Source organism: Rhinolophus hipposideros (genome assembly GCF_964194185.1).
Source record: "Rhinolophus hipposideros genome assembly, chromosome: 9".
Taxonomy (NCBI): domain Eukaryota; kingdom Metazoa; phylum Chordata; class Mammalia; order Chiroptera; family Rhinolophidae; genus Rhinolophus; species Rhinolophus hipposideros.
The window spans coordinates 554913-694757 of NC_138055.1; the positions used below are offsets into that span (position 1 = coordinate 554913).

Here is a 139845-nt window from a genome sequence, read left to right on the forward strand (position 1 = left end):
AGGCGACACAGCGGTGTCCCTGAGAACACAGCAGCACCTTCTCCAGGGACATGGACGCAGGATGGGGGGCCTCCCCCCAGTCTGCAGTGGCCTCCCAGGCTGCAGGGGTGAGGAGGCACCACAGACAGGTTACTAGGGCTTGGCCTATTAGGACCCAGTAAGCTTTCATGTGGAAGAAGAGTTCTGTTGCTTCCAAGTATCTGAAAACAATGAAACGAGCAACTTTTCTCTTAGAAAATGAGACTCTACCCTCCCCCAGCATAGACCTGTCTGTCCCCTTACTCCACCGCCACCACTGTGGGCACAGCTTCTTGTACCCACTGCTCTTTCCAGAAGGCAGACCTGGCCCACGCCCCTCCCACACAGCCTGCTGAGTCGGGGCCTTCAGACCCCAGCTCTACATGCAGTGACATTCTCAACCACACCAGTGACAGCTCCTCTGCCGGCTCCTGCCCCTCCAACTCCTCCTGTCCACACATGCCTCCCCTGCCACCACCCATCCCCTTCTTTCTCTTCTCATCCACATGTGCCGCCTGTCCCTCGTGGCCGTGGGAGCAGCAGCCGAGTCCAGGGTCTCGCCCACAGTGGACATGGTCTGCCAATGGATGGAGGGAGAGGTCTGAACCAAGGAGGAGTGAAGAATGACTCGGGGGGCGGGGGCTGGAGCGGGGCACACACTGCCCAGGGCACAGCACTGGCGCTCTGTCGGACATTCAAGTTGACAGCCGGACTGGGGGTCTGAGTGGGCTCCAGCTGCGGAGGAAGCATCACAGACAGGAAGCCGGAGGTGGGGGGCAGGGGAGGTGACAGCACACACACTCTGTCAAGGCAGAAGCGCGGTCCTCTCTGTCCCAGGCTGCTCTCCTGTGCTGGCACAGAGGTGGTCACTGGTCACTGGGACCGGGCTGCCAGGACGAGGCATCCGTTCCATCACAAACTCAGGAAGTGGGAACTGACTGCTCAGTGGCGGCGAGTTCCCCTGGACCCAGCAAACTCCCTCCCCACCCTCAGCCCCAAGCCCCCAGCCTGACTCGGGGTTACGAGGAAATTCTGAGTTTGCAGGATGTGGGGGCCGACTTGCAGCCAGTGTGTGATGATGCCCGTGGGGACGCCCATTGCCCGGTGAAGACGATCCTGGAGGCAGACAAGGGCGGAGCCTCATGGACCAGGCCTGGGACCAGTCACCCCTCCCCAGGGAGAACCAACACCCCCACCGGACGGACGTGCTGCCGAGCAACTGCAGCTCCCCAGGAATGGACCACGCACAGGCAGGGAGCCTCCAGCCAACCCCCCGCCCCCACCACAGACCCTAGTCCACACCCAGCAAGCCAGCCACCAGCCTCTCAAAAACAGTCAGTTAATAAGTCACCGAGCGTGCAGACAACTAAGTGCTGTGAAAAAGAGAACGGATCGGGCAGCAGGGTCCAGGGGACACACTGCCTGTCAGATAGGACAGGGCCAGGCTCCGGTGTGATGGGGCCACCCACAGCTGTGAGCCGGGCAGTCCGTCCTCCAGACTGTGGGACGGGGCACATCCCAAGTGTTCTGCCCAACAGAGCTGACCCCCAGGTTCACACGGACACAGAGCCACACGCGGCACAGAACCTGCATTCTAGTGAGGAGGTGGCCTAAAGCAGAGCAGCTAAGAACAAGGCAGAGGGGGCCTGCGTAGCGGTGCAGGTGGCTCTGTTTGAGACTGAAGCCAGGCCAATCACGCCTAGAGCAGGTGGGGCCAGTGGGGTGCCCAGGGAAGAGCAGACGCGGGAGCCCTCTGCGTTTAAGAACCTACTCTGCCCAGTGTGTTCTAAAAAATGCCCACATGTTAAAGACAACGACATAAAAACCTACCCAAGTATGAAAGTCATAGCACAAGACTAAGGACTGAGAGGGACCGCTTAACTCGCCCTTCCACCCACCATGAGGACGGCTGCCGGGCTCCCAAAGGCTCTCCTTCCAACGCCCAGCTCGGGCCTGGCACTCTGACCACTCACATCGGCTCCCCCCACCCTCCAGGAGCAGGCCGGTCCCCCTTACCGCCTTGTCACCGGCGTCAGACACAGGGCTCTCCAGATGTAGCATGACTGGCTGCTCTCCACAGCCACAGCACTGACCACGTCGTGCCGCTGGGGCACGTACCCCGCAGGCAGTTTCAGAGAGTCCAAGGTGAAGAAGATACTATCGTCTATGACCCCGTTTTTCCCGCAGAGGCTGGAGACGCAGACCTGCGAGCACAGCACGGGGAGCTGGCCGAACCCCTTGTGGCCCCGCCCACAGCCCCGCCCAGGACTGGCAAGGTCTGGGGAGCTGCTGGCCCCGGGAGTCGCGTCTGGGGGCCTGCTCTGGGAGGGGAAGCAAAGCCCTAAAGATGACACGGGCGGGCGTGTGGGGCCCGGGAGCCAAGGCCGACCTGGACTGTGGATTGGGGGGGCTGGAGGTCGCCTCCCTGCTTCTCCGATTCACCCAGCGCACACCCCACCCCCTCAGTCTCCATGCCCCGGGCCACGCCCGCTTTCACAAGCCAGCCCGTCCTGTGTCCCATGGCACTTGGGACAGCTCAGGACTCGTGTGCAAACTCCTCACTTAATTCTGACAGCCTGGCAGCCTGGTCGCATTACCTCCTAAGGGAACATCTCAGTAAGAAAACAGGGTCTTTGGGGCCAGACTGAGCCTTGTCTGACTGCCCAGCGTGCCCTGGAGAACCCAGGGACCGGCGGGCCAGCACCCACCCCGTCCACGCGCTTGAACCTCAGCGGCTTCACAGACACGGCCTCGCTGCTCCACGTGCCTGGCCGGATCCAGTACTCGGCCTCCACCCAGTCTCCCTTGCACGGCTGGAAACCTGCAAGGCAGGGAACAGCGTTACTTGAGCCGGTCCCACATCAGGGCACCCAGCGCTTCCTGACAAACGGCAGCAGGTGAGGACAGGGGCGAGTTTGTGCCCAGAATCCTTCCTGGCCCCTGGCTGGGCGGTGGAACCGACATGGCACAGCCAGCCTTCTGTCCAGAGGACTCGGCCACACACCTGCTTAGTCTTGGGACCCCATCTGGTTTCAGGTATTGCCATAGTTTTCATTAAAACCCCCACAGTGTCATTAACAACTGCGACAACAACTCCGTGGCAGACCTTACACCTCCCACTTCCAGGAGGCGTGGGCACGTGTGCGGTGGGCGGTTTTACAGACACACAGACCCTCTGCCACGTCGTCCCAGACACAGTGAGTACCCCTCCCTGTTGGTGACACATAGGGTGCTCGGTGACAAAGGGAAGTGCTCCCAGACCCGAGGGCTGCGCCTGCAGGGTGCAAGGTGCCACCGGGTCCCCTGGCAGGGTGTGCAGGGAAGTTGGAAGGTCCAGTGACATGAAGTGGCTGAGCTATCCCAACACAGAACAGGGAGGGAAGTCTGAACAGGTTTGCTGTGCTGCGTGGTGTAAAGCCACGACTAGCTTTAACTGTTGTTTTGCCATTTTTACAATCAACACTTCTGGCAGTGACAAGCTCAAAACAAAAACACACACTGGATACTGAGCCTGCTTCTCAAGAAGCGGGTGAACACCCAAGAGCCCCAACATCTGTGAACAGCTGTTCGTCAGCAAGGGGCCACAGGCTGTGTGACACCAGAGACAAACCTGTCCACAGCCAGTTGGGGTTAAGAGGACAATGCGACAAACTGTAGACATACTTTTGTATGTCGTTTGTAAACCGTGCCTTCGTTTATCAAATAATTGTTTAACATAATTTTGCTAAATTATTCCAAACCTTCCTAGACACAGAGGAAAAGTGAAGCAATAGCTACCAATGTTAGTTGTATAAACGAGTTAAAGAGAAAAATAAGGAAGCAAACCAAATAAATTTCATTTTTTCCTGTCAATCGTGAAATCAACGTAAAGATTTGGAAGGTCATCCTACCGGAGGAGAAATATCTGTGTTCTTGTGAAAGCTGCTGTAAATTCTGTTTAAAATCCCAACACTGGACATTAAATTGTCTTTACAATGATAACACAAATAAGAGTCTGGATGGCAGGAAACCGCACACAGGACGGAGCCACGAGTGGGAGTGTGCCTGAACTGGGGCATCCACGTCCCATCCCATCTGTCCCCGTGGGCTGCGATGTCAGCAGCCGGGACGCACTGCAGCCTCAAAACGTGCAGCGTTTATGGGCGCCTGAAAGTAAGTGGCTGCAACACTTGGGTGACAAAACCAGTGCAGCCCCAGGTTCTCTGCTGCCCAACATCCTATTGTACAATGTCTGAACCTCTGAAGAAGCACCTGGGAAATCAAGCTGCGCCTTTTAATTGTTTTAAGTGAGACCTCTGAATTTTGGTTATCTTTTGATCAAAATCAGCGGGAAATCTTTAATCAAAGTATCAGTAGATGTGGGACCAGAAACGTGGAGCCTTTGTGAATAGCAGTGATTGAAAATGTGGCTCGTGGCCAGGAAGAAAGCAGCACTGCTCTCCTGGAAGTGGGGATGGAAACAAAGCAGTGAGGAGCAGGGCTGCACCGCCTGCCGGGTCAGAGCTGCTCCCAGGACTGGGCTCCATGCCATCCGCTATCCCAACTGTGCAGAGTGTTTCAACAACAAGGCCCCTACCTTAACTGGATAAACTGATACTTGTAACAGAATGAATGGAATTGACAAGGCCTGTAATTCATAGCGTCCAAAGGGTTGGATGGGAATCCCACCAAAAAGTGGGAGAGACAACTTATTTGACAGTTTTCATTTATGGAAGTGGAAATATTTGAACACCTTTGTACCCAGAGACAGAAGACAGCACCTCTGAGAACAGGGCTGAAATAGTTACACATTTCAACAGAGGAAAACCCAGACTTGTGAATGTCTGACATTTAGCAGAATTTGCTCCAAGCTTACTAATATTTCCCCAGTTAAAGATACCAAAGCCTATAGGGAGGCCAACGAAAGGTGCCCACAATGTCAAGTTCATCAACCATGAAATGCAGCTCTGAAGGAGACTCTAGGCCACTGCATGAAAAATGAAATTAAGATCTCAGCGTGGGGCCCACAGGATGTGCAGTGCGACCCAGCTCAGAGTCCACCTCCCCAGCAGGCTGCCATTTCCGCTCAGTTCTCAAGCACGGACAGTCCATTTCTCCTCCTGAGGAGGACAGAGGGCAGACTAGTCTTGACCTCCCACTCCTTTGCTCCCCTACCCACCAATGTACACAGCAGACACAATAAGTGGTCGTGGAATTAAACTCAATAAATGGCACTGGCAAGTTATTTCTTTAGGCATGAAAATAAAATCTTAGATCGATGAGAAACAAATGCAATTAAAAATGGATATATTGGGGACAGCCGGTTGGCTCAGTTGGTTAGAGCGCAGTGCTCTTAACAAGGTTGCCAGCTCGATCCCCACATGGGCCCCTGTGAGCTGCGCCCTCCACAACTAGACTGAAACAACTACTTGACTTGGAGCTGATGGGTCCTGGAAAAGCACACTTAAATTAAAAAAAAGTTTAAAAAAACATTTAGAAAAAAGGATATGTACTCTTGGGAAGACAGGTTATCCCCAAGTCCTATTTGGGGGCGTGTGAAGCAGTTTAAAAACAACAGCACCTCTGTACCCCTGCAACACTGTCGACAGGTTTTCAACAATAACTGTGTGAAAGGAACGATTACCCTGAAATTAGTGACTGCGTTCAACAAATGAACACAAAACAAAGGACGGCAAGCCTGCCCTACACCAGAGCCCCTCCTGCAGCCAGCACCTGAAGAAGCTGTTCCAGTTCCCACAACCCCTCACCACACAAAATAGGCCCCAATTTGCCCCTCTCAATGATGCGTGTAACCATCTCAAATCTAATCCATAAATACAAAAAACCTCCGACACAACCCACTTTTAAAGGTGAAGTAGAAACTCATCCAGCCTACCTTCACAAACACTCTCCATGGAGAAGTATGTGGTCTGACTGATGTAGCCAGCACCTTCCATCAATGATGTCACACAGCCAATGAGCACGCGAGGGCTGGAGCCTGACAGCCCCTGGCTGTGGTTTTGGCTGTCGTCTTCCCATTTATTGCAGACAGCTTCCACCTGATAGAAAACAAACGGCTGTTTAGACCATAATGAGAGGACCACAATAAAAGCAAACTGAAGACCACCACTCCTTACCAATGCAGATGCAAAAATCCTCCACAAAATACTAGCAAACTGAATGCAACAAAATATTAAAAGGATTATGCACTACAACCAAGCAGGGCTTATCCCAGAATGCAAGTATAGTTCGACTTAAGAACATCAGTCGATGGGATACCATGTTGGAAGAACAAGGGGAAAAAACACACGATCATCTCAGGTGATGCAGAAAAGGCACTTGACAAAATCCAACACCCTTGCAGGATAAGATGCTCCATAAACTTGGAATAGAAGGGAACCTCCTCAACATGATAAAGGCCACATATGAAACACCAGCAGCTAAGGTCAGTCAATGGTGACAGACTGAAAGCCCCTCCCCAGGATCAGGAACGAGACCAGGAAGTCTCTTTCACCACTTCTGTCCAAACAGTCCTGGAAGTCTCCGCCAGAGCAATGAGGCAAGAAAAAGAACTAAAAGGCACCCAATCTGGAAGGAAGAAGTAAAACTCTCTGTTTGCAGACGGCATGATCTTGTATGTAGAAACCACTGAATAATCCGTAAGAAGCTGTTGTAGCCAATAAATGGATTGAGCAGAATTACAAGACACAGAATCTACATCCAAATATCAGCTGTATTTCTACAACACACTTGTGATGAATGATCCAAAATAGGAAGTTAAAAAAACAATTCCATACATACAATAACATCAAAGAGAGTCAGAGACTTAGGAATAAATTTAACAAAGGAGACTTGTACACTGAAAATTACAAAATGTGGCTGAAAGAAGTTAAAGACGACACAGAAAAATGGAAAGACAATGTTCATGGACTGTAAAACTTACTATTAAGATGACAATACTACCTACCAAAATTAATTCAAAATGGATCAAAGACTTAAGCATAAGATCTGACACAATAAACTGCATTGAAGAAAACATAGGTACTAAACTTATGGATCTTGGGTTCAAAGAGCATTTTATGAATTTGACTCCAAAGGCAATGGAAGTAAAAACTAAAATAAACGAATGGGATTATATGAAACTGAAAAGCTTCTGCACAGCAAAAGAAACTATTGACAAAATAATGAGGCAACCAACTGAATGGGAGAAGATTTTCGCAAACAGTTCCTCTGATAAGGGGCTAATACCCAAAATATACAAGGAACTCATGAAACTCAACAACAAAAAAACAAACAACCCAGTTGAAAAATGGACAGAGGACCTGAAGAGACATTTCTCCAAAGAGGATATACAAATGGCAAATAGACATATGAAAAAATGCTCAACATCGCTAATCATCAGAGAAATGCAAATGAAAACCACAATGAGATATCACCTCACCCCAGTCAGAATGGCTTTCATCAACAAAACAAATAGTAACAAGTGTTGGAGAGGCTGTGGAGAAAAACGAACTCTCATACACTGTTGGTGGGAATGCAGACTGGTGCAGCCGCTATGGAAGGCAGTGTGGAGGTTCCTCAAGAAATTACGAATAGAATTACCATACGACCCAGCAATCGCTCTCCTGGGTATCTACCCCAAAAATATAAAAGCATTTCTCTATAGAGACACGTGTACGCCAATGTTCATTGCAGCTTTGTTTACGGTGGCCAAGACATGGAAACAACCAAAATGTCCTTCGATAGATGACTGGATAAAGAAGTTGTGGTACATATACACAATGGAATACTATTCGGCGTTAAGGAAAGATGATATAGGAGCATTTGTGACAACATGGATGGATCTCGAGAGAATAATGCTAAGTGAAATAAGTCAGACAGAAAAAGCAGAGAACCCTATGATTTCACTGATATGTGGTATATAAACCAAAAAGAACAAGACAAACAAATGAGAAACAAAGACTCATAGACACAGACAATAATTTAGTGGTTACCAGAGGGTAAGGGGGTGGGTGGTGGGTGATGAGGGTAAAGGGGATCAAATATATGGTGATGGAAGGAGAACTGACTCTGGGTGGTGATCACACAATGGGATTTATAGACGATGTAATACAGAATTGTACACCTAAAATCTATGTAAATTTACTAACAATTGTCACCCCAATAAAATTAATTAAAAAAATAAATAAATAAAAAAATTAAAAAAAAAAAAAGAAAGATGACAATACTACCAAAGCAATCTACAGGTTCAATGCATCCTTATCAAAATCTCAATGACATTTTTTTTTAAAGATTTTATTGGGGAAGGGGAACAGGACTTTATTGGGGAACAGTGTGTACTTTCAGGCCTTTCTTCCAAGTTAAGTTGTTGTCCTTTCAGTCTTAGTTGTGGAGGGCGCAGCTCAGCTCCAGGTCCAGTTGCCGTTTTCTAGTTGCAGGGGGCACAGCCCACCATCCCTTGAGGGAGTCGAACCGGCAACCTTGTGGTTGAGAGGACGCACACCAACCACTGAGCCATCCGGGAGCTCAGCGGCAGCTCAGCTCAAGGTGCCGTGTTCAATCTTAGTTGCAGGGGGCGCTGCCCACCATTCCTCGTGGGACTCGAGGAATTGAACTGACAACCTTGTGGTTGAGAGGCCACTGGCCCATGTGGGAATTGAATCGGCAGCCTTTGAAGTTTGGAGCATGGAGCGCTAACTGCCTGAGCCACTGGGCCGGCCCCCTGAATGACATTTTTTGCAGAAATAGAAAAACCCACCCTAAATTTCATGAGGACTCTCAAGGGACCCTGACTAGCCAAAACAATCTTGAAAAGAACAAAGACAGAGGTCTCACACTTGTTGATTTCAAAACTTGCTACAAAAGTACAGTAATCTAACACTACATAAGGACAAATGTAGGACCAATGTACCAGAATAGAGACTAGAAATAAATCCTTACACATATTGTCAACTGATTTTCAATAAGGGTACCAGGACCATTCAACAGGGAAAGGGTTTCCCCTATTGTGCAGTGTTCTCAAAAAATGGTGGTGGGAAAACTAGATACCAACATGCAAAGGAATGAAGTCAAACTGTTAACAAACACCATACTCAAAGATTAGCTCGAAACGGATCAAAGACTTACATTTAAGAGCTAAAACTATAAATCTCTTAGGAGGAAACAAAGGTAAAAATCTTCATGATCTTGGATTAGTAAGTAATTTTTTAAGTATGACATCAAAAGGACAGGAAATTGAAAAAAGATAATAAAGTGAACTTCATCAAAATTTAAAACTTTTGTGCATCAAAGGATACTATCAAGAAAAAGAAAAGACAACCCACAGAATGGGAGGAAATATTTGTAAATCATGTATCTGATATGGATTAATATCCAATATATATAAAGAACTACAACTCAGTAAGAAAATACACCACCATAAAGGGGATCAAATATATGGTGATGGAAGGAGAACTGACTCTGGGTGGTGAACACACAATGGGATTTATAGACGATGTAATACAGAATTGTACACCTGAAATCTATGTAATTTCACTAACAATTGTCACCCCAATAAATTTAATTAAAAAAAAAAAAAGAAAATATACCACCTGAATAAAAAACGGGCAAAGGACCTGAAGAGACGTTTCTCCAGAAGGCCAATAACCGATAAAACATGAGAAGATGCTCAACATCACTCTTAGGGAGGTGTAAGCCAAAACCCAATGAGACAGCACTTCAGACCCACTAGGATGGCTACTGTCAACAGGAAAGTCACTCGTGTTGCTGGAGATGAAGACTAACGGGAGCCGTCAGGCACTGCTGGTGGGCAGGTGAGCCGGGACGGCGCAGGGGAAAGAGCTGGCAGCTCCTCCAAAGTTAGATGTAGAATTACTATGTGACCCTGCAATTCCACTCCAAGGTGTAGACCCCAGAGAACTGAGAACAGGGGCTCAAGAAAGTACTTGTTCACAGAGCATGATTCACAACAGCCAAGTGTCTGTCCTTCGATGGGTGACGATGAACAGATGCAGCCCATCCACATAAGGACTATTATCCAGCCTTAAAAAGGAGGCAAGTTCTGATGTATAGTTACGTGGATGAACCTGTCCAATAGGCCAGACGTTGTAAAGGGACAAACATTTTATCATTTACGTATATGAGCACCTAGAATACCACGTTCATGGAGACAGGAAGCAGCGCAGTGAATAGTTTAGTGGGGATAGGGTTTCAGTTTGGGAAGATGGTGATGATGGCTGCACAACAGTGTGAATGTGTTTAGTGCTGCTGAAGTGTACACTTAAACACGGTAAATGTTATATTACACATATTTTACCACGATAAAAATCCTAAATAAAACGCAAGCAAAGAAATCCAGAGGGTGGTGTAAATGAGCCAATTCCACATCTTTCTTGGTGGCAGCACAGCACGCACTTACTGTTAACATTGGTACATCAAGCAAGGTCGTAGCATATGGTTCAAGAGACTGAGCTGCCTACCAGGAAGCAGCAGGCCCGAGGAACCAAGTGCAGGAAGAAAGCATGCAGACAGCCCGCTTTTCACTATGTAGCTTTCCGCGCCAGAGCGAGCTCAATCTTTCTGCAATGACAGAAATGTCCAGTGTTTGTGCTGGCCAATTTGGTAGCCACCAGCTACCTGTAGCTCTTGAAATGTGCTTAGAGAAACTGAGGAATTAATTTTCAATTTTATTTACTTTTAATAAATTGAAAAAGCCACACACAGCTAGTAACTACTATACTGAACACAACTCTAAAATTTGATTTTTACCTGTGTTATTTTTAAAGCTTGGGAAAGACGATATTAAGCATTAAGATGGCATTTACTACCTGAAATAGTAATAAAGTGCATCTTGACCATTTAAAAAAAATAGTGGAAGTAAACTTGCCAGCTACCAAATTACATAATAAAAATATCTTTCCTACATAGAAAGAAAAAGATTAACTTGAAAGGACAAAATCAAATTACACTAATAATGAAACATAAACATTATCTTGGAAATAAATTCAACAAGGGATTTGAGGAACCTAAATGAAGAAAACTACTGCACAGTAGTTTTTTGAACAGATGACAACAAAGAAGACTGAAATGGACAGGCAGAATTTGTGGATGGAGAAGCCGTGGTGGGATCCACACGTCACTTAGCCTAAAGGACACACAAACGCAGTGCTGTCCACACCAAATCTGAGCCAAGGGGGATGAACAACAGAAAGGCTAGAACGCCCATCCTCACAAGGAGAGCTGGGAGAACTCCGAACACCAGGATGAAGAGGGAAAGCTGCCTACCACCCATGGGCGGGACCGAGCCCTGGGTGTCACGCAGGCGCCAGAACCAGCAGGATCCACACAGGGTCCCTCACACACAGGGTTCCAGTGTAGGAGAAAGGGACCTTCCCAAACGCAGGAGAAAAGCAGACTACTCTGGGGGATGGCTGGTAGCTACTGGGGAGGAATGTTTGGTTCCTCTGTTCAGTCTGTAGACCAAGTAAATTACAGGCACATTTAAATGTTAATATACAATTTTCAGAGGAAAATCTGAGTGTATATTTATAATAAGAAGTGGAATAAGCCTCTAAGGATTCTCACAGAGCCCAAACGCTACGTGAAACAGACACATTTAACTACATAAAACTTTATTTAAAAAAAAGTTGACTTTGGAGAAATACTTGCAACACTTTCATATAATAATGTTCCTTAAAACATTCTAATTTCCCTAATGTAGAATTTTAATGTAAAAAATTGAACCCCTCAAAAAATATGGACTAAGGACACGAAAATTCATAGGAAAAACAGTGAAAAATTAATCTACTTTAAAACTTAAGTGTAAATTAAAGTGATCACTGTTCACTAATTAGACTGCAAAGGTTCCAGAGAGGGATGACACCCACATCCTTGCCAACACTGGGAAAAGGCAGCCTCTCCCCGTCCTGTGAGTGTGAATTAGCACAGTGTGACTGGGGGACAACTCGATAACCATTCAAATGGTAAATGGGCATAACCTCTGACTAACAATTCTGCTTCTAAGGATTTATAGTACAAAAATACGATTTTTAAGTGAAAAAAAGTGGCTTAATAGAGCCCACTAATTATCTTTGCTAATTGGGCAACAAAAGGTCCAATAATTATTTTTTAACACTATTTTTCAAAGACTAGAAGAACTAGATATAAAAATGTTAATAGTCTTTTTCTCCATGGCATAAAACTATAGGCAAACTTATGAATTATAAATTTCTATGTAGTTTGAAAGATTTACAATGAGCACCACTGATTTTTTTTATTAGTTTCAGGTGCACAAAACAAAGTAATACTTAGACGTTTATCATTTATATCCCTCACACTGTGTGAAACCCCCTCCCCCATCCACCACCCCTCTGACATCGCACAGAGCCATTACATTTCCACTGCCTCTATTCCTAATGTTGTACTCCGCTTCTTGTAAGGATATGCGTACATATATATACATATATATGTAGAATTATAGTTGGCATTCATTATTGTTCAGCTTCAGGTGTACACTGCAGTGATCAGGCATCTACATCTTCCCTGAGGTGGTCTCCCTAATGAGACAAGTGTCCATCGGATACCCTACAAAATCTTTACAACATTATTGATTACATTCCTCAAATTAATTTTCAAAACCCCGTGGCCATCTTGTGGTTACTGTTTTCTAATCCCCTCACCTTCCCCCTTATCCCCCCCCACCTGCCCATCTAGCAACTCTCAGTTTTTCCTCTGTCTCCACAACACCATTCATTTTTTTAAAGAACAGAAACCACTGCAAGAATAAGTGCACCCCATGTAGGTACACCCACTCTCTCCCTTGGCCAGGTTGTCCCTTGAGAGGTTAATTCAACAGGAGGACAGCAATGTGAAATCCCACAGTGAAGGGAGACTTCCCAAACCCACTCAGGCCTTACCCTGATTGCTTTCAGTCCGTTGGACACTTTATTTTCTTCCACCACTGCAATAACTTCCTGTCCAACGTTGAGAAGCACCTTGCTACTCACAGCCTCACTGGAGAAGTAGATCAAGTCGTCAATCATGCCATAATCGCTGCAGTACCTTGTCACGACACCCTGCACAGTTTTCAACTTGGTGTCACCTGAGATGGGAAAACAGAGTGACACAGACCAGAAAAGTCAGCCCACGCTACGCTGAAGTGCTCCCGGAGAGAGCGGGAGTAGGGGAGCAGCCAGGGGCCTAAGGACCCTCTCAGGGAGAGGGGCGCTCAGGAATTAGGGCGTGTGGGGCAGGCAGGCTGGGGGCAGTGGGCTGGCTCCATGGGGGAGCTCGGACTCCAGGGCCAGACCAACGGCCCGAACCCCAGCTCTTCTCCTGCCACCGCGGAACCCGGGGCCACTGCGTGCCTGTTCCATCCGTAAAACGCAGACAGTTATAATCTCTCCCCAAGTGAGCTGTTCGAGGGGCAGAAACAGCAATGCGTGGACCTGAGCGGTTAGGGTATCGTGTAAACTGTCGTTAGGGTCATATCAGCTTGGGGGGGTTGTTCCCACGCGTTATCACTCCTGTGACCTCCTTTCACCACCACCCTGAGCAGCGTGGGGAGATTCTTTGTCACCTCACCAACCCAGGCAACAGAAGAGGCTCCGGGCTCGGGGATAAGCCTGGCCTGGGAGCAGGACAAGGCCTCGGCCGAGCGGCGACCGTCCCCACCCCTGGCCGAGAAGCCCTGCAGCTGCCGCCGTCCCCCAAGGCCCCACTGCGCCTGGTCTGCTCGTACTTCCCCGACACAGCGGCCCCGAGGAGCGCAGACCGGGCACACACAGCCGCGGCGGCTTCCCGGAGCCGCAGCCACCGCTCGAAGCCCGCATTTGGCGTCCAGCCCCGGGGCAGGAAGCACCGCATCCACAGGCCTTAGCCAGTCCTCGTGCAGACGGCTTTCCGCTGCCTCTGCTCTGGAGGCCCGGGAACCGCTGCCCTCAATGCAACTCGCACACGGGAGGGACCTCGGGAGCGCTCCGAGCAGTTCCCAGTGCCGGGAGGGGCCACGAGCATCCCTGGACCGCCCGCCCGCCGCGGCCCCACCAACCCCGGCCCCACCCCACGAGGCACCTTCCAGAAGCTCGAGCTCCTGCAGCCCAGTCATCTCCTTGGGGCCGTCCGCCCTCCTCCAGAAGAACGCCATTAGCTTGGCCGCAAGACGCAACATGGCTCCGCTGCCACTTCGCCCGCGCAGCCCCGGGCTCCTGCACGTGGCCACGCTGCTCCCGCTGCCCTCGGCCAATCGGGTGACCAAGCTCGCGCCTGCGCCGGAGCCCCTTTGTGCTTGGCCAATGAGATCGCGGTGCCTGCGCCTGCGCCCAGTGGGGTTTGGTCAATATATGTATATGTGTGTTGGGGGGCGGAAGAACAGCACGGCGCCTGCGCTCATGTCCCTTCGCTATTAGCCAATGGGGGAAGGTCTCCATGCGCGCCGCCCCCCTTAGCAGTCTGCGGTTGGCGGTTGGCACCAGTTAGTTGGCACACCAGCAGGAGAGAGTTGCTCTGTGGGAAGCTTCGTGCCTGGAGCACGAGGCTATAGCCGGTGGGCGGGGCACGGCGCCGGTGGGCGGGGCACGGCGCCGGTGGGCGGGGCCTCGCGCGGCTGAGCCTCCTTGGTGTTGCTGGGAGAGGACTCGCCTGTGGCCGCCGGGCTGTGAGGCGTGGCTCTGGCGGAAGTTCTTTAACTCGCCATATGTTTCCGAGTGCCCTGCAGCGCTGCGGGGTTTCCCCAAATGTTTTTTCTGCATCTGCTGACGTCCTGTCATTTTTCTCTTTCAGCCTGTTACTAAGAGTGAATTGTATCAACAAGTTTTTGAGTGTTAAACCACCGGCTTTCCCGGGAAAACTCGCTGGGCTGTGGTCTAGCATCCTCCTTGCGTAGCGCCAGATTCAGCTTGGTCACATCTGGTCCTGGCGGGATCGGCGTTCTGGGGGGACGCCGGTCCGGCATTTTCTCTCCTTTTGGGTCCTGTTTTGGTATCTGTCTAAAGCTGGCCTCGTGGAAAGAGCGTGTGCTCGCCTTTTCTGTCTGAAAGACTGTAGGATCTTTAATTTATTCCCTGAAGGGTTGGTAGAATTCACCAGTGAACTTAGTTGGGCCACAAGGTTTCTTTGTAGGAGATTTCAAATTACACCTTCAACTTCTGCATTAGCAGAAGGGCTATACAAGTTACCAATGGAATACTGGGGAAACTGTGGTACTGGTTTGTTGTTTTTTTAAAAGATTTTATTGGGGAAGGGGACCAGGACTTTATTGGGGAACAGTGTGTACTTCCAGGACTTTTTCCAAGTCAAGTTGTTGTCCTTTCAGTCTTAGTTGTGGAGGGCGCAGCTCAGCTCCAGGTCCAGTTGCCGTTGTTAGTTGCAGGGGGCGCAGCCCACCATCCCTTGTGGGAGTCAAGGAATCGAACCAGCAACCTTGTGGCTGAGAGCCCACTGGCCCATGTGGGAATTGAACCCAGCAGCCTTTGGAGTTAGGAGCACGGAGCTCTAACCGCCTGAGCCACCGGGCAGCCCGGTACTTTCTTTTTTAAAGGATTTGTTCATTTCGTCCAAGGTGTCAAATTGTTGGCATAAAATTGTTCATAATATTTCCTTACTATCCTTTTACTATCTGTGTGAGCTGTAGTGATGAGCGATCTTTCAATCCTGATTTTGGTGATTTATGTCTTCCCTCTTGTTTTTCTTCATCACTCCAGCTAAAATAAAGGTTTATCAATTTTATTGATCTTTTCAAAAACCATCTCTTGGTTTAATTGATTTTTCTCTATTCTTCATTAATTTCTGCTCTCTACCTTTTTTTTGTATAATTTATGCTTTTCTAACTTCTTAAGGAGGAAATTAGATAACGTGTTTTGGAACTTTGTTTTTAATACAAGCATTTAGATCTATAAATTTCTCTAAGCTCCGACTGAGCCGCATCCTACAAAATTTGACTTGTATTTTCATTTTCAGTCAGTTTCTGACTTCCTTTGTGATTTCTTTTTTGAGCCATGGGATTTTTAAAAGAGGTATACTGTCTTAATTTCTAAATATTTCAGGGTTTTACAGGTATTTTTCTGTTAATGATTTCTAATTTAATGTTATGGTCAGAGAATAAATTTTTGATGAGTTCAGTCTTTCAAACTGTATTGAGGCTTTCCTCCCTGCATGGGGTCTCTGCACGAGTGTTCCAGGTTCTGTGGGAAACAGTATCTTGAGTTGTCGGCTGGAGGTCCCATTTCGTGCTGACTGACAAGTTTCGATTGTACTGCATCAGATCTGTCAGCTAATTGACTGGCCTCCCCATCCGTAGATGCACGGAAGCCTTGCCATCCTAGAGTCTTTGCACCTACAGCACCTTTGCTCCAGCCTCTGCAAGACTCCCCTCCTCACCTCCTGCCTGACTTTGGTCAGGTGCCTCCTTCTCAGTGAGGCCCTCCTGGACTCTTCCAAGCAGCACCCCCATTTCCCTCCTCTGACTTACTTTCTATCATAGAGAAGATCAAGTACATCGTTAACCTATTTGTCTGGCATGCTGCTGTCCCCCATTAGCATGTGACATGCACAAGGGCAGGACAGAGGCCCGCTCTGTTTGTTCTGTAAATTTGTTCTCAGTGGAGGTACAATATTGAAGCATGAGGAGGGCCTCAGCAGGCAGCAAAGGGAGAACAAGAGCTTGTTTGAAGACATTATGGAAGAACAGGACTTGTTCTGGAAACTAGTCTTACCAACAGAAACAAGGAAGCACTTCTCCAGTGAGTGTCACTCGAGGGCTGAGGAGTTGGGTCTACAGTCTCTAACTCAAGGCAGCTTGTTTGTGTGTCTTAGCAGAGAACAACTGAGAGAGGCACAGAAACCGTGACATCCACTGCATGTTTTCTTCAAACAATGAGAAACGCAGAAGGGTTCAATCCATTTGGACCAATCCCTACTAGTTCTGTTTATCGCTTTAAAAGAGAGTTGAGGAAGACCTTTGGGAGGTTTTTTGATCCATTCACACTCTCTTCTTGACTTCAAAGTTATAGTTTGTGAACATTAACTCTAACCCTTGCTTGGTTGCAAAACTAAAACAACAGAACATCCCATGATTCAAAACCGAGGTCTTAGCTCGAGCATCACGTGGGTTTGTGTTTGAGGAGCTGGTTTTTCAGAACGCAGTTAGCTCCAGCCATTTCGTGGTTTCTGTGTGCACAGACTTGTCGCTGTAGCTGTCGGGCAGTATCTGTGAAGGGCATCCCCGCCCCCTCCTCTGGTTAGTGAGCAGAAGTACAGCGCCCAGCGGGAGCTCGGGGGCTGCGCCAGCGTCCTGCCTGCCAGCCCGGCTGAGCGCACACGTGTGTGGGTGTCCTCGTGAAGGTCTTTCTCGTGTGATCATGGGATGGAAAAAGGCTGCTTGAAAGGAGTCAAAAATTCTGTTTCCAAGACAGCAACTGGCCCTCCGCCTGCCAGGGTTCTGTGCTCGGGGGAGCCACTCTCAGGCACACTTCTTCTGAGATACCCACCCTGGCGCCCATGTCCTGTCTGCATGAGTGGGACTGAGGTGGCCCCTTCGTGTCCTGGCGGAGTTAAGACAGGACCGAGCAACGCTCTGAGCCAGCGGTTACACAACCACCACAGAACTTTCCAGGATCACTGGCTTCATCTCATTGAAATTCAGGACTGGTTCTCCTGCTCCTGGCTTAAGTGCAGATTTTCTGGGCTTTTGTTCCTTTGAATAGCTCTTGCTGGAAGCCCAAGGCAGGATGACTCGGCAGCAGTGAGCCCCTCACCCAGAGACCAGCGCTGCCACCGCCAGAAGCAAGCGGAGGGACGTGCAGAAGGAAGACTTTACGTGGGTGTGTATTTTGCCATCTCGTGTTTGGTTACCACCGTGAGCGGTGTAACGGGCTTTGAGTAGCAGCACGGCCTGGGCCTTGGAGCTGGGTCGGACCCGAGGACCTGCTCCGTGAGACACCTGGCAGTCGCCCGGAATCCAGACCGGCTGGGTTTGTTTTATGGGAAAGTGACTTTATTCACTTATCCAATTAAGTGCTTTGTCTCTTCTTCAAATTCACTGCACTTCGGCAGGAACGCTCTTTCCTTTACTGAAAACAACTTATTTCAATTGGAGTTTTTTTTCAGAGTGGTCAAAAGTAAACTATGATTGTGCTGCAAACAGAGAAGTGGTACCAGAGGAGAACTGCAGGCACAGCTCTCGGGTGTCACTAATGTCACGTCTGTCCTCAGCGCCATGACGCGGGAGGAGCAGTGCAGGGAGGAGCTCAGTTATGACCGGATGCCCACCCTGGAGCGGGGCAGGCCAGATGTGGGGAGCTACGCCCCAGATGCCAAGCCCGGTGACCTGCAGCTGTCGTCCAGGCTGCCCCCTTGCTTCAGTCACAAGACGTGGGTCTTCTCTGTGTTGATGGGGGTGAGTAGCCACAGTAGGACCACTAAGGCATCGTCCCCCGTGCGGTGTTCCTGGCCAGTGGCGCTCCTAGGTGATGGGATGGAGCAGCTTCGGGTACTCCTGCTATGGAGAGCCCCATGGTGTCGACAGCGGACTTTCTGTGCTCTCAGAATCACTTTCTTCCACTCCCAAGCGGCCTCTGAGCTCTGGCTGCTCTGTGTCCCTCCAGGGTTGGCACAGCCCAGGGCCCATGCTGACCGTCTGCAGGGTCATGCATTGTGCCAGGGTGGCCCCTGCGACCCTCGACTCCTAGGAGGTCTGGAGTCACCCTGCAGAGGTGGGGGGAAGGGCTATGCTCTCAGAGCCTCTGGCAGAGTGAACAGTGGGCGGTGTCTTGGAGGCGGAGGCCGGGCCCTGGAGCAGGAGCCGGCTGAGGGGCTGAGGGCCGAGGGCCAGGGCCAGTAGGAGCAAACATTTGCGGGGCTGTGCCTGGGGTCCTGGCACATTCACCTTCTGGTGTGTTTGGCTAGCACTTGACGACTGAGGAGTTATATCGGCCTCCGTGTACGTGGTTACCTGGGAACCCCTGGCTGAGAACCAGGATCCAGGCCAGGACCGCCCACGTGCCCCAGCTGTCCAGGCAACACCCCCAGTAGTTTTGCCCACCCTCTCCCCAACTGTTCCCAGGCCCATGGAGACTGGAACCCCCAGCTGTGTGGGGCACAGAAGAAGCTCCTCCTCCCTCCTCCCCCTGAGACCTGGGCTCTGTGCAGTGCCCCAGCTGCCTGAGGCCACAGAGCTGGTCCTGCTGGCCCCTCCTCACCTATGTGTGGGCCGTGGTGTCCTCTGCCCCCATCACAGGGAGGCATGCAAAGCTCCTGCTCGGACCCTTGGTCTAAGTGACTGTCTCCCCTGATCCCCGCTCCACAGCCGACCCCTCTGCAGTGAGCTTCCGTATCCCTGGCTTTGAGTGTGTGGGGCTGTTCCAGGTGCTGTACCTGTACCTGGGTGGGGGTCCTGAGGCCTTGAGATCGCACATGTTGGGGAGAGGGTGTTTTCTGGGGAGAGGCATAGATTCTTGCTTTAAATTTTGACAGGCTCCATCTTTTTCTCCCCCAAGTAAATGATGAAGCCCATAGTCTGACATGGGGGCCGGGGGGAGAGTGGGGCCATGGCTGTCCTTTGTCCTTTGGGGAGGAGTCAGGTGGGACGCAGGCTCGCTGTTGGCGCTGTGGGGACACTTCGTGGCAGCCAGAGGGCTGGCTGTGTGTGTGGTCTTCCGACGGCCTTGCTGTCGCCTGAGTCGTGCTCTGTGTTGCAGACCTGCCTGCTTGTGACCTCGGGGTTCTCTCTGTACCTGGGAAACGTGTTTCCTTCCGACATGGATTACCTGCGCTGTGCTGCAGGCTCGGTAAGCAGTGTTCCTCCGCGCACCTCCCACTCCCGGAGTTCGTGGTTCTTCATTTGGCTTTTTCGCTCTGAGATTTACCAGTTTCTGTCACTCCCTCCTTATTCTAAACCTCCTCATCTGGCTTTGGCTTCAGAATGTCTTTATTACTTTTGAAAACAGCGGGTGAAACAAGTCTGAGTCACTTCCCAGACTCCTGGACTAGAAATGGCACTTTGCTTTTGACACGCGGCTCGTTCGGGGGCTGCCTCCTACCCCTCCCAGAGCTTGTGTCCTTCTCTGAACTCACAAGGCATATCCCAGGTCTGTGGGGCCTCTGGTCCGCCTGTGTCCTGCTCCAGCCCCACCCATGTCCCCAAATGTCTGCAAACACAGACCCATGCTTCCTTCACTCTGTACCCACACCCCGCCTTGCCCCCTCTGCTGCCTTAGAACAAAACTCCTTGAAACAACTAGCCCCCTTCTCCCCCCACCGCCATTCTCTCTGGAACCTTCTAGGCGGCCCTTTGTCTTCACCACTGGAGCAGTCCTTGTGGGGCCACAGTGACCTGACTTCTGCCCAGATGGCTCCAGGACAGTGCTCTGCTAGGCTGGGTGTCCCAGCAAAACCCTGGGCAGAGTCCCTCACCCTCAGAGGTGCTGGGCCCGAGACATAGGTCTTATGGTCCCGAGAGCTCCCCCTCGGCCCTTGGTGGCCCAGCCCCCTGCCTCCAGCAGACCACAGCCATGCGTCTTGCAGGTTCTGTCCCTATGGCTCGTGCTGACCCACTGCAGGGTCTACAGGGGTCCCATCGCCCACAAGAGCAACACCTGGTGTGGCCCCCAAGGCTGGCCCCCTCCATCCACCACCCGATGACCCGTGCTTGTCCCCTTCCCTTGTCCTTTGCTGCTGTGGGACCCCGATGACAAACCCCTGGGGCTCGGGCCTCCTGGGCATTGCCACTTCCTTCACACCAGGATGTGTTTCCCTTTCCGGGTTGTTCTTAAGCTGGGCTGGAGGCTGGTCTTGTGCGAGTGTGCCCAAGCCACCGCGGTGCTCGTTATCCAAGACCTTTTTCATGTCATCAGAAAAATGACTCTGAAAGACTGAGGACCTGTCAACGTCCCAAGACAGCCCTGCATCCTTTGGACTGGCTACACTTGTTTTGCCGACATGTCCTGGGTTGTCCCAAAACTTAGCTTTATAGGCCACTATTTTCAGGACAGGCTGTCGCCCGCTGGCATGCGAGAGTGACGGACCACCGCTCACCAAGCTCTGGTTTCTTTGCAGTGCATTCCCTCAGCGATTGTGAGCTTCACCGTTTCAAGGAGAAACATCAGTGCGGTGAGTCCAGCCTTCTGTCCAGCCTGTAACTGGGGGCAGCCGCCCGGCTCCCAGCCTGTGGAGGGCCCAGGCTGCCTGCGGGGCTGACGGGCACAGGTGTATGTGTGCGTGCACGTGTACGCACGTGCATGGTGGGACGCGCCTGCCCCGCCCACCGTAGCCCACACTGCACTGCAGGGCTCTGTGCCCTCCACCTTCTGCTCCCAGCTTGCGGGGCACCCATCCCAGCTAATGCCTGTGTGTCTCAGTCTTTAGGGCTTTTAATAATGACCTGGAATTTGGTTTGATATTACCTTTACTCTTCTAGTTATGCAAAGGAGAAAAAAACCCTCCTGTCTTGTTTTTCAGATTCCCAACTTTCAGATGTTATTTGTTTCCACGTTTGCTGTCACCACCACGTGTTTAATCTGGTTTGGTTGCAAACTTGTCCTGAACCCCTCAGCAATAGACGTGAGTCACTGGAGAGCGACACAGGTCCCACACCCTGCGGGTTTTCCCCGGGACGCAACTTCTGCTGTCTGCCTTGGGGGCGCGTGGTTGGTGTCTGTGGGCTGGAAACATGTAGACGTGCATCATAGCTCTTGAGTTTGACAAAGTTTGAGAAATTTATTTATCCTTTTGAAGAATTGTCTTTAACTTTTCCTTAATTGCAGTGGATGAGTTTTTTGATAATACTTTTAATGCTTCGTTCACAATACTTCTTAAAAAGTAACAGAAATAATGCATATTTCATCAAATCTGTGATGCTGTTTGTGGTGAGGTTGCCATCACTTTGTGCACCTCTAAGAGAAACGGAAAAGCCTTGTCATTCACACGGCGGCACCAAAGGAGACAATCTCCTAAAAATGCGGATCTGATCAGAGCTCACACCCTGCTTTGGCTGTGATGCTGAACCACTTTGGTTACAGACCAGGAAAAGGATGAGGAGAGCTCAGCCAGGCCAGGAAGGCAGGAGGAGTGAACACAGACATGGGTCCGAGAGGAACACCCGGCCTGTACATTGTCTGCAGAAGAGATGGGTTTCTACTTACGTGACTTTAGATTACCCAGAGCGAGCCAAGCCTGCTGGGTGTGAAAATCTACGTAAAACAGTTGCTTGTGCCAGCAACAGAAAAGTGTGAAAATGTAATTTAAATACAGATATCGTTTTATGGAAATGAACATTTAAACTTCCTGGGCATAAATGTAATCAAGGTATGCGTAGTGTTCTGGAGAAAACTGCAGAGTCTTGCTGAGCTCACGAGGGCAGTCGTCAACAGGTGAGGGGCGAGTGGGCAAACGCACTGCAGACCAGCAGGTGGAGGTGGTGAGCAGGCCCGGGGAAGGGTAGGTGAGGGGACTGCCCCACAACCAGGAGCTGGTGCACAGCCGTCTGATAAGACCAGGAGCCACCCAGACACGGATGGCCGGAGCAGCCCTGCGTGTGCCGACGTGGCCTGGACTCGGGCACGGCAGCACTATGATAAGGGTAGGAGCCCTGCTTCCCTCCCACCCACCCCGCAAACATGCAGACCTAACAGCCGAGGCACCGCCAGGAGGCACACAAGGCCCACGCAGGCTGAAGAAGGGCACCGAATTCTCCCGGGACGAAGGCAGGGTCCCAGGTATGTGAAGGACTCCTGCTCAGAAGCAAAGGAGAGTCCAGGGCGCCAGGAGGAAGGCCCTCATTGAGCCGGAAGCGCCAGCAGACAGTTGGAGGGCGCTCAGCCCCTTTAGGAACCAGAGGAGGGACATGAAAGCCACAAGGAGAGCCATTGCCAGCATCAGATGGGCAAGGCCCTGGAGTGCTAGCCTCCCGCCCTGGCCCTGGCGACCCTTATGCCTGCTCCAGGCCCTGGAAAAGTCTGGAGCTTACAGGTACATTCTGAAGGAACACACACACACACATGCACACACGGTGAGACAGAACCACGCAGTGGGAGGCGGTGCTCGGGAAGGAGGCTCTCCCACCCCTCCTGCCTGCTCTGCCTCTGAGCTGGGTCCTCTGAGTGCTCCCTGCCCCCACACAGCCGTCAGTGTCATCTGGGTTGGCTCTATTTGTGCTTTCCCCAAACAGTATTTGGTGGTAGAGCTGCCTGCTCCCGGTTTTTCCACCGGCACGTAAGGACGTGCCCATCTCGTTGTCGCCCTGTTAGCACTGCCCTGTGCCCACAGAGGGCACCACATCGCCTGATATTCTTAGGGACGGAGCTGGGTGGCTCGCCTCCCACGATGGTGTCGACGTGGACACACCAAGGAATGCAGTCACGAGTGCCCCTTGGATTCAACGAAACCAAAATCGTGGCTTGGTCCACCCCCTCACTACCTTTCAAGCATTTGGCACCATCATTTCTACCATTCTCCGGTCAGGTGACCGCGGTCACAGCTTCTAGTCACTAATGCGTCTGAGCCCCTCCTCACCTGGCCTCCTTCCCATCCTTGGCTCACCTGTAACCCAGGTGGCAGCACTTGCTTTCACGAATGTGTTCAACTCCCGCACAGACGGCTCTGCTGCCGTGGGTTTCTCTGGTACAGCCACCACCACATTTCTAGCTGGATGGCTTTGTGGTACATCTTCTGTCTCGTGGGAGGATGTCCAGCCACTTTGCTCTTCGTCAAAGCTGACCTCTCTTATCTCAAACATATCTTAGAATAAGCTTAGTGCATTCCTCCAAAAATACAGCTGAAGTTCATCATGATTACTTCAAGTTTATAGAAAAGCGTTGTGTCAATTACCCCTCTAATGTGTTGTCACCCATCTGAGAGCATGGACTGTCTCTCCATTTATTCAGATAATTGTCTGAATAGACGCTTTATGAGGGTTTTAATGTTTGTGTGTTCTCAGTTCAACAATGCCTAGGTAATTTAGATTGTGTTGCTTGTATGAATGGTGTCTTGTTTTTTGAATTATATTTTCAGGTTGATTATGGTTGGTACAGAGAGATGCTATTGATTTAAAAATTTTTTTTGAAATATTTGAAGACCCCCAAAGCAAGGGTCACGCTGCGGGTCAGGAGGCTGCCAGGGAAAGCGGGCGCAGCTGCCTCTGCTGTGGTTTCTGCAGAAAGGAGCGTGAGGCAGGAGGGCAGGCCGAGGATCGAGGATGGGCTGTGTGAATGATGTCACGGGCTCCGGACACAGGCGCTGCCCCTAGTTGTTGGGTACCTGGTGGGGGGCAGGGCGGGGGAGTGGCCCCACGTAGGGGCCTCACCAAGGGGACAGGCTCTGGACTGGCTGGTTTGCACAGTTAAATTGACTATTTTTAGTCTGTAGCACTCTGAATGTTATACCATAGATGTGGATTCGTGTAACTGCCCACAGTCAGGATATGGAATGCTCCCCAAAGCCCCCTGGTGTCTTCAGTTTTAGCCAGTTATGCATAGAACCACTATAAACATGCACAGGTTTCAATGTGAATAGGTTTTCTTCTCTTTTTTTATTTTAGTTTTCCCCCTTTCTTCCGCCCCTCCCCGAGAAACAAGCCGTTGTTTCTCAGTCTAGTTGTGTAGGACACAGCTCCCTGGCCCATGCTCGTGTTTATGAGCCTTGCGCTCCCCTTGGCCGAGTCAGTCAGTCGGCCACTCACGCTGGCCACTGGCTGCCCATGGTGGCACACAGCAGCCTGCTGGCCGCTCATGCTGGCTGCCGGACACGCATACTGGCCACCAGCCGCACATGGCAGCACATGGTAGCCCACCGCAGCACACAGCAGCCCACACCCACCTCCGGTAGGCCCAGCTCCAGGGAGAGCCGTTGTTCACAATCTTAGCTGTAGAGGGCGCAGCTCACTGGCCCGTGTGGGAATCACCCGCGACCTCAGCATTAGGAGCACGGCGCTCCAACCACCTGAGCCACTTGGCCGGCCTGGGTTTTACTTTCTTTAGGAGTAAATACTCAGGAGGGACAAACCACCAAGGAAGATTTAGAGCAGGGGCTGGCAGACCACAGCCTAGGGCCAAGTCCATGCCTCCAGCTAAAAGTGGTTTAACAATAAGACGACCGTGAGACAAATGGTGTGATGTGAGATTCCCTGGGCCTGGATAGAAGACGTCGCCCAGAGCTGGGGGCCAGCGTCTAAGCCCGTGCATGGGTCGGCTACGGTTATGGGATAAAAGTGAAGAAAGCTGGTGTTCAGACATGTGTTCTCCTTCGGCAGATCAATTTCAACCTGATTCTGCTCCTTCTGCTGGAGCTCCTCACGGCTGCCATGGTGATTGTCTCTGCACGGTCCAGTGAGGCGTCCTGCAAGCACAAGGTAGGTCCAGCTCTGTGCAGACGTTGCACGGAGAGCGGGGGTCATCTACCCCCTTGCAGGGCAGCCCCCCGAAAATGAGAACGCTGCCCGCCTGTGGTGGGCTGAGCAGCCCCCACTCTCCGGGTCTCCTGGAAGCTGATGGCCTTGGAAGGTGCAGCAGGACCTCGTCCATCGTGAGGCTCTGACCACGCCTGCCCCCAGCAGTGTCACAGAGACCCAGTCAGTGGAAGTGTCACTGCGTGTAAACGCATCTTCACAAGCAAGGAAGAAGCTCTCGTTAAGCTTCTGCTCTCAAGCCTGGGGTCCCTAGTGGCTTCCAGCCACTCATGTTTCAGAAGGTCCCTAAGTGATGGCCTGTGCCGAGGGCCGGGCCACGGGCCACTGGGGTGCACCCAGGTGAGTCTCTGTCATTTCTTTTTAGGGCTCCATCTCTGACAGCACCAACACTTTGTATGAAGTGACGTTTCCTACTCGGGTCCTGAAGTCCTACTCAGTAAGAAAACTTTCCTTTTCTTTCTCCTGATTTTATTTTATTTGAGGGGGGGCAGTTCACACTGTTTAAACCATCGTACTTATTTTTCACGATGAGTAGGATACGGCTGCATGGACTGTGCACATATTTCATTCTGTTAGTAATACAGCTCCAGTAGTGTTGTTGGTGACAAAATACCTTGTCTGAGGTATTCTTCACCTCTTAGGGGCACAGGTTTGTATAGATAGACCCTGATATTGATGTCAACTGGGTATTGATATAGATCAGATATTAACACACCTGTTTCCCCGAAAATAAGACCGAGCTGGACAGTCCGCTCTAATGTGTCTTTTGGAGCAAACATAAATATAAGACCCAGGTTATAGTATATTATATTAGACCCAGTTTTATATTATAGTAAAATAAGACCAGGTCTTATATTAATTTTTGCTCCAAAAGACGCATTAGAGCTGATTGTACGGCTAGGTCTTATTTTGGGGAAACACGGTAAGTTAGATGTCAAGGTGGGTTAGGTGTAGACCCGGGTTAGGTGTAGACCTGGGTTAGGTGTAGACCTGGGTTAGGTGTAGACCCGGGTTAGATAGACCTGGGTTAGGTGTAGACCTGGGTTAGGTGTAGACCTGGGTTAGGTGTAGACCCGGGTTAGATAGACCTGGGTTAGGTGTAGACCTGGGTTAGGTGTAGACCTGGGTTAGGTGTAGACCCGGGTTAGATAGACCTGGGTTAGGTGTAGACCTGGGTTAGGTGTAGACCCGGGTTAGATAGACCTGGGTTAGGTGTAGACCTGGGTTAGGTGTAGACCCGGGTTAGATAGACCTGGGTTAGGTGTAGACCCGGGTTAGATAGACCTGGGTTAGGTGTAGACCTGGGTTAGGTGTAGACCCGGGTTAGATAGACCTGGGTTAGGTGTAGACCTGGGTTAGGTGTAGACCCGGGTTAGATAGACCTGGGTTAGGTGTAGACCTGGGTTAGGTGTAGACCTGGGTTAGGTGTAGACCTGGGTTAGGTGTAGACCTGGGCTAGATAGACCTGGGTTAGGTGTAGACCTGGGCTAGATAGACCTGGGTTAGGTGTAGACCTGGGTTAGGTGTAGACCTGGGTTAGGTGTAGACCTGGGCTAGATAGACCTGGGTTAGGTGTAGACCCGGGTTAGATAGACCTGGGTTAGGTGTAGACCCGGGTTAGGTGTAGACCTGGGTTAGGTGTAGACCTGGGTTAGGTGTAGACCCGGGTTAGATAGACCTGGGTTAGGTGTAGACCTGGGTTAGGTGTAGACCCGGGTTAGATAGACCTGGGTTAGGTGTAGACCTGGGTTAGGTGTAGACCTGGGTTAGGTGTAGACCTGGGTTAGGTGTAGACCTGGGCTAGATAGACCTGGGTTAGGTGTAGACCTGGGCTAGATAGACCTGGGTTAGGTGTAGACCTGGGTTAGGTGTAGACCTGGGTTAGGTGTAGACCTGGGCTAGATAGACCTGGGTTAGGTGTAGACCCGGGTTAGATAGACCTGGGTTAGGTGTAGACCTGGGTTAGGTGTAGACCTGGGCTAGATAGACCTGCATTAAATAGACCTGGGTTAGGTGTAGACCCAGGGTAGGTGTAGACCCGGGGTTACATACAGGTGATATATAGGTCTGTATACGGTAACACACACTGTCCTGATTGACACCTGCTGTCCCTGAGCCGTTCTGAAGCACGTCCCCTTTCACTCTCAGGAGTGCCCTGGTTTGAAGGATAAATTATATAGCCACCCTTTCTTTTTACTTCAGTTTTTATTTATTTTTGTTTTTTCAGTCTGCTTATTCTATAACTGAAAGCTGTTAACCTCCCCCTCTGAGTTGGAGTCATCATTTTCTCTTTGAAATTCTGTAGCTTTTTGGAGCCTATTTTTATTTACATACAAGTTTAGCATCGCTTGCTGGTGAATTTCTTTCTTTGTCTCATCATCACATAGCAACTCTATCTTCAGTAACGGTTTTTGCCATAAAATCTGTATTGATGCCTTTAATTTAAGTCATCAACTATCTCTGGTTAACATTTGCCCAGTGTTTCTTTTCCCTTCTTACTTTCAGCTTCTCTTGTCCTTATATTTTGGTGTATCTCTGTAAACATATAACTGTGTTTTATTTTCTACCTTATCTCTAGTTCTCTCTGTGGCCTTTTGAATTGAGCCCATTCATCTCGAGAGCAACTCTGGGCACATTCATGTGTATTTTGCCATCCTTGGTTTTCTCTCGACATCTTTTCCCGCCTTGCCTACCCTCCTTTGAATAGGTGGGAGCGTTTCCCTTCCTTTTCCTGTTAATTTTAGCTTGAAAAGCATTCATTTTCAGTATTCTTTGGGAGGTCATCCTCAACCTTTCAACACGGTCGCCAATTTGCCCTCCCCACCCTGCCGACACTCATGTTCTGGGGACTCTGGGGAGCCCGTCCCGTGTCCCCTGGTGACACTGTTTCCACCACCCATGGCCCCTGCAGGTCATCGAGGTGATTGCCGGAGTCTCCGCTGTCCTGGGTGGGGTCATTGCTCTGAACGTGGATGACACCATCTCAGGCCCGCACCTCTCCGTGACGTTCTTCTGGATCTTAGTGGCCGTGAGTACATCCCTGGTGGCCTTTGTCCGTCGTGGTTGGCCAGGCAGCACAGTTGCCAGCTGCAGCCCTGGGCCATTCATCAAGCCTGACGTGGCTGGTCTTTGAGCTCCGTTTTGGTGATACTCAGGCAGCAAAGCAGCTGCGAGAGAAGAGGGTGGAAAAGTGGGCGCTGGTGGCTCTGCTGTCAGAGGAGTTTGGGAGTCGCCAGTTCAAAGAGTCAGCGTGTTAACTGCTTTTATTTTAACTGCTATTGTTATTTGATAGTTTTTGTGTTATTTTTCTCCCGAAAACTGTTTACTTTTATTTTATATGATTTTATAATAGGTGACATTTATATTGTTTTATAACATAATGCATATTTCACCAAATATATTTACAGTATGTTATCATTTTACATTAAATACTCCCACATAAATGCTTAGCACACACGTAGCACATGGTGAGTGCTTAACACCTGGTCAGAGTGCTTAATGCCATCATGGCGGCTGTCCCCCCCCCCGCCCCCCCCCGTCCCCCCACCTGGGGGGTAGCGTCTCCTGGGGCTGCTGGGTCTAATCACAAAGGAACAGCTGATGACCCACGCTGAGGCATGGCACAGCTGGTTGCTGCGCATTTCAGAGCCATTTGTGCCATGAAGGCGACCCGCTGAGGATCAGCCGAGGTCTCCTGGAAATGCAAAGCACGGTCATTGATTGGATCCTGAACCAGCATCAAAAATGGCTGTGAGCGTGACATTGTTGAGACAACTGGGAGAGTCTGAACACGGCGTGTACCTGCGCTGCTCCCATTGGATTGTGTCAAATTCCCCCCGGGTGGTACTGAGTTGTGATACTTTCGGAGAGTGTCCTGTCAACACACACACACACAAGTGTTCGGGCGGCATTCCCTGTCAACAGGTGTGGTGAAATGTCAGCAGCGGGCCATCGCAGGGCTCTCGGGCATTCCCAGCGTGGTTCCTGTAGCCTCTGTGCAGGGTCACAGGCTGAGCTGAGCTGCACTGAAGAAGAGAGAGCACAGGAAGCCTCAGAGAGGCCGCCCTGCTTCCCTGGCCACCTGCCCCAGCCCTCCTAGTGACAAGAGTGGCTCCCGTCAAACAGAAGGGCACCTGCTTGGAATCTGACTTCTTGGACTGTCACCTCTGAAGTCTTTCTTTTTTCTTTTCTCTCTTTAGTGTTTTCCAAGTGCCATTGCTAGTCATGTGACAGCAGAGTGTCCCAGCAAGTGTCTGGTAGGTGAAGCCCCGTCCCCGGGGTATCAGGGCCCCTCTGAGTGGTGCCAGGACCTGGCCCATCCCTTCCACGCTGCCACGTGCTGCGACAGGAAGCAGGCTGCAGGGCTGTGGGCGGGGAGGCCTGAGGAGGACCGTGGGATTGTCCGAAGGCTGGACTGTTTGGGAACAAGCAGACTCTCACATGGGTGCAATTGTTGTGACTCAGCCAAGGGCAGGAGACCAGCATTCCTAAGCGTCATTTCTCCACCAGAGTGGAGAACGGCGCGTAACATGGGGAAAGCCGTGTGGCACATAGTGCGCTGGGATCTGTGGGCGATCCTGGGGCAGACACTTCACAGGAGGTACACGCACTCACAGACACTGGTGGGTGTGGAGCCGCGACCCCAGGCCCACCCCGGCACCCTCGTGTCCCCCCAGGTGGAGGTACTGATCGCCATCTGCAGCCTCACGTCCCCGCTGCTGTTCACGGCCGCCGGCTACCTGACGTTCAGTGTGGTGAGAGTCATGGAGATGTTTGAAGCTTACCCGCCAGCCATCAAGGTTCGCGCTTCTTTCCGTGGGCTGTGCAAGCTCGCCGCTGCTGGCGCTGTGTGTGCCTGAGGGGACGCCCAAGACACATGGCTTTGAAGTGTGACCGTGTGCAGATCAGGTGTCTCCCTGTTCTCTGACGCCCGTTCTGTCCTGCTGACCCGCGGGGCCCGCTCTTCTTTCAGCTGCGCTCCGCTCAGGCGCCTGCTGTCCCTATCACTTTGGGCCGTCCTCTTGGTATCATCGCAGCCCTGCAGCCCATCCAGATAACCTTCTTCATCATTATCTTGGGTTTTATTAGCCGTTCCACATCCATCACAGTGTAGAATCAGCCATTCGTTGACGGTCACAAGGGGTCCTGTAGGACTTTGTATTGGAGTCACGTTCGGTTTACAGACACACCTGAGGACTGAGAGCCTCTCGTGCATGGGCACAGCCGTCCCTAGGACTCTCGAGTCCCCATAACTTCCCATCCTGCTCCCGCGTGGCGGCCACATCATGAGGCTTGTTCCTCAGGAACCCAGTATTGTTTCCAGGGTGGATGGTATTTGCCCCAAATGTTTATCCTGAGAGAGCCTGACATACCGAAGAGTTGGAAGTCCAGTGCAGTGAACACTGAGATTTCGCAGTGGTCTGTGTGTGGCTTACACACAGTGTCAGTGTTGACACTGACGGGTGGGCCGACCGCACACCCACACACGTGTGCATGACAAGTGCAGACGCTTGACAGCCAGCCTGACCTGTCACTCTTAAATGCATTGGCATTTCTGCAAGTAAGGACAGAGTCCTATACACCCACAGCTCCGTGGTCACACCTGAGGTGCTCAAGTTACCCTGTGACATCCCTGCTGTCTAGTTCACATTTGCTTTTCATGAATCGCCCCAAGAATGTGCTGGGGGTGAGCCCCGCCCAGGCTCGCATTGGCATTTGGCCATAAGTCACAGGGTGGTCCCCTGTCTCCCCCATGTACTGACTTTTTGGAATCTGGGCCAGTTGTCTGGGAGACGGTCGCACCTGTGGGCCTGTTTCCTGTGGCATCCGTGGGACTGAATTCAGGAGCAGGTGGTGTCGCGGTTCTGCCTGGTTCTGCAGTGGCTGCCAGACTGATCTCTAAAGAGGCACGCGTTCCCTCTCGCGAGGAGAAAGTGACCCAGATGTCAGCCCTGGAACCATGCGGATGTCTTTTCCCAGCACCTTCACCTGTGGCTTAGCCCTGATGGTGGGTCCTGGCCTGGGTGGTTCTCACATTGGAGAGTGAAACAAAAGTGATACTTGGGCCTCCTCTGTGGCTTCTCATATGAGCGTGAGGGGCGGCATGTTCTGTGTGAGTGAGCACGTTCCATGTGAGCGACACACGCGTGTAAGGGGCAGCACGTCCCTCCTGTGTGAGAGGGCACGTGTGTGTGAGGGGCACGGATGTTAGATTCCTTCTAACCGTAGATCTGGGCAACTTCAGCCTATGGTATTTTTCTTTCCCTACTGAGTTGAGAGCTTTCAGCTTTTCATGTACCGGAAGCCCTTTCCAGCTTCTCTCGCATATCGAGTGGCCAGCATCACTGCTCTGGTGCTTTGGGGCCATTATGAAGTAAAACCAGGGTGGCTTGAAGAAGCACTGTGACACCGTGACTGTGATCTGATAACCGAGATGGCCAGCAAGGGACTAACGGGCAGGGAGTGCTGGGCAGGGGGACGAGTCACATCCCAAGAGGACTGTGTAAGATGTCATCGCGCTACTCAGAAGGGCACGCCACTTAAAACTTAGGAATTGTTTATTTCTGGGATTTTCCTTAATATTTCAGACTGCGGTTGACCGTAGATAACTGAAACTGTGGAAAGTGAAACCCCAGATGGGGGAACTACTGTATTTTTTATCGGACTCATGGTTAAATTTACACATAAACTTGAAGAGAGTTGCTCATTCTTTTGTTTCTGACAGGGACACTGTGTGGACCCCGAGGTTGTTCTTCTGTTATCGTTGAGTTGCTCTGTGTTTCGAGGCTGGAGGCCTTCGTGCGGCGTGGGAGGGTTGGGTGCTTTGTGGACGTCTTTGCAGCCACCGGGCTTCCTTGGGGCCAAGTGCAGCGGGCTCATGCCCTCTGGCCCACACCCTTTGCCCAGGGCACCTCCTGCACCCCCTGGCCACATCGCTCCCTCTGGTCCTGGGCACCGCTCAGCCTCGTATCTAGCAGCGTCATGCTGCCTGGGACTCTGTCCCTCTCTTTCCTCCAGAGCAGACTCCGCCAGTCTCAAGAGCGTGTTTCCTGCCTGCACATGGCCAGTCCGCTCTGCCCACATGGGCACTGCTGGCGTGGCCTGGTGCTTTTCCTGGCTCCCTTGCTGATGGGGTGGTTGTTGGGGGCATGAGACATGGGACCATGAGCAGCCAGCGTGTGCCATCAGGCTGGTGGCCCAAGGGCCATTTTGTACTTATCTGTTAAACCCGGAACAAGACAGAGCAGAGCTGATTTTCTCCACGCTCGGTGGCTGAGCAGAACGACTACTATTCCCGTTACTGCAGTCACAGCACAGCTGGTGCCCGGCTGGGGCTCTGCAGGGGACCTTCTCACAGCAGCAGCTGCATCGGGGCCGTGGGCATGGGAGCTGGCTGCATTGTGTCCTTGGCTGGCGGGGGCTCCCACTGGGATGGGGGGGATTGGGCGAGAGCCAGGAGGGGAGGCAGGTGGCCGCTCACACGTGTTTCTGCTGCCAGCAATCCTACGACGTGCTCCTGCTGCTCCTGCTGCTGGAGCTGCTGCTGCAGGCGAGCCTGCACGCGGGCACCGTCATCCAGTGCGTGAGCTTCAAGGTGGGCGCGTCCTGGGATGCCATGCAAGTCGGTGCGCAGGAACACTCGGCTGGGCAGGTGAGTGGCTTCCGCACGGGGACCTCCCGCCCTGGGGGTGGCCCTCCCAGGTCCCCATGCAAAGTGACATCTGCCCTGGCTGAGTTCTTTTGAGACCTGTTGTGCCACGTTGTATTTCTAAAACACTCCAGAAAAATCTTAAAGAAGTAAAATATGTAATACTTTCTTAGAGCCAGTTAGGCAAACAGACATCCGTTCCTGAAAAAATACTAAGGACTGAATGCTTCCAGGTTCACTCTTGCAAACATGGACAAGAACGTTGCAAGGATTTGCATGGGTCACACTGGGCTCCCCTGCCGGCCCCTCTCTGTGGGAAGGGCCCCCCCAACGCCCTTCCCATGGGGTGGGCTCCTACCCTCTGGTTGGCAGGCTCTGCGAGGCTCATAGCTGCCTGCACCACACCCTCCCTGGTCCTGCCTCTTGTTCCCCCGTAACTGAAAGGCTGGGGTGAGCATCTCCTCCCTGTGAGCTGCCCATCCAGTGGTGTTTTCGCTGGGCACACCTGTCCACTGGCCTCGGGTGCACAGTGCCATATGCAGGGCCCGCATGGGCCACCTGGGGTGGAGTGGACACTCCTCCCACCCAGCCACCACTCAGGCCCCTCACAGTCTCTGGTCCTGTGCTGTGCACACCACCTGTGTCCTGGCCACGTCCTGGCCCTGTGCCCGGCCCTGTGCCCCTGCCAGGCTGCTCCTGCCAGGCTGGAGGACGCTCTCCTGCCGGCGGCTGGGTTCTCGGAGACCTGACCTCCGTCCTGTCCCAGCGCTGTCCCCTCCATCACACTCCTCAGACCCACCGCTTCCTTGTCATTGTTACCTGGCTGTGGTCAGAGTCCTGCGGGGACGGCTTTGTCCCCGGGCCATCCATGCAATGGACCTGGTTCTGTGTTGGGACACCAAGGCATAGAGTCGGTGAAGTCCTGAGCCCCAGTTTCCATGGGCAGCTGCCCTCCCCGTTTCTGGAGAGCACTGGTGACCACTGCCCTGAGAGTCCTGCCTCCTGGGCCTCAGGCCCCTGCTGATGCCTTCGTACCATCCCCGGCCAGTCCAGGCCCCTTCTCTGTGGGGGCACCGTCTCCTGCCCCCAGGAAAAGCCTGCAGCCCCCATTTATTCCTATACTGTGGAGTGTTTCCGTGCAGACGTGGGCTCTGCCAGGTGCTGGCCTGCAGCTCCCCACCCAGAGCCAGCGTGTGGGCCATGTGGAGAGCTCACCCTGAGCTCAGGCTCCGGTCCTGATGTGGTGTGGAGTGTGGCAGACTGAGGGGCGGGCCCAGGGTCTTCCTACCAGTCGTTCACAGGCTGAGAAGGGCTGTCACCTTAGCAGGGCCCACCTCCCACCCTCCCCCACATGGTTGGCCAGGAGAAGTGACACTTTATCTGTCTCGGTCGCAGGTGACCAGAAGCCCCCTGAAGGAGTTTGACAAGGAGAAAGCCTGGAGAGCCGTCGTGGTGCAGATGGCCCAGTGACAGCGGGATGGGGAGACCATGGCGCAGGGCCCGCCGGCCTCAACATATGGAATGGCAGACACGCGTATGCTGGCGCTGCCTGCTACTAACCCCTTTCCCGTTTGCCAGGGCGGGCAGCAAGGTGGAGTTGCCACTTCCTGTGGTGGCTTAGTTTGTGAGGGTGGGCACTTCCTGTGGTGGTCTAGTTTGAAGCAGGCAAGGCTGACCCCCTCCTTTGTCGCCGTTCAGTCAGTTCAGAGCTCCCAGGGTGGCCTGACCACGCAGAACTGGAGAGGTAGGGGCTTGTGGTGGGGCTGGACTCCAGGCATGATGTGTCCTCTCGGTGACCTGCTGCCATATCTGCCCCTCCTGGCTGTCCCACCCATTTTTGTTGAGCACCTACTATATGCAGACAGTGCACACCCTGGCTCAGCCCACGTGGCTCTCACCTATTTCGGCATTGCCCTTCTGAGATGTGCCAGACGGGCCCCCCGCTGGGCACCGTCTCCTTGACAAGAGCGGAGCCCAGCGCTCTGTCCTCTCTCCAGACCCCACAAAGCTGCAGCTGCCAGGAGCGTGGGTGCAGGGCAGCCCCACCCGCCACATCTGCCATGGGGCCCACGCACTGCACGCTGCCCTTTCCTTTTCTTACCCAGTCATTGTGGGGGGCCCTGCCTGCCCAGGGGCACTGACCTGTGTCCGGGCAGCGTGTCTGCACTTGTCACACGTCATTCCCAGCTTCTCTGCCCTCTGTGAACAACCACACGAGCATGTGCCCCATCTACGGGTCCGGCTGGGTGTTCTTTGCAGTGGGTACGCGTCCTACACTTTGAAAACTGCCTAGGCCACGTCTCTGTCTCCATGGCCTCAGTGACAGGGTGACGTGGGTAAGGCTGAGCCGTTCCCTCCTGCCCATTTGGCTCTGCTCCCTCAGGCCAGGCCACTCCCATTGCCTATAAGACAGCCTGGGACTCCTCCTGGGTCCTCACTGGGCATTTTCCACCCCTCCCTCTCCATTGCCTAACAAGTAGTTTGTCTCCATCCTCCCTGACCTGAGGTGTGACTCGTGCCAGGGGTATCCTGCGTCTGTCACTGCCAAATGTGAGAATAACATTGGATTTGATTAACACCATGGCCAAGAATTAGGCTGTATGTCATCTCTGTCCCCTGAGTACACCTGGATTCTTCTAGAAGAACTGCTAGCGTCTCCCAGTTGACATGGGCCCCAATAAATCCCTAGTGAGCTGGGAGTACCTTCTCAAGTGGGGATGTGACTGTCCTGGGAGTCATCTTCAGGCCAGGGCTGCACCCTGGAGTGTCTCTGTTCCTTGTCTTCCAGTGTAAGGAGATAATCAGCCTCGTCATGGAAGAGGCGAACGCCCGCTTTACTTAGTACAGGCGGTGAAGGGCCCGGGGCCACTAGGATCAAAGAGCCAGTAGCCCTGGAAGAAGGCTGGCTGGGTTGGCCACGTGTGGCCTGACAAGGGGGATTCGAAGGTCCTGCTTTCTCACTGCTGAGCACAGTGACTAGCTGCCAGGGTCCCGACAGGTTGGGTCATTTTCACTCAAACAGGAGGAGTGCAAGTAGGACACCTGGAAAGGGGACAGTGCCAGCCAAGGAAGTGTTCTCCAGAGCTGCGGCTCTGACGACCCGTTCTGCTGTCCTGGGAAGGCGAGGCGAAGACGAGAGAGGGCTAGGCAGGCAGGTCCCCAAGTAAGCGTGAGTGCTGCCAGGTGGCTCTTACCTGCACACAGACCCCACCCAGCTGCCCAGCCACCTCCCCTTCCTGCAGCTCTTGGGGACCGGGCTGGCAGGTGTGGCCTGCTCCTGAGCTGGGGACAGGACCACAGGGACAGCACAAGCAGTGCTGGTCTCTTCTTGGGGACCCCGAAAGCCCAAGTCTTAGGGCTGTAAGTGGGCACTTGGAGCCTGACTGCTGGCGGGTACTTCCTTATTTCAGAGAGCTTGAAAAGTCCAGACAAATGGGGTTTAAAAACTTTGTAATTCTGCCAACTTACATTTTTCTTTGATGTAGTTTATACTGTCTAAACAATAAATGCTAACATGCAAATGTGGCCCGACATCTGTTTGATTTTGGGGTCCCAGTTCTGAAAAGGTTGAGAGATAAAGCATAGCATGAAGGTGAGGGCCATTTTGTTATTCGTTCATGAGGCATGTGACCCCTGAGGCCAGTCTGCAGGTGAGAACCCAAAGGAGCATGAAGGACCTGTCCCCACAGAGGGGCCATCCACTGAGTCCTCCATGGCCACTGCAAATTGGGAGCAGAACCCCACTTTGGAGTTAGCTTGGGAAGTTACATACAAAATAAAGATGATTTTAAACCCAAAAAAGATGACATCTACCACGCCCCCACTCCCTCCACAAAGGTGCCCGACCGGAGAGGCCAAAGGGAGAAGGGAGCCAACTTCCGGTTGGCGTGTGTGTGGGGGGGAATGTCTCGGGGGCAGGGCCCCTGGGTGCGGGCAGGACACCAAGTGACCGGGGATGCCAAGGCCGCTCTGGGTTCCTCTGCAGGACTGGGCGGGGGTGGGGGAGGCTGGGGGGGGGCGTCCTGCCGGGGACTGGGGACACTGGGAGTGAGGGTCTAGAGAGGCCGGCGGTGGGGCGAGAAGGCGGCGTCAGGGGGATCGCGGGGCGGGGCCTATCCCGAGCTATTCCTTGGGGGCGGGGACCGGTTGTGACCCTCGGGTCTTTATGACCCGGGGACTGACTGCCGGGGCCGGTCTGTGTGACTCTGGGTGGGGGCGGGGCGGCCACTCGCTGGCCCTCCTCCCCGCAGACACCATGGTCCGTGGGGCCCGGCGTCCCGGCCCCCGCTCTAGCGCCAGGCCGGACCCCCGCACCCAACCCCGCGGGCGCCACGCCCAGCACCCCGCGTACCCCGCACGCCCGCGCAGCCCCACGCCCAGTGCGGGCCGCCGCTCCGCGCGCCCCCAGCCCCACTGCCGGTGCCCCTTGCGCCCCCCGCAGCCCCCGCCTGCACAATGCGATGCCCAGCACCCTCCTGTCTCCCAGGGCAACCGCAGGATGCTGGGCAGGGCGGCGGCGAGGGGTGGGGGCGTGGTGGGAGCCAACCGGAGGCAAAGGGGTGAGTGCTGGTCCCACCTCCCCGTAGCCTGGCCTTTGCCCTGCGGGTCCCAGACGGGACTCCAAGCCCCGCCCCACCCACTCTCACACTCCGAACCCCTGACCCGCCCTTCCCCCCTTGGAACTCCCATCTCCCCCTTCCCCCGGGATTCTAGACCGCCCCCTCGGAACGTGGGACTTGCCTTAACGCCGGACCTGCTCCCAGCCCAGACCAGGCCCCTAACCCCAGACCCGCCCAGTCCCTAGGCTACCGCCCAACTAGACCTGCCCCTACACCGGCCCCCCTTGGAACAACAGCCCTCCCTCCACCTGGGGATTCTAGACTATCCCCCAAGAACTCCAGACCTGCCCACCCTAACCTCAGACCTGCTCTCAGCCCCAGACTCTCCCCCAACCCCACACCTGCCGCCAACTTCACACTAGCCCCCAACCCCAGACTTATCCTCCATCTTCCCCAACCCCAGACCTGCCCCCAACCCCAGACCTGCTCCAACCCCCAGACCTGAGGTGGCCCCAGCGAGCAGCACCCCACCACCACCACCTTGGATCCATCGCTGATATCCCTCTCCTTGCAGAGGCCCGAGCTGGAGGCAGGAAGGGCCAGCTGCTGGAGGGGGCCAGAATGGAGCTGGGCGAAAGGAAGAGGCTCTTGTCCTCCTCCTTGGAAGGAGACTGGAGAGAAGAAAACAGTCAGTATTGTCCCTGGCTGCCTGTCCTTCCCATGTCCCCGTGGGTGGCCCAGTGGTTCAGACCCATGCTTCTTGTGTGGGGCCATGTGTTTCTGTGAAATCAGGCATAGGTCCGTTTTGGGTTCTCCATTCTGTCCATTGATCTACTGCCCACCCTTATTTCCTGCTACCCTGTTTTAATTACTGTAACTTTATGATAATAGTCTTAATATTTTGTAGTATAAGTCTTCTGACTTTATTCTTCACGATGTTTTGGTTTTCTCAGACTTTGGCATTGCCATATAAATGTTAGTCAACTTGTTAATTTGCACCCAAATCCTGCTGAGATTTTAATTGTGATAACCTTGACTCTGTAGATTAATTTGGGTGAGAATGAACATCTTGACAATATTGAGTCTTCCAACCCATGAACAGTGTATAAAGTGAGACCTCTTTTGTTAGATTTACTCCAAGACATCTGATGTGTTTTGAATGCTGTTGACATTTTAAGTTTCATATTTTTTATTATTTCTGGTACAGCAAAACACAGTTGACTTCAGTTAACTGACTTGATATTTGGTGACTTTGCTAAACATACTAATTCTCATAGCATGTTGATTCATTTCGATTTGTTCCTTGCACAGTCATCTGCAAATCTTTTCATTCTTGATATGTTTTATTTCTTTTACTTGTCTTATTGCATAGGCTAGTTCTTCCAGTATAATGCTGAGTACAGTGGGAGAGTGGACATCTTTTTATTGTTGTTGTTGTTCCCAAACCCAGGGAAAGTGCTCGGTGTTTCACCATGAAGTATAATGCTGCTATAAGCTTTATAGGAGGTTCCCCTTTACTCCTGGTTTACTGAGAATTTTTAAGTGAATAGTTATTACATTTTATCACATGCTTTCTTCTGCCTCCATTGAGATGATAGTATATTTTTTCCCTTTAGTCTATTATTGTGGTGGATTAGGTTGATGAATCTTCAAATATTATTTCAACTTTATATTTCTGGAATAAACCCCATGTGGTCATGGGTATTGCTTATATGTCACTGGATTTAGTTTACAAGTTTTTTGTTTAGACACAAAGATTTTTGTGTCTATCTTTATGAGTGAGATTGGCCTGTACTATTCCTTTCTTGTAATGTTCTTGTCAGATTGTGATATTAAATTTTTGGTCTCATAAAAAGAGTTGAAAAATAGTCTGTTTTTCCTAGTCAATGAAAGCGTTCATATAAAGTTTTGTTTTGTTTTTTTGCTTGAATATTTGGAAAGATTGCCCTGTGATGCCAGCTAGACCTGGAGTTTTCATTGCGGAAACATTTTAATTGTGAAGTTAATTTCTTTAACAGAAACAGACCTATCCAGATTTTCTGTGTATTTTATGTCCGTTTTGATAAGCTGCGTCTTCACTGTCAAATTATTGGCATGTGGATATTCATAATATCTTATCATTTTAATAGTATTTGTACAATCAGTCATGGCATCCCCTTTTTCCTTCTTGATATTGGTGATTCACGTTTTCTGTGTTTTCTTTATCTATTCAGAGGTTTTTCAATTTAAAAAATGTTTCAAAGGTCCAATTTTTCAAATATATGGTGATGGAAGGAGAACTGACTCTGGGTGGTGAACACACAATGGGATTTATAGATGATGTAATACAGAATTGTACACCTGAAATCTATGTAACTTTACTAACAATTATCACCCCAATAAACTTTAATTTTAAAAAAAGGTCCAATTTTTTGTTTTGTTAATTTTCTCTATAGTATATTTGTTTTTCACTTCTTTATTGTTTCCTGTCTCTACTTTCCTTTTGTCTAATTGTTCTCTTTCTAGCCTCTTGGATCATAGTGTAGGTAATTTTCAATTTGTTTTCTTTTCTAATATGTGCATTTAAAATGTATAAAATTGGCTCTAATCACTTTTTTAGCTGCATTATAATGCTTTGATATGTCATATTGGCATTATCATTTAATTCAAATCCTTTTAAATTTTCCATCTGATTTCTCCTGGGATCCATGTTTTATGTTTAAAGTGTGCAGCTTAATTTTTGAACATTTAGGAAAATTTCTAGTTACCTTTTTGTTATAATTTCTAGTTTGCTTTGACAGTTGTTGGAGAATTTAATCCGTATTATTTCACTCCTTTGAAGTTGGTTGAAACTCTGTGCAGCATGTGATCTATCCTGGAAAATGAGCGTGTGAAAAAAAATGTGTCTCAAGTTGTGGGACCCGGAGCTGCGTATGTCATTTGGGTCCCATGGTTGCCCGACATGTTCAGATCTGCTGTATTCTCCTGATTCTGTTTCATCTTTCATTTATTGAGACAAGTAGGTTAAAATAGCCCCCTGTGATGGTGGGTTTCCTATGTCTTTTTTTTTAAATCTCTGTCAACTTGAGTTTTTATATATATTGACACTGTTATTAAATAAATACACGTTTGAAAATTTTTTATCTTTCTGACAAATTTACCTTTTTAACGTAATGAAATTAACGATTTTATTAAATTTTTAGTAATACTTATTAAATAACTATTAGCCTGTATCTAAATATTTACATTGACATTTTTTGTGTAACCATTTTTAATATAATCTTTTTTCACACTCAATAAAATTAACAATAATTTCTTAATAAAGTCCCAGAATATATTCATATGCCCCCAGTAACTCCCCAAATAAGTGTACAGTTGGTTATTCAACTCGGACTCTGGTCAAGGACCACACATTGCATTAGGCTGTCTTTTAGTCCAGAATAAACAGCCCTGTGGCTGTATGTTTTCAAGATGGGAGCTTAGTGATGAGGACAGCCTCTTGTTCTCTGGGCAGCCCCACCTTTGGGATTTGTCTGATTGTGGCTTCACAGTGGTATCTAAGCTGTTCCCCTTTACCCTGGAATCGGTGGTGAGTGGAGTGGCCTGACAGGATTTGGGCTAAGTGTGTGGCCAGGTTACCGTGAGGGTCTGTGCACCTGGTTCTGCCCACAGTGTCTGGCTGTCCCATCATCAGTGCTACGACTGGTCAGTGGGTCAGTGCTGGCGAGAGCCCTGCAATGTAGACTTGTGTTTGCCGTGGCTGATCGGAAGGGTGGTGCTCTGGCACCTGGTAACTGTCTGTGTTCCCTGCTGTGGTGGGTCCCTGCAGGGTCCCTCTGAGATGGGGTCGGGTGCGGGAGGATGGCTGGAGAGAACTTCGATCTGTACCTGTGGGGTTGTGAGGAACCCGGGCCTGGGCAGGGGAGAACTGCTGTGTGGTCACCTTTACGGCTGCAGCTGACCACACGGCAGCTCTGGCATGGCCACCACAGTGCCCACCCACCTCCCAGGGTTCAGTTGCCCCTTTGGAACGAGCCGTTTCTCCCACACCAACTAGCTGATCATCTGTACTCTGGAAGAGCTCCTTCCCCCGAAGGCCTCTGTGGTCTTCATGAGGTTCAGATCCTTCCGGAAGGCGTGCTGGGTGCTTCCTTCCCTCCCTTACTTGCGGGTTTCCAGAGAAGGTGCTGGCATGCCAGGCATCTCCGCTGCCCTCGGGCGAGGTTTCTTTTTGTGTGGTGTTTTTACTTTGGAGAATCTTTCTGGGCTTTGGACTATGTACAATCAGTCACTTTCATATTTTATGACACTCTGTGACCTCTACTTGGTCCTCAAAGCCTCTTCAAGTCGTTTCTGAATCGTTTTGCTGTGCCCTCCAGCCTATAAGTGCCCCCAAGTTGCCCTAAGATCACCTGGGGGCTTCAGTATCTCAGACCAGCAACCCCAGTTGTCCTCAGAGTGGGTGGAGGGAGGTAGGAATCAAAATCTGGGTGCTGGCAGCTGTTCATGTTCTAGTTCAGCCCGAGTGGAGATGGGTGTTTACTCAGATGTGTGTGTATCTGTGGACGTGGTGTTTCCGACTGTTCCTTATTTTCATAATGTCGTGAATGACAACGCCTTGAATAGTAACTGAGCGTGATTGACCCGGTGAGGAGGTGGCCTTTGTGAAGTCGCTGGGGGCAGTGTGCTCACCTCTGGGTGTGATGTTGTCCTCAGCATGTGTCACATGGGCCTGTGGTCTTACTTTCTCACGACTTGACTTGCCGGCCTCTTAAAACAAGTTAGGGGTGGTCCCACCTCTCCTACCCTCAGAAGGACTCTGCCCAGGAATTGTGTAGTCGTCAAGTTTGCCCAGGAGCCCGTAGTGTTCCCTCTGGAAGGCTTTGAAATTCAGATTTAGTTCCTGCATTAGGTAGAGGGTGATAATCTTCTATTTCTCCTCGGTCAGTCTCAGTAACTTGTATTTCTCTGGGAATTTGTCCTGTGAATGGTTCATAAACAGCCAAAGCAAAACCAGCGGGTCACTGGAGTGGCAGTTGGTAAAAAGCACCAAAAAGACACTTTGCAAACAGGGACACTCTCACCGGAACTTGGAATGGGGCTCAACGCGGTGACCAACATTAGCCAGCTTTGGAACCTCTTAAACAAAAAACCATTTTTGGGGGGTCCTTATTTGTGAGGAATTGACAAAGGGGTTCAGCCTTAGGGGAGCAAGTCAGTGAACATTCTGGGCCTTTCTCTGGTGCAGGGAGGGCACCTTTTCCCCACCTTTCCTGTGGGAGGTTTACTTCCTGCTTTGAGGGGGCAGCGGGGTCAGTGCGTCTTTCTAGCGCTCCAGTTTCTTCAGTAACTTGAATCCATAACGATCAACACGCAAAGTGGCGTATTTGGGGCGGCTTGCTCTGACTCCCGTCGTTATTTCCACAGAATCAATTGAGTTGATTCTGTTGGTGTGACTGACCCGGTTCGGTTCACTCAGGGAATTTTCAAGGCTGGTCTCCGTTTGTCCTTGATGTCTGTTTCTTCTAAATTTCTACTTTATTGCCATAAAGTTCATCATATCCTCTTAATTTTTAGCCATCTAAGGGGGTTTTCCTATCCTGTTATTACTTTTTTATACCTTTTCTCTTTTTTATCGGTTCGTCTCATCAATTGTTTATTGATATTGTCTGTCTTAAACCTTTGGCTTAAGATTCATCGACTTTTTAAAAGATCTCATTCATGTGTCCTCTTTATTAATTTTCTTGGGTTTACATGTGCTATATTCTTTGTGAGGTCTTGCGATGGATGTGTTACTCCATGTTTTTAGCCTAATTGTTTTGTAAAAAAGTGCATAGATGGCTGAGAATCTCTTTGTAAGCACAACTTTAGCTCTGGCCCACGACAGGTGACTTTTGGCATTTTAGTTATCATTTTAGTCGAGAAATGTGCACTGCCGTCCGACGTCCGTAATCTCTTCTGCAGCCCGAGGGTCATTCAGGAGTGTGCTTGTGGAGGTGCTGGCTGGTTGCTACCTGGGCCTGTCGTTGATCCCTAGCTCACGGCTCGGTGGTCGAGGACGCAGTCTCCTCAAGAGTCAGTTCTAATAACCGTCCCCGTGTGCTAGAGTTAACATGTGGGCACTGTGAGTCAGGGAGGAAGCTTGGACACTCGTGTGCAGGTCTTGGTCCGGTGGCTCTTTGCTCATTGGTGCCATCGGTCACTGAGAGCGGAGTTGCAGCATCTTGGCGTACCCATAGGGCTTTATCCTCTCGAAGGGGACTCTGTTGGACGTTTGCACCTTCTCAGTTTCCTCCTGCACTTTCTGGCTTCTGTCAGCATAGATTAGCTCAGATGTCATCGAAGTAGAAGCACCGAGCATGTCCCTCTGTGTCAGAGGTACAGGTTGTGACTGCTTTTTCCAAGTTTGTGACCTTTGCGTTTCCTTAACAGAGCAGGACACTTTAATTTTGATAAAATCCAGTTGGCCAGTTTTAACTTTCATTGTCAGTGAGTCTCAGAAATATTCGCCTGACCATACGCTGTGGAAACACATGCCTGCGTTTTCTCCTGGGAGCTTTGTGCCTTCGGCTGTCACTGCAGGCCTGTGACCACTTCAGGTTAATTGCTGTGTGTGGCGTCCAGTGGGGCTGTGGTTCACTTTCTCCTTGGCGGCCTTCAGTTGTGGCTCGGCCTGAGTTTATCAGTTGGCCATGTGGACGAGGGGCTCTGGGGTCCACAGAGAAGGACGCTGCAGGACAAGCAGGGGTGAGGTGTCTGCTGCTGGCCTGTGCCACGTGTGATGCGTCTTGGACATCAGGGGACCAGGTCCAGGGGGCGTCAGGAGGTCGGGTGATCTTGGCAGGGTGGGATTTAAAGTCACCACGTGCAATGACCTAGAGAGTGAGGTCCAGGCCTGGGCACTTCTATGGTTAGGGCATGGGGAGGGAGAAAGCGTCACAGTGAGGAGGGGACAGCAGGGGACCTGGGGGGGGAGGGGCTGGCTGGCAGGGGTCCAGCACTGCCAGGGGCCAGGACCCAGGGGAGTGATGACGGGACCCAGCCTCTGCACACGTGGCCTTAGCATGAGCTTTTCTGGAGGAGCCCAGCAAATGGGGGTGTGGAGAGGGAACTGTCAGAGTGAGGAGGGGTGCAGGGGACAGGGGGTGGGTTCCGTTTTAATTTCTAAGGTGGTTACTATGAAACTTGGTGGCATCTGGTGGCCGGGGCCACAGAAAGGGGACAAGAGAGGGCTGGTGAAGGGGAGGGCTGGCCCAGGCGGAGGCTGAGGGGGTTTCTCATGTGGCCACACAGCAGGTGGGAGCCCAGCACGGAGAGAGGGTGCCCCAAGACCGAGCTGCCGAGGAGCATGGGCAGGGGCACAGAGAGGGCGAGGCCAGGGGGTTGTAGCCTGGGGAGGGGCTGGAGAGATGTAGGAGAGTCTGGGGAGCAGGAGGCCGGAAAGCCAGGGAGGAGGTGCAGTGCGGGTATGGGGACAGGTGGGGGCTGCACTGGTCAGGCCCTGAAGCCAGAGGACTGAAGGTGACAGTGTGTGGGGACAGGGTGCTAGGAAGGGCTGGACCTCTGAGTCCCCCAGTATCTCCCTGTTAAGAGCACTCATTCGCCTTGATCTCTCTTTCTCTTTTGCAGAATTAAAACCAGGAATTTCCCAAGACTTGACTTCTTCGCCCAAATTAGACAGATACAAAATAGCAAGGCAGCTGGCGGAAAGGGCAATCAAGGTACATGCTCATTGGGCTGGGGGGCACTTGTTAAAGATGGGAATGGATTTGGGGAGTGAGTTGCAGCCTGTGGAGCCCCCTCAGCCAGTCTGGCCTCCATACCGAGGCTATGCCTGGGGTACTTTTTCTTTCCGCTGTTCGTTGGAAATAGGTAACACTTTCAAAGTTGGGGAGGTGCAGACACACACACAGTGGAATCCTCTCCCAGGGTCCCACCGTGTGACTCAGGCTGTGGGCACATCGGGACGAGGTTTCTGGATCATGGACAATTCTCAGTGACTCATGGAGCCCCTTGTAGCAGTCCCCCATGCTTCAGGCCCCTGGGGGTGACACAGTGAGAACAGATGCCACCTGTGTGTACAGAGGGAATTGTGCCTCAGCAGAGGAACCCCAACTTATGACTCTGGGAGCTCGGGGCAGCTGGCACCCCTCCCTAGGGAGAGAGCCTTACATTTCAGTGGAATGTGAGTGATTGGGTCTGGGGGACATAAGGAAGCAGCTAGTATTCTTTAAGTGGAGGCAGATGTCTGCACACCGGCCACTCTGAGCACACAGAGTTTTTTCTGGGGAAAAGGCTGTATTCTCTGCTCCTCTGTGCATCAATGACCGTTGCGCAGAAGGTGGGAACCACGGGAGCCCCATGAAATCTATTGCACATTAATACAGAAACATGTGCACAGTCCTTAACTTTCTTCCAAAGCACAACACAACACACGCACACACATACACACACCACAAAGTGCAGAGTTTGGCAATGCACTTGGAGAGAGAAGCACAACACATGGAACGCACGTCGTCGGCCAGCACGTCCATCTCCCTCAGAAGGTGCCGCCCACCCTGTTATTCCCCTACCCCCACACCACATCCTGGCAACCGTCGGGGGTGCCTTCTGTGATCTCTGCCACTGCCTTTTGTGGGATTTCATATAAATATAGCCGTAACAGCCCAGTACTTTGCAGATTTTCTTCTGAAACCTGAAAACATACAAACATTTCGGACTACAGACGCGTCTCTAAGTAGCCTTAGCTGCGTTACAAGCTGCCACTTGGTAGTGTTTCTGCTGCGATTCAGTTGAAAGTGTTTTATGATTCACGTTATTCTTCATTGATCATGGATCACGTACAAGCAGCGTTTTTAATTTCTGCACTTGCGCATCTTTCTAGTTTTCATTGATTTGTGGCCGTGATTGCGTTGTGGCCGAGAACGTGCTCTGCATGTCACTCTGCTGAGATGTGCTCAGACTTGCTTTACGTCCAGCGTCCTGGTAGTGTATGTGAAAGTTGGTGTCGAGTGCGGTCCTCCTAGCCACCAGTGTAGGCTTTGTTGTTTGTGGTGTTCAAGTCTTCTGGTTTTATTGACTCTTCTGTGTGTTCAGCATTTACTGAGAGAAGCATCTTATATATACTGTCATAGTGGGGGTTTCTCCGCTGTGTAGTTCTGTATATAACTTACAGCCTCTTAATAGGAACGAATGTATCTTTATGGTGAATTGACTATTTTCTTTAAATGATGAGATGATTTTTCTTTTTTTCCTTTTTTTAAATTAGTTTCAGGTGTACATGAAATAATTTTCTTTTCTTTAGTGATGTTAACTTGTCCCAAAGTCTGTTTTATCTCAGATTTAGATCCTTTATTTTATACGTCGTCGGCTTGTGTTCTTGATTTTCTCTTATGAAGAACATAAGAGTTGGATGTAACAAAATCTTTTAACTGGTGCGTTTAGTGTGTTATCTAGTGAAACTGCTGGCACGTGCAAATGTTCCCATCGACTTTCCTGTCTGCTCCATTTTCCTCTCCTTTCATGCCTCCTTGTGGACTGATTACTTTTTAAAGTTACATTTGCCCTCTCTCATGCATTAGAAGTCTCATACTATGTTTTTATTCTTTCTGTAGTTCCCTTAGGTATTGTGTTCTGCTAACTTATAAAATCAATCAATCTTTCTAACATTGTTGCATTTGCTAGTTACGGGAGTGCCCAGGCTGCAGGGCGCTGATATTCACAGGCCATCCCACTCCCACCCGCTCACTGCAGCGACCCTGCTATGAATCAGCCCTGTCCAGCTCCCTCTGCCCTGGAGGGCGGCCCCGCTGGGCTGCAAGGGCAGGCCTTGGATCCATTTCCGAGCAGAAGGAGGCTCGGAGGTCCTGTGGCCAGCCAGGTCTTTCCTGGGTGCTGGAACTTGAGCTCACAGCTCCTAGCCACAGGCGCCAAGCTCTGAGGAGGCACGAGGGCTGGCTGTGGGTGCAGATTCCCCCAGAGCTGCTGGCACTGCATAACTGACCAGGGTGGGCTTGCTTGCCTCACAGTCTCTGGGGCTGGGAGTCCAGGCCAGACCCTGTGTCCAGGTTCTCTCAGGGCTGAAGTCCAGCATCAGCCACGCTGGGGCCCTGGGCTCACCTGGGGCAGCTCCCATGGCCAGGACCCTCACCTGTTGGCAGAATTAACTTCCTGGTGGCCTAGGAAGCTGTGGCATTTCGTCACAAACAGCAGCGGGGAGAGAAGCTCTGCTTCTTTGAGTCCCTAATTCCAGCGAAGCCCTGGACACTCTTTTAAGGGGCTTGCCTGATTAGGCCTGGCCCACCCCAGGAGAATCTGTCTTTTTTATTAATTCAAAGTCAACTCATTAAGGACCCCTTGAGTCTGAGCCACTCCCTCTCCTTTCCTCACCTCCTGGCTGCTCCCCCAAGCTCCTGAGGCCCTAAGCTCACTGCTGACCATGCACCTGTGTACTGCCCAGGTGAGCATGTCCAGGCTGCGTCCTCAGCACTGTGGGCCCCAGGGGCTCAGCATGGCTGTCACTCTCCAGTCTTGTCCCTCAGCTGGGGAGGCCTAGCACATTTCACTAGCGACCATCTCTCTGCCTTGTCTCCAGGCACCTGACACAGCAGTGGGCAGAGTCCCCCGCTCCCCTTGATGCTGGCCCTGTGCCCTCACCACCACAGACCCTCTGGCCCTTCCTGGTCAGTGGGATGGCTCCTTCCTCTCCCTCCTCAAACCTTGGGCACCCATGCCCCCCACAGCATGAGGGACAGTGCCTTTGTGGACAAAGGAAGGTCATAGAGCACACGTCCTCAGGCCCTGTCACCATGTCTCGGGAAGCGCACTGCTGTGTGTTCTGTGTGTGTGATGGTGAGTGTGTAATGCGAGTGTGTACAAAGCCCCACGAGGAAGCGGGCGCACAGTGGGTGGGCTGGGCCACACCTGCATCTGCGGAGTTCCTGGTGTTTCTCGTGGAGCAGGACACGGGACTTCCTGCAGGTACAGCCCATCTAAGTCTGCTTTGAAAACTCCTCTTACAGACAGACAGTTAACTTCCAGTTCTTTCATTGAAAATCCTCTCTTCCGTTTGAGGAGAAGAAGATTTTCTCTATCTATGGACACTACCCGGTGGTGCGGGCCGCCCTGCGGAGGAGGGGATGGGTGGAGAAGAAGTTCCACTTCCTGCCCAAGGGCATTGCCAGTGTCCAGGATGGAAGTGACGGGGTGGCTGGTAGAGTATCAGAGCTTTTGTCTCTCGGTGTGCGACATTTGTGTGTGTCTGTCTCAAGGACCTGGAAGTAAGCCACCACTGCCGGGGGCTGTGACAGCCCCGCTGGCCCCATGACTTGGGCCACGCCCAGCATGTGTTGGGGTCCCTGTCGGCAGGCACAGGAGCCCATGCCAGAGGTCACCCCCCAGTCTCCCCCACCCCAGGCGTCCACACAGTGGGCACGTGCTTTCAAACCCTGGTACTGGTCACTTGTCAGTGTCCCCACTGTCCATGCCCTGACTGTCCCTGCTCCAGCCCCAGTCCTCCGCTGGTCACTGCTTGGCCTCCCACAGTGCTGACCCCCGCCTCCCTGGTTCCGGGATCTGCACAGGCCCAGCTCCCACACAGTCATGACGCGCAGCAAACCCCACTGCCCGCCGTCCCCGTGCCCCTCTCCGCCACCTCGCCCCCAGGGACCGTAAGCCTGGCACAGTGCCAGCTCCCTCAGCTACATGGATGTGGCTTGAGCCTGACTGCGCCCTGCCCCATCTCAGGACCCGCAAAGGCACATGGAGGCGAGGTTGCCGTTCTGGCCGTGGTGCCAGCGGCACTGGAGTGTGTGTCTGTGGTTAGGCACAGAGGCCGCGACACGCTGACATCTGTCCATGTGTCGTGTTTACAGAAAGTACACGTGCTGAAGGCAAAGAAAACCAAGGAGAGCCTTCGGGGAAAATGGAGGACATCCACGACGCGATGGTAGGTTGCCACGCGCGAGTCCCTGAGCCGCGACTTTGGCACGGTCTCTCACACCCATGCTGTGTCCTGGGGGATGGGTGGCAAAGCCAGAGCCACACCGGCGTCTTGATTGGCCCCCTTAGAGCCAGGCGAGGGGGTCGGCTGCCCAGGCGACACACTGCAGGGCGCTGTGTGTGTGACCCTGTGTGCCCATGTCTAAGCTGACAAACTGTGTCTGTGACTGGAACTCCGTGGGAATTCCGGAGCAGCCCCAAGGTGCGTGGGGAGCAGGCAGAACAACATGCCTCTCACTTTGTGAGGCCCTGACAGACAGTGGGGACAGTATCGTGTGGCTACACACGTGGACCACAGAGCACAATTGAGCCACAGTGGGCCAAGCTCCTGTGACCATGATGCTGGCCAGGTGGCAGGTCAACTGGCAAAGACGACGGTAGAGCTGGTGCCGAGACCGAGGCGTCTGCACAGGGGAGAAGCGGCCCCTCTGTCTGGGGCTCACACAGGACATGACCGCAAAGCTCCGAGAGATCCACGGCCCAGCTGGTGCGTTGGGACGGGGAGCTCGACACAGTTGCCGGCATTGCCACGGCCAGTGCCTGCTCCTCAGGCAACACTGTGAAAGGGCAGGAAGACAGGGCAGAGTGATGGCCACGCTTGCAGTGTGAGCAGCTTAAGAGGTCCAATGCCCAGTGTGCGTGAAGAAGTCACTGACCAGCCACAATGTGACAGAAAAACGGGGAAATTCTTTGATGCGTTTCTCTAAAAGTTGACCCTGGGGACACTGGTGGCCCGGCCCCGCCCCAACATGGGACAGAGGTGCACTGGTCCCGGTTGCTGACAGTCTGGTGTGTCTTCAAATGTGGGTCTGCAGAAAATGGCTCCGCAGGGTCTTTACCAAGGTCAGCGGTCATCTCTGGGGGCAGGATCTTGCAGAATGTTTTCCTGTTCTTGTATCTCTTTGGCTATAATTTTTGACCAAGCAGGTGCCATTGTTTGTAAGCACAAAAGTACAGACACCAAGGACACCCCCCGTCCAGCTTCAGCCCCACGCCCCAGGCCCCTCACTCTGGTGGGCCTGGGTTTCCTGCACATAGGAGCAGGGAGCAAGGGAGGAGTCGCCCCCCAGGGGTCTGCAGGGGGTTCTCCCAGGTCGGGGTGCATGGCATTTGCCCTGAGTGCCCTCAACGGCAGGCAGCTCGTACCCCACTCGCAGCCCCATGTCTGGGGCTCCTCTCGGTGCACCTGCAGCCCAGGGCCTGACGCCCCCTGCACTCGGTTCTTGAGAGCAGAAACCCGTCTGGTCACAGCTGCTCCCAGACAGCACACGGTGGTCCCCCAGGATCACGCGTGGCAGCCATGAGATGAGAGATGCACAATTAGAATTTGCACAGTGCATGTCATTTAAAAATCTGATTTCCTTTACTCTTGGTGACACCCCAGCTGTCAAAGGATACGAACCTTGAATGCTGGGTATTTACTGATAAAAGTTTTTGTCTTGCCAGGCAAGGTTGGTAAAAAACGAAATGCCGTACTTCCTGTGGACCATCAAAAGGGACATCATTGACTGTCACAGCTTGCACTGTGACCAGATGCTGAATCACTACGGGAAGACGACTTCCTTCACCACCAAGGTGAGTGGGGGCTGGGCAGGGGCAGCGTGGCCATGCCTCGGCCCCTAAAATGCCAGTGCCCTGTGGCAGCACAGCCACACGTGGACTCATCACTCTGGGGCTCCTCCCCAGGACAACAACTGCCACTACCCAGCGTCAGTGTCCAGAGTCACTGCGTCCTCACCCCACCCACCAACCCCCAGAGGCCCCTGTGCCCCTCACTGTGTCCCTGGGTGGCCCTGAAGCTACAGCAGTGCCCTCCTGTGGGCACATGGGGGCTGCCACTGCAGCTCAGCCCAGACTGTGGGCCTTAAAGGAGCTCTGGTCCCGAGCTGGGGCGGCCCACCCTCACCTACACCCTGACTCCCTGTGGCAGGCGCAGTGACACAGCCTGTGCCACGCTGGCGCTTTCCACCTCACCTTCTTTCAGTCCCACAGCCCCTCCTCGAGACGCTGTCCCACGTTTACCCCGGGGATTCAGGTTCAGGGTGGGGCCAGCCCAGGACGATGGGCCTACGCGTGCCCACTTGGGAGACGTTGGGCAGAGGGGCTGCCCCGTCAACTAGGGGAGCATCCCCTCAACAGGCAAGGGTGACATGGGGGTCGGGAGGGGCTCACTGCTGCCCCCAGGGCTCCCTGTGGGGGTCTGGTCCCCCAGTGTGTCCTCAGAAAGCTTCGCTGCTGGCGTCCTTCCCAGGATGGGCGGTCAGGCCAGGCTACCCATGGAGACCCTGTGTAGAGTGGTTGCCAGGGCACTCAGCTTCTTTCCAAGTGGGGTGATGGGCTGGGCCCTGGGGTGCAGGACTTCGCGCCAGGCCGCTTTAACACTCAGGGCACATCCACGGGGCCAGAGTGGTGGGCGTGTGACTGCTGTAGACCCTCCAGCTGCCCCCGCCTCTCCTGGACCTGAGTCTGGGCACCATTTAGGGACCTGGGATGGCAACACAGTACCCAGCACCCTGGCGCCCTCTGACAGCCTCCTGGTTCTCCCTGGGACCTGTCACCGACCAGAGGATAAGCCCAAGGCCCTGGCAGCACAGTGGGTCGCATAGCCACTGGGACCAGCTGGCCAGGGCATGGGGAGGAGTCTGGTCCTGGGGGCCTGGGGGCTGGTCCAAGATGGGCCAGCGCAGCCTGTGGGGCCTGACGTGCCGCTGTCTCTGGAGATCGGGCTGTGCTGGAACTTGAGGAGCCTGCCATGGTACGTTCAAGCCAACCCTGACACCTTCTTCCCACGCTGCTACAGCCTCTGCACAGAGAGCGAGAAGCAGGCGTTCCTGGGTAAGTGCTGGCGGCCTGTGCGACAGGAAACCTGCAGGACCTTGGTCCACCCCTGCTGACCCTGCAGGGGCCTTGGAAGGGAGATGGGATGGGCCTTGGCCACTGGGCTGGGGACTGGCGCAGGGGTGATGGTGGTGCCTGGTCCCATCCCAAGACCTGGGGGCTCAGCTCTGTGGATGTGCTGAGGGCCAGTCCAGAAATGCTCACGGGCAGCACGGGCAAGTCAGGAGGAGAGGCACTGGATTCTGACGGAAGCGCAGAGCTGGGTGTGCCGATGGGTCGCTGGGAGAGACCGGCGGGAGTGGTGCTGGGGCGGGTCTGAGCATCCATGAGGCTGGGACCCCAGGTTCTGATCTGGGACAAAGGAAGATTCTGCCGAGAGGTGACAGGAGAGAGAAGGCCAAGGTCAGGGCAGGTGCAGAGGGTCCATTTAGGGGTGACCCGTGTTTCCTGAGCACCAGATGTGGGGCCCATGGAGATGTGGTGTTTGCTCAGCACCCTTGTCCTGTGTCCTGACCCCACCCTGGGGGTCACACAACAAGGCAGTGCCGTGGGGGCTGGAGGTGAGGCGTGCAGTGAAGAGAAGGATGGGAGCAGGGGCCTGCTGAAGAGGGGGCGCTGGGCAGAGGCCTGGAGGTGAGGGAGGGCTGCAGGGGCCAGGCTGGGGAGCAGCCAGGCCAGCTGGTGTGGGCAGTGTGCCTGAGTGTCCACAGGAAGGGGGGCAGAAGGTTAGTGTGTGAGCTCAAAGGCTTTTGTTTCTATGGAAGGAGGGGCCTCCCATGGGAGGCTCCATGGCCATGGGAGAGGTGGCGAGGGGACCTCAGCTTGTGGGTGTTTCCAGGCTGGCCATGCCTGCTGGGCGGGAGGCCTCAGCTGAGGTGAGGAAGGAACAGATTTGGACGAGAAGGTGCTAGAATCTCCTGCAGACCTCCTTGGGGACACAGGCTAGAGTCTGGGTGGGCTGGGGAGCGGCCTTGTGGCATGGGCTTGCTCTCAGGGGTACTCGGAGCCAGCTGGGTGCCAAGCCCAGGTCTGCAGGACCCAGAGCTGCCTTCTGTGCTGGGTAGGCACTCAGGACCCCAGGCCATCTGCACTGAAGGCTGTGGAAGCCACTGAGTCCAGGGAGGCTCCATGATGGGGAAGGTCCCAGTGCTGTCAGCAGAGGTCCTTCTAGGAGGCATGGCTGAGGACTTGGGGGCGCAGGGGGTGCGGGTGCCCATGGGTGGTGGTCTGGGGGCAGGAGGGGTGTGTGAGTTCTGCCTCTGGGCCTGTCCCAGGGCGTATTAGACTCCCGTCTGCAGGGGTGGAGATTGGGGTGAGTGGGGCAGTGTGGGGAGCACCAGCCCCACAAAGGGAAGGCTGTGAGGGTGGGGAGGCTGAGGGACACTTGGGCTGAAGTCGCTGGCACTGGCTGAGGTGCCCAGTCCCCAGCGCGGGCAGAGGGGCGAAGCCTGTGTGTCCTTTTAGACGACTTCCGGCTCACCATGGCTTCCAGCATCCTCAAGTGGGTGGTCAGCCACCAGAACTGCAGCAGAAGCACAGCCAGGAGCGGGAGGGAGGGGGCTGGCGACAGTGACCTCAACCACAAGACAGGTGAGTGTGGCCCGAGGCCCAACCTCGCTGGGCAGACAGTGGCAGGAGGGTCAGTGGGGCTGCGTGTGGCTAGCAATGGACTGTGGCTCCACCCCGACCCCCACTCTGCTCCAAGGGGTCCCATGGAAGAGGGTGACAGGGAATGGTGTCCTGTGTGCTGTGGGGAGACTGGGCCTCATGGTCTCAGGCCTACAAGCCCCAAATAAGGTCTTTGTCGCTGTTTTTGTTGTTTTGTTGACTTTACTAAAGCAGCTTCAGGGAACCCATCCGGGCCTGGTGCTCTGTGTTTGGGAGGTTATTGATTATCGATTCAATTTGTTTAACTAATACAGGCCTATTCAGTCTGTTTCTTCCTGTGTGAGTTTTGGCAGATTGTGTCTTGCAAGGAATTGGACCATTTCACCCAGGTTATCAAATTTGTGGCCGCAGAGTTGTTCATATTCCTTTTGTTATTCTTTTGATGTCTGTGGGATCTGTAGTGATGTCGCCTCTTTTATTTCTGATGTTAGTAATTTGTGTCCTCTCCTTTTTCCTAGTCAGCCTGGCTAAAGGCTTATTGATTTTATTGATCTTTTCAAAGAACCAACTTCTGGTTTTGTTCATTTTTTTCTATTGATGTCCTCTTTTCAATTTCATTGATTTCTGCTCGATTTTTATTATTTTTCTTCTACTTATTTTGGATTTGCTTTGCTCTTCTTTTTCTTAGTTTCCTAAGCTTAGATGATTGGTTTTCAGCATTTCTTATTTATTAACATTTGCATTCATGCTGTAAATTCTTCTGTAATGACTGCTTTTATTGTACCCCACACATTTTTAAGTTGTGTTTTCATTTTCATTTATTTCAAGATATTTTAAAGTTTCTCTTGAGATTTCTTTGACCCACGTATTATTTAGAAGTCTCTATTTTAATCTCCAAGTGTCTGGGGTTTTCCAGCCATCTTTCTCTTGTGGACTTCTAGCTTGGTTCCATTGTGTTCTGAGAACACACACTGCGTAATTTCTATTTTCTTAAATGCCTTAGGAGTGTTTATGGCCCAGAATGTGGTCTGTCTGGGTGAATGTACCACGTGACCTTGTGAAGAATGTGGGTTCCGCTGTGGCTGGATGAAGCCGTCTACACATGTCCATTCTATCCAGTTGATTGACGGTGCTGTTGAGTTCAACCAAGTCCATTCTGGTTCTCCGTCCACTGGATCTGACCATTTCTGATAAGGTTGTTGAAGCCTCCAGCTGTGGCAGTGGCTTCATCTGCTTCTCACAGTTCTGTCAGCTTTTGCCTCATGTATTTTCGTTGCTCTGTTGTGAGACGCCTATACATTAAGGACCGTTGGTTCTGTCTTTTTGGAGAATTGACCTGTTGTTTTTAATCCCTCATAGTTTTCCTTGCTCTGAAGTCTGCTGTCTGAAATTACCAGCGTTTCTCCAGCTTTCTTCTGATTCCTGTTAGCATGGCATCTCTCTCTCCACCCCGTCACTTTTAATCTGTGTGTGTCTTTCCAAGTGGTTGGTTGTAGAACACAGTGGATCTGTTTTTGGATCACTGCATAGTCTCTGTCTTCGAGGTGGTGTTTAGGCCATTGCTGTTTAGAGGATTGTTGACACAGCTGGATTGATACCTACCACATTTTGGCCGTTTTCTTTCACCTTTCCTGCCTTTTGTGGTGTTACTTGAGCATTTCCTATGATTTGCTCTCCTTTCTTAGCATAGCAGGTATCTGTATTGCTGCTTGGTGGTGGCCTATGCCTGGAACATACACTTACAGTGAATCCATGTCCACTTTCCAGTGAATCCATGTGCTGCAGCACTCACAGCCCCTGAGGCTCTTCATAGCAGTCAGTGTTTGTCCTCCTCTGCCTCTTGTATCGTTGCTCTCATTCATCTCACTTCTGCGTGCACGTTGTTGCTACTAACTTTAATAGTACTCCTTAAATTGTTATGTCAGGTCAATTCAGAATAAGAAAAGCAAGCTTTTATATCCCTTCATTTGTCTCTAATGCCCTTTCTTCACGTGGATTCAAGTTTCTGACCTTTGTTATTTCCCTTCTCGCTGAAGAACTTCTTTAACGTTTAGTGCAAGGTAGGGCTACTGGCAAAACTTCCCTCAGTTTTGTTTTTGTTTTTGCCTGAGCAAGAATTTCTCTTTTGCTTTTGAAAGATGATTTCCCAAGATGCAGAATGGAAAGCTGGTGTTTTTTTCTCTCAACGCCTTAAAGATCTCTCTTCACTTTCCTTTTGCTGGCACGGCTTCTGAGGAGAGATCGAATGTAATTCTTATCTTTGCTCCTCTGTAAGTGAGGTGTTTTGGCCTCTGGCTTCTTTCAAGATTTTTTCTTTATCTTTGATTTTTTTGTACTTTGAACATGATAAGCTGAGGTATAGATTTTCACCTGTTGTCCTTGGAGTCCTGGATCTATTGTTTGTCTGAGCTTAACTTGAGAAAACTGTCAGTTATTATTGCTTCAAATTTTACTTCTCTTCCTTTCTCTCTCTCTTCTCCTCCTGGTATTCCCATCACACACACGTCATGCCTTTTGCAGTTCTCCCCCAGTTCTTGGATATTCTGTTCAATGTTTTCCAGTCTTATTCACTTTGCTTTTCAGTTTTCGAGGAGTCTATTGATATACCCCCAGCTCAGAGATTCTTTCCTCAGCCTTGTCCAGTCCATGAGCCCATCGGAGGTGTTCTCCATTTCCATTTCAGAGTATTTGATCCCTCGCTTCTCTTTTGGTTCTTTCTTAGAATTTCCGTCCCTCTGATGGCGTTGCTCATGTGTCCTAGTGTGCCACCTGCTTCGTCCATTAGAGCCCTAGCACGAGAGTCACAGTTGCTTTAAATTCCCAAGGGATACTTCCAGCACCCCTGCCGTGTCTTATTCTGATGCTGCTCTGTCTCCCCCAACGGCGTTTTTGCCTTTGAGTGTGCCTTGTCATTTACTGTTGAAAGGCGGACATGTCCTTGGTAACAGGGAGTACAGTAAATGGGCCTTCATGACGTGGTATCAGGTGTGGGAGGCAGTGTTCTGTGGTTCCACGATTCGGGTCAGTCTATAGTGAGCCTGCGCCCTGCACTGTGCTCCCCGTGTGTGTCTCCAATTCTCCCCTTTGGTGGGACAGATGGCTGGAGGGGCTGGAGCTGACTATTTCTCTTCTCCTAGGTTGGTCAGGCTCTGGTGAACTATTTCTCCCGAGGGCAGGCCTGGTTAAGAACAGAGTGGTCTGGCACATCTCAGGATGGCTATTTCCCCCTCCCCGTGCCAGAAGCACAGGGGGTTTTTCTCAGATACTCACTGTGGGAACCTGGTCAATCTCTCAGAGGTGAAACTCACAGATATGTGGGGCCCCTTAAGACTGCAGAGCTTTCAACACTCAGACTTGTCCGCTCTGGGCCTCCGTCATTTGTCAGCTGTCTCACCAGCTCTGGTCCCCATGGGGTTCCTGCTCTCAGCCTCTGGTCCCCTCAGGGTGGCTTTCCGTGCCCACCTGTCGGTCTCTCCACCTTTAGGGCAGTGGTTTGCCCTGTGGCCTCACTTCTCTCATGGATCTAACAAGAGTTGGTGCTTTCTAAGTTTGTTCCACTTTTAACTTGTTAAGACAGGAAGGCACCTTCTAAGCTCCTTACGTGCCAGACCAGAACCTAGAAGTGCCATTTTTCGCTTTTAAATGGTTATTTATATTCTTTTCACTTCAATACATCTTTAGGAGCATATTGTAATTTCTGCAGCAGCTGCACAAACCTGAGGGATTTGTCCCACGGCAGCGCCTGGGAGGGTGGGGGGACTCATTATGGGGGTTCTGTGTCAGCCTCCACCACCTCCCGCCATAGCTGTCCCCACAGTTTGTGCAAGTGTTTCCAGGCACCAGCCAAGCAGCCCTGTCTTCACATGGACAGTTGCTGGTTCTGAGCCGCCCGGTCCCCGCATCCTTACCTGGGGCCAGATGCTTTGTGTGGGAGTCAGGCCACCGGATAAGGGGACGTCCCTGTATTCAGTGCTTCCTGAGACCCCTCAGCGATCTTGACCCATGGTCCCTTGACACTTCCAGAAGGACAGTGAGATGCCGGGTAGGAGGTCGGACGCTCAGAGTGCCATGCCCACTTATGCCAGCGCTGGTGCCCACGTGGGGCTGGCCTGTAGCACTGTTCACAAAACATTTCCCGAATGTCCATGTGGGCTCGGAAAAGGGCAGCTTTGCGGCGGGTTCGTAAGAAGTGCAGTCTCGTCCCAGCCTGAGGAGCTGAGTCTAGGTGGAGGACACGCTGGGAGGTGGTGGCATCAGGTGGCTGCCCAGAGAAGCGTCCCCTGAGAAGCCTTAGAGCACAGAGGGGTTGGTGGCCTTTGTGGTGCCACTCCACAGGGTGGGACCACACTCCACAAGCCCACGCTTGCGTTTCAGATCCTGAGAATGCCAACTCGAAGCTCACGGGTCTCTCAGGGCAGCTCGTGGACCTGGCGTGCAAGGTGTGCCAGGACTACCTGGGGCAGCTGGAGCACGAGGACATCGACGTCTCTGAGGACGCTGCCAAGGGCCTGACGGAGGACGAGTGGAGGGACCTGACCGAGCAGTACTACTCCCTCATTCGGTGAGCGCCTGGCTCAGAGCCCTGGGCAGTGAGGCCCCGGCAAGACGGGGAGCACACACCCCGTGCTTACACCAATCAGGGGATGTGGGGTAGCTTCAGGGGTTGTCTAGGGAAGTCCAGCCTCTGGGACGTCGGGGACCTGTATGGGCATGTGAGGTGCCATGTGGGTGTTGGGTCACCATCTGGGCATTGGGAAGCCTGTCTGGGTGTTGGAGGGGTGCTGTGTGGGTGTTGGAGCCCCTGCCTGTCCCACCAAGCCCCTGGTGGCTGATAAAAGGGTGACACCCCCATTGGGGACATCTGTAGGTAACATTGCCTTAAGCACCTCTCACACCCCTTCATGTCATTTACCTGGTTTGAACCCTACAACAGGCAGGCCAGCCTCTGGCTGGCCCCCGGTGCTCGGTGCTGGCACAGCTGTTGCTTGGCCCAGGCCTCCTGGGTCCTCCTGACTTTCGTTATCCCTCGCTGCCCCGGGGGCCCAAAGGCTGACCCTGGATTTTCTCCCCTCTTCTGAGGGCCGAGTCCTTCCCAGGGCCAGGGGCCCAGCACCCCATTCAAAGCGGCCAACAGAGAGGAGCTGGGTAGAGGTGACCCAGGAACCCCCTGTGTGAGCAGCTGTTGGCCGAGGGAGCAAGTCAGGGAGGTCAGTGACGGTTTTGCAGGGTCTAACCTGCAGCCCACATGCACCATTCAGGGTCATTTCTGTCCCTTTGTTCCTTGTTTCCTTCTTTTCTGTGTATGGAGATAAGCACAGCGGAGGCCATGCAGACCCCTGGACGAGGGGACATCCATATTGGTCCGGGTGGATGAGACTTGGCATATGTGCCACCTGGGTGACTACTGCCAGATCAAGATACAGAGCATTTTGGGCCCCGTCAGGCCCCTGGGAGCCCTTCCCGGCAGAACCCAGGCCAGGCCTGCCTGGCTCCGCCCCCGCCAGCCTCCTGTGCACTTCTGACTCGTGCAGTCACTCAGGCTGTGCCCCGCATGCGGGAGGCCCGTCCAGGCCGCGCACACACGAGCGCCTCCTTGCCTGCAGCGGTGTAGCTCCCGTCCTGTCAACAGACCACACAGGACTCACCCATTCTGATATGGGGCAAATGGGTGACCCAGTTTTGAGCACCTTCCAGAGCCGTCCTACAGGGTCACTCACACGCCCACGGCAGGGCGGGTGGGCTGCCTTCCTGCACGTCCAGACAGCCCCTGGCAGCTGGGCTGGCTGGCTCTCTCGGCCACTCCGGTGGTGAGTGTGGGTGTCTCTGGTGGTGTCACGTGTGTGTTGGTCGCCTAACGATGCTCTTGGGAAGAGCTTGTTCACGTCTTTTGCCCATTTCAAGGTCGGGTTGGTTGTCGCCCTTTTGATTGCTTCCTTGGTGTCCTCCGTCTATGCTTGCCCAGATGCCCTGCTGGGTATACTCGCAGGCATCAAGGGTGCCTCCTCCCAGGGCGTGACTTGTCTTTTTACCTCTTAAAGGTATTTTTGATGAAACCCAGTGTTTTGGTTATTCTCCAGGGCAGGGCGTTCCGGGTCCTGTTTCAGGAACCTTTGTCTGTCTAAGGTCATGAAGGTGTTCTACGACGCATCAACCTGTAATTAGTTTCTGTGTGTAATGGATGGGGTCACACCTCTTTTCCGTATGTGATGCCCACTGTGGATAGAGAACAAACATGAATCTGTGCAAACCCACTTTGCACGTGACCTGTTGTGTGAATGTTGTGCTCCTGCCCAAGTGCCCCCACGCTGGCTGAGGTGTCCTTCTAGCCGGGAACTCTGATGCCCGGTGGAGAGACATGGGGTTCCTTCCCATAGGAAGGCCAGCCTCTTGTCTTCTGTGTGAGCCAAAACTGAGGTGGCATTCATGTCACATGACTTGGTTGGTCTCCTGGGCAGCTGTGATCTTTACCAGGACGGCAGATACTCTTGGCGACCTGGCTTATTTCACCACGGTTTCTGGGGCCAGTCTGCTGCCAGCCAGGGCTGTTAGGCGCCCAATGCCACCACATCCTGTTGTCATGCCAGGGTCAGATAACACATTCTTACTACAAAGGAGGGCCCGGTGGCTCTGGGCTCCCCTCAGCACGTCCAGTTAGAAGCAGGGGATGTGGCCCTGTGTGACACATCCCCACATTCCCTGCACACAGGGAAGGGCCTGTACCACCGGTGGTTCCTGCTTTCTCGTGCCCCAACTCAGCTCTACATAGGCGGGGACCTCTTCCACATCCTCAGGGACACCCCCACACTTCACTGTGCCTCCCATGTTGCCCTGCCATCCCCAGGAGGTGTGAATAGAGCTGTGTCCCAAAAGGCTTCATTCCCACGGTTCTCTGCTGCAGTCCATCCTGTGTGGGGGCCTGATGTGGCCCTGGGGCAGGTCTCCTTTCCCAGGCTTTCGTGCTGCACCACCAAGCTCTACACCACTCAAAGAGGTCTACCATTCTCCCTGCCTTTGTCCCCTTAAACTTTGGTGGCTTCTTGGGCCAGCCCCATTGTTGCCATGACTGTGCAGCCACCAGCCAGTCTGATGGACAGTCCAGCCTGTGGGACATGAAGCTGGTACCAGCTCACGTTCGCTGCAGGACACAGGTGCAGCCAGCGTGGTCTGCTGGGCTTTCCCATCAGGTGAAGTGCCGCCCCAGCCACCACTGACCACCGGACACACAGACATGGAGGGCTCATGGACGTGGGGCACACAGGGACCCCACCGTTGTCTCTCTGTAGCCGTTACTCAGCCCAGGCACAGCGCTCATGGGGTGTACATGCAGTCGGGTTCACAGATCGGATCCCCAGTCTCCACACGGCCCAGCCAGGGGCAGCCTTGCACGGTCGTGTGCCAGCGGCCCCTCGGCCAGCAGAAGCTCTAGGCCTGCCCCACTCGGCCCTGGTCAGTGGAGTCCGAGTGCTGCCCTCAGAGCCTCACGTGTCTTCTGGGTTTTGCTTTGTAGTGGTGACGTTTACATCTCCAATTCAAGAAATCACTTCTCACAGTGCCAGGCTCTACTGAATAAAATCTCATGCGTGAACCCTCAGACGGAGATTGACGGGCTTCAAAACATCTGGATTGTCAAGCCTGCAGCCAAGTCCCGGGGCCGAGGTGAGTCCCGAGGCCGGGCAGCCAGGTCCCCTGCCAGGACCAGTGGGGACAGCCGCCGTGGAAGCAGAGTGGACTGGATGCTAGGGTCTGTGGGGACTCAGGGTTTGCAGGCACCCCGTGGCCCTGGTCCCAGGAATGGGCACCTGAACAGGACTGGTCTCTGGGCGTATATTCTGAGCTCCGCTAGTGAATTGGGTTGTCCCCATTATATTCCTAAGTGAAACAGGTCTACAGTTTTTTGGATCTTGGCAACAGGCTCTTGCTAGTCTGAGTGGATGGGGACTTTTGTCTCTAGCAACAGAGGACTTTCTATTCCTCGGGTTTATCACAAACTCACCGTGAGCCCGGGAGCTCTCAGAGGTGCTTCACACCGTGTCAGCTTTGCTTGTGGTGTCCACATGGGCAGCTTTCGTGCTTCATCTTCTATTGTGGCCATGACCATATTCTCTTTTTTATTCCTAGTGGTGAATGCTGTGTTCTTTTTTAAAAACAAGATTTCAAGGGGGTTTTGTAATCTTATTCATGCTTCCAAAGAATCAACTTTTGGTTGCATTTTATGTTCCTGAGAGGCATTCTTCTCCACTTGGCTCTGACTTAAATGCTAAGCTTATTTATTTCCAATCTTTCTTGTGCAACAATACAGCTTCATGGCTATGCAATTTCCTCTGCATGGGGCCTTAGCTGCATCTCTTGTTTATGTTATATGATGTTTTCACTTTCCTGAGAATATAAATAGACTTATTTTTTCATTTGGATATTCTATTAGCCCCTCGAGTTATTTGAAGAATTTGTTGTGTTGTTGTTTAAAATTCACAAGTGGTTAATTTTTATGTGATTTAAAAAAAATCTATTAATTCGATATTATTGCATTTGGTGCTACACATCTTTCCTCAAACATTCTCTCCCCTGGGCCTCCGACTGCTGGCCAGGGCAGTCCTGCTCCCCAGGCTCTGTCCTGAGTTGGCTTCTCCTGAGAGCAGCTCTGTCTGCTGGCAGCTCCCTCTAGGCCTTCCTCCCACTCAGGTTCCCGCATCCCCAGGGATGCGCCACAGATGCCTCCCACCCACCTGTGCAAAACCGAATGCACCAGTCTCCACCCAGTCACTGACTCTGCCTCCGCCTCCGTGCCCGTCTCTGCTCTTGGCTCAGGATAACTTCGGTGGTTTGTTGCTTTGTCCTAAACTTTTGTTTCAGGGTGACAGGGTCTAAACTTACTATAACTGAAGAAACTGGTAGTGTATTTTGTGAGGAAAGCGAACCCTGATGCTCGTGTCGTTGGTGCCTCTGGGCCTCTGCAGAGCGTTCTCTTCTCCACCCTTGTATCGGTCAGAATAGGCCAGATTGGGCCAAGTAACAAACAGTCCCCAAACCTCAGCGGCCCTCACTGAGACCATGAGCAACTCTCGCCAAGTTCATTTCATGCATGTTGTCCATGGCAGGTTGGCGTGGGGGGATGACATGGGGGGACTCGGCCCTTCTCAGCCCCTCCACCATCTTGTGACATTGCTTCAGGGTTGTCAAAGAGGGCTGGAGGATCTGTAGGTGACATTAAATGCTGTAGCCCAGAGAGATGCATAGCATTTCTGCTCAGATGTCACTGGTCACCACTAGTCATTTGGCCTAACGTTGGGGGGTGAGCGTGAGAAATTGTAAACCCTCCAGCAAAGTTGCCGAGTGCCACATGTGGGTGAACATCAGTGCCCCCCCTGCTGCCCCTCCCCAGCTCCCCATTCCTCCAGTCACTCTTGGGTGTGAAGCCTCCCTGGACCCTCTCAGCTGGCAGAGCACCCCCCCACCCTGCCTGTTGGTTTCTCTGAGGCCCACAGAGCCGGCCTTACTCCTTTGTTCAGCCACACCCCGTACTCTCTAGCCATCTTTTAAAAGTGCCTCTGTCCCCACCCCGTCCCTCCCCATCCTGTTGTCTCTGGAGTCGTGGGGGCTGCACAGGCTGCAGCCTTGACCTGAGGGCAAAGCCTTCCCCACCTGCACCACCCAGCCGTGCTGCCCCCTGTGGGACCACAGCCCACAGCCCCTGGCCTCTCGCAGACATAGTGTGCATGAACCACGTGGAGGAGATCCTGGAGCTGGTGGCCCCAGACCATCTCTCTGCCAAGGACAATAAATGGGTGGTGCAGAAATACATCGAGACACCACTGCTCATCTATGACACCAAGTTCGACATCAGGCAGTGGTTCCTGGTCACCGACTGGAACCCCCTGACCATCTGGTTCTACAAGGACAGCTACCTGCGGTTTTCCACGCAGCGCTTCTCCCTGGACAATCTGGACAGGTCAGTAGGGGTGTCAGCTCGGCACCATTGGGGGCGAGGGCACATGGTGCTTCCCCCAGTACCTGGAATGTGAGGCCCGGTTCCACATGTATGGGGGGTGCCCAGGCCATGTCTGCTGTCACCCACCACCATGCGAGGCACAGATGGGGACTCTGAGGTTCTGGGAGGTTAAATGACCTGCTCCCCGCGGGACGGGCACAGAGTCAGCACTCTGCACTCCCACGAAGCGCGGATCTTCAGAAAACCCAGAAAGCACCTCCCTTACGCTGCCTGAGTCCCGCGTCTCCATCTGGGACACCCTCACAGGCTGATGGGAGAATCCCTAAGATTGCTCCTGAATGGGTGTCGCCCAGCCTGGCACGTCCCGACAAAAAGCCGAGGACACATATACGTCCACTCCCCAACCCCACTCTTCTGGTTTCCAGGCTCTTCTATGTACCTGCCTCTTGTTTCTTCTTTCATATGTTACCGAGTGTAAGTTACCCACAGTCATAGGGCTGTTCTTGCCACCTAGAACCAGCTGGAAGACCCCGGACTCATTTAAATGAAAATGGCCGTGACAGGACCCAGTGCTTTATAACCTCCGAGATGTTACTCTTTATATCCTGCTTAGAACAAGGCCAGAGTATAAACGAATTAATTGAAAAGTTCACAGTTCTGAACTTTTCCCAGAAGACTAGCTCGGTTGGCATAAACCAGTGTGGAAACTGAGGCTCCCAGAGGTGGTCCCTTGCCAGAGGCTCCTAGTTGGTGGCCTGTGCGCTGGGCTTCTGCTGTCCCCCTGGCACAGTGCGTGGGTCCCCCAAGCAGGACGGAGGGCTGGCAGGAGGGGAGCCGTCAGAGCACGGCCTCATGCCAGGGGTGGGGGCCAGGCCCTGGGGCGGCTGCCCTGACCTGGCTTCACCTTGCAGTGCCATCCACCTGTGCAACAACTCCATTCAGAAGCACCTGAAGAACGACAAAGGCCGTAGCCCGCTGCTGCCGCAGCACAACATGTGGACCAGCAGCCGGTTCCAGGAGTACCTGCAGCAGAGGGGCCAGGGGTCCGTGTGGGGCAGCGTCATCTACCCGTCCATGAAGCGGGTGGTGGCCGACACTATGCAGGTGGCCCAGGGCTGCATGGAGCCGCGCAGGAACAGCTTCGAGCTGTACGGCGCAGACTTCGTGCTTGGGCGCGACTTCAGGCCCTGGCTCATTGAGATCAACTCCAGCCCCACCATGCATCCATCCACGCCTGTCACCGCCCAGCTCTGCCCACAGGTACAGGAGGACATCATCAGCGTGGTGGTGGGTCGCAGGGACGACCACGGCTGTGACATCGGCAACTTCGAGCTCCTGTGGAGACAGGTAGGGGTGCTGGTGTGTATGGGGAGTGTATGGGGGTGCTGGGGGATGTGGGGGGTGTGGGGAGTGCTGGGGGTTGTATGTGGGGGTGCTGGGGTGTGTGGGGGGTGCTGGGGGTGCTGGTGTGTGTGTGTGGGCATGCTGGTGTGTGTGTGGGGTGTGTATGGGGGTGCTGGGATGTGTGGGGTGTGTGTGGGGTGCTGGGGGTGTATGTGGGGGTGCTGGGGGTATGTGTGTGGGTGTGTGTGGGGGTGCTGGGGTGCTGGAGTGGTGCTGGGGGTGTGCAGGGGTGTGCTAGGGGGCACTGAGCTTGGGGGGAGTCGGGGACACTTGTGCCTCCTGCCCAGGGAAGTGGCACAAACCCCAGCCCTGCCCGGCAGGGAGGACCACCATCCTGTCCTCAGGCCCCACGTCCAGAGGGTCTGGTGCCTCCGAGTGGCCACCTCTTGTGAACAGAGTGAAGGGGTCACTCCAGATTCCCCAGGGCCGCCCCGCGTTCCTCCCTCTTCTGCCCAGCCCCCAAGTCTGTGGCCACCAGGCAGGGGGCCCCCTGACCTGGGCTGGCAGGGTGACCATGGCTTCCAGGTCCTTGCAGGCTATTCCTCTGTGGATCTGTAGCACCCTCCCTCTTCTCCTCAGTGAAAACTGAGCCTTCTTTCAAGGGTCTTTCCAGGTGTCTGCTCCCCGCATGCAGCCTTCCTGCAAGGCCGGGGGCCAGGCTGGGTGACCTGGGCTCTGTGGGTGGCACCCAGGCTGCCATGGAAGAGCGACCCGGTGGGCAGCCCAGCTGTCAGGAAGGGTGGCTGATGCTGGTCTTTGAGGCCTTAGCCTGGCTGCCAGGCCGGGACAGGGGAACGCTGGGCCCTGCGAGGGGCCGGTCCTGTGCCCCTAACCTCGCCCACCCCTCCTCAGCCTGCTGTGGGGCTGCCACCATCCCATGGGCCCAACCTGTGTGTGGAAGGCCTCCGTGTGAGGAAAGCCAGGGAGCACATGCCTCCCATTTCCAGCTTTAAGTTTCCATCTTCGGTCTTGGACATTCAGCCACCAAAAGTGAGGTGTCCCTTGGCCTCACCAGGCCCAACGCCAGAACCCCCACAGACGGCTGCCCAGCAAGGTATGAAACTGAAAGACGCTAAGGTCCTCTCGTGCTCCTTGCCCAAGCCCTTGAAGAGGCCAGCTGTGAGAGGCTGCAAAGTCAAGTCCATCCACCCCGAGTCTGGCGGGAGGGTAGAGCTCCCCGCTTGTGATTTTCAACATGTGGACAATAAGGCCGTGAAAACGGGTCTCACCAAAGCCAGGTGCGACAGACACTCAGATGCAAGCGGATTAAAGGAGCACTCACTGCTGTCCATGCTTCCGAGCATTGGGACAATGGAGGGCACACTCTGTCAGCCAGCCCGGCCATCAGGTAACTGGGGTACTGGGCCTGTCCCCTGCCCTGTCTGCTTGGGCTCATCCTGCAGGGCCAGGCAGGGCCTTTGGCGGTGCAGGGAGCTGGTGGGAGTGGGTCACCCTGGGCCTGGCCTGGACCCGGCCAGGTTGTCAGGATAGTGGGGGTTCTGCCACCCCAGTTCCAGGGGCTGGCTGAGCACCAAGGTCCCCTCTGCAGGAGCAGGTGGGTGGAGGCCTTTGTCTTGCTGTCTCATGGGATGTAGTGTGAGTGGAAGGGGTTGAAATCGAGATTTGTATAGCGCCAAGTGCCATGGACAGGCAGGCCAGCGATCACTGGGCTGTTGTGTTTGGTTTCCTGAGGTCTGATGGAGCTGACCACGTGTGGCCTGGGGGCCTGGCCTGGGCCTGGGCCTGGGCCAGGAGCACAGGGAGACGGGGTGGGGCAGCCTGAGTCCTGGGGGTGGCCGGGCGCTGTCTGCACCCCACTGCTTCCAGCAGTGGCCCAGAGAGTACGTGTGATGGAAAGTCACGGGTCAGGCCCACATCCCGCCTTGCTCGGCCCCGCAGCCCTCGCCTCCCCAGACATACCTGGACCTGCCGTTCCCACCGCTTGCCCGGGTCTGGGTCTCTCTGCCTCTCTCGGGCCCCAGCACCAGCAGTGCCTTTGCCCATCTGTCCATCTGTCTGCTGGGTATCTGTCTCCCCCAGCTCGTAAGCTTCTGAGGGCTGTGCTGGCACAGAGCGTGTGCTCAGCAAATGTCTGTAGGACAAACACACGTGTGGATCGCTGCCCAGGCCTGCCAGTGCTGCCCGCCCTCCTCTCCCCACGCCCCTCTGTCACCAAGGCCCGTCAGCCCCACCCCTTAGCTACTCGCCTCTGGATATCTGGGTGATTTCCAGATCTTTCACTATTTTGAGGAAGTGTCTCCTCTTCCATGGTACACGGTGCTGCTCTCAACCGGCAGACGCCTTCCCGGAGGGACCTGCCCACCGGCCAGATGCTCACAGCTCATTAGCTGCTCTAACAAAGCTCCAGACTTGGCGGCTTGTCCCGTCCCGCGTGACAAAAGTTGTGGGGAGCGAGGAGGGCTGCGCAGGGTTAAGAAAAGACAGTAGTCATGAATAGAGTTTAAGCAGGCCAAGGGACCCCCAATCTCAAGGACTAGAAGCCCCGAATAGAGCCTTGCATCAGCTTTTATTAGTTGGGTGGGGAAGTAAAGGAGATAAAGCTGGTCAGTCTCAAGATCTGTGAATCCCACACATCATAATAGGAAACCAATTTAAGTCAGTCACCCTTGCCTGCAGGCAGCTGGACCTTAAGTCTCAACTTCCCCAAGGGACAAAACCCTTATGCATGTGAATAGATGGGGAGCACCTCATTGAATCTCTTCCCCTGCAGGTTGTGGGAAGGAATGCAGCCACAGAGGCTGAGGCTCTCCTTAGCCTGAGGAAGGTGGGGGCTGTGCCCACCTCTGTGAACCCCGTGGGTTGTCCTGTTGGTCCCCACGCGACTGCGTCTGGCTTGAGTTGTTCCTTCCGTGAGGAACCTTACTCCTCATTGGCTGACCAGTTATTTTTCTGGGACAAAACAGGGAGGCATAGGGTGCAAACACAAAGGTTTAGCAAAGTCCCTGAAAGGATCCGTCTTACAGACTGTCCTTTCTTTGGGGGCAGATACAAGGAAACAAACGGTTAGGCTGCTGCGTGGCGACAGCGGCTGAAACAACAGAACCAGCTCCCTCCCAGTGCCAGCGGCCAGCATTCCAGGGGGGTAGGACCTGCTCTGCCACAGGCTGTGGGGAGCAGTCTTCTTCTCTTCCTGCTTCTGCTGGCAACCCCTGGCGCCCCTTGGCTTACAGACACACCCCCAACCTGTCTGTGTCCCAGTCTCCCTCTTGTAAGGCCACCGTTGTTGGATCAGCCCCCCCCCCAGGTGCCCTCTTCTTAACTTGATTACATCCTCAGAGACCCTATTTCACAGATTCCTAGTGGACTTGAATTTGGCGGAGGTGGTGGGACGGTTACACCAGTGCCCTGGGCATTGTAAGTGTGGCCAGAGGGATGGCTCAGGTGACTGGCCTAGCTCCATCACCAGCAGGTGGCGTCCATGGACGTCCGATGTTTGCTTCCGGAGAGAGTGCGACGGCGCTCACCTACATGATTGTATTTGCCAGTAAAATGGCCCATTTTCAGACGTGTGATGACCACTTAGGTGTCCTGTCCTGGAAAGTACCCTCTCAAGTCTTTTGTCCAGTTGTCCTTAGAATCATGGCTCTCTTTCTTGTTGATTTGTAAGAGTTCCGTGTGTTCGGGATTCTCTTTCAGTTGATTTGTATCGCAAATGCTGTCTCCCACTTTATGATTTGTTTTTTCGTTCCTTTACGGTGTCTTTTGATGTACAGCAACCTTAATTTTAATAAACTCAATTTGGGCAGCCTTTGCCTCTGTGGTTGGTGATTTCTGTGGCTGGTGTCGTTACCTGAAGTTGTGAAGATCATCTCCAGCGGTGTCTTCTAGAAGCACTGCTCATACATTTTGGTCTTGAATGCTCCAAGAATTGATCTGGCAAGTGCTGTGAGACATGGCTGCCCAACAGGCCCCCATCGGGAAGCCCCTCCCCCACTCTGCTGGCCACCGCTGCCGCCTGTCAGTGTCTCTGCCCTTCCTGGTCAGCTCCCTTGTCTGTCCATCTGCTCTGGGCCAGTGCCACATGTTTCCATTTCTGTCACTTTGCAGGGTGTCTTGGCACTGCTCAGGGAAGCCCCGCAAGCTTGTTTTTCTTGTTTGGAAACGACTTGGCCATTCTTGACCCCCCTGTACTTCCATAAAGTTGTAGGATCAGACTGTCAAGAGCCACCAAAAAATAAGTAAATAAAAATTAAAAGATTTTTATTGAGATCGAGTTAAATTCATGTATCAGTTTGGGGAGAACGGATTTATGTATATTATTGAGTCTTACAATCTATGAACATGATATATCTCTTCATTTCCTTATCCTATAATGTCTTTCAATAAACTAGAATTTTCTTTGTAATTGTCTTGTACTTTTTTCTTTAGATCGAAGTGTGTGTGTTTTTTATTCTGTTATAAATAATATCAACTTTTTAGTTTTTTTTTTTCCTACAAATTGTGGCTGGATGATAGAAATGAAATTGATTTTGTGAAAATATTTTTTAATCCAACCATCCAGCTACCATTTCTATCGATTCTAATAACATATTCGAAGATTCTTTCGGGTTTTTCACATACACAATTTTATCATCTGGTGAGCTTTCTTTTTCCTGGCATTCATAATATCTTTTATTCATTTTATTTGTTTCATTTCATTTCACTGTTCAGGGCCTTCTTTTATTCCATTCCTTTTTCTCATCTCATTGGGTCTCACGTATATATACTCTGATTAATCATAATCCTTGATTCATGACAGTTTCATTGTTTGTCCTTGCATGGCCCACTTTTATTTAGTTTTAATAATGTACTTAGAACCTGCAAACAGTGGCCTGTATGCACCCTCCCATCAGGCCACTCCATCTCCTTGCATCTCCCCCTGAAGTAACTGTTACCCTTTCTTACTTTTTAACCATTATCCTTAATCCCATATTTGTCATACCCTTGCTTTCCTTTTTGATGAGTTTTCTTGCACCCATGTGTATTCTTTAAAAGATTTTTAATTTTAGCCATTTTTTAAAAAGAAGGCCATCATACATTTTCACTAAATATCAAATTGCTAAAATCTATCTATATTGCTACAAGTCACTGTAGCTCGCTTCTTTGTGTGAGACTTTCACAATTATTGATCCACTTTCCTGTGGTGGTGCATTTAGATTGCTTCCGGGGTTTGCTTTGTGAGCAGCACCTCTAAGAATGTTCTCACACGTGTCTCTTGTGTCCACGTAGAAACATTTCCTGTGAGTATAAGCCTAGGGATGGGATTGCAAGCTCCCGGCACATGTGAATGCTCAGTTTCAGATGACGACAACCAACTGCTTTCCAAAGTGCTGGAAACAATTTCTGCTCTCACCGCACAGGTGTGAGGGATTGGGCAGATCCACAAAATTACCAACACTTTGAGTCATCAGACTTTCCAATTTTCACCAAATGAATTTAAGAATGTATCTTGTAGTGATCTTGATTTGCATTTCTCTGATTATGTGAAACATCTCAGTATGTGTTTGTTGGTTACGTAAATTACCTCTTCTGGAAATGTCTTTTCATGTTTTTTGCCTGTTTTTTCATGGGGTTATTTGTGTTCAGAGTTATTGTGAATAGTTACTCCCAGTTTGTGATTTGTGTTTTCCATTTTTAAAAGGCATATTTTGATGAAGAAATTAAAAAAGTGAATTTTAATGTGACCAAAATTATCAAACTGTTTTAGTCGGTGCTATTTTTGTCTTAAGAAAATTTTCCTTCCCTGAAGTTTAAAAGATTATCTGCCTACATTTATTGTTAAGAGTTTCAAATTTTGCTTTTGGCATGTGAGTCCTATCCATTTTTTTGCATACGGTGTGAGGTCAGATTCAAATGTTATCCTTGTCCATTTGGAGAGCAATTGTTTTCAGTTATAGATGGCAAAGTCCCTTTCTCCCCATCCCATGAACTGGTATCCCACTTGTGTACACGTGGAGGCCTGTTTCTGCACCGTCTGTTCTGTCCCACTGGTCTGGTTTCATCTCCTGCACCAGCGCCAAGCCGTCCTAACATTGGGTGGGGTACGTTGCCTCTCTCTGCTCATCTTCCCCGTGGTCCTGGTCCTTCTCGGCCTCATTCCTGTCTGTACAAATGTCATCATTGTTTTTATCAAGTTCCACAGAAATTCCTGCTGAGATTTTGGTTGGATTTCCATTGAATCCACAGATCCATTTTGGGGAAATTAACTAATGAAATCATATCTTCCTACCTATGAGCATGGTATATTTCTCCATTTATTTAAATCTTTAAATTTTATAATTTTCACTTTCTTTATCTGAAAAATTTTTTTTTATAATTTTCCCAATAGAGTTGCTATACGTCTTTAATTAGATTTATTCTTAGTTACTTGATGTTCTGATACTACTGTCCATGTTGTCGTCTCTGAATTTTCTCATTGTTGCTGCTGGTGTGTAAAGTGCAGCTGACTCTTACATGTCAATCTTCTGTACCACCATATTTCTAAACTCTCTCATTATTCCTAAATATTTGTATATTCTTTTGAGTTTTCTACAAACAGCCTTCTGCCTTCCACTCCAGCCTGGTTGCCTCTAATGTCTTTGTCTTGTTTTATTGTCCTGGCTGGAACTGCTATGCAATGTCGGGCACCATTGTTGAGCTCCCAATTTTTTTAAATTTTTTTTTAAAGATTTTATTGGGGAAGAGGAACAGGACTTTATTGGGGAACAGTGTGTACTTCCAGGACTTTATTTTTCCAAGTCAAGTTGTTGTCCTTTCAATCTTAGTTGTGGAGGACGCAGCTCAGCTCCAGGTCGTTGCCGTTTTCTAGTTGCGGGGGGTGCTGCCCACTATCCCTTGCGGGAGTCGAACCGGCAACCTTGTGGTTGAGAGGATGCATTCCAACAAACTGAGCCATCCGGGAGCTCAGCTGCAGCTCAGCTCAAGGTGCCGTGTTCAATCTTAGTTGCAGGGGGCGGAGCCCACCATCCCTTGTGGGACTCGAGGAATCGAACTGGCAACCTTGTGGTTGAGAGCCCACCGGCCCATGTGGGAATCAAACCGGCTGCCTCCGGAGTTAGGAGCATGGAGCTCTAACCGCCTGAGCCACCGGACCGTGAGCTCCCAATTTTAAAGGGACTGTTTCTAACCTTTCCTCATTGAGAATGTCATTTGTTCTAGGTCTTTCTAAAGGTATAGATATGATATGAATATAGATATAAATGTATAGACTCTCTAGCATGTTAAGTTTCTTTTAATCCTTACCAAGGATTCTTATTATGAATGTGTACTAAATTTTCTCAAGAACTTTTTTGCATCTGAGGCTACCATCACCTTTTATTCATTTGTACTATTAAAGTGGTGAATAATATGAGTCAATTTTTGATTGTTAAACCAACCTTGCCTTCCAGGATTGAATCCAACTTGATGTTGGGTTTGATATATGGCTGGATTTGGTTTCTTGGATGTCATTGACTCATTCATTCTCCTGTTGGTAAACATTTATGTTGTTTCTAGTTCAGACTATAACAAACAGTGCTGCTATGAACATTCTTGACTTTGGTAAATATGTGTACACCTTTCTCTCACAATGCAGTTGCTGGGTCATGCACTCAGCTTTGGTAGACACTCCCAAGGAATTCCCACGGTGACTGTGCCAGTGTCCCTCCCACTACAGTGTGCAAGTGTCCCCATTACTCCATACTCTTGTCAACACTAGATATTCTCTGTATTTTATTTTAGCCATTCTAGTAGGGACTTGGAGTAGTTCTGGATACAAGTCCTTCGGTGGGTATGGGTATTAAAAGTGTCTCTTCGTTCTATGATTTGCCTTTCACTCTCTTAATCACATCTTTTGATACACATAAATTATTAATTTCAGTATATTTCAATATTAATTTTTCTTTTATGATTAGCACTTTTGTTTTCCATTTGAGAAATTTTTTGTCCATCTCAAAGTCCTAAAAATAGCACTTCCGTTTTCTTCTAAACATATTTTTCTAAACTTACCCATATTAGTTGTAGTGTTTGACCTTCACATGTACATCTGTATTGCGTCAGGAATTGTTTTAGTGTCTGGTGTGATGTCAAGAGTCATTATGTTTCTATATTGAAGACACTGTGTTTCCCTCACTGTGCTGTACCATTGTCATAAAACAGGTGACTACATATATGATGTTCGCTGTTTGGACTCGACTCTGTTCCAGTTGTCTGTCTGCCTTTATTTTTCATGTTTCTGCAGCAATAATGCTACAAAATAGCCCCTTTGCCAACCTCAGTGGTACTTCTTCAACAAGTGTTTATGTCTCACATGTCTTCTGGTCAGCTGCAGCACTGTTGGGTGCTCCTGGGAAATGATGAGCTGGGCTCCAGGCTGCAGGTTGGGTTCAGATCTGCCCCATGTGTGTCCTCCTTCTGGGACCAGTGGACCCCCAGGGTGTCTTCTTCACGTGGCAGATGGTGTAAAGACAAGAGACAAGCCAAGCCATGCCCGTGCATGAAGGCTTCTACTCCCATGACATCTGCACACATCCCACTGGCCAAATTCAAGTCAGTGGGTGACACACTGCAGCCAGAGGGGAAAGGAGGAATGTGTTCTGAACAATAATCAACTATGTGACAATCCAATCTGTTGGTCACCAGTATTCACTTACCTGCGACAAACAAAATACACTTACGGCCCCAGCTCCAAAAGCTTGCTCAGTCCCAGCACAGGCTCCAGGATTCCACACCATTCCTCTTCAGCTGAATAACTACAAGCCAGAAAGACGGTTGTCCAGTCTGGGGCCCTTCCTTAGAAAGTATTAACTTAGCCTGTGGACGCTGGCAGAAGACACGAGACTCCTGGAGCAGAGACGAAGGATTGTATCACTGATGGCCAAGCATAAGCACCAGCATGTGTGTGTCAGCTCCACAGAGGTGACACACGGTGGCCCAGGTGAACTGTACACATACACTGAGCTCAGGGAACTCACTGCTTCTTCAGTAAGCAGTGTCCTGGAGGGAGACATTACCTGGCTCAGGTGAAGGGTGTACCTGGAAAGACTGAAGGAGCACATGAGACCTGAGGAGGACTTCCTCTCCCGTGTGATCCACCTGAATGCTCACACACATGCTCTCACACGCACACAATGCTCACATGCTCACACGTGCACACACAGGCACACACCGCAGTGGTAGAATAGGATGGGAGCTGGTCCACGGCACTCTGCAATCCCACAGGCAAACCCTCAGCCCCTCTCAGGGGCAGGCGCTGTGCTGCTGTTATTGGAGAGTGGACTCTTCTCAGCGTGGTGTCTAGGCTCTTGGCATCTGAAGCAAAGAATTGAACAAGCCACAGAAATAAAGTGGTGAAAAAGGAGTTTATTAAAAGAGATAGTACACTCCAAAGAAATAGGAGAGGATCCGAGCAGAGAGAATGGCTCAAGGCCATTATCAAAAGAAAAAGTACACTCCAAAGGGTTTGGAGGGGGCCCCTGAGCAAAAGCAAGGTTCAAAAGGTGCTGACTGGCGAGGACTTGGAGTTTGTATCCCTTTTTTTTCTAGAATGGGCTGTTCCTTTCCGGGTGTCAGACCACCTGATTGACACTTGTGATTGACAAGAGGGTATTACCTCCTCTTTTTATACCGTGCATGTTCCTTCCCAGAATTCAGTCTGTTAAAATGATAGTAATGAACTTCCGGGCATATGGATGGTATTGTAATGATGGTATAATGAGGCCCAGGTGAAATGAAGGTAGTTGTGGACTTTACTGCACAGGTTTCAGTGGCTGGTTTAATCTAGTTGGGCATTTTGTACCCATTTGTTCCTCATAGGGTGTCATGCAGGGTGTCATGTGGGGTCTCAGCTCCTGCACCCCACACAAGAACACAGGACATGGTGAGGCCTAAAAGGCACACCCACGGAGCCATAGATGGGGGAGTCACACCACTGTAGTCTCGCTGGTGACTGGGCTGGAGACACAGGAAGCAGGAGCCACATGATCTGCAGCCTACCGTCCGCTTCTGTACCAACCAACCTCACTTGCCAACTGCAATCCGCGCTTGCTAGTGTAGCCATGGCAGTTATATTAGTGGCTAATGGCTAACTGGTTACAGCTGATGGCCAACTAGTCACAGCTGATGGCCATTTACTACCTGAACCAGCACCTTCCCACGTGAGGCCAAGAGCCTGGAAACAGCTCTCTGGGGCTCTGTCCCCATATAGGAGTAGATAATTGCAATAAAAGGGGAAGTTTTGGGCAGAGAGAGGAGGTTTTTGGGGTGGTTGGTCACATTCTGTGGATTATGCAGGAATGCAGAGACCCAATACCTATCTCTAACTGCCTGCCTTGTTTTCCCCTTGAGAGACGTGATCTCCATAAAATCTCTAGGGGAAGTTAAGGGACAGAAGACCTGTTCTGCTGGGTAGGGGCGTAGAGCTGTCCCCACCTATTGTGACATATTGGGGGATTCATGGAACTCTCGCCCTATCTGATCTTAGATGAGAGGAAGGGGTCCCGAGATCCTCCTGGAAGACCGTGCTGGCTTCTTTGGTTGGGACTGGCAATCTTGCTGGGGTATCCTCTGTATCCCAAGGCCCCTGAATAAGGAAAAATAGACTTTAATTAATAAATCCATTAGCTCTATAGACCCTGTGGCCACTCAACCAGTCATTCAGGTGGCATCAATTGTGCAGGAAATGGGCCCAGAACTGGTAGGAGAGAACATTAGGCTTTAATGGTTACAATTAAGTATGAATCACAAGTTTTAGGGTAATCATCTAAAGCAGGGGTAGGAGCTAAAAAAACTGGGGGAAAGGAAACTTAAGGGGAAGGAAACTTAAAATTTCTTCAGGAAAGAAAACTTAAAAGTTTTTCGGAGGGGCGGGCTACTCATTGGCCCGTATCACTGTGATTACACTCCTGACTCCATTTCTTCAGCAAATCTCGGCTCTGCCCTCTGAGAGGTCCAAAACATCGTCCTCCGTGGCCTTCCGTGAAGGAGGACACGAAAGCACATTGTGCGTGAGGGGGCATTTTCTTCTGGCCTTAGGAAGCTGGGTGCTGTCAGGTCTGCACAGGGCAGGAGCGCCGCCCCTATTGCTGGCTGTCAGTCCTTTTGCAGTACCACTTTTCCAAAAGCACATTTTTTTCACGTGTGTATTCCCGCTAACTCTGTGTTCCCAAATCCACACGCACTCTACATGCAGTCCTAGGTTCTTCGGACGTATCGGGCTTCTCTGGGCTCAAATCCACAACCTTTCTAGGAGCCCCTTGTCTGGCTGAAGGCACCACATGTTGTGTCTGCTCGCAGGCCGTGAAAGATTTCATGAGTCAGGTAGAAATACAGAAGGAAGATTCATTGAAGTCAGAGGAGGGTCAGCTGGGCAGAGTCTGCTGGGAACTACTGCAAACTACTGGGTGAAGACTTTGTTTGGTCTCAAGTTTTATATTTTCTAACCAGGATGTAAATTGCTTCTGCCATAGTGGAATTTTCTGTTGAGTTGGGCTTTGTCGTTGGGGTAGGGGAAGGTGCAGTTAAACCAGTTACTGGCAACCTTTGCACATGATAATGTGGATTTAAGTTGGAACCAGGTGTGGATCCCACAGATGTAAAACCTCTCCCAAGTCACAGGGCCAGCACTGGGCTGGAAGCAAATAGACACATTGAAACTGGCGTGCACAGCAAGCAGAAGCACTAAGGCCCAGCGGGAAGGAAGCAGAAAAAGAAAAGCTTTCAAAAAGCCCCAAGCCAAACCACACCCGTCAAATCAAACCACACCAGAGATCCAAATCTCAAACTGAAGATATATAGGTAGTGCCACTGTAACCCGAGGCGTGCTGCCTTCGCCACTCAGCTAATAGACCAACTGCGGAGAACAAGCAGAATAAGACCAACGGGGTCATAGAATAAGCGTTTATTATCGGAGCACAGGTGGTCTGAGAACGCAGCGGGTTAACACCTCCAAAAACTGCCTTCCCAATCTCAGACCCGCTGTGGGTATTTAAGGGAAAATCAGGGCGTTCTCCCAGAGGCTGCAGGACATCCTGGGGTCTGTTCTCATTTCATGACGCCCTTTTCCCTCTCCCCCCTCCCTTCGTCATATCTTGTGGCGCAACGGTGGGGGAGTAACCTGGGAAAAGGTGGGGGAGTAACCTGGGAAAAGGTGGGGGAGTAATCTGGGAAAATGCTAAGCGATAGAGTTTGTAATCAGCAAGCATCACAAGGTGATCTAAGATAAGGAGCAGGAACCGGGACAGGGCATCCCTGAGCATTCTGAGTACAGGGGGCCCAGCTGGGCCCTGCTTCACCATCTACAATCTCTCTGTCCCAACTCCACGTGGGTCCTTCCTGAGCTCACACAGGGCGAGGCGCCCAGGCCTGGGCCTGGGCGGGAGGCTGAGCCCTCCTAGGCCTTTCCAGCTGGAGGTGTTTCTCGCTGCGTCTATTCCTGGGCTTGGGTGCCTCTGACCCTGTAGGAGCTAATTCAGCCACAGGTCCCCTAGAGGTGCTCGCCCAGCTTCAAGGGCTCCTCAAAGAAGGCCCACGGGATGGCTCCCCACCCCCCTTTTTTCTTTTTCTGGTTTGGAGGTTATACACTCTGTTTCTGGTCTTTTAGAGGCTGCCTCGAAATCACTAATCGTGTGCTTAAGCTATCAAAGTCTAAAGTTAAGAAAATCGTACTTTTACCCCACCCAGACAACACGATGACCCCCAAGCCTCGGGAAACTTGAAGCCCCCACTCCCTCTGACTCTTGCTGTTGTCCTGCCGTTTGTGGGTTTTTAACCCCACTAGCCATTTTAATTTCCATTGCTGGTACATCAGTGATGTTTAGGTTTACCCACGTGCATTCTGCTGCAGACACATTCTCTAAATGTCCCTTAGGCAGCGCCTGGTGGGGGCACACTCAGACTAGTTGTTGGCCTACAAATGTATTTTTCATGCTATTTTTGAGAAGAGATAGTTTCTCTGCAGGAGGAGTCCAGGTTGGTGGCATTTGTCTCAGCACTTGAGGGCAATGTCCTCCGATTTTGGCTTTCTCTGCTGCTCTCGGAAAATCAGCAGGTCTCGCTCTCCTAAGTGAGCCATGCCTCATTTGCCTGCTGTTAAGCCTGTTTCAATGCTGCGTCTGGGTGTGTGGCTTCATTTTTATTTACTGTAATGGGGTTCCGTGGTCTCCTCTAACGTGCCACGAGTGTCATTCGTCAGTTAGGAGACATTTTCAGCCATTATCTCTTTAAATCGCCCACATCTCCTGCCCTCCCTTCCTCCTTCCCACCAGAACTCAGACGGATGTTTGCTAAACCTGAGTCTCTCCCTGAATCTCCCTTTCATTTGTTCACTTTGTTTCCTGTGCTGCATTCTGAAAGTCTCCTGATCTGTTTCCAGTTCATTCTGTCTTCATTGGTGTCTGGCACACTATTAATCCATTGTTAAAATTTTAAGTTTAGTTATAATAGTTTCATTGTTTTAGAAGTTTTACTTACAGGTATTGGGTCATTTTTGGAGTCTCTTTCCCTTGCCTATCATTTCTAAATAGTATTTGAAGGTATACAGTCAGGGTTATTCGGCGTCTGATGAGGTCTGATGATTCTAATCTGTTCATGCTTGTGCCACCGCCTGTTCTGCTGGCAAGCTCTCACATTTTATGATAAACAGCTCATTTTCTTTAAACAATCAATTGTGGGGATTCTTTGCATTCCTTCAGAACGCAGGTCTTTGCCCTGCCAAACTACCACAGAAGGTGCTCAGGCATCGCTTGAAATCCACAGTGGGAAGCGGGAAGCATTGGTGCCCACCCCGCCCCCACTCCAGGATTTCTCAAGAATTTCTCGTATGGATGGTTTGGGGGCTGACAGGCTCTGCGTTCTCTGGGACATCTCCGCATAGCTCAGCACCTGGGAGCTCCCCCGCCTGCAGTCCCCAGGGCAGGGAAGGCATAGCCCTCAGGGTTGCTGCTTCAGTGAGGTGTGAGTGTCTATCCTGCCTCTTAAGGGTGGTCTTCTGCTCCCCACACCCTAGAGGCCAGCAGCCCGAGCTGGCAAAGCCTCAGAAGGAAGCTCTCAGGGCCTTGGGGGGCTTCCTCCCTGGCCTTGACCTAATCATTCCTTGCTACCTTGCCAGCTTTGTGTTGCTTTTAAGAAGATGCGTTTTGTATTTTATGCCCGGGTTTCGTGGTTTTCCCCAGAAGGGATGGTCTGGGCCCCAGAGCGAGAGTTCCTGCACACACCCCTGTCCCCTCCACCAGCCTCCCTCCTCCCTCTTTCACCCCAGACCTCTCAGCTCCTCTCCCAGGGCCCAGGGCTCCTGCTTCTCCTTCCTCCATCGTACACACCACGGGAAGCCCGAGTTCATGGCCTGGCGGCCTGGCGGCCTGGCATGTTAGCCCCCAGACACCGGGGCCCGGCCTCGTCCTTGGCTTGGAGCTGGCGCAGGCTCGTCCCTTCTGGCTCCATGGTGGGCCCTGTGTAGCCCCGGTTTTCATCGGTGGGCAAAGAACTGCCCCACACAGCTGCCACCCTTGGCCGCTGTGCCTGCTCACCCCTGAGACCCGGCCTCCCCACCCTGCGCCCAGCATCCATGCCCCCACCTCCTGCCTCCCACACTTTCATGGGCCTGCCACGCATGCCCTGGCGTGTCCTGTGGGCCAGGCGGCCCCAGCCCCTTGGGGAAGCTTGTTTCCGGGCTCTGGCTCAGCATTGGCTCCAGGCTCCAGGAAGCTGTAGACTGCTTTGCATAGGCACTGGCTGGCCCCACCACCACTCACTCCACCCAGACCCCACCAGGACTCCGGGGAGGAATGACTCAGCCAGGCCATTGGCCGTGGGTGGCTCCAGCAAGCGGGTGTCCTGGCAGGGCCTGAGGTGCTCCTGGGTGGCCTTGCTGCTGGGAAGTACCCTGAGGCCATGATCGCCTGGGGAGCGCCCATCCTTCCCCATCTTTCCCCCCTCTTCCCCCTTCCCCACCCCACTAAGGGCCAACACACAGCCCCAGCGAAGACAGGAGAGGAGGGGGTCTTGGGACCAACGTACTCCCTGAGGAGGGCTGGCTAGAGACCTGGGAAATGGCCTCAGCGAGGGCAGTGGCTGGGGCCCAGAGGATATGGGTGGAGGCCACAGGAGTCTGGCCAAGGGCCCGGCCTCTTGGGGTATCTTAAGAGCTCACCTGCCTGCTGGCCTCACCCGCCCTGGGGTGTTGGAGGAACTGCAAAAACCCCTGTGAAGCAGCAGCTCCCATCTGTCCCCACGGGGAGTGGGGGGTGTGTGTGGAGCGGGGTGGAGTGGCCTCTAGGGGCCTGCCTGTGACAGCCTCTGCTGGGCCACCCAGCTGCATGGCCACACACAGAGCCCCCTGCCCATGAAGTAGTTCCTGCCACAGCCACTAGAGCACCCCAGGCAGTTAGTGGGCAGAGAGTAGCCTCACGCTGGGAGCAGGGGCCCATCGATCAGCGTTTGGTGAACCTGGGGCCCTGACATACCAATCTCCCTTCGGAGCCCCTCCAGCCACTGACCTGCCTGAAGCTCTGGGTCCCAGTCCAGCGTGCCGGCAGTGGACATGGGCAGCTGCCAACTGGCCCTCGTCTCCTGGCATCCAGCCCCAACTGTGCCCCCCATCTTGGTCCAGCTCCAGGGGTCTGAGCTCAGGAATGCCAGGGCAGAAGGGCTGGGTCTCTCTGGCCCTGGCCTGTCTTGAGGAGGGCCAGGGGCAGTTCAGGCCGGAAGAGGGCTGGGGAAAGTGGCCCCCCTCAGGCACAGTGGGAGGGCCCACGAGAGGAGGCAGGATGGGGGTCAGAGGGCCAGGGCCCCTGCAGTGCCCACCCGCGCCCATGTGAGCTCTGGAGCCACCTCCCCGTGGGTCTGCAGGCACCCTCCGCACAGCACAGGCCCCTGAACAGTCCAGGGGCCCTGGCTGGGCACCAGTGGCTCCTGCACTGAAGGTGGACGCCCCAGCTGGCTCTGGGGGAGGCTCAGGGTGGTGATGGGGCTATTGGCTCCAGGGCACTTGAACTTGCTCATGATTTCCTGCAGCAAGCCCTCCGCCTGCCTCCCCACACGCAGAGGACCAGCAGGACCAGGAGGCTGCCCTGGGCCCACCTACTGCACCTGGCTAGGACCATCCATGCTTCCAGGGTGGGGAATGAGAGCACATGAGCAGGGCAAGGTGGACCTCCCCACATCTACTGCCATCAGACCAGAGACCCTACGCCCTCAGGACCCCACTCCTTGCCTTGAGTGGAGGTCTCTGGTTATCTGAGGGGGGGAACAGAGTGGGGTCTGTGTGGGAGTAGGTAGGCTTGGGAGTTACCTAGCTGGGACTGGACTTCCCGCGGATGGGGGCGGCCTTGCGGGGCGGGGTACTACAGGTGGCCTCTCTGGGGCCAATGGGCATGGTCTGGGTGGTGTTGTGACTTCATGCACTGATGGACCCCTCCAGGGGGCTGGCACGTGGCCTCCGGGGCCGGGTTTGGACTGGTGGGAGTCGGCTGGCCGGTGCACGCAGTCCTGGCAGGTGGGCTGGGCACGTTCCAGGCAGGTGTGCACGGCCTCAGGACCTCTCTCTCTCCCCAAGGGCTGCCGGGGGACCTCCCCACGCCGCCGTGTCTAGTGTGCTGTGGCTCGTTGGCGCCCGCCCGGTCTTGCAAGCGCTGCCGCTCCTTCTGCACCGCGGTCCTGCACGGTGCCTCCTTCGTGCCGCTCGGCGGGCCCGGCGGCCCAGGAACTCCATGACACGGAGGACAGGACCCGTCGGACGCGTCCAAGCCTCCAGAGCGCGGCTTGTTTCTTTGGAATCTACACATAGACGAGGGGTCTTGTACACAGAGCTATTTTAGCGAAATTGTGCAATCTTAACTGTGGTATTTCTTATGGAGCCCCCACCCCATACCAATGCCTGCACCCCATGCCCACATCCATACCCTGTGTGCCCCAAACCCAACTTGTGCCCCACCCCACAACCCACATCCCTCACCTTGCCCCTGCCCCAGCGCAGGCAGAGGAGAATGAGACGCCCCTCTCCAAGGTGCTGGTCCTATGGAGCCCCTTCCTGCTAGAAGCTCCCCATCTCCAGCCAGAGCTCTCAGAAAGCTACTTATTCATTCATTTATTCAACAAGTCTTGCTCTGCTGGTCCAGGCTTTTTGCACTGGACCCTTCCAGCATGGCCCTGGATGAGGGGGTGCAAGTGGTGCCCGCCCTGGGCCAGACCCTCACATCCCACCACAGTTGGACTTCTGGGCCCTCTGGCTGTCAGTGAGCCTCGCAGACTTTGGAACCCCAGGGTGGGCTATGGACTCTGTGGGCTCAGGCTGGGTGTTCCAGGCCCCCAAGTCCACACAAGACTGGGGGTGGGCTGTGAGGAGTTGCCAGGGCCAGCTGTTTGTGGACAGTGGGAGGGTCCGTAGCTCCCAGGCCTCAGAGACAAGACAGGAGCCCTGCGGGAGAGGGGCCCGTCCCCACCATGCTTCTCCCCCCACTGGCCTGCCCCCAATGAAGTCACGTAGTTGGATCTGCTGTCCATTTCTGATCACCTGTGGTCCCTTGGTACTCAGATGGCACATTCAGTGAGCCAGGTATGTCACCATCCTGGGGCACGAGGGGCCCACTGGGGTGTCTCTCGGGCTACATGGGCTTCCTGGCTCTAAGGACAGACTGTGCCATGGAATCATCTGGCATAGCAGTGGCGGCGCCACCCATCGTGGAGGCTGGCATAGGGAGTGCTCTCTCTCTCTCTCTCTTTCTCTCTCACTGTAGCCACAGGTGAACACTGCTGGAGGTGGGGGCCTCATCCGCATTTGCTTCACCTTTCCGACCGTGCAGGACAGGGTGCCCAAGCCCTGCGGTGACCACAGAGCAGGCGGGAGCAGGGCTGAGATGCTAGCCCAGGAGGGAGGGCGGCTGGGCATAGGGCTCTGGCACCCAGGCCAGTGGCAGGGAGCTGAGCACCATGGCCTTGGGTGGTGTCTGCTGCCCCCAGGTCCCACACTCTGCGCTAACATGCACTCAGTGTCCTTCCCAGCTCGTTCCTGCCTGGGACCTGAGTCCACTTCATGGAACACCTTGCCCAGTGCTGCTGGTCTGCACTGACAGCCGCCCCAGGGACCTGCCTGCCTGGGCTGCCAGGCCTGGGGATGGTGCCACTCTGGGTCAGCTCCCCTCCACACTTGCTGCCTTGTTGGGATTCCAGGCAGATCCCCAGCCACCGTGGGCCCAGCACACCTAAGAGCTCCCAGCCATACATCCCTTCACATGCCCCTCACTCATGGGACAGGGCCCTCGTGGGGCCAGAGGTACTCACACCTGCCTGGCAGGTGCAGGCAGAGGGCTGGCCGTGGACTCAGGGCCTGCCTGGGGAGGGAAGGGACCGAGGGGCCCAGAGTGGTTCTCTCTTGCTCATTGCCCTGCATGTGGCTGGCGGGGCTGAAGGCAGATGGGATGCAGTGAGCCTCTGCCTAGAAATTTCTCCCTAGCAGGAAGATTCAAATGAGAAAAGGACTGTGGAGTGATCCCCCAAACAGAAGCCAGGCCCCAGAATTACAGGCCCTGGGACACTGTCCTCCAGTGAAGGAGTGACATGAGGGCTCAGCAAAGGGGGTCAGCCTTTCACATCCGGAGGGTGACGGGGCCACTCGGGACTTGGGGTGGAGTCCCAGGTCCCATTCCAGGAGAGAGCTATCCCATGGGGGTTAGGGCTGGAGGTGGCAGCTCTGGGGTGCAGGCACCCAGGATGGCTCCTGCTCCCGCGCCTGGCACAGTCGAGCTAGTCGACAAGGGTCATGGGCCACTGTCCATCCCCTGCCATCAGGACGGCTGCCTGAGAAATAGGGGTGTACTTAGGAACCGTGAGGTGTGTGGGATGCCTCCCAGATCCTACGGGCCCACAGCCAGCCCTGATCCAGCCACTAGCCCCATGGGGAACCCAGTTACCTGGGGCCCCAAAAACTCAAGTTTCCAAGAGTCTTTGGCAGCTTAGAAAGGCCCCAGGCATCTGGCCAGAGTCTGGGGCCCCAAGGCGAGCTGGGACAGGCGGGAAGTTGTGGGGCTGTGGCTTCAGCCGGCCCACTTGGGCTGTGTTCCACTAGGAACGGAAGTGTCTGTTCCAGAGGCTTTCTTTTTGTCTCTGGGGCTGGAGCCGCAGACTGGGGAGGCAGGAGCAGCTGTCACAGCCTCCTGCAAGCTCACCCTCTCCACGCGCATGCATACGCACATGCCACGCAGTGGCTGCCACCGGGCAATGCTGGCCAGGTGGGCAGTCACACTCCTCTCCCTGACCTGGAGCACCTACCACATCCTGGCCATCCCCCGGGTCACAGAATGTGGTCTCTCCTGTTCCCAGGTGAGCCCCCACTCCCTCCTAAGCGCTGGTTCCTCCGATGGTGAGCACTAACCTGGCACCTTCGGTATGGGGGGCCCTGGAGGTGGTGGGTGACAGGAGGCTGAGGGGAACTGGGGTCTGGGGACCCTGCAGTGCTGCTCTGGGAAATGTTTGCTGAGAGCCAGGGGGTTGGGGAAGCTGGCACACCTGTGATCCTCCCTCTCCGAGGGGCCGAGTTAGGGGCAGCCTGAGCCCTCCTGTTTCACTGAGCCACGTTGTGTCATCTGGGCACCTGGGCTTGTGTGGACATCCACTAAGGAAATGCTTCGGGGAACACGCTCATCCTGGGCGGGAAGGGACTGCAGGGCGAGGACACAGCTCAGAATCGGTGGTGTTCCGGGACTTTTCAGGGCAGAGCAGGCTGACTCAGCGTCACCTGAGGGAGGGTTCCCGCAGCACCTGCCATGAAAAGTGGGCCTGCGTCCCAGGAGGTGCCTCGGCACAGCGGGATAGGCCTAGAAGGTGTCCTGTGGACAGTGGAGGACATGGCATGGAGAGAGCACGGGTGTCACGGCAATGGGGAGGGGTCCTCACTGAGCACCCTCTGTGTGCACTGTTCTGGGTGCGGGAAAGCAGGGAGCCAGACACAGCGCCTGCCCTCGGGAACTGTGTTCTACTTGGGGAAAACACACAATAAAACTAGACTGAGGTGGTGACGAAAGCTCAGGAGAAGAGGGGAAAGGGCAGAGGGGAGAGGCGGCCTGGGGTGAAGGCTCATCATGTGTGCCTCTGGGCGGTGGCCAGGCCCCCAGGGACACTTGGGAACACTTGGTCCTCTTTCAGGAAGAAAGGCAGCTCCAAGAAGCCTACGAGTGTGTCCAGCGGAAGGCCCCCAGGAGCTCAGTGAAGGATAGAGTGGGGTGGCTGGAGAGCAGGGGTAAGGGTCAGGCAGGGCCTCAGAGGCTGGGGGCTGAGCTCAGATCAGAGGTGCAGGGACCCATGGGGGTGGGGCTGGGAGAGGTGCTCTCAGGCTGCTGGTGGGTGTGGAGGAAACAGGTGGGTCCAGCTGGGGGATAGCAGCCCAGACCTGCCCCACAGTGGAGATGGGGAGGTTAAGGGCCTGCTCGGGGGTGGAGATGGCAGGACAGGGCCTGGGCCCCCCGATGCACAGGGAGGGACAAAAAAGTTGGCCTTACGTAGCCTTGAGCCTCAGGATTAAAGGAGGAGACAGTCCTGAGATGGGAGCCTGGGGGCAAGTGGTCGGGAAAGAAACTCATTTGGGAAATGCAGGGTTTGAGAGCCCATCAGACACAGAGAGCTGATGCTTGGGGGCAGCCTGGTGTGGGAGTGGGCCAGGGCGGGGTCATCCCACATTGGGAAGGGACAGGATGGTCAGAGGCTGAGGACTGAGACCAGCCCTCCCCCCAGGCTGTGAGGAGTGAAAGAATCTTCCAAGAAAAGGGAGGAGAAGGAGGGGGAGAGGGACTAGGAAGTGTAGGGAGAAGAGGGCTTCACTGCGCTTGCTCCCTGCTGCCCCCACAGGTGCCCCGCTGGGCCAGTGGGGTTCAGGGCGGAGGGGGTGCTGCTGCAGATTTAGAAGGAGGGGTTAGGACAGGAGAGGGAGCAGGAAAGCTCAGTGGGGGCCAGGCCCAGTGAGGGCAGCACGAGGGTCCCAGACCCCACCTCAAAGACATACAGCTCAGGGGTCCCTCTCCACAAACACCCTCAATGTCTGGCTGGGAAGCCCCAAGAAGCCCAACAGAAAACCCAGGACTTCTCCACCCCTGTGCTGCCCCACCCCTCGCAAGGCCCAGGGCCCCGAGCCAGCCCTTTCCCTAGTCGCCACCAAGCAGCCCACATCTCCCCGCCTGCATGGGTCTCCCCAGCCTGCTCTGCTGTCTGCTGCCCACACTGGGCTAGCTGCCCACGCCTGCCTTCCCGTCCCCCACACCCTGCTCAGTCACAAGTTGGAGGGGGTGCCCAGGTGGGCTGGCCAGCCTGGATGAGCCCCTGGGGTCTGTGCCTCTGGCGGGTGGGCAGGGCTGCAGGGAGAAGGTGTCCAAGGCAGTCTGTTCCTCTGACCGCAGTAGGTTTTGTGGCAGCTGGAGATAGAGGAGCACGCGAGCAGTCTCTAGGGAGCCGTCGTGGTCAGAAATGGGGTGTGACAGCGGGGTGAAGACCAGACATTCGCGACATGGAGCAGAGCACAGACACTAGTGGGGGAGTGGGGGAGGTGCAAGACCGGCCTGGAGTTCCGCCAAGAGCAACGCGCGCGGCAAACGCGCCTGCCTCACCAGCTGGTACCGTCGGGTGCCGGGAAACGCTCCTGCCCCAAAGGAAAACGTGTTTAGAAACGGGGTGGGTGGGGCATTTCGCCGGTGGCAGTGCTCCCCAAATACAAAGAAGACCCGGCCCCGACTTTGATCCTTCCACTGTCCCACCTGTGCCACCAGCAGGAAGTCAGGGTCTCCATCTGGAGCCCCCAGCCTACTGTCCCAGCTTCCTGGGCCCGAGAGGGTCAATTCTCTCCGAGGAAGGGAGCGGAGGTCACCGCTGCGGTTGCTTCTTGCTGCCACTGTGTGTCGCGGTCGAGCACGGCCCGTGCCCTGCGGAGCCCCAGGCAGCTCCTGCCCTGCTGGTCTGCACGTAGCCAGGGGCAGTGAGGCCTAACGGTCCCCGGGTCCAAGTCGCACCACTTACTGAGTGACCACTGTGTGCCGGCCTCGGGCTGGATTCTCACAGGACCGGTGCCCCCAGATACCGAGGAGGGACCAAGGACTGTGGCCCCTCACACCCCACTGGGTAAGGGTCTGAGTGACTCTTTGGCCCATCCAGGCTGCGTTCAGGAGCTGGGGCAGGAGGGGGCCGAGCTCACCTCTTACCACCTCTCATTGTTTGGTCTCCAGGGCTTCACCTGCAGGAACCACATGAACCGTGAGTACATCCTTCCCAGTCATCAGGTCACCCAGGCCACCAGGGTCCCCTTATCCCCCCTGGGGTTGGGCCTGTCCCTGTCCACAGCCAGGTGGTCGTGCCCAGCGGTGGGCTTGCAGGATGTAGCGGTCACGCAGTCATTCCTGATTTACTAGACGACGTCATGCGGCTTTCCGCAGTGGTCAAGCCAGGCCATGTCCCCACCAGCAACACACAGAAAGCCCGCCTTCTTCTTATCAGACTTCCTCATGTTTGCCCAGTGTAAAATGACACCCCACTTCAAAACAGCTTTGTTGTCCTTGTAACACTGTTTACTAAAAGGAATATAAGTGACTTGGGATGTATCGTATAAGGAGGAAAGTTAAATCTCGCTCCAAGGCCCCCATACAGAATTAAGTATTATTTGCACGAGGAAACCATTGTTAAGACATTTTTGTAGGCAAATATAAGTTAATAGGATAAGTAGACTAAAATATTCTATAAAAATGAAATTACCTTATGCCATTTAAAATAAGAAAAAATAAAGAAATGGCTAAACTTTAATGAAATGCTTCTTCACCTCAAGAGGTGCTGTTTCCTCAGACCCCCTCCGAAGTTGCGGAGATGGTAAAGCAGGCGCCGTGGAAGGGGCAGCGTGGCCCATGTGGAGCCACGGCACAGGCCCTGTCCCAGGCCGTTTCCACAGTACCACCTTCGCGTGACCAGCTGTGGGTTTAGTGGTTGTTGGGCATTTACTGGTGTCACCTCACGTCGGTGGTCGTTCTGCTTCAGGACCCTCCGAGCGGAGGGCCAAAGCCACCGCTTTCCCATGCAAGCTGCTGTGGCCCGAGATCCAGGGCTCTCTCTGCCATGGACGCTGTCCACACACGTCTCCTGCAGGCTGTGCTGGGGAGGTGTCTGATGAGGGCCTGCAGAATTCTCTCTGTCCTGAATGCAGTCACTCACCTGAGCCACCGGGTCACCTTGTGGGGTCCCACTGCGCTTTCTCAGCCTGCAGCTGTGTCGTTCTCTGCCATCACTGGGGCCCATCGACTGTCCCCCTCCCTGGTTACTACCACTCCAAGTCACTCCGAGCCAGTCGTTTCATTGTCAGCCAAATCTGCCCATGAGCACATTTCTCCTGCATTTATTGCCTCTGAAATCGAGCTGTTGGGTCCTCCCCTTGTTCCTCGGTTGGTGGGTGTGACCCCTCTGATTGTCCCGCTGTTTGGTCGTCTGCCTTTGATTCCTTGTTTTACTGAGCCTGGGTCCTTATTCAGACATTCTGTCCATGGAGGCGCCCGAGGAATGTACCTCCAACCCTTGGTTACATTTTCTTCTACCCCTGTTCTTTGCCATCTTTTGAATTCTGTGTTCCTTTCTCCCTCCAACTTCCCTTCCTTCCCTTCATTCTTATTAAAATTTTTCTATCCTGTGTTAGTGCCATTCTTTCCGATTTGGTCCCACTTCGCAGCTCTCTACAGACTTTGCTAGATGTTGGAATTCCACCGGTCACATCTGAGCAAGGCCATGCTGTCTCTGTCATTGTCCCTCCCCACTTGCTGACCCATGCTGTCTCTGGTAGAGTGAGTCCCCTCTCTGCCCCTTTCTTTCCTCCATTGTTCCAGGAGATGGTGGTGGCAGTGTGGGGTGGCATCCCTGAATGCTCAGATGCCAACAGAGCAATGACAGTTGAAACAAGGGGTGACAACGCTGACAACAGCGTGAGGTGCAGGCTCCCAGCCCCGGAGGTGAGGCCGACGCCGCAGGTGTGTGGGATTTTGGCATCTATGAGCAGGCAGCAGACCAAGTGCAGGAGAACCCCAAAGAGACAGCAAAGAGTCCCTGGAAAGCATGCGGCCAACTTGGGAAAAGCAGCGGAAGCCACTGCCCCAGTCCAGTGGCTGCTGGGGCCGGAGGAACGGTCAGCCCCACCACCCCACTGGGCTATGTGAGACGGCCCCACACAGAGAAGTCTGCAGTGGCAGCAAAGATGAGCAGAATGAGGATGGCAGAGTCAAGAAGCACAGGGTACAGAGAGATGCAGATGAAGGGAAAGAGCAATCCTGAAAGAGCAAAACTGAAAAAGCAAGCCACCATATTTTTCAACACTACACAAAATCAATGGACAGGGAGCTTTGTGACATGAGAAAAGCCACCAGAACAAAGCCTCCTGCTGAAAGCTCAGGGAAGCAAAATTCCCATAAATGTAAGGAATGAAATGATATCAAGGACACATTCCAGACAAGCAATGATAATAAAAAGAGAATAAAGAATAGAATGGCATCCCGACAGACAGTGGGAGTGCACCAAGAAGGTGAAAAAAATCCCCAAACTGTAACATTTCACTTCAAAATGGGTTAGCATGCTCAAGAAAAGGGCGTAAGAATGACATGAACAAAAATTAAAAATATTCAGAAATGAGGTAACAACACTCAGAATTAAAAATAAAAGAAAAACATTTTAGAAAGACTACATTAGAAGAGCACAAGAGTGAATACACCCAATACTGAGTGCCTTGAGTGAAAAAGAAGAAATAAATTATTTAAAAATCAAAAAGAAATGAAAAAGTGATTAAAATGACATGCGCATAAAGGGTAAATGTTGCAGAGAGTCAGAGAATGTCCAAACTACAGATGACATCTGAAGAAGACCAAAGCAACACAACAAACACTAAGAACTACAGTTCAGGAGATTAAAAAGAATTGTTTTCTTGAAACTAGATATTGAAAGGGCAAGCCACACACCGAAGAATGTCAATTCTGAATACCCAACACCAACATGTATTTTAGTAAAACCACTGGATTTTAAAGAGGACAAGTCTTATGGGCCTCTTGGCAGAAAGGGCATAGAATTTATAATGAAAAGAAAGGATATTGTATCAGATTTTTCAATAGCAGCATTTTACGCTAGAAGAAAAGGGACAGCAAAGCTATAACGCACAGTATAGTGATTATAGGCAATAATATTGTATTATAATCAGCAAACTTGCCAAGACCCTAGGTCTTAATTATTCCAATCCCACAAAACGAAATGATAATTATGTGACGTGACTGAGTTGGTAACTATGGTTATAGTAGCCATCTCATTGCAGTACATAAATACCAAATCAACGTATCGTATGCCTCCCATTTACACAGTGTTATAAGAAAAACTGAAAACTTCAGGTATAAAGGTGCAACCAGCAGGGACTCATGGGATATTGTCCCCATGACCCTCTACTAAGCAGCGCAGCCCGTCAGAAACGCGGGTGAGAACTAAATACATGGCCGTTTGCGAAACTGAGATTTCATGCTGCATGGAGAGATGGATGGCATGGAACACATTCTGACGACATGGACCTTTCATTGACTTTTTTATTGCTTTTCTGTTTCGTATTTCATTGGCTGCCACTCTGTTCTTTATTATTTCCTTTCTTCTGATTACTTTGAGTTTCTTATTCTTTTTCTTTCCTTCAGTCTGAGATATAATTGACTTAAAACAGTGTATTACTTTAGGGTATGCATTTCTTCTTCTTCTCTAGTTCCTTAAGGTGAAAGCTGAGATCACTGGTTTGAGATCTTTTCTTTTCTAATATAGGAGTTTAGTGCTACAAATTTCCCATAAAGTACTGCTTTAGCAGCATTCTATTTTTAAATATGTTGTCTTTTCATGATCATTTAGTTCAAAGTCATTTTTAATTTCCCTTTTCATTTCTTCTTTGGCCTATGGGTTCTTTAGAAGTGTGTTGATTACTTTACAAATATTTGGGGATCTTTCCAGAAATATTTTGTTGATGTCTAAATTAATTACATTTTGGTCAAACAAGATCGTTTGTATCCTTTTAAATTTATTGAGGCTGTTTTATGGATCAGAATATGGCCTAGTTTGATAAATGCTCCATGTGCACTTGAAAAACATGCAGATTCTGCTGCCATTGGGTGGGTGTTCTAGAACGTCAATCAAAGGTTGATTGATTGTGTTGTACAGGCTGTATTCTTTCTGATTTCTGCCTACTTGTTCTGCCAATTATAGAGAGAAGACTATTGAAATCTCCAACTATAATTGTGGGCTCATCTATTTCCCCGGGTAGTTTTATCAGTTTTATTTCATGTATTGTGAAACTCTGGTATTAAGTGCGTAAACATTTAGGATTTTTATGTCCTTCTGATGAATTGCTCCCTGTATTGTTATGAAATGCCTCTCTTTGTCTCTGGTAATATTCTTAGCTATGAAATCTATGTTTTCTGGTATTCTGGCTTTCTTTTGATTATTATTAGCATAGCATATCTTTTTTCATTTTTATCCTTTTACTTTTAACCAATTTGTATCTTTTTTGAAGTACATTTCTCATAGGCAGCATAGGGTTGGGTCTAGCTATTTTATACAATCCCCAAATCTTTGCCTTTTTGTGGGGGGGAGGGGAACAGGACTTTATTGGGGAACAATGTGTACTTCCAGGACTTTTATCAACTCAAGTTGTTGTCTTTTCAGTCTTAGTTGTGGAGTTGTGGAGGGTGCAGTCAGCTCCAGGTCCAGTTGCTGTTGTTAGTTGGAGGGGGCACAGCCCACCATCCCTTGCGGGAGTTGAACCGGCAACTGTGGTTGAGAACCTGCACTCCAACGAACTGAGCCATCTGGCACTGGCTCGTGTGCGAATCGAACCAGCAGCCTTCGGCGTTAGGAGCACAGAGCTGCAACCGCCTGAGCCACCTGGCCAGCCCCAATCTTTGTCTTTTAACTACGGTAGTTAAACATTTACATTTAATGTGATTATTGATACAGTTAGGTTTAAATTTGTCATCCTGCTATTTGTTCCATCTCTTCTTCATTAGCCTTCTTTTTGCTTTCTTTTGGATTGAGATTTTTATGTGTATGTGAATTCTACTGTATCTCCTTTGTGGATTATTAGCTCAAACTCTTAGTGGTTGCTTTGGGGTTTACAATATACACCTTTAACTCATGGTAACACTTCATGTATAGCCTAAGGATCTTACTATAGATAGTTCCACATCTCCCTTCTGGGCGTTCATGCTGTTGTACTCTACCTGTCCCTTTTACAAGTGTGCTGAGCCCCGCCAGACATTTTCTTTTTTTTGTTTTGTTTAAACATTCAATTGTCTTTTAGACAAATTTAAATGATAAGGAAGTATGTTTTGTATGTACCCACGTGGTTTCCATTTCTGGAGCTCTTTATGCCTCTGATACAATTCCATCTGGCATCGATATCCTTCATATCACAAGGCCTTTCTTAACACTTTTCTGTAGTTTGGGTCTTCTGATGAGGAATTCTTTCATCTCTTGTATGCTAAAGGAGCCCTTATGAACACTTCATTTGGGAGGAGTTGTTCCCGTTGTGTGGAATTCTAGGATGGCAGGTTTATCCCAGGTGCCTCCAGCAGGCCTTGTTGGTTGCTCATCTTTGAATGGGGCTTGCCAGCTTGTCAAAAGGTGTGCTCCTCCTCCCCTTGCCAGCCAGGTGGGGCAGCAACTGCCCCTGCTCAGGTCAGCCTCCTGCCCTGACCTGGGCCCCACTCCTGACACCCAACAGACAATTCTGAGCATGGTTGGGGTGGGCCCACCACTTGCCAGGGGACTGGTACCCTGACTGCACTGAGGCAAGATAATGAGGACCCATCCCCAGACTGCGTGCCCCCCTGGCCCAACCACCCACAAGGCTTTACCCAGATGCCAGGGAACTCTGTGCACTCACCCTCCTTCTCCCCTCCCCAGGGAACATTTTCAACAGCTTCTGCCGACACCCACCCCCATCCATGTCCAGGTCAGTCCTGGAGGCTCTGATGCTCTCCACCGTTATGAAGTGTGCCCCCCCGGATGGCTGCTCCCTGCTCCTGCGTGTTCATGCCTCCCTCACGCTGCATGGTGAGAGGGCTAACACCCAGGAAATGGGCGGTAGTCTCAGGGCTCCTTTGATCCCACGACAAGCGGGGGGGGGGGGGGGGGGGGGGGGGGGGGTTGGTGGGGGGGTGCGGGGGGTAGGTAGAGGGGCCCTGCTAACTGCACTTCCCAGACAGGAGGGGAGGAAGGGGTCTCACTGCCACAGTCTGACAATCCTGCCTGGCCCCTTCCTCCACCAGAGAGCCTGCGGGGCCTGGAGGCCTGCTCCATGAGCCTGGACACCCAGGAGACACACTGTCACAGCATGCGGGTCTCTAGGGCCTCGCGCCGGCATCAGGTGGGGCAGCAGGTGAGGCCAGGGCCCCACCCAGACCTGCCGTCCAGCCCCAAGCCTTTGCCAGGCAGCAGCAGTTGTCCCCTGTCCTGGTCCTGTCTGCCCTCCCCTCCCGGATAACTGATCCACAATCTGTCCTGGGCTCTGCCACCCAAGGCCCAAGGAATGGGTGTCCCCCATCCTCTGCTTGCAGACCCTGGGTTCCAGCTGTGCCAGGTGCAGCTGGCCTGGCTACAGGCAGGTGGGCAGAGGCCCCAGGTCCACCTGGCTCACACCTGTATCTGCCCAGCTCCAGGTACACTTCGACTGCTTTGAGGTGAGCTTGGCCCAGAGCCTCTACATCACCCTGAGGACTGTCCCCCACTTCTGTGGGGTCCAGCTGGACCAGCAGTACCACGTGGAAGGTGGGAGCCCACAGGGCACAGCTGTCACCAACCTCTAAGGACTGACTTGGGTGGAACCCAGCCAGGGCAGGAGGCTGGGCCCTTGCTGGACAGTTCCAGCAAGGTCTTTGGCTTAATTTGGGGTCACAGCCTCTCTGGAGAAGAGGGACTTCTGGAAACTACATGGACTGAGGCCCAGCTGGGGGGAGTGGCCCCTCAGGGCAGAGCGAGCAGGGCTCACCATTGCCACTGTCACTTGCAGACTGCAGAGACGAGGACGTGGGAAGGAATATGCCCGACTGCTTTGGTGAGGCCCCCCTCACCTGGGACCACAACCTGAGAAGACCCTCAGGTTGCTGTGGTCCCACATGCCCTCCCACCAGGGTCTTCTTCCCACCCCACTTGGGAAATCATGATGGGTCCTCAGGTGAACGACTCCCAAATGCCAGGGGCTAGCAGGGGCAGCCACCTCAGCTCAGGACAGGTGGAGCCCTGCGTCCATGACCCAGTGTCCAGTGACCTCTGGTCCCAGCGGGGCCCTCCTTCCCACCCCCCTACAGCGGAGAAACTGTCCTACTGGGTGGACCGCAGTCGCAAGGTCGTTCTGGTTCAGGTGCCCGATGCCCCTGGGAGCCCCGACTACTACCTGCGGCTCTGCCTCAAGTGGTTCACTTGTGAGGACGCCGGCGAGCCGGTGCGGGTGAGATCTCAATACACCAACGCCCACCCAGGCCCAAGCTCCGCCCCGCACAAGCCCCGCCCACCCATGTACAAGCCCTTCCAGGCCCAGGCCCTGCTCAGGCCCCGCCTACCACCCTTAGACCATGACCCTCAGCTCCTCATGGTCCACCTGCCCCCAGCCCTGCCCACTCCTAGGCCAGGCGCCGCCCACACCAGACCCCACCCACTGGCCCCCAGCTGCTAAGCACTCTGGTCCTGTCTGCTGCAGGTGACAGCCAACAGTGTCTCCCGGATGGTCTCTCTGCCTTATAGCCAAGAGATGCCGTGCCTGTGCCTTGAGGTCAGTGAGGGTGTGTCCCCGACTGCTGGGAGGGGACAAAGGGACAGGCAGGACCTGCTCTGACCTCAGACCCTCCCACAGAGCTGGCCTGCAACCCCTGATGCGGTGCGGACCCAGAGCTGCCCCTTTGAAGATGGCAAGTGTCTTGTCATCCTGCCACGGGCTGTGGGGAGAGGGGGAGAGAAGGCTGGGAGGTGGGTGGGTGAGGAGTGGCCAGCAGGGTGGGGGCCGGCCTGGTCCAGCTGGGAGGTCTGACAGGGGGACAGGCGGGGGCGTGCAGCAGGCCCAGCCTCAGTCCGTGAGCCTGCTCTGGAGGGCAGATAGCCCAGCTGTGTGCCGGCAGCCCCTCCAGGTGGCAGAGCCTGTGCAGGGATGTGTGTGTGTGCACAGTGTGTGCCCCATGTACACTCGTGCGCATGTGATGGCCTGGCTCACCTGGAGGAGGTAAGTCTTGTCGACAGGGGTCTCCAGGGGTGCAGGAGGGACCCCTGCCCTTGGCTCTGCTGTGACACTGAACACGTGCACACACAGACTCGGGCCAGGGCCCAGAGACGCAAGGAGAACTGCACCTGAGACCTTGGCCACAGCTCATCGGTCACTCACGCAGGTGCCAGGTCCTGCGGGCCACTGGCAGCTGACATAGCGCCCAGCTGACTCGAGCCCGGGGGTGGGTCCCTTCAGACACAGAGGCACTGTGGGATGCCATCCACTACCACCCAGGGAGCCAGGCCCTGAGCTGGGAGCCCGCCTGTCCCGTGAGTGGCCACGTGAGCCTGTGCTGGCGCCCAGGGCCAGGGGCCCACTGCCTCGAGCTGGAAAACTCAGACCGGCCTGCACATGGCAGGGTGAGTGCCCCCTGGTGGGGATGGGGTGAGCACAATGGCCAGGGCCCTGAAGTGAGTCCCCCACAGGTGCAGTATTCGTTGGTGGACACTCAGCCCCAGCTCTGCCTGAAGGTGAGTGGGCCGGGCTGCAGTCTGCCACACGCACTACCAGTGCTCGGGGATGGGGGTTAGGAGGCAGGTGGAAGGGCTTGTGGCACCGGGCAGGGGGTCTACAGCCCCAACCCCCATGCTTTGTCCAGCCTGGGGTCCAGCCTCCATCAGCTACTCTGACCCCTCTCTTGGTCTGACAGTGGGTGGAACTAAGGGCTGGGTGGAGAGCCAGTGTCAGGGGGCCATGAAGGAGCCCACAAGTGCACACCCCACCACACCTGGGTCCCCCATCTCTCTGTAGTTCTCCACCAGCCTGGGCTTCTGGGTGAGGTGCCCTTTCGAACAGCCACGCTTCCCAGGTAAGCTTGCCACGGGTGGGCGGAGGCTGGCTGGCTGCGGCCTCTGCAGTGTGACAGCAGGGAGGCAGGGAGACAGCCCGGGTCACTGGGAGGGAGGAGGGGTGGTGCGTGGGGAACTGAGCCTCCTCCCCCCACCCCTGCAGCCTGGAAGATGACCATCCAGTGGGCACCCTCTCGGGCCCACCTCCGGGTGGCCTTCTTCTCGCCCAGCCCCACCAGCTTCCAAGTGCGCCTGTGTCACCGAAGGAAGATGTGGCCCCTTGCCTGTCACCGAACACTGCAGGCCACTCCCCTCCCTCCAGCCTCAGTGAGCCGGGTAGGTGGGCACTGTCCTGGGGAGGGTGGCCGACCCCTTCACTACCTGCAGTCCTCTCTCCCTCCCTCTGGGCCCTGAGTAGCCCCCAGAGGCTGCCTGGTAGGGAGCATGCTGGGAGGACTGAGACCCATGCCCCATGTACGCACACACACGCAAGCACACACGTGTGCATGAGAGTAGCCTGGTCTGCCCCCGACTGCCTGTGTCCTATCCCTCCCCCGACCAGGGTGACCTCACAACAGACCCTCCAGTTGCCTTCGTGGACATTTCCAGGGACGAGGCCTGCGGGCCTGACACATGCATTCAGGTGTTCGTCCTGCCCTGCCCTGCCCCCCATACCTCAGGCCCCCTGCCATCAGAGACTGGGAGCTCCGGCCTCCCCAGGGCTGCCCCAGGGCCTGGCCTTGCTCTAGGACCCTTCAGCCCAGCAGCCCCGCCAGGCTGTCCTTCTGGGAGACTTGGTCGGGCACAGGGAAGAACCGCAGGCCAGGCCACACTGACCCCGCTGGCCCTGTCTGCAGGGCTGGAGGACCGACATGCACTTCTCCACCCCCCAGCAGCTGTGTAACCTCCAGTGCGGTGAGTACCAGAGCTGGGCCTCAGCCAGAGGGGTGCAGGCGGGGGGCACTCAGCGCCGCAGGAGGCCCAGAGCTGGCCCAGCCTCTGCTGTGAGCCCAGCCCCTGGTGCCCTTTCCCAGTCAGGGTGGACGCCACCGCCTGAGTCAGGCCAGGCTTCTGAGCTCGGGTGGGGGCAGGCCAGACAGAGGCAGAGGCCTGGCCTCCCCTAAGTCTCACTGCGTCAGTGGTGCTGCCCTCTCTACCCTGAGTGTCCACCATCCCTGACTAGGCTCTGGTTCCAACTGTTCAGGAACTCGCGATGTCCCTTGGCCCAGCTTTGCCCATGCAGCCGCTGAGGCCCAGACTCCAGGGACCTCAGACTTAACAGAGGTAACTGGCAGGTCCTGGGTTAGCCCAGGAGGGTGGCCTCCACCTGGGGGCCAGGGGCACTGGGGTATGAATGGGGGACAGGCACCCTCCTGCTACAAGCACAAAAGCTCTCTTGGCTGCTGAGTAGAGAGTGGACAATGGGAGCCATAGCGTGGGGAGGGGAGGGTAGGGGGGGACCAGCCTCCAGGCATCCAGGCCCTCTGACCCTTCCCAAGGCTGGCCAGCCTAACAGGGTCTCAGTATCGCTTCTGAGCTAAGCTGAATCACAGCAATTCCAGGGCAGTGCGGATCCTGATATCCCCCAGGAAATGCCCCAGGGCCTGTAGAGGGCAACTCAGACCTTCGTCCTCTTCTTCCCCCCACCCCTCAGCAGAGCTTTTCGGCCAAGTCTGGGTCCCATTTCCCTGCAAAGATCACCTCCAGCAGATGACAGGCCAAGTCAGGATGGTCACCCCAGGTGCCTGTGTCTGAACTGGGGCTCTTGGCCCAGGTGGACTCCTCCTGGAGATGGGACATGGACATTGCCTCACCAGGACTGGGCAGCTGGGAGGGGGCCTGCCCACTGAGGCCGGAGCTTTGGGGCCTGCAGCTTCCTCTCCTTCCTTCCGTCACAAGTGGGGTGGTGGCTGAGGGAAGGTTTGCTCCCAGACAAGGCTGGTACTTGGCTGACTGAGCCAGGCCCCCATTTCTCTCTCCCCAGCTGCCACCTGGGGGACAGCACACTGAGACCAGGTGTCTCAAGAACAAGGAAGTGCCAGGGGTGGACAACTGGGGCAAAGTGGGAGAACAACTCACATCTGGGCACCCCACTCCTTGACAGAGAAGGCCAGGCTCAGAGCGAGGGGGGGCCTCACCTGACCCTAGGCTGTGGGGCCCAGGCACCTTGTAGCTCTACATGGGGGCCCTTGGGCTGGGCTGGTGGCTTCTGGTTAGAAAAGGGTCTTTAGCTCCTTCCTGTGTCCCCTGGGCGGGGTGGACAGAATGGCTGGGCGGGCTGTCCCCTTCCTCAGGTGACCTGGCCCTTGACCTGCCCTGTGTCAGCTCGACAGTCTCCTTCTGGACAACCCCGGCTTTCCCTCCAGGGTCCTGCAGGGACTCTGCTGAGAACCGGGCCTTCTGCATGCCCCCTGGGCACCCACCCTGCACCAGCCTTCCCAGAGCTCAGGCCCCAGCCCAGCCAGTTCAGTGGGGCTGGCCACATCTCAGACGTCACACTCGCTGAGGGCCACCATGTGCCATCTGCTCAAGGACCATGGAGGACCCGTGGCCCAGCGGCGTGACTTCCGTGCCCCTGGCCAGGGGTCCCCAGCAGTCGGCCTTCCGGGTCTGCCCTCACAGAACTCTCATGCTGGCTCACATGGACCACTGGGCTGCCGTCAGGAGTCCTGGTGTCGTCTCTACTTGACCAAGGTGCACACAGGCCAAGGCCCTGCAGGCCTCTGCAAATGTACTCCTAACGCCGGGCCCGGGCTCCACTGTCCGTCCTCCAGCCAGCCACAGGCCGCTGAGACTTCTCACCCCTCCCTTAATGGGGCTGCCTGTTGCCCCCAGCTGGCTAGGGGGTGGGCAAAGCCAACATGGCCCCTCCACTCAGTAAACACCTGTCTACCTGGCTTGCCTCTTCCCTTGAGGGCAGAGATGGGGTCTGCAGGACAAGGTATCTCCTTGGGGCAAGAGGGGAGAATAACGGGCCGAGTTGTACCTGAAAGGTGGGGCCGAAATGGTGACTGCAGCGGGGTGAGGACAGCACCACGCCAGTGGGTGGAGTCTGCCCCCCCCCACATATGAGACCCCAGGCTGTACCCAAGGACACTGACAGGCTAGGATGCCAACACCACCATGGCTGCCTCCCCCATGTGTGGGAGGGAGAGGGGCACCAGGACCCGGGCAGTGCTCCCCCAGCTCCCCACGACTGACAGGGAGTACCCGCCCCTTTCTGGAAGCCCCGCCCTCCCAGCTTCCCCATAAAAGGGCTGAAGGTGCACCTCAGGGCACCGGAGCCAGGGCTGGAGTAGGGTAAGGAGACAGAGGGGCAAGGGAGGCTGCATTGGGGCTCCAGGCACCCCATCCCTACCCCAGGTCAGCTCACCAAGTGTCCTCATCGTGGTGGTGGGGAGGGTGGTCCTCTGGAGACCTCTGCCTGCCCCTGGTGCCCCCTCCCTATCGGGGCACAGGGTAGCGTGAGGGACCACCTCTGCCCCATGCCCAGACCATCCAGGCCCTTGCCCTGGGCTCTGACCCAGGGGTAACACAGGAGTCCTTGCATGCCTGGAGGTGTGTGTGGGAGGGGTTGCAGGAGCCAGTCAAGGGAGCTGAGCAGGTGCAGGCCCTCAAGACTTCCCTACAGCCCTGGCCATCCCACATGTGGGGGAAACTGAAGTCCAAACACGTGCAAGGGCTTTCTGCTCCAGGACTAAGGATGTTCAGGGCTATAGAGAATGGGGTGGGGACCTCATGGTCGAGCTGCCCAGCTGACCACGCGCACACATGCACTGCCAGTGTGAGGTTGGGAAGGAGGCTGGGAAAGCAAACAGGAAGTGTGGGAGGCGTGCCTTGTAGAGTAGGGTGGTCCCCAAAACATGTGAGCAGACACTGCACACGGGAGGGGCACAACTCCTTGACTAACAGGATCAGACAGGTGAGAGGCGAGGTGTGGTAAGCAAGTGGGACTACGGGTGTCCTGGCATGGGGAGCATGCCTACAAGTAAAAAGAAAAGCGTTTTGACAGTTAGAAGAGATCCAAGATGGCAAAGTAGATAAACACTTTGCCTGCTTCCTTCCATGGACAAACAAAAATTGCAACTAAATTACAGAACAATCAACATGGGGAACCATCTGAAGTCTAGCTGAACAGAAGTTTTATAACTAAGTATACAAAAAAGAAGCCACGTCGAGACTGGTAGGAGGGGCAGAGACACGGAACGGGCCGCAAACCTCCGTGTGGTGGCTGAGAACCAGGAGGGATATCTCGGCCGTGGGGTTTCCCCCAGAGGAGCAAGGAACCCCAGCCCCACACCGGCCTCCGCAGGCCAGAGCACTGGGGCTGGGAAGAGGAGCCCTCACAACATCTGGCTGTGAAAAACAGTGGGGATTCCGACCATCCAGGTGGGACAGAAGCTGCAGGAAACCCAGGCGTCTTCTTAAATGGCCCACCCACAGACTCGCTCACTTGCAGTCACTCACCTAGGGCTCCAGCAGAGGGAGAGTCACTTGGGGGGTGTCAGAGGCCTACGAGGGTCAGACTGAAGTGTGTGGCTCCCAGATGAGGGCTGGAGGACAGTAGGCATTTTCCCTCTGAGGAGGTCCTCCTCCCCTTCAGCCGGCAGGCAGGTGCCATCTTTCCTGTGTTGAGCCCGCCCCCTACACTTCTGGCCAAATCTGAATCTGATTGGCCTACTGAGTTCCCATCCTCTGCCTCGCTGATTCACTGGGACCCTGTCCCACCCAACTCCCCCAATGCCAACAGTCAGCCTTGCCCATATTGCACTCTTTCTAGGAAAACTATCAGAGTCTGACAGACCCCAGGTGGGTGGTGACTGACCTCCATGTGCTCTGAGACTTTTGCTGAGTCACTCCAGGCTCAGCACTGGCACCAAACCAGAATTTACATTAACCTGGTGACCACAACTCCTCCCACTCTCGTGGCTCCCTGAGAACTGGCCTCACCCAACTTTCATACCACACAAGGCTTTATCAGTGGCTGAACCTTAAGGGAGCTGGCAGGTGGCAGCAGGCTTCCAGGTGTCCTGGCTTTTGTGGAGATACCCCAGGCCTGGTACTGGTGGCAGGCGTCCTGGGTTTGCAGCGTAGCCCCTCCCATGCACCTCCAGGGTTAACACAGGCATATACCAATGTGGATCACTTTGTAGCTCCTACCAGGTAGCCCCCGCCTACTGACAAGCAGTGGGTGACCTGAGCCTGCACTGGAGCCCCTCACAAGAGGCCCCAGAGCCAACATTCTTGGAGGTTGGCTTCAGACCACAGCAGAGCACCACCCAATTATCCCCACAAGTGGCACACACAAACAGGTCTCAACAGGCACAAGCGCCCACTGGGGCAAATCCCACTCAGTGGAGTAAGCCCACCCGCACAGCAGCCCATAAGCTATGGGCGTGGCCAAACCCCACAGCCAGTCAGCCTGAGGGTCAATCCCGCTCACTGATGTGCCAATAGCAACCAAGGCTCAACTATAACAGGAGGGCACACACAACCCAAGGGACATTCCTGGAGCACCCAGAGCGGTGACCAGGGAGACTGTGGCAGGGTTCCACAGAGCACCTACTACATAAGGCCACCTGGCCAAGACTGGGGGATGTAGCAAATCTACCTATTAGGCAGAAACAAACAGACAGGCAGCCAAAATGAGGAAACAAAGAAATACATCCCAAATGAAGAACAGAAGAAAACTCCAGAAAAAGAACTAAACGAAATGGAGGCAAGCAACAGACAGAATTCAAAACACTGGTTATAAGTGTGCTCAAGGAACTTAGTGAGAACTTCAACAGAGAGATAGAAAGTATAAAAAAAGCCATAGAAACCATAAAAATGAACCAGTCAGATATGAAAAATACAATAACTGAAATGAAGAATGTACTAGAAGAAATCACCAGAAGACTAGATGAAGCAGAAGATCAAATCAGCCATTTGGAAGACAAGGCAGCAGAAAACATCCAAGTGGAACAGCAAAAAGAGAAAAGAATTTTAAAAAAAGGATAGTTTAAGAGACCTCCGGGACAACATCAATCATAACAACATTGGCATCATAGGGGTACCAGAAGGAGAAGAGAGAAAGCAAGGCATCGAGAAACTATCTGAAGAAATAATGACTGAAAACTTTCCTAACCTGGTAAAGGAAATAGATATACAAGCCCAGAAGTGCAGAGAGTCTCAAACAAGATGAACCGAAACAGGCCCACATGAAGACATGTTATAATTAGAATGGCAAAGGTTAACGACAGAGAGAGAATCCTAAAAGCAGCAAGAGAAAGGCTACTAGTAACTTATATGGGAACTCCGATAGAATTGTCAGATGATTTCTCAACAGAAACTTTGCAGGCTAGAAGAGAGTACCACAAAATATCCAACGTGATGAAAAGTAAGGACCTACAACTAAGATTACTCTACCCAGAAAGGCTATCAATTAAAATCGAGGGACAGATAAAGAGCTTCCCAGACAAGAAAAAGCTAAAGGAGTTCATCATCACCAAACCAGTATTACAAGGAATATTAGAGGGAGTTCTTTAAGATGGAAAAAAAAATCAAAATTATGAATAATAAAATGGCAATAGCTACATATCTATCAACAATACTTTCAATGTAAATTGATTAAATGCTCCAATCAAAAGACATAGGAGGGCTGAATGGATAAGAAAACAGAACCCTAATATATGCTGTGTATAAGAGACTCACTTCAGATTGAAAGACACACACAGATGAAAAGTAAAACGATGGAAAAAGATATTTCATGAAAATGGGGGGAAAAAAAGCTAGGGCAGCAATACTTATACCAGACAAAATAGACTTTAAAACAAAGGCTATAACAAAAGGCAAAGAAGGACCCAGTTATCCCACTTCTGGATATTTATCCGAACAAACCCAAATGCTACTTCAAGGGGACGTGGGCATCCATATGTTCACTGCAGCATTGTTTACAATGGCCAAGATGTGGAGGCAGCCTGGGTGTCTGTTGATGGAAGAATGAATAAAGAGGAGGTGGTACATAAATACAATGGAATATCACTCGGTCAGGGAAGGGAATGGGTCCTCGCCATCTGCAGCGACATGAATGGACCTGGAGGATATTGTGCTGAGTGGAGTGTCAGACAGAGAAAGACAGATGCAATGTGGTTTCACTTATATGTAGAATCTAACGAACAAAATGAACAAATGAAACAAAAACGAACTCATAGATACAGAGAACATTTGATGGTTGCCAGATGGAAGGGGATTTGGGGATGTGGGTGAAAAAGGGAAGGGATTCAGAAGTGCAAATTGGTTGTTACACAGTAGTCATGGGGATGTAGGGCTTAGCATAAGGACTATAGGCAATAATATTGTAATAACTATGTATGGTGTCATGTGGGTACTAAACTTGCTGGAGTGATAGATGGGAGGGAGTTTGAGAGGCAGAGTGAAAAAGGTGAAGGGATTAAGAAGTACAATTGGTAGTTACAAAATAGTCATGGGGATGTAAAGTCCAGCACAGGGAATAATATGGTAATAACTATGTATAGTGCCAGGTGGGTACTAGACTAGTCAGGGCCATCAGTTCCTAAATGACATAAATGTCTAAGCAGTGTTCTGTACACCTGAAACTAATATAAAATAATACTGAATGTAAAAAAAAAAAAAGGAACAATGTTTGGCCTCCTCAGCTGGAGGGTGGGGCTTGGTGAGATAAGATGGGGTGCAGCAGCAGAAGTTGGTGGTCGGTCGTGTTGAGGCTGAACTGCCCATTAGACAGAATGCCCATTAGACATTCATTCATTCATTCATTCATTCACCAATGCTTATGCAGTGCCTGCTGTATACCAACTCCCTCAGTGAACAAAACAGACACAGATCCCTGCATGAGGCAAAAGAGAGAAGCATAAACATTGAAAAAAGAGTAAACTAGCACATTCAGAAAAGAAAAGCGAACAGGATAAAGGAAAGGAGACAGTCCTGGGGGCAGAGGACAGGGTGGGTCTCATGTAGACACGAAGGAAATGAAAGAGTTAGTGGGCACCGTTAAGACAATTAAAAACACAGTCTCCTGCCAACCCAGTGCATCCTCTCCACAAAGGCACAGAAGAATTAAACAATTTTATTATTGAATAAGCATTAAGAGATTGCAAAGACAGAAATCTCACCCTTTCATATGAGCCAGGCAGGTACAACCCGTTTCAAGAGAAATAACTTGTTCTCAGGACCATTTGACATGCAGCCCATTTTGTGTGGTGACAACACAGCCACAGCTGGTCTGTTTGGTTGCTATTCGCCTGGAATGACTTATTCCATCCTTTTACTGTCAACTTCTATGTGTTTGTGTATCTAAAGTGAGTCTCTTCTACACAGCGTGTAGATAGACCATGTTTTTAATGTACTCAACCAATCTCTGCCTTTTAATTGGAGAGTTTTAATCTATTTACCTTTAAAGTGATTACTGAAAGGAAAGGATTTACTTCTACCATTCAGGCTTTTGTTTTCTGTATGTCTTATATGGCTTTTGTTCCTAATTCTTCCATTACTGCCTCTTTTAGTATTTCATTGATTTTTTTGGAGTGTAGCATTATTTTTAATTATTCTTTTTTTTTTACTTTTTAAAAAATTTTTTATTGGGGAATATCGGATATTGGGGAACAGTGTGTTTCTCCAGGGCCCATCAGCTCCAACTCGTCCTTCAATCTAGTTGTGGAGGGCGCTGCTCAGCTCCAAGTCTAATGTGGAGACAGAGCCCCAGTGAGCAGTTTCCAGGCTCTAGGCCTCATGTGGAAGGTGCTGACTCGGGTAGTAGATGGCTGTCAGCTGTGACTAGTTGGCCATCAGCTGTTACCGGTCAGCCATTAGCCACTGATATAACTGCTGTGGCTGAGCTAGCAAGCGCGGAGTGCAGTTAGCAAGTGGGGTTGGTTGGCACAGAAGCGGACAGCAGGTTGCGTCCTGTGTCTCCAGCCCAGCTGCCAGTGAGAATATAGTGGTATGACTCCCCTATCTGTGGTTCCACTGGTGTTCCTTTTTGGCCTCATCATATCTTGTGTTCTTATGCAGGGAGCGGGAGCTGAGACCCTGCATGACGAATGGTGCAGCGAGCAGGGTACGGTGTTGGCCAGAATCCCCAAAGGGGTAATGGAGCACTTTACACGTATGAAAGCTCTGTTTCACGAGACCCGTGAGGGGCTGCAGCCGTTTGGATGGCTACTGGTGTGCAGACCAAAACAGACACCATTTGGTTTGATACTGGGACGGGCCAGAGTAGCCAGTGGGCTGAATTACGGGCTGTGTGGATGGTAATCAGCCACGAGCCCAGGCCCCTAGTTATTTGCACAGACAGCTGGGCGGTGTTCCGGGGCCTAACGTTGTGAGTCCCCATGTGGAAACACCAAAACTAGTTGGTAGGACACCTTCCACTGTGGGGTCAAGCCATGTGGCAGGACCTCTGGGACCTAGGGCAGAGAAAGGAGGTAACCCTAATACATGTCACAGGTCACTCCCCTTTAGTGTCCCCAGGGAATGATGAAGCAGATGCCCTAACACGGGTCCGATGGTTAGAACGGGCTCCTGCCACTGATGTGGCCCATTGGCTGCACAGGAAATTGCAGCACGCTGGAAGCCGAACCATGTGGCAGGTGAGCAGACGCTGGGGTCTGCCTTTGAAATGGCAGGAGATAGCAGATGCCTTCTATGACTGTGCCGTCTGTGCCCAGGACAGTCCCCAAAGGCGGAGGCTCCCCTGGGAGACACTGCAGATTATGTGAGGGAGGGTGCCCCTCACTCGCTGGCAAGTGGATTACATTGGACCCCTGCCTAAAGCCCACAATGCGATATACGCATTCACAGCAGTGGACACTGCTACGGGGTTGATGTTTGCTTGGCCGTGTCCGGCAGCAGATCAGAGGCATACAGTCGTGGCTCTTACACGGCTGTGCGCCCTCTATGGGCGCCCCCAAGTTATTGAAAGTGACAGGGGTACCCATTTTACGGGGCAAGAGGTGCAGCGCTGGGCTGCCAGGATGGACGTGCAATGGTTGTTTCATGCTCCGTATAACCCACAAGCAGGTGACATGATTGAAAGCTACAACGGCCTTTTGAAGCAAGGTCTCCGGGTGTCAAAACACCCTCCCACGATGCGTGACTGGGCCTCGCGTCTATGGGACGTCCTGAGAATCCTGAATGAGAGACCACAGAAGGGAGGACCGGCACCAGTAGAAGCTCTGCTACATCGAACGGCCACTCCCATTCAATTACAAGTTACCACCAGTGAAACTCTGTTAAAGCCAGGCTACGGCAGGAATGGAAACATTTTGCTGCCAGCACCTACATGCTTGAAAGCAGGGGAACGGCAGCAATGGACTTGGACCTGGGGGGTCAGAAGCCCCCACTGTGGATGGTTGGGCCTGATTGCCCCATGGAGGGCCGGTTTGACTCATGATTTGCAAGTGACGCCAGGGGTCGTGGCTGAGTGGCCACCGCAAGTGACTGTAGTATATGGAGGTCCCGATACCGGGATGACTTTGCGAGGAACCTATGTGCTCTTGCTATGGCCTATTATGGGGTCCCCTGTTCTGTTACATGTTGAAACTATGCAAGGGACCCCAAGCACTGCCATAAAGGTCTGGTACCACAAACCGGGAAAGGTGCCAGTGGCAGCGACCCTCCTTTCCCAGGACAAAAAGCTAGCATGTGTCCTCCCAGATGGAAGGGCTTTGCCATTGTTGGTTTCTAAGACTACTATTTCTTTTCGTCCATAGATGCCTATAGGCTAATATGGCACAGGGCCTCTCACAGAAGACGCTTGTCGCGTAGATTGTGAGGCGAGACCCTGTAGAGGTTGAGTGTGGGGACAGAGTTCCAGAGAGCAGTTTCCAGGCTCTCGGCCTCACATGGAAAGGTGCTGGCTCGGGTAGTAGATGGCCGTCAGCTGTTATCGGTTAGCCATTAGGCACTGATATAACTGCCGTGGCTACACTAGCAGGCGCCGATTGCAGTTAGCAAATGAGGTTGGTAGTCAGAGAAGAGGACGGCAGGTTGCGTCATGTGGCTCCTGCTTCTTGTGTCTCCAACCTAGCCGCCAGCAAGAAAATAGTGGTATGACTCCCCTATCTATGGCTCCATGGGTGTTCCTTTTGGCCTCACCATATCCTGCGTGCTTGTGCAGGGAGCGGGAGCTGAGACCTTGAATGACATCCAGTCACCATTTCCAATCTTTAGTTAGAGGGGGCGCAGCCCACCATCCCATGCGGGAACTGAACCAGCAACCTTGTTGTTGAGAGCTCACGCTCTAACCAACTGAGCCATCCAGCCGCTCCTGGAGAATAGCATTTTGATTTCCTTCTCCTTTCCTTTTCTGTGTATTTCCCCAATATTTTCTCAGTGGTTTCCTTGAGAGTTACAATTAAAATCTTAAACTTATAACAACCTAGTTTGAATAATATTAATACCAGTTTCTATACTGTGCAAACACTACTCCTATTCATCTCCATCCCTCCCCTATTGCTGTCACAGATAAATCTTTATGTATTGTGTGCCCATTAACAGAGATTTATAATTATTGTTTCATGCATTTCCCCATCAAATCATATAGAAAAAAAGAGGAGTTACAAACGAAAACTACAATAATACCAGCATTATATTTTCCTGTGTGGTTACCTTTACCCATGTTCTGTATTTCTTCATGTGGCTTCAAGTTGCTGTCTATTGTCCTTTTATTTCAGTCTGAAGGACTCTTTAGCATTTCTTGTCGGTCAGGTCTACTAGTAATATAATCGCTAACCTTTTATTATCTGGAAATACCTTACTTTCTCCTTCATTTTTGAAAGATAGGTTTACTAACATCATACTCAATGGTGAAGGACTGAAAAGTTTACCTCTAAGATCAGGAACAAGACAAGAATGTCCACTTTTAACATTCAACATAGTACTGGAAGTGCTAGCCAGAGCAATTAGACAAGAAATAGAAATAAAGGCATTCAAATTGGAGAAATATTAAAGTATCTCTATATATAGCTGACATGATCGTATATAGAGAAAACCCTAAAGAATCACATGAAAACACATTTACTCGTAGAGCTAACAAACGAATTCAATAAAGCTGAAGGATACAAAACCAATAACATACAAGTCAGTTGCATCTCTATACATTATCAATGAAGAATTGTTAAAAACTTTAAGCTAATAATTCTATTTACAATAGCATCCAAAAGAAGAAAATACTTAGGAATAAATTAAAGTTAGAAGGTAGGTGGAAGACTTGTACACTGAAAACTACAAAACATTGCTGAAAGAAATTAAAGAAGACACAAATGAGTGGAAAGGCCTCCGTGTTCACGGACCGGAAGACTGGATATTGTTAACCTGTACCAAGCTAACAAGTGAGCTAAGTGAGCTACAGATTCAGTGCAAACTTTCTCAACATCCCAGTGCTGTTTTTTGTAGAAAGAGAAAATCTGTCCTAAAATTCATGTGGAATTACAAGGGACCCAAATAGAGAAAATAATCTTGGAAAAGAGCAAAGTTGGACTCACGCTTCCCTCGTTCTAAACTTACTACAAAGCTGCAGCAATCAGCAGACTGTGGTACTGGCATGAAGATGAACACACTGGGGGTGCCAAAAGATGTATACAAGTGGACACTGTGGTCACCGTTGCTCAAGCAGTAGTTCACTGTAATCAGAAATGTCTGGACGCTGATGGGAACCACTTTGAGCACCTCTTGTAATTGCAAAAGTCAAACGTGACTTGTATTCATCTTTTGTTATCGGTATATATAGAGTATTACAATTTTAATAGTTTTTTTCCCTTTCTTAACATGTGTATAATTTTTTTTGGTACCCTCTGTATAGCTCCATGGGAGAGAGTTAAGAGTTAAGAAATAAACTCTCACATTTATGGTCAGTTGATTTCCAACAAAGGTGCCAAGACCATTCCATGGGAAAGGACAGTCTTTTGAACAAATGGTGCTGGGAAAACTGGATACACACATGTGAAAGAATGAAGCTGGACACTTACCCAAGTGTCCATCGAGAAATGAAAGGATGTACAAAAGGTGGTGTAGACCTACAATGGCTCACTAACCAGCCATAGAAAGGAATGTCGTTCTGACAGACACTACACCATGGATGAGCCTTGAGAAAGCGATGCCGAGTGACAAAGCCAAGTGTCTGAGCTTCCAGAACAGCCCAGCTGAAGCGCTGTGAAGTAGCGATGACCCTGGCCTGCGTGAAGGGGGATTGGAGTTATTGTGTCACAGCTACAACAGCTACAGAGTTGTGTTTGGGATGATAAAAAAGAGTTCTGGAAATAATGACGTTCATTGCACAACACTGTGAATGTACTAATGTCACTGAATTAGTCACTTAAAATAGAAATGTTTGTCTTACGTATATTTTACCACAATAAAAACAATTTTTGGAGAGGACTTGATAGCACCATGGTTCACCCCAATTTATGGTTCACCCCAATTTACCTGCTCATGGGTGTGGCCATGGCGTGGTCTCGTTCCCTTTATTCAAAGGAAACATTAAACATTCTCATCTCTCTGATAAGCAGGGAGTTGGCCCACGGAGACAGGCACCAAGACTGGGAGAGGAGGCGCTGTCTTTCTTGTTTACATTTCAAAGAGACCGATGGGGCCTATTAGGAAAAACATTCATGGTTGTAAAACAGTCCAGAGGCCTACTTTTCGAAAGGTTTACAAGCATTTCAAAAGGACAGAATCTGTAAGTTTTCTAAAGGAAATGTTCTAAGAAAAGGAAGGATGGAGAGTCTCTTTCCATTTTGGCACCAGGGAAGATTTAAATTTACCCTTAGGACACCTAGAGGAAGAGTTGTGCAAAGGCCCTGGGGCAGGCACGACATTGTCACGGGAGTGAAGGGGGAGAGAGGAGGGACACAGGTGGAGAAGCAGAGGAGGCTAGCAGCCATTGGGAAGAAGTCAGCTTTTACCCCCAGCAAAGTGGCCGTTGGGAAAATCACGTGACCCTGAGTGTGCGGGGAGAGTAGGGGTGCCGGTGGAGGGCAGATGTTGTCATACAACAGCCTAGCAGACTGTCCCCCCATGTTTTTCCTTAAGGAAAGAAGAGTCTGTGAGACTGTGCATCTCTGGGACTGTATATTTCTCTCTATTTAGTCTCCAAAAGAGGGTTTGTGGCCTAAGACGAGTAAGATTCCCCAAGGGGGAGGGGACAACTCAAGCCAGGTGGAACCTGGTGGAGACCCCCATGAGCTGCCTTAGAAAGATCTGGGAAGGAGCCTTGTCTCCCTTTCCCCCTGCCTGGGAAAAGCGGCTGCTGGCTCTGACTTTTCCCTCTCACCTAATTGGGAGAAAAGTCTTGAGAGTGATACGATTAAGCTCTCTGCTCAGCTCTGAAACAATTTCAACATGTGATGTATGTCCCTTAAAAGAGTTGCAGACCTCACCTCAAGGACTTTCTGCTTCAGCTGTTTGAAGATCAACATAATTGGTTTGGGTTGTTTCTATAACGTGATAAGTGAGTCTCACAGACGTGCCCAAAACACTGCTACTCCCTTGTATACTTATCAATAAAAGCCTCCAGTCGGCTTTGTTCTGGACTCCAGTCTTTCAGAACTCTGAGACCCCTGGCCTTCTGAGATTCAACTGCATTAAGTCTCTGTATGTTTCTTTCTTAAAACTTAACCCAAAGCCACCCCTTCTCGCACCCTCACTGCCCCAGTTGCCCGGGACGCCACAGGCAGAAGCAGGGAGAGCAGAACCCATGGGACTCTACTGCAATAACCGGAGTGAGAGGCGAGGCCTGGGCGGGCGCCGCAATGGTGAGGCAAGGTTAGATCCCGGGTGTATTTTGGAGTTAGAGCCAAGGGGGTTTCCTGGTGGCCGGATGAGATGGAGAGGCAGAGGGGCTGGGACACCTTGGGTCTTTGATCTGAGCACCTGGACCTTGGCATGGCACCTCAGAGATGCGGGGGGTAAGAGAGCGCGCGTGGGGTGGGGCCCCCAGGAGTTCGGCCTGGGCGCTGGCTGCAGCGATTTCCGTCAGACATCTAAGTGGAGAGGCCACAAGAGCTGTGGCGGTGGAGACCCCCGCGTGGACACCGTGGGCGTAACCGGAGGCTGGGTGAGGTCGCCGGGAGGGAGGAGGCCAGAGCTGAGAGAGGAGGGGAGGAGACCCGCGAACGTCCAGTTGGCGGGGTGCTGACCCGCCAAGTGCGGGCTGGAGGTGGGAACCGGACTTGGCAAGACGAGCTCTGCGGAGAGGCCTGACTGCAGAGGGTTTAGGGAGGGAGCGGACCTGCGGAGCGCGCGTGGACACCTGCGTTTAGAGGCAAAGGAACAAAGGAATGAGTGGTAGCTGGGGTGGTGCGGGCTCAGAGGGGCTTGGGGGTTTGGAGGTCCCTCCGTTTGCAAAATCACGACACGTGTGCCCGCGGGCTCTGCGGGGCGGAGGGGCTTGGCGGTGGTCTCTGTCCCGCAGGTCGTGGAGACACCGAGTTCCAGGGGTCCGGTCCCGGCCGCCCGGGCAGCAGCGGCGGGGTCGCGGCCCCAACTCGCTTCCCGGCGGACTCGCAGGCTCGCTGTGGGGCCTCTGGGCAGCGCGCAGGGCGGCTGTGTCGTTGGCAGCCGCGCCCACCCGCCAGCCCCCAGCCCGCGCGGTCCCCGCATTCACCCGCTTGCGGCTGGAACACAGCGGGTTCCGGTTCCTGAACAGAATCTTGATCAACGTTTTCCAGTAAGATCCCGATTATTTTAATACTAGAATTAGCAAATTGTTGCTTATTGCTAGAGAAGACTGGATTTCTTTCCCCCAAAACTCTGCGTTCTGCACATTCGCACGTGCGCTTTTCTGCGCTTCACTGACACGCGGGACGGCGGCCGCCTGGGGCTCGGCCAGAGACACGCGTGGACCGCAGCGCGGGCAGCTGCCGCGGGCGGGGCGATGGCCGGGCGTGGGGGGCGCGTTCCCGGAGGTGTGGGCGGTGGCGCGTCGGCTGTGAGATGTGAGAAGGGGTCCTGTGGACGCAGGGTGAAGGCGCGTAGGACGTGGGATTTGCCAGAGACCAGATGACCTCCGGGACGCTGTTCTGGGCGCGCTCCCCGGACGGGCGGGGGTGGCGTGGGCCCAGGGAAAGAGGTGCTGGGGCCAAACCAGCCACCAACTCATCGTGCGCGGCTGTGGGGCACCTGCCTCTCCAGGGAAACCAGAGTCACCGGCGCGTTGAGCAGGTGTCCTCCGACCAGCACTTGCGCCCCCGGAGCGCGTCAGGGCTGGGCTAGGGGCTCTGCTCCAAGCTGGAGGGTCTGGGGGAGGCGAGGGCGGGACGACCGCGTGGGTAGCCCCCATGTCCCCAATCACCTAGCCCTATTTCGAGGTCTGGTTTCCGCCCGGGTTCCATGGAGCGGGCTGGGGAGGGTCGCAGTTCCAGCTGAGGATCAGCTGGTGGGGGGGGACTGGGAACAGCTGCGGGGCGGGCCAGCGACCTCGGGCGCGCCCCGGGCCCGTCGGAGGAGGAAGGCTGTCCGGGGACAAGGCAGGGCTTGCCTTATAGGCCCTGAGGAAGAGGGGAAGGGGAGGCCCTGCGAGGCCTCCCCAGAGCCCTGTTTGCGGGGGTTAGGGAGCGCAGAGGAGAGCAGTGCCCCCTCCAGGCCCTGCCGGGGCACTGCACTCCTCAGGCCCTCCCTGCGCTGCTCAGCCCTCGGGGCAGCGCCTGGGCGGGGGTCAAGGGCTCCGGTCCCGCCCCCTTTGGCTTTTACTGAGAAGAGACGTCCGAGGATACCGCCTTTGTCTCGGGTCCCCAGGTTCCCGGTGCAAGTGTCTTTCTCACCGCTGACCCGTCCCGCACTCGGCCCTCATGGAGACCACCTCCCCCCACCCAGGAAGGACCCGTCGGGCCACCTACCCAGTTTCCAGGGTGGTCGCAGTGGCCGCCCAGGTGCACCAGCAGCGGGTAGCGGGCGCATGCGCAAAGCTGTGCGCTTGTGGAGGGTCGCGGAGGGCGCAGTGACACCCCTCATCCGCCCCGGGGACAGGCGCTCCGCAGAGAGAGCCGGGCGAGCAGAAACTGCCTGGAGTATATTTTTAAAAAATAGTTTGTTTATCTAATTTTTAATTATCACCCAGTAAAATCGACTTTTTACATTTTGGTGAACAGTTTTATCAATTTTACCACATTCGGGTAGCCGTCACAATAGGATACAGAACAGTTCCATCACCCCAAAAGTGCCCCCTGCCGTGGCTTTGTGGGCACACCCCACCCACCGGTGACCCGTGGCAACCACTGACCTGTCCTCCGTCACCAGTTTTGTCTGTGAGCGTCACGTACGTGGACGCGGACGGTATGAACCCTGTGACACTGGCTTCTTTCACTCAGGCTGATTCATTGGATGTCAGGTGGACCAAGTCTGTTGCTCTTCGTGACTAAGTGGCATTCCACGGGGTAGACGTCACAGTCTACCCGTCCACCCACGGAACACTTGGGTGGTTTCCAGCTGTCACGCATAAAGCTACCACGCACCTTCCTGTATCGCGTGAGCGTCCACTTTCACTTCTCTACGGCAAATGCTGCGGTGACGGATGACACGGGCATCCCACACTAAGCCAGGCCGTCGCGGACTTCCCAAGAGAGGGCGCTGCCCAGAGCCGGGGCACGACTTTGCACTCCCAGCACCTGCCCGGCGACGTCAGCTGCTCCACGTCCTGGCCGGTGCGGGGCGCTGTCAGCGCGCAGTGGACTCACCCAAGCTCCGCGGTGCTTCCCGAGGGTCTGCAACGTGCAGCATCTTTCACCTGCCCACTTGCCACCTGTGCGTCTTCTTGGGTGAAGTGTCTTTTCCAGACCTCCGCCTCTCTGCAAGCTGTGTTGTTTTCTTGTGTTGAGTTTTGAGAGCTCTTACATACTCTGCATGAAGTCCTTTTCCTACGTGTGGCCTGCAAATCCTCTCCACCCAACTGTAGCTTTTCTCGCCCTTCTCTTGACAGTGTCTTTGGCAAGACAAAAATTTTTAATTTTGATGAAGTCCAATTATCCATTTTTCCCATCTATGGGTCGTGCTTTTGGTGTCATTTCTACAAACTTTTGACTAAACCCCTGTGTCACGAAGACTTTCTCCCGTTTTTCTTCTGTAAATTTTATAGTCTTATGTTTTCCATTTAGACCTAGGATTCACTTTGCTAAAAACAAAAACAAACAAACAAACAAAACCTATTCTTTCTCCACTTGCACGTTTGTCAAAGATTCCTGTGGTCTGTTTCTGCACAATGTATTCTGTTATATTTATCTATTCTACATATACGCCTATCACATCACCAATACCAACTGTCTCAACTACTGGAGCTGTGTCGTGTTAAAATCGGGTAGTGTGAGTCCTACAACTTTGTTCTTGTTTTTCAAATTGGTTTAGTTACTCTGGTTCCATTGCCCTTCTATGTACATTGTAGGATTGGCTTGTCTATGTCTAGAAAAGAATCTGCTGGAATTTTGGCTGGTGATGTGTCAAATGTACAGATCACTTTGGAGTCAACATCTTTGCTATGATGTTGTCTATCAATACGGTAAGTCTTTCCATTTATTTAGATCTCCTTTGATCTCCTTTGATTTCTTTCAAACATTTTGTAGTTTTCAACACACAGATTCTGTTCACCTAGACATTTGCTAGATTTATACATAGACATTTTTGGGAGCTGTTATAAATGGTAATATTCTTTAAATCTTGGTTTCCAACTATTAATAGCTTGTATATGGGAATACAATTGACTTTTGTGTTGACCTTGTATCCTGCAACCTACTATGGTAAATTGGTTCTAGGAGTTTGGTTCTTTTAAAAAATTGATTCTCGGGCCGGCCCGGTGGCTCAGACGGTTGGAGCTCTGTGTTCCTAACTCCGAAGGCTGCCAGTTCGATTCCCACATGGGCCAGTGGGCTCTCAAACACAAGGTTGCTGGTTCAACTCCTTGGGTCCCGCAAGGGTGGTGGGCTGTGCCCCCTGCAACTAGCAACGGCAACTGGACCTGGAGCTGAGCTGCGCCCTCCACAACTAAGACTGAAAGAACAACAACTTGACTTGGAAAAAAGGCCTGGAAGTACACACTGTTCCCCAATAAAGTCCTGCTCCCCTTCCCCACTAAAATCTTTTTTTAAAAAATTGATTCTCTAGGATTTTCTACATAGATAACCACGTTGTCCCTAAGTAAGGACAGTTTCGTTTTTCCTGTCCAATCGGTATGCTTTTTATCTCCTTTTCTTGCCCTATCGCACTGGCTGGAACTTCTAGCACCATGTTGGATAAGAGCGGTGAGATTGGGTATCCTTGGCTTGAGGCTGATCTTAATGGGGGGCAGCTTTACTCTTTCACACTAAGTATGATGTTAGCTGTGGGATATTTGTGATGCCCTTTTTCAGATTAAGGAAGTTTGCTGTATATAAAGGTCTGAATTGACGGTGTTTTTCATGCAACCCTTGCAAAAGGATTGGACTACTTCCTTCTGGTCTCTATGGTTTCTGATGAAAAATCCAGTTATTCAAATCACTGTTCTTTTATAGGCAACACATTTTTTCTCTGGCTTCTTTTAAAATTTTCCCCCTTGTTTTCAGTTTTCAGCAGTTTGTTTATGAAGTTTCTTGGTGTGAATTTCTTTCCGTGTATCCTGGATGGGATTTGCTATGCTTCTTGAATTGTAAGTTTATGTCTTTCACCAAACTTGGAAAGTTTTCAGCTATTATTTTCTCAAATAGTTTTTCTTCCCCGCACTCTTTCTCTTCTCCTTCTGGGACTCCAATCACACAAATATTATTAGCCCTTTTATTGATTGTCCCACAGGTCCCTGTGACTGTTCAATTTTTTAAAAGTTTTTCTCTCTATTGCTCGGATAAATTTCTACTGATATATCAGGTAGGGTTTTTTTTTAATGATTTAAAAAAAATTATTGGGGAATATTGGGGAACAGTGTTTCTCCAGGGCCCATCAGCTCCAAGTCGTAGCCCTTCAATCTAGTTGTGGAGGGCGCAGCTCAGCTCCAAGTCCAGTCGCCATTTTCAATCTTTAGTTGCAGGGGGCGCAGCCCACCCTCCCATGTGGGAATCGAACCAGCAACCCTGTTGTTCAGAGCTTGCACTCTAACTGAGCCATCTGGCCACCCTAGTTAGGTTTTTTTGTTTTTGTTTTTATAAATTTCCATTTGGTTCTTCTTTATATCTTTCTATTTCTTTGCTGAGTCATTCCATTTTAATATTTGTGTCAAGAATGTTTGCAATTTCTGGTCCAAGTATTCTTATAATTGGTGCTTTCGAGTCCCCATCAGATCATTCAAACATCTCTGTCGCCGCATCATTGGTGTCTATTGTCTTTTCCCATGTGAGTTGACATTCTCATGTTCATCATATGCAAACTGATTTTAGCTTCTGTCCTGGGCATTTTGAGTATTATGTGAGGAGATTCTGGGTCTTCCCCTGGCTGGTGGAGAATGTTCAAATACTTGTTTTAGTCTCCTGTGGGTTATGGTTCCACTGTCCATTCAACGTTCAGTCTTTGCTGTTCTAACGGGGTGTGTCCTGTGTGTGCACCCTCTAGTGGTCACTGTGAGACTTGGGTGGAGGTCTACCTGTTAGATCGATTTCCCAAACATTTGAAATGCCGATTAGGATCAGATCCACGTACAGGCGTTGTTAGCCCAGGGGTCCAACACTTCACATCTCCTGAGGCCATTCTCTGAGTATCTTCCTCTTCATTATTCTCCTGGTACTTTCCAGTTACCTGAGGGTCCCCCTTTCCTCCACTTCTGCTTTTGTGACGCATCTGTGGCAGAACATAGAGAAAAAAAGGCTGCTAATAAGTGAGTTCACCAAGGTTCCAGGATCCGAGATCAAAATACAAAAGTCAACTGCATTTCTATATGCTAGCAATGAACAGCGCAACATGAAACTGAGAAAACAATTCTATTCACACAGCCTCAAAAAGAATGAAATACCTCGGAAAGAGCTTAACAAAAGGCTGCAGGACTTGTACACTTAAACTACATAGCATTTCTGAACGATATTAAAGACAATCTGAATAAATGGAGAGACATTCGATGTTCGTGGATTGGAAGACTCTGTTTTGTTAAGATGGCAATACTAGCCAAACTGACTAAGAGGCTGGATGCCATCCCTATCAAAATGTAAGCAGATTTTTTGAGGGGCGGACATTGGCAACCTGGTCATAAAATTTGTATAGAAATGCAAAGGACACAGAATAGCCAAAACAATTTCGGAACAAAATTGGAGAATTTACAGTTTCCAACATTAAAATTTACACTAAAGCTACAGTAATAAAGACAGCATTTATCGACATAAGGATTGACACATAGATCAATGAAGCTGAACCGAGAGTCCAGACGTGAACCCATAGATTTATGGTCAACTGATCTTTGAAAAAAGTGTCAAGAATTTCAATAGGGAAAAGGATACACTTTTCAACAGATAGTGCTATGACAGTTGGATATATATATGTAAAAAGAGGAATCTGGACCCTTACCTCACACCATACACAATAATTAACTCAAACTGATCCATAAGCCTAAACGTAGGAGCTAATGCTGTAAAACTCTTACACAAGTTTAATAGAAAATCTTTGTGACCTTGAATTAGGCAAAGTGTTCTGAGGTGCAATGCCAAAGTCAAGATCCATGAAAAAAAAAAGGGATTTGATCAAAAGTAAAAGTTTTGTGCTTCAAACACCACTAAGAAAATGAAAATTGTGATACATGTTTGTCAATCATATATGTAATAAAGGACTTGCACTTAGAATATATTATATAAAGAACACTTGCAACTTAAAAATAGGAAAAAACATACACTTAAAATTGCTATGTATGTTTTAGCACAATTAAAAATAATGTGAAATTTAACAATAATAAGGCAAACAACCCAAGTAAAAAATAGGCAGAAAAATTGATTAGACATTTAACCAAAGGAGAAGGAGGGAAGCTGAATATCTTCTTTGGTGAAATGGCTGATGAAATTTGAAAAGATGCTGAGCATCATTAGTTATTAGGAAAACTCAACTTGAAACCAAATACAACGCTATCTCACACCCGCTTGGATGACTACAGTCAAAAAGAAAGACAGTTACAAGTGTTGACAAAGGAATACTGGGACCTCATACATTACTGGCGGGAATGTAAAATGGATAGCTCATTTCTTCAAAAGCTAAACATTAATTTACTATATGGCCCAGCAAGTCCACTCCTAGGCATCTACCTAAGAGAAATGAGAACACGGGTCCACGGAGCCTTATCTGCAACAGCCAAAATGTGCAAACCGCCCAAACACCCACCCACAGGTGAGTGGATAAACAAAGTGTGGTGTCCCCACACAGCGGAGTATTGTGGGAACCAACTACTGACACGTGTTGCAACATGGATGAACTCCAAAATGAGTGCCCAGTGAAAGCAGCCAGACCCCAAACACTGTATTACAAGTGACGTGATTCCACTTACATGAAATGGCCACAAAAGGCAGTGTATGAAGGCAGGAGGCAGGTGGGTGATCTCCTGGTTGGGTAGGAGGGGCAGTGGCTGCTAGAGGGTACCAGAGGACTTTGAGGTCTGGGAAGTTCTAAAACTAGACTGTGGTGGTGGTTGCACAACTTGGAAAATTTACTAAAATCATGGAATTGTGGGTGGTTCAATGAAATGTTGAAAGTGGGTGAATTTTACGGTGTGTAAATCATGCCTCAATAAAGCTGTTTTAAAAATACTTCTCACAAATATTATTAGATGTCTATTTAACTCTCTGAGAAATGTTTTAAGTGGCTCAGAGTATTAGTTTAAGAGGAATTTTGTTTTTTAGTAAAAATTTAGGGGTGGCCGGATGGCTCAGTTGGTTGGAGAGCGAGCTCTGAATAACAAGGTTGCGGGTTCGATTCCCACATGGGCCAGTGAGCTGCGCCCTCCATAACTAGATTGAAGACAAGAGCTGCTGCTGAGCTTCCGGAGGAGCCACTGGATGACTCAGTTGGTTAGAGCACAAGCTCTCAACAACAACATTGCCGGTTCAATTCCCTCCAAGGGATGGTGGGTTGCGCCCCCTGCAACTAAAGATTGAAAACGGCAACTGGACTTGGAGCTGAGCTGCGCCCTCCACAACTAGACTGAAGGACAATGACTTGGAGCTGATGGGTCCTGGAGAAACACACTGTTTCCCAATATTCCCCAATAAAAAATAAAATAAAATAAATTAGTGGGCTGAAAGAGCCTGACCCAGTCCCAGCCCCAGCCCCTGCTCCTGGCGGGTCTGGGGCTGTACCATCACTGGCCCACCGCTCAAGTCCTGGAGCCAGAGTAGCCCCTCAGGAGTTGGGGGTATGGAAAACACCCTTGGGGACCACACAGGACCAGAGAGAGGCTGGGGGCTGTCTGGGAGAGGTGGGGAGAGCCGGGCTCCCAGGTGGGGGGTGCTGATGGGTGGCACTTCCAGGTGGCACTCGGGCTGCAGCACTTGGGCTCAGGTGGGAGGGCTCAGTTTGACTGGATCTTACTGGAGACTGAAGGGCCCCTGTGGGTGTGCACCTGGAAGGTGGGCACACACCTGGACATTTCAACCTGGTCAGGTGCAAATGTGTGGGGCACAGAAGCTGAAGGCTTGAGGGGAGGGGTGAGCAGGGCCTAGGAGGTAGGTGCCTAGCACATGGCAGACACAACGGGGAAGACACTACTGGGGGCGGGGCACTCACAAGGGCGGCCAGCTGGGCAGCCCAGCAGTGAGGGCTGTACTGCTGCAGGGCTGGGCCAGCCCCACAAATGCCCCCACCCTGCCCCAGGCTCTGCCCCTCTCTGTGACCCCTGCCTCCAGGCCAGAGCTCCTCCACTCGCACTCCCCTGTCCCCAGAGAAGAGACCACCCAGAGTGAAACATGGCGCCATCCAGCAATGTGCACCTACTGGGTGCCAGGCCCAGCTCAACCATTGCCTTCCTGCCACTTGATGGACCTCACTGGCCGTGGAGACCACCCATCGTCAGCCTTTCTGCTCAGGAGGGAGTTAGGTTTAGGAACTGAAACCCAGAGATGGAAACCCAGCCTGGGCACAGCTGCAGCCAGGGAGCTGGAGAGCTAGCTGGTCGCTCTGTGGGTCACTGGGCAGGGTAGGCCCCACACAGGAACTTGGGCCTGTAATCCTGGAGACTGCACCAGCAGGTGCCCTCTCCGTGGCCAGAGTGGAGGACCAGAGCTGAGGGGTGCTTTCAGATCACACAGCCTCGAGCAGTGCTTGCTGGTCCAGGATCCCTGGACTGCTCCTGGCCCTCTGTCACTGGGCCCCAGGCCCAGGGCATCTGCAACCAGAGGCCTCGCTGCCTGATGAGAGCGCACCTTCATGTCCCCACAGCCCAGGCCCTGGTGGGGGTCCCAGGGGCACAAGGAATAGGGCAGGTAGCCACGGACTGGGCTGGTCTGACACCTTGGGCACCAGCACCTCTGCATTCCCCCGCCCATGGCTGGAGTGGCCAGTGGGTCACTGAGCAACGTTCCTGGGTGAGGAGCCCAAGAAAGGCAACTCAGTGGCAGCACCTGTGGGGTATGGTGGAAAGCCTGAAGGCGCCGGGCTAGGTGCCAGCCTCCCCTGTGGATGGGTGGGGACAGTGACATTGGGGTCTCCTGCCCACTGAGGGCCTGAGCTTCTGGTCAGGATGGCAGCCTCCTGGCAGGAGGGCAGGTGGGAGGAACCAGAGGCCAGATCAGCCAGCTCACGCCCCTGAGCTCCATGTCAGGAAGATGCGGTCCCACCCCAGGCTGCTCCTCACCCTCCCCGCCACAGAGTGGGTGTCTTGGCTACTCACAAACTCGAGTGCTTACCTGATCTCCTTGAGCCTCTGTTTCCCCCACCAGGCTCATTCGGTGCTGGGTACAGGTGACCCACCCCCAAAGAAGGCCCTTACTCGTGCAGGAGCAGACCCCTACCCCACCCTGCTCGCTTCTGGGCCGTGGACCCCAGGAAGCACTTTCTTGCAGTGACCAGTGCTGGAGAGCTAGACCCTGCCCCCATCCTGTCCAGCCAGGCCTGACTGCCGGGAACGCTGGGGGGCTGTTGTGTAATCAAGCTCGAGATTTTGCCAAGACTGCCTGGAAAGCCACTGGCATGGAAGTCGTGTGTTGCAGGCTCAGGCAGACGGCCCATCAGGCCTCTGTAGGGAGGGGAAGGGCCCACTGAGAAACCCAGAACCAGCAGTTAGGCTTTCGCCTCCCCACCTTGGCCACGGCCAGGGCTCAGAGATGGACAGGGCTCCGTGGGCAGGCGTCAGGCCTGGCTGACACCTCCCCAGCCAGTGTCCGTGACTGCGGCTCACATGTGCTATCCAGGCCTCATGCCCACCTCAGGAGCTGCCCAGCCTGTCTCCTCCGTATTTCCTCTTGGTGCTGCTTTCACTAGCATGGGGCTCCTGGCCAGCTGGGGTCTGGATGCCTGGAAGGGCAGATGGGGCTCCTAGGGTCCTGCCAGGGGCCACTTCCCTTTTCCAAGAAGCTTTGGCACCAAAAGCATGCCAAGGTTTCGTTTCAGGGCTGCCTCAGAAAGGAAAGTTGGCAAGGCTCTGACAGCTGCAGGTCAGTTTCGGGCCTGTGTCCCCACCTCTCTCTTCTTGGGAAGCTGGGCTGGCCCAGGCCACCAAATGAGGAGACCAAGAGAGGCAGCCTGAGGTGGGTGGGCACCCAGAGGCCGCACGCACGTCCCACCTCGTGTGTGCTGCCAGCACCCAACCCCCCAGGGGCCTGGCTGTGAGCAAACCAGTGAAAGCTTGGACCAGGCAGGGTGTGATATGAGGCTCCTGGCAGGACAGAGGCCAGAGCAGAGGGGCCCTGGCAGGCGGGGGACTGGGGCAGAGGCTGCATGACACCTAGGGCCACGGGGTACTCAGGATTCTGGTTCTTTCTACGATGATTTCTGAGTGCGACCCCAAGGAAAGCCCCTGATGGACGCTGCTCAGAACTTGAGCGAGTGTTTCTAGAGGAGCCTCGATATTAAATTGGCCCAAGATATGAAAAGATGAGCAGAGATGGGCTCTAGCCTGGCACAGAACAGTCCAAGGGGGGAGTCTGGGCAGCCTCCTGGGTGTGGGTGGTGGGCGGAGGGAGAGGAAGACTCCCAGGCCTGTCCAGGAGCTGGCAGACTGCAGGAGAGCAGGACAGGCTTTCAGGGGCGTGCCCCCCACACCGTCTTCATGTAGCCCGTCTGCTCCAGCCCCACGCCATCTGCATGGCCAACAGGGCAGCTGGGGCTTCCGCCCATGGAAACAGTCCCATCTGGGCCCCAAAAGGCCCTGGGTAGAAGAGTCCCTTCTCGCAGCCCGACCCCAAGTGCTGCAGACAGGGCTGTTTCTGATGAGAACAGATCCTACTCCAGCAGAGGGGGTCCCACAGACCCTGGGGACCCCCAAAGCTCCGCATAGGTTGCACAGCCCTTGGTGCCATGAGGGCTCCGGGGTGAGGGCCCCTCACCCTCTGCAGAGCCTCCTGGCCCCGAGGAGTGGAACAGTGGGGGACTCAGGAGATGACCCATCCCAGGTCCCACAGGCCCTACACTGGTGCACACACACATGGTCATTTGACCCTGAGTGCGTGGGAGGGGTGTATGGTCCCGAAGGCGGCCAGTCTGGGGGGAAGGAGCCGGAGCACCCACAGCCTCATCCCACCCAGGAGCTGGGAGATGTCCGTGTGGACCCAGGGCCTCAAGGACATGGCCTCTGACGTCCTTGCTTCTCTAGGGACAGGTCACAGCTGTGGGGCCCACCATGCAGATCCTGACACAGCTTCACTGCTGTGTCTGGAGGCAGGGGGTCGGGGTGCCCAGACATAGAGAAGAGGGGGGCCCTGCTTCTTTTATCCCCACCAGCACCCTAAGTTGAGCAGCCCCAGAGCCAGAATGGTGGTGACCAGGGCCTGGCCAGGGGAGGGCCGCAAGCCGGTGTCCTATGGGGGCTTGGGCCTCCCAGCAGAGGTCTGGAATTCTGTGTCCCAGACCTGGGACCATTAACACGGGGTTCTCTGGAATCTCACTACAGGAGCGCCCCAGGGCTGTGTGCTGAACCGCATGCCTACTGCCCAGGTCCTGGACACAGCCTGGACCCAGCTCACCCCATGGGCGTCAGCCACCAGGGGGGTCTCCAGCCTGGCCCTCCAGCTTCCTAACTTGTGGGGCACAGCAGTGGGGGACCAGAGTCAGAGTCTGGAATCCGCACAAGTGCCTGCCTGTCTGGGCCTCAGTTTCCCCAAGGGCATCCTGGGCAAGAGTCCTTGCCTAGTGGGGCTGGGGACTGGGGAATGCATCCAAGCCAGGACCACGCAGATGGCAGTGCCCAACGGCCCCCAGGGTGGGGCGCCCAGGCTTGTGCAGTCATAGTACAGATGGGGCACAGGGCCACACTGAGAAAGTGGGATGGCCGAGCCGTTCCCCTGGACCACTTCCCCTCCATCTCTGCCCTCTTTTCTGCAGGGCAGGCTCTGGGGGCGAGGGGCGGGGGCACTCCACCTGGTCATGCCCACTCTCAGCACGGTCCAGCACGGGCTAGGTACCAGCGCCTCCAGACCACCTGCCGGCGCTCAGGCCCCCACCCCAGCCTCAGCCTGTGTCCACCTGCCTCCTGGCCCTGATACACACAGGCCTGGGCTTCCTGCCACCCCAGCAGCACCGTCTCTGCTCATCTGTCACTGTCAGAGCTGGGCCTCCCAGCCCCAGGCAGGAGAGGTGTCACCTGTGGCCTCGACTTCTGCCTCCTCCCAACCCACCCGTGGTCCCCCCAGGCCTGTCCCTCTACTTCCAAGTGGCCAGTGCCTGCATCACCGTCACAGGCGTCACTGGATGGGGGTCCCAGGGCCAAGGAGCCTCGGGCAGGCTGGATAGAGCCTCTGACCAGGTGATTCCTGGCCGCCTGGAGGGCAGCATTTTCCAAACTCACTGCTGAGCCCTCTGTCCCAGAACAACTGGGGTAAACGCTGCATTCCGGGGCCCCCTCGGGCCTGTTGGTTAGGTGGCTCCTGGCCTCAGGCAGCTGCTTGGCCCCCGGCTGCCTCTGCTGCCCACCTATGGAGCTGAGATGGAAACGCATGAGGAATGAACAGAGCTGGCCAGGTCCTCTCCTGACAGACACACTTCCCTCTGAGCTTCTCCAGCAATGTGGCGCTGCCCTTGGTGCCAGGAGCCAGCCTTCTTCGGACACCCCCACACCTTCCCACAAGGCTCCAAGCACTTGGTGACTAAGTGTTGGGCGTCTTGGCACAAAGATAAGCTCAGTGAGTGGTTTACTGGATGGTACAGTGGGTGGATGAATGGAGTAAGGGAGGACTGGGCGGATAAACGACCGGGCGGATAAACACCAGCCTAGCACCCTGGGTGGCACGTGGGGGAGCCAGGATCACGATGATGTGTGGGTGACTGTCATTCGAGAGGGGTGCAGGGGCCTGGACACAGCACAGCTGCTTGTCCTCAGCCTTCCCAGTGTGCTCTGCGCTAAGCTCTGTCCATTCCTGGGAGGGGGAGGGATGAGAGCCCCAGCGACCCAGGTGGACCCCCAGCAGGCCAGCCGGCCTGCCCAGGCGGTGGGGACAGGTGGGTTCCCCAGACCCTACTGCTCCATGGCATCTGCCCACACAGAGGAGGCCACCCTGGAATGCCCAGGCCTCGGCAGCCATTGCTCAGGAGTGGGTGCCAGGTCCCACAGGCCCCAAATGCCCAGACTCCCTCACTGTGTCAGGGGCCCACACCCCAGCCCTCTGCCTGCCCACTTTGCTTCCTCCTGCTTCGTTTTCCCAAACTTCCCATCCCCACTCTTGCCTGTGGACTCAGGACACTCCTTTGTCCGAGTTTTCAGTCCCAGGGGCCCCTTAGCAGGCACACAGAGCAGGCAGGGGTCTACACGCTCCTTAGATGGGGCGGTGGCCGGGCACTGGGCTGGGGGACACAGGGACAAGACCTGAAGGCTCTGGGCCCAGAAGGCCCAGTGGGTGCCCCAGAGCCCCAGCACGGGGAGCTCCCTGGAGGGAGGGGTCATGCCCTTCGTGCTCTGGCCTGACCCCTTCTCCACGCCTGGACCTGGCGATGGCTCCCACCAGCCCTCCTCGCCCTACAGCTGCCAACCAGGGCCCCCGACACCATCACTCCCACCCACACCCACCTGTTCTCTGCACCTGAAATTCTTCCCACCCCTTCCACCAAGCAACCTTGCACTCATCCTTTAGAACCCCTTCCAGCCGTCTGTGGTGCAGCATGAGCACCTCCCCATGCACACCTCTGGTCTGCCTGCTTGGCCTACAAGGGCCCCTTCCTCTTCCCGCCTGACTGAAGAACAAGTCAGAGGTCCTCTTGGGGCCACCACCAGATATGGCCTTCAGACTAGTGGCAGCTATGTCTACCTCCCTCCAACCCCGGGTCGGGCTCCCTGCCCCTCCCAGAGCCCCCGATGGCACAGCCTGCTGCCCACTCCCTCAGGTACAACAGGGGCAGGAATGGGGTGGCAAGGAGGTCAAAAGCCTCACACTGGACTTCCCCGCCTAAGCCCCCCACGATGCTGCCGCCTCAAAGGAATGGGGAGGAGGGTGGTTACCCAGGAACCAGAGGCCCTTTCCCCCATGACATTCTCTCTCTCACCCCAGGATCCCAGCCCAATAAATACAGATATCCATTATATACAAAACAATTTACTTGAAATACCTGTATAAAAAAATATGATTTCCAGACATCTTACTTTTAAACTAAAAGAACCCCCCGTCCCTGATGCCTACACACTGGGACCACAGAAACAACTACTAAAATAAATTAAAGGCTTGAGACTCTGTCCCCCCACCCCCCAGCTTCCAGAGCCAACAAGCAGACTGTACAAGAACAATAATTTAAAACCCATCCCCCAGGGCGCAGAGCCCCAAGGTGGCGGAGTCACCCACTCCCCTTAAATTAGCCACTGTACAAGTCCATCCTCCGACAGACGCAGGTAGGGTTGGGACCTGGGGTCCACACACAGCCACCCCCTCTCCAGCCTCAGGGGCCTAGAGGAGCAGGGCTGCTGGGAGGACCCCCCACAAATAAATTAAACAATAAATAGCCCTCCGCGGGGGTCACACCATAAATAGACTTGCGCTCGCACACGCACCGTGCATGTGTGGGCGGCAGAGGCCGGAACGTTGCATTGCTTGTGCACAGACATGCCCGGACGAACACCGAAGGACAAGAGTGGGTGCGGGAGGTGGGCACCAGGGACCCTGTGCCCGGGGAGACGAGGCCACAGGACAGAGAATGCTCCTGGTCTAACTTCATCAGATGGGGAGGCGCAGAGGGCCGACAGCACTGCCTCCCAGAAGCACAGGACAGTGACAGTCTCGGGGTCAAGCACCCGCCCAGGACAGGCGGGACTTCCCTTCGACCGGAGGTCTTTGGACAGACAGAGCTTAAGAATACCAAGTCCCGTGAAAGCAGCGTTCAAAAAGGCACTCAAAGCAAAGGGAACAGGCCCGGTGCCAAAGGCAAAGGTCACCAGGAGTTAGAGGTCACTGCTTTCTCAAGGAGCAGGCAGCCCTGACAGGACAGGCCCTACAGAGGGCCATGCTGGGACAGGTGGTCCCTCTGGTCCCACAAGCCAGGTGCAGATTCCTCCTCATAGGCTCTCACTGCTGGAGGTGGTGCTGGCCCCGTCGTCTGCGTCCAGGGCACAGAGCCGCAAGTCACAGCTCTCAGAGGCGCCCCCGTCTTCCCCCAGCATCCAGGGGTGGGTGGAAATCTGGTCCAGCGAGGGCCGCTCCGAGGGCCTCAGGGACAGACACCACTGAATGAGCTGCTGGCACTCTACAGGGGAGGAGAGAGGGTCAGGAAGGGGCCAGCTGCTGGTCCCCCTCATCCCCTGCCGGCCCAGCACGGCCCCTCACACACCTGGGGAGACCCTCCTCCGGAAGAAGAGGCGGCCCCGCAGAATCTCCTCGTCCTGCTCGAAGGGGATGTCCCCACACACCATGTCATAGAGCAGCACGCCCAGAGACCAGACGGTGGCAGAGCGCCCGTGGTATCGGTGATGGCGGATCCACTCCGGAGGGCTGTACACCCGGGTGCCTGCGGAACACACAGGGCTTAGGACCCACACCCAGGGGCCAGCACCGCACGAAAACCAGGACTCCGAGCTCGCAGTGAATCATCTCAGAGGCCTGAACCAGAAGAGGGAGCCAGCCTCGAAATCCGCTCGTCATCACCCTGGAAAAACCCCACGGGCGTGGCCTCCCCAGGGCCGGCCTAGCTGGGGGAGGAGCTGGTCACATGGGCGCCGGCTCGGGTTTCACAACAAACAGATGTGAGATGAGGATTCGAAGCGGGGCCCAGGGAGGCGGAAGGGAGAGGAAGAGCCAGAGCAGAGCGGGCAGAGAGGAGGGGGGAGGAGTGGGAGGGGGGAGGAGTGGGCGGGCGGGGAGCCCCGGCTTCCCCGAGCTCCGCAATGCGGGGATTTCTGCAATGCGGGGTTTTCTGCCAGCGCCCCCCGCGCTCGCTGGGCACGCACGCACGCAGCGCCCGCCCCCACGCAAGCGGAGGCCGGAGCCGCACCGGCTCCATCACCACCAGGGTCTGGGGCACTCCCCATACGGACACGCGCGCAAACACCACGACCTCACGGCCCCCCGCCCGAGGGCGCGCCCCACCACCACCGGAGGGGGCAGTCTCGAGCCTGCCCCTCGCCCCCACCCACCACGAACCCGCCCGAGATCCTCGGCTTAGGGCCCACTCGAGCGTGCCCGAAGCGGCGCGTGGCCTCAACAGTCACCAGCCCCCGCTGCCCCTCCCGCGGGCGTTACTGGTCGCTGGAACGCCAGCCCGCGCTCACCGTCGAAGTCGGTGTAGACCGTGTCCTTGAGCAGCGCGCCCGAGCCGAAGTCGATGAGCTTGAGCTCTCCCGAGCGCAAGTCCACCAGCAAGTTCTCGTCCTTGATGTCGCGGTGCACCACCCCGCAGGCGTGGCAGTGGCGCACGGCGGCCAGCACCTGCGCGAAGAAGCGGCGTGCCAGGGGCTCATCGAGGGCGCCGCGCTCCGTGATGAAGTCGAAAAGGTCCTGGGCCGGCTCAGGCCGCTCGAGCACCAGCAGGAAGCCGTCGGGCCGCTCGAACCAGTCCAACAGGCGGATGACGCCGCGCGCGCCGCCCGCCGCGCCCACCTTGCGCAGCAGCACCACCTCCAGGGGCACGGCCGCGCCGCCCTGGGGGACACAGCGGTCAGCGCACACAGCCCGCAGCCCCGACCCGCCGACGGCCCGCCCGCTCGGCCCCACACTTACGATGCTACCCCACTCGGTCACCCGCTCCTTCTCCACGTGTTTCACGGCCACCTGGGGGGACGGAAGGGGTCAGGCCCGGTCGGCTGCGACCACACGCGCAGAGGGCAAGAAACCCGAGTCCGCCCGGCGACCCGACTCACCGGGAGCCCGTCGGCGATGCGGTTGCCCGCGTAGACGGTGCCGAATCCGCCGCTGCCCAGCACGGCGCCCACCTGGTACACCTTCTCGAAACTCTCCTTGTCTGCCTTGGCTGTGGGGACGGTGCGGGGGGCTCGGTAAGGCGCGGTGCGCCCCCAGCCCTCCATCCCCAAACCGCGACGCCCCCGGCCCCCCAGTCTCCGGCCCCGCGCGTACCCGGCTGCAGGATCTTAACCGGGAGGTGCTCCACGCCGCCTGGCCCGCAAAGGTGCGCCAGGGAACCGAACTTGGAGAGCAGCATCGCGGGCGGCAGCGGGGCCCGGGCCCGAGGCCTCCGGGCTCTGCGCCGCCTCTCGCCGGGCTCGGCTCCCCGCGCGGTCGCGGACGCGGGAGGGCGGCCTCCCTGGGCCGCGCGGAGCCCTGAGCCCCGGATGGCGAGCGGGCGCTGGGAGGAGAGCGCCGCAGAAGCACCGGCTTTCGGAATGCCGAAACCCGCGCTGGCGAGGCTGTCGCGCGACGCAGTGGCCCCAGCCGAGCCCTCGTGGACCGCGTGAAAGCGCAGCAGGCCGAGCAGCTCACACGCCCCGGCCGCCTCGCCCCGGGGTTTTGGGCCGCGGAGGCCTGTATCCCTCCGCGGGGGCGGGGAGACTGAGGCCCCGCCCCCTTCCGCCGGGGCCGCGCCGCGGAGTTGTCCCAGAGAACCGGGGCGAGCAGCCGAGGCGACTGAGAGGAGAGGCCGGGCGCCCCTTCCCGGGGTGGGCAGGGGTCGGCGGCGAGGTGGGGCCGCGGCGCGGCGAACCGCCCGGGACTATCTCTGTGTAGTAGAACCGCGGAAGCGCACAGCGCGGCGCGTCCCCTCCTCTGCGTTCACACACACACGGTCCGCGCACGCGCAGCTCCTGCGCGGGCGGGGGCCGAGGCGTGTAGGGAGGGGCCGCGTGAGCCAATGGGAGCCGGGGTTTCCAAAGGGCACCGGGGCCCCAGCCAATGGTGGCGCGCGGGCGGGGTGGGGACTCGTAGAGCCCGCTCAGGCTGCGCAGAGAAGGTCATCTGCGCCACGCGCGCCTCCCTCGGTGGGCCCTGTAGCGGTTGGCTGGACCGCGGGCTGTAGAGCGCGCTGGGTTCTGAGGATGGGCGGGATCCGGGCGGCCTGGCCGTGCGTGTGCCGGCGTCTCCGGCAGGCCGCGCACCTCCGCCATCGAGTGGCCCGGCGTGAGGATGCGGCGCCGCGCGCTCGGGGACTGCGCTCCGCGGCTGCGTTCAGGGACCCCGCCCACCCTAGGGCCGCGGTTCCGACCCGGGCTTGACCGCAAGCCCGCATCCCAGGTCCCTCCCTAACCCCGCCTCCCCTTGCTGGAACCTTTGCCCTGCTGTCCTCGTGCCTGGAGCACCCTCCCTGCTCTCCACCCGCAGACTGCGCTCCAGCCCACCTGCTGACCACCCCTATCACGGAGCTCACCTTGACCGCTGCAGTCAGGACCCGAGCCGGACCAGGTCTAAATGGTCGGGACCTCACCTTGTTCTCTGCCTTGTGTGCTACACAGACTCGCCGTGGAGTGACCAACCCCATGGATTGCCAGCCAAGGTCACTGGCCTGAGCAGCTCAGGACTCCCGGCTGCGAGCAGTTCTCCGAGTCAGGATGTCCAGTGCCTCCCACACAGTCCTAGAGAGGGTTGGGGGAGCCAGGGGCCAAGGTACTGGTCCTTCCGGCATCGCAAGTGCTTCCAGCAACCCCTGGGGTGGCCCCAAGCGTGCACAGGCTGGCCTACAGGCTCCCTCAGCACACCCAACCTCCCCTAAGTCACACCCCTTCACTGCCATTGTCGCTGTCCCAGGGCAGCAAGTGGACCCTCCACTCGTACATCTCTTAGGGTCTTGCCTTACGGGAGCTCTAACCCTCCTGCAGTGTGGGTCCATGAAAGGAGGGCTAGGGCTTGGCCAATAAACTATGGGCCGCAGGCCAGTGCAGGGTGCCCCATGGGTCAGATGCCAGAGCCCACCCCTTCAGCAGAATCCACACAGCGCATGTGAAGGAGGAGGGGCTATTGTCCATTTGTGGGTCCTTCCAGAGGACCAGCAAAAGGTCCCCCGAGCCTGGCCCCCTCAGGTCAGGCTGTTAGGGTTCCCAGACCTACAGCCAGTCCTAGGGCTGGGGAGGGCGGGAGTACTGGAAGGTGTTGTGAGCTCACCAGTGGCCTCCCCAGTTGGACTTCAGCCTTGCGTGTGAACATCTAGGCCAGTCCTCTCGGATGTCCTGGCCTGTGTGCCCAGCTGGTTTCTGGCTTTGGGAGTCAGCTTTGGGAGGCCGTCAGCCCCGGCACCGTACCAGCTTGATGAAAACCTCCAGTCTCCCCAAACTCACACTCCTGGAAGGGATGGTGTGTGTTCCACCTGTGCTGCCTTCACCCACCACCCCAGTTCTGAAGGTGGGCTGGCTATCTGTGGAGGGCTCCAGGAGTCCGGGTGCCCGGCCTGGTCTGGGAGTGGGGGACAGAGCAGGAGGCAGACTCTTTCCTGTGGTAGAAATTTTCTTAGAACCTTCATCCCTCTCTGACACTGTCGGGTATGTTACATGAGCCTCTGTGTGTGTGTGTGTGGCAAACCAAGGCTCTTAGGGGTCTGTGTGCCCAGCTGTGGAGCCCCCGCCCTCCCTGTATGGGGGGCAAAGCCAAATCTGAGACCCAAGGGTCTTGCGACTTCTGCCCTGGGTAAGTGATCCAGGCCACCTCTCCCCTGCAGTCAGCCACACACACACCCAGCCGCGTCTCTGGCTGTACAGGATACCAGTGCCTGTTTTTTCCTGGTTCCTGGAAGGCGCATCCGGTGGGCCTTAAAAATAGTTCTGGACCCCACAGGCATGTCCGGCCCAGGTCAGCAACCCCACCGACAGCAGAACTGGGGCCACTTCTGCAGACAGCAGGAAGAGGCCACCAGGAGGAGGGTTCGGCTGGGGTTGAGGCACCAAGTCCTCATCCTGCTGTCCCACTGACCGAAGACGGCCAGGCTGTGTCCCTTGGCCTCCCGCCATCCCTCAGGGTGACCAAGGCTCAGGCCCGCGTGGGGTGGGTGCCTCTTTGAGTTCCTGTCCTCTCGAGGCAGGTGTTTCCCAAGGAGGGGAGCAGGCTGGATCCTACCAGAGCAGTGCACCACCTCCCGTCGCCCTGGAAACAGTCCACCCCTGCCCTGTACAACCAACACCACCAGGTTACCCTGTCCTGCTGGCCAGGGGAGCCATACTGTTGCCATGGGGACGAGCTCAGCTGAACTCCCTGGATTAGGGTAGAAGAGGAGGGTGGCTGGCAGGTGGCCTAGGTCACTCACATTCTGTCTCCCATAGTCACACACACACACAGGTACACACAGACCATCACACACGTACACACATATAGAGGTACATACCCATACCCCACACAGACACACACAGGCCACCACACACACAAGTACACACACCCCACACAGACCATCACACGTGTACACACACATAGGTGCACCCTCATACCCCATACAGACTGTCATAAACGTCCACAGAGCTGGGGACACGTCCATCGTAGCAGGGGAGTGGGTGGCAGCGATGCAGATTCACAGGCCACCTCCCTGTGTCCCCAGGACCCTGGTTTCATGGGGCGGTGCCTGCCCTGCCCCAGCCCCCCACAGGCCAGTCCTGGGCCCTCTTGCCCCTGTCTACCCCAGGCCCCATGCCAACCACCAAGGCCTTCTCAGTCAGCCACTTTCCAGCTGTACCCCTGCCCTGGCTCTCGTTGCCCCTCCACCCAGACCATGCCTGGGGGACCCCCACCTGCCCCTCATCTACCCCCAAGCCTGTGGTTCTGCCTCACCTCCCAAACCTACCAGCCAGCCCACCTGTCCTCCAGCATCTCTTCCAGCTCCCACCTCATGCTCCCTCAGCTTCCCAGGTTCTCCCAGCTCCCCCCGACAGCAGGTCACTGTCCTGCCTCCAATTTTCCAGGGCTGCCCTGGGCCAGCATGTTTACAGCCATCACCCTGAATCCCCTCCGCCCTCCACTACCATTGCAGGAAGCCCTGGCCCACCTGGGCCTGGCCCCGCCCCAACCAGTGTGGCCTGACTCCACAGCTTCACAGGCGGCCAGCTTCGCGCAGGCATCCACCCCTGCTGAGACCCCACTGGGCTCTGGGAGCTCTGTGCCGGACCAGCCCTGCACCCCCTGTGCCTGCACAGGGCTGCTGCCTGGCCTGTTGGGGAGGGCCCTTCCCTCTAGCCTCTCGCCTGCATCACAGCCTCTCACCCGCCGGGACGAGAGCCAGCAGAGCCAGGCCGGGGTTTTGCAATGTTCACCAAAGGTGACCAGGGAGGGCCTGGGCTGAGGTGGGTGGTGCCTGCATGAACTCTGGCCTAGGGTGGAGCCAGGCCGCCCAGGGCAGTGGGCACAGTGTCAGCACTGAACCAGCTCCCCAGCCACTTTGCCGGGCCTCACACCTTGGCCTTCCCGCCTTCCCTGGGCCTCCCCCTGCAGTGTCTCCCATTCTCCCTGTGCTTCTGTCTCCTTTGGGACCTCTGTTGGGACCATCCTCTGATGCAGCCGAGTACCCCAGCCCAGGCCCCGCTCTGCCACTGACCTATGCCCAAACCATGGGCATGTCCCAGCCTGCATCTCCGCGTCTGTGGGGACTCTGGTCGCCCCTGTGCAGGGCCGAGAGGAAGGTGCAGCGAGATGTCTGTGAGGTGCTTCTGGCACACAATAGGAGCCTACTAGGTGCAGCTATGGAAGCTCTAGCTGTTGCGGACATAGGCTCCGGACTTCATCCATAGGGTCCAGGGGACTCCCTGGAATGGGGTGACTGGGCCGGGTCACCTCTGGGCTCAGGCCCTCAGACGGAGGAGCCCAGCCTGGGTGGGCCTGGGGGAGGGCTGCTCCTTTGTGCCCCCGGCCCGGAACCCCACTGCCTGAGCCCAGGGACAGAGGCCACCTCTCAGAACCCAGCCAGGGAGATCCAGGCGGTGTCTGTGGATGGTGCCAGGCTGGACAGGCCGTTCTGCGCCTCTGCTCTGGCTCCAGCACGCAGATGAGGACAGACACGGAAGGGGCTGTGGAGGGGGTGCCCCAGGAGCTGCAAACTGGACCATGCCTATTTGCCTCTGGGTTGCATGCGGCTCCCACAGGCCAAGCTCCAGGAGCCCTGTAGGCAGTGGGGCCACATGGGACTTCCAAGAGGACGAGGCCCAGCTCAACTGAGTCTCTAAGTCTGAGCCAAACAGGAAGAGGGCGTGAGGGCAGTCAGCACCTGTGGCCACCAGCACCCCAACCTGTGGTCCAGGGTTTGGGGATAAGAGCTGTGCACTTTGGGGGCAACTGAAAGTTCTGTCTCAAGGAGAAGGAGCTGGTGGCCTGAGTCCCAGGGCACTTGGGGGGCTGACCCAGGCCACACTCACACCACACTCAGGCCGTGGAAGAGCCACCCTACAAATGGACCCCAGGGCCAACAGAGGATGGGCCCCCCCAGAGGGCCTGGTCACAGCAAATGTGGTCTCGGGACACAGCAGTGGCCTTGGAGACGTGTCGAGTGAGCACTTCCTACTCACTCAGGTGTTCCTACCGCATCCCTCAGTGGGGGTTGCTTTTAAGCCACGTCACGGAGGCGGTGGCCTGTGGGACTGTTGGGGGGATGGACTCAGGGAAAGGACAAGCCCGTGGGTGGCAACTGGCCTAGCCGGGCAGACAGGAGAATGTCACTGCCAGCACGTGACCCGCGTCCCAGAACGGGTCAGGCTAGGAGAGAAGTGGGGAAGGGTGGAAGGCTGCCGTGGCCCCCCCTGCCAGCCCCAAGCATCACCCACGCAGCTCAGAGCCTGCAAGCCCCTGGGGGTCCCCTCCTTTGATGGTTGGGAAATAGAGTCGGAGGGAGACAGTTCTGTTGGGCCTCGGGTCGGGGTGTCAGTGGTTCCAAGGGAAGTCCACTGTGTCCCAAGTTCCGCCCACGGAGAAAGGGTGAGAACTGGGCTGGCCGCACCCTGGAGGTACACACTGCATCACAAGGTGCCCTGGACCCTGCCTCGGCCCCTCCTTGCTGTGCCTGCTGGTAGTGCCCTCGGCCTGTGGGCAGGGGACGGCTCCTGGCAGCCACAGCCTGCACGTGGAGCCGGGCCAGGGCCTGGGGCGAGCCTGCTGGACAGGCCCCCCGAGGCTAAGCCCTCCAGTCTGTGTTGCCTTCCAGACTCTCCTTGCTGCGGCTTTTGCTCCTGAAAGGAAGGGTCCCCAGCCCCAGCCAGGCACAGAGATCCCGGGGGGCAGCAGGGACCCCCGCCCAGGAAGCAGCAGCACTGGGCATGTCCGTATTCAGGGACTGCTGCCAGACCTGTGGGGACCAAGGCAGGAGGCTGGTGACCCAGACCGCACCCAGGGCTGGAAGCCTTTCCTGCCTCATTCTGTTGTTCTGGGGGTGAGGGGTGGGGGTGGGACTGAGAGCACCCAAAGCGGGAGGGCTTCTGGGCTGCGGGAGATCTGGGTCAGCCCCCCCGAGTCTAGGCTCCAACAGGGACTGGGGGACCAGCGGGCCCCCTGAGGCCTGGAGAAGGGGCGCTGCCCTGTCCTATCTCTGCCAGGTCCCCTCAGGCACCCTTGACCCCAGGGTGTGAGGTAACTGGGCAGAGCATCTGTTCAGAAGAAGTGGTCAGGCTGGTTTCCAACCTCAGGGCCACTTCCCTATTCCTGGGAAGTAATAGTGGGAGGGGTGTGGGGGTGGGGTGGCGGGGGAAGGGGGCCAGGCTAGCCCAGGAGCTGAGTGGGCCTCTGGTGAAGTGACGCCCCCAAATCTTGCCCAGCTCATCCAAAGTGCCCCATGCTCGGCTCTGGGTGGCACCTGGCAGAACTGTGATGCTGAGGGCTCTCTGTAGGAGGAGCAGCAGCATGGGTGCTCCAGGTGCCAGGAGCTGGGAGGGGCCTGATCTGGCCTGGAGGACATCCGGAGTTCCCCAGTGGCTGGTCGGCCAGGTCAGGGCCCAGGCAGTAGCACACCTGTATGTTCACCTGTTCACTCAGGTGTGTGCACAGGCGGCCAGCTGGCCCGTGAGGGCTGGGCAGGTGGTGTGCAGACACACACAGCGGGCACCCTGGCAGGCACACTTATGCCACCACCCCTCGCTGCAGGTGCTGCTCTCTGGTAACGCCTTTCCTCTCCTCCCAGCCAGATGACCTCCTGGCCGGCAGCATGGTACCCCTCCCCAAAGGGCAGGAGTGGAGCTTTCCCACCCCCTCTGGAGGAAGGAGACAGCAGGCTGCACCTGGGTGTGGCCAGGGGCTGGAGAGATAGGGTCTGGCCATCCTGTCCACCATCCATATGGGGAGCCCAGGCGCTTCTCCACCCACATCCCACATCGGGCAACTGAGTCACAAGTGCAGGTTGAGGGCAGGCACAAGTGCCCACGCCAGGATGCAGGGCCAGATCCTCTCTGGGTAGCTGGGGCCAAACTCCCCATGAGGAGCTGGGAGGACGCCAGGCTGGGTGTGGAGGTGGGCATGGCCGGCAGAAGGGACTGAGAACCAAGGATGGGTGACTGGGGCAGGGGACAGCAGTGAGGGGTGTGGGCTGAGCAGCACAGCGGCAGGGCCACACCTGAGGGGAAGGGAGGTGGGGGCGGGACACACCCAGCCCCTCCACAGCCCACCCGCAGGGTCAGGCACATTCCTGGCACCACAGGACAGAACGACTGCAGATGGTGGTGCTGCAGGCGCAGCCTGAGTCACCACAGAGAAATGGGAAGAGCGGGAAGAACGCTGCGGCTCACTCTCTGGCTAAGACTTCCCAGCACCGAGAAATCCCCATTGAGCTACCAGCCCCTTTGCTACCCAGACTCCCTCCTGCTTCCCGCTGCCCAGGGTGGGCCTGGCTCCTTCCCCCCATCCCACGTTGGGGTCCTGCTGGGCCAGGCCCTAGGCACAGAACCAGGTCGCCCTCCTGTCAACTGGGCCCTGGTTCCCGGGTGGGCAGTTCCTCATGGCTCAGGGAGGGCTCCCGCCTGGGGCCTGGGTTGGGGTGCGCAGTTGCTGGGCCAAACCTGGGCCAGACCCCTCTGCCTCTTCTTAGGGGCCTGGCTGGGCTCAGGACAGGGACCCAGGGTGAGCTGTGATGGGATGTCTGGGCTCAGACAGTCCTGTGTCTCCTGGGTCAGCAGCATAGCAGGGCCTGACCCTTCAGTGTCTGGGCCCCCAGGCTCCACGCTGAGCCATCTTCCTATCGTGTTTCCCCGAAAATAAGACCTAACTGGACTATCAACTTTAATGCATCTTTTGGAGCAAAAATTTATATAAGATCCGGTTTTATTTTACTATACTATATTTTACTATTACTATAAGACTGGGTCTTATATTAACTTTTGCTCCAAAAGACTCATTAGAGCTGATTGTCCCACTAGGTCTTATTTTGGGGGAAACACGGTATCTGTGAAGTGGGTCTTGGGGTCACGCTCCAGCACTGCTGGTAGGGGGTCTGACTCCGTGGGCAGGGCTGCGCCTGGGGACTCCAACCTCTGCTCTTCTTCTACCTGTGTACCTGTGCCAGCCTGGCTCCCTCCTGTCCCCCAGCGAGGGCACCACCCTGGGAACCCAGTCTCTCTCCCCAGAACCCCAGGCAATACCCCACACGGGCCCTCTGCGCCCTGATCCGCCATCTCTGTCTCGTTCACACCCTGTCTGGGCATGCCCACAGAGGGCAGTTGCTGACTTGCGGTTTCTGGGACGCCACTGCGGGGTTTCGACCCAGCCCTGGAGTCCCTCCTGCATAGACAGGTGAGCAAGCTGCCCGGGGACCTGGGGCTGTGGTGGCCCCAGGGGCAGCAGGAGAGCAGAGCTCACTGGGTAACTCCCCCACCACCCATTGCACTGACCCTGGTCTCCATCCTGCCCGCCTGGACCAACCTGGGCCCCAGGCCCTGCCTTTCCTGATGCCCGGGGCCTGCTCTGAACACACCAGTTTGCAGCTCGAAGTGTGTCCAGGCTCCCTCCTGCCCGTGGAGGAAAGGCAGAGCCGCTGGGCCTCAGCTCTCTCAGCTGCAAAGCGGGTATTTGGGGAGCACTGTCTGCCCCTAGGACTTGTGGGGGCACAGGCGAGCCTGTATGTGCTGGACAGGGCCTGGGAGTCCAGTGTGGCCGGCTCCTGCCTCTCCCACCCATCCCAGTGCCGGAGCGCCTCTGCCAGCACTTCCTTCCCAGGTGTTCACACATTTCGGTCCCTGTGCTCCTCAGGCTGGGCCTAGGCACTGCCTCTTCCAAAGGTCCAGCATCCTGGCTGGGTCAGGCTGGCCGGGCCAGCACTGGGGTGAGTGATGGACTGAGCTGGCCTAGGGGCAGCTGCAGGAAGTAGATCAGGACTGGGGCTGTGTTTCCAGATCCTGGGTTGCATGCAGCAACTGTGAGCCTCTAATGCTGTGGCTGATGTGTCGGGGAGCAGCCTGCCCCCACACCCAGGACCCACTCACTGCCCTGCTTCCACATGGCTCTGAGGGCAGAGGTGGGGCAAGCCGTCTTCCTCCTGAACCGCATTTACAGATGGGGAAACTGAGGCAAACTGAGGCTTGGGAATGCAAAGTGCCCCCCAAGCTCCAGCTGCCAGCTCAGGTTGGGCAGCACTGCCCAGCTCACAGGTTAGAAAACCGAGGCTGGGGTTCCCAGGACAGGGACTGTGGGGTGGGGTGGCCCAGAGCCCAAGGCAGGAGAGGCGGGGGCTTCCCCACAGGCGTTTTTCCTGTCAGGCAGCATCAGGATGGAGGTTGGGGTGTCTTTCATTGGGAGGATTTGGGGTCAAGGGCGGGGGGAGGGAGGCTGGACTCGAGGCACTGCACAGGCCAGGCCAAGAGAGCCTAGAAGCTGAGTCTCAGAAGAGGTGGGACCTGCTGTGACAGGTGGTGTAGGTGGGAAGGGGCCCACGCTGGGGGCAGGGCTGGGCTGAGCAGCTGGGGGGGTGTCTGTCATTCTGTGGTCCCGCCTGCCAAGATCCTGGGCCCCCACACAGGTGAGGCAGCTGCCTTTCAGTGTGGGGTCACAGTCCCGGCCACTGTGGCCCCGGGGAGCTGAAGCAGGGCCGCCCATCAGAGCAGCACCCAAGACGGGCCCAGCCTTGGTGACCTCAAGGGCTAGAGAGCACTGGCCAGGCTGCCCTTGGGACCAGGGTGGGGTGGGTAGGGCAAGAGGCGGGACCATGGAACTGGGTCTGGGCCCCAGGTGAAATCTGGGCTCCCATGTCTCCATCTCTGTGTGTCTGACCTGTGAAGAGGAGCCAGCAGCTCATGCGTCTGCCCAGCCCCCCACCCAGCCCCCCAACCTCCAAGGCTCCCCCACTGGGTCTTGCTCTGCCACCCCGAGCTGGGCAGGTGCCCCAGGGCCCTACCCACTCACAGGCTGTCACCTCTGCTTCACCTGACTCCTGGCAAGGTCCCAATCCACATGCACATGTGAGCACGCGTGCACACACACGCACGTACACATGCACACATGCGCAGACACACATGCACCTGGTCAAACTAGTTAGACTTGGCCAGCTCTTGGCCACTGTAGGGCCGCACCCCCAGGGTCCAGCCTCAGTTTCCCCACCTGTGAGCTATGCAGCACTGCCCACCTGAGCCCCTTGCAAGGGTGGCCACGAAGGAGCCTCACAGGTGGTGGGAGAGAGGAGCAGGAAGAGGCTGTGGAGACCCCCACATGCAGCAGCCACCTCCCTGCCCCCTGCGGGGCCTGCTGGCCAGGTGCAGTGCTCACCCTTGGCCCTCAGCTCCCGGCCGTGGCCACGAGCTACCGTAGGCCATTCCTCAGCCACTGAGTGAGCTCGTCAGATGACTTACTCATCAAAAACACAGCCCAGCCCAGCCCCCACATCCCACCCTGCCCCCTGGGTCCCTTGGCTGATGACACCTGCCTGGCATGTCACTGGAGCCAGTGGCCGTTCCAGCCTCCTTTGACCCCTTGCTCCGAAGTTTGGGTGTGTCCAAGGAAGACAAGCGTGAGGTGCCTAAGGGCCCGGAGTGTGGGTTCTGAGTCAGGATCTGGAAGGGCCCATGTGGACCCGTGTGGACCCGTGCGCCCTGCCCGGTGGGCCACGTACTGCTTGACCA

The 139845-nt window shown here is 54.0% G+C and overlaps 4 protein-coding genes across 11 annotated transcripts; 3 read left to right on the forward strand and 1 right to left on the reverse strand.

Moving 5' to 3' along the window:
• Positions 1–17694: 17694 nt before the first annotated feature.
• MLC1 (modulator of VRAC current 1) lies at positions 17695–36563 on the forward strand. 3 transcript variants are annotated; one of them, XM_081059217.1, is made up of 12 exons: positions 17695–17813; positions 18205–18388; positions 19689–19778; positions 21046–21099; positions 21448–21549; positions 25235–25333; positions 25755–25826; positions 28302–28418; positions 29590–29646; positions 30067–30189; positions 32889–33041; positions 34434–36563. In XM_081059217.1, exons 2-12 carry the CDS (start codon positions 18209–18211, stop codon positions 34506–34508), a joined length of 1122 nt encoding a protein of 373 aa, XP_080915343.1. In that variant the 5' UTR covers positions 17695–17813; positions 18205–18208; the 3' UTR covers positions 34509–36563. The 3 variants fall into 3 exon arrangements, with proteins under 3 accessions (XP_080915343.1, XP_080915344.1, XP_080915345.1); XM_081059218.1 differs by having other exon boundaries at positions 30067–30144; XM_081059219.1 differs by lacking the exon at positions 21448–21549.
• A 14531-nt stretch (positions 36564–51094) lies between these two features.
• TTLL8 (tubulin tyrosine ligase like 8) lies at positions 51095–82058 on the forward strand (the record flags this gene model as incomplete). The annotated part of the gene is made up of 9 exons (XM_081059258.1): positions 51095–51151; positions 52297–52411; positions 53879–54004; positions 58397–58583; positions 61530–61678; positions 63725–63968; positions 64880–65315; positions 66225–66720; positions 81901–82058. Exons 1-9 carry the CDS (start codon positions 51110–51112, stop codon positions 82056–82058), a joined length of 1953 nt encoding a protein of 650 aa, XP_080915384.1. The 5' UTR covers positions 51095–51109.
• Positions 82059–84468: 2410 nt separating this feature from the next.
• On the forward strand, positions 84469–99301 carry IL17REL (interleukin 17 receptor E like). 5 transcript variants are annotated; one of them, XM_081060293.1, is made up of 17 exons: positions 84469–84662; positions 87548–87575; positions 93267–93416; positions 93632–93741; positions 94016–94130; positions 94372–94416; positions 94670–94809; positions 95059–95130; positions 95212–95266; positions 95812–95975; positions 96042–96086; positions 96367–96424; positions 96568–96740; positions 96967–97047; positions 97262–97319; positions 97609–97688; positions 98059–99301. In XM_081060293.1, exons 1-17 carry the CDS (start codon positions 84522–84524, stop codon positions 98116–98118), a joined length of 1575 nt encoding a protein of 524 aa, XP_080916419.1. In that variant the 5' UTR covers positions 84469–84521; the 3' UTR covers positions 98119–99301. The 5 variants fall into 5 exon arrangements, with proteins under 5 accessions (XP_080916419.1, XP_080916418.1, XP_080916416.1 ...); XM_081060292.1 differs by having other exon boundaries at positions 98730–99301; XM_081060290.1 differs by having other exon boundaries at positions 98771–99301.
• Positions 99302–126003: 26702 nt separating this feature from the next.
• On the reverse strand, positions 126004–129358 carry PIM3 (Pim-3 proto-oncogene, serine/threonine kinase). 2 transcript variants are annotated; one of them, XM_081059570.1, is made up of 6 exons: positions 128981–129358; positions 128767–128876; positions 128627–128677; positions 128179–128548; positions 127242–127418; positions 126004–127157 (listed from the first exon to the last, which is right to left on the reverse strand). In XM_081059570.1, the coding sequence occupies exons 1-6, from the start codon at positions 129063–129065 to the stop codon at positions 126970–126972; spliced, it is 981 nt and encodes a 326-aa protein (XP_080915696.1). In that variant the 5' UTR covers positions 129066–129358; the 3' UTR covers positions 126004–126969. The 2 variants fall into 2 exon arrangements, with proteins under 2 accessions (XP_080915696.1, XP_080915695.1); XM_081059569.1 differs by having other exon boundaries at positions 128179–128677.
• Positions 129359–139845: the final 10487 nt, after the last annotated feature.

What these genes read in the sequence shown, in the direction of transcription:
- MLC1 (XM_081059217.1), top strand. Translation starts at nt 18,209, where the DNA reads ATGACGCGGGAGGAGCAGTGCAGGGAGGAGCTCAGTTATGACCGGATG. An exon ending in CAAGGAGAAACATCAGTGCG is followed by an intron (nt 21,100 to 21,447) that starts GTGAGTCCAGCC and finishes CTTGTTTTTCAG; the next exon opens with ATTCCCAACTTTCAGATGTT. An exon ending in AGGAACACTCGGCTGGGCAG is followed by an intron (nt 33,042 to 34,433) that starts GTGAGTGGCTTC and finishes TCTCGGTCGCAG; the next exon opens with GTGACCAGAAGCCCCCTGAA.
- IL17REL (XM_081060290.1), top strand. Translation starts at nt 84,522, where the DNA reads ATGCATACGCACATGCCACGCAGTGGCTGCCACCGGGCAATGCTGGCC. An exon ending in CTGCAGGAACCACATGAACC is followed by an intron (nt 87,576 to 93,266) that starts GTGAGTACATCC and finishes TCCCCTCCCCAG; the next exon opens with GGAACATTTTCAACAGCTTC. An exon ending in GAATATGCCCGACTGCTTTG is followed by an intron (nt 94,417 to 94,669) that starts GTGAGGCCCCCC and finishes ACCCCCCTACAG; the next exon opens with CGGAGAAACTGTCCTACTGG.
- PIM3 (XM_081059569.1), bottom strand. Translation starts at nt 129,065, where the DNA reads ATGCTGCTCTCCAAGTTCGGTTCCCTGGCGCACCTTTGCGGGCCAGGC. An exon ending in GGTTAAGATCCTGCAGCCGG is followed by an intron (nt 128,877 to 128,980) that starts GTACGCGCGGGG and finishes CCGTCCCCACAG; the next exon opens with CCAAGGCAGACAAGGAGAGT. An exon ending in GGTCTACACCGACTTCGACG is followed by an intron (nt 127,419 to 128,178) that starts GTGAGCGCGGGC and finishes TGTGTTCCGCAG; the next exon opens with GCACCCGGGTGTACAGCCCT.